The sequence below is a fragment of the Carcharodon carcharias genome, chromosome 16 (genome assembly GCF_017639515.1).
Source record: "Carcharodon carcharias isolate sCarCar2 chromosome 16, sCarCar2.pri, whole genome shotgun sequence".
NCBI lineage: Eukaryota > Metazoa > Chordata > Chondrichthyes > Lamniformes > Lamnidae > Carcharodon > Carcharodon carcharias.
The window spans coordinates 13064968-13209146 of NC_054482.1; the positions used below are offsets into that span (position 1 = coordinate 13064968).

The 144179-nt window shown below is 43.6% G+C and overlaps 2 protein-coding genes across 4 annotated transcripts; one reads left to right on the plus strand and one right to left on the minus strand.

The window, feature by feature from the left end:
• Window positions 1–7440: 7440 nt before the first annotated feature.
• tmco1 (transmembrane and coiled-coil domains 1) lies at window positions 7441–33290 on the minus strand. Its single transcript, XM_041208375.1, has 7 exons — window positions 33043–33290; window positions 27353–27430; window positions 25709–25768; window positions 21564–21610; window positions 21095–21162; window positions 10669–10813; window positions 7441–8592 (listed from the first exon to the last, which is right to left on the minus strand). The coding sequence occupies exons 1-7, from the start codon at window positions 33110–33112 to the stop codon at window positions 8494–8496; spliced, it is 567 nt and encodes a 188-aa protein (XP_041064309.1). The 5' UTR covers window positions 33113–33290; the 3' UTR covers window positions 7441–8493.
• A 145-nt stretch (window positions 33291–33435) lies between these two features.
• On the plus strand, window positions 33436–106637 carry uck2a (uridine-cytidine kinase 2a). Of its 3 annotated transcripts, none has more exons than XM_041208180.1 (8): window positions 33436–33498; window positions 64839–64997; window positions 74604–74763; window positions 74858–74954; window positions 78474–78616; window positions 95430–95527; window positions 99862–99910; window positions 103703–106637. In XM_041208180.1, the coding sequence occupies exons 2-8, from the start codon at window positions 64908–64910 to the stop codon at window positions 103837–103839; spliced, it is 774 nt and encodes a 257-aa protein (XP_041064114.1). In that variant the 5' UTR covers window positions 33436–33498; window positions 64839–64907; the 3' UTR covers window positions 103840–106637. The 3 variants fall into 3 exon arrangements, with proteins under 3 accessions (XP_041064114.1, XP_041064116.1, XP_041064113.1); XM_041208182.1 differs by lacking the exon at window positions 33436–33498 and adding an exon at window positions 103547–103608 and having other exon boundaries at window positions 64637–64997; window positions 103703–103845; XM_041208179.1 differs by lacking the exon at window positions 33436–33498 and having other exon boundaries at window positions 64637–64997.
• The last annotated feature ends 37542 nt before the right edge of the window (window positions 106638–144179 follow it).

The window sequence follows — 144179 nt, forward strand, 5'->3', positions numbered from 1 at the left end:
TATGTGGGTGGTTGAATATTTGGCTGATCATTCTGGTAACATTTGAGGACAGGTCAGGTTTCTTGGTATGCAGAATTGAGGAGATCGAGAGTGGCTTGCAAATCTGGTGCAGAGTGGGCAATGACACTGCAGTCATCCACAAACTGTGGATCATGTGGCCTGAGGGCCACTGAGGTTAGAGTTTTCCGTCTAGACAGTATTTAATATACTGACACCAGAGGGAAGTTGGTCTTTGACGAGATGAATAGCCATTGTCAGGTAGATTGTAAATAGTATGGGGGTTATCACACAGCCTTGTTTGACCCTTGTCCAGATTTTGAAGGTGTCTGTTTCAGATCTCCCATTCAAGATAGTTGCAATCATATCATCATGAAGCAATTCCAGGATGGTGATGACATTCTTTGGACATCCAAATCTTTGGAGCACAGTCCACAGAGCCTCAAGAGTTACTGAGTCAGAATCTTTGGTCATATTGATGAATACAATGAAGAGTTCCTGGTGATGTCCTTGTCATTTTTCTTGGACTTTTCTGGCAACAAAGACCACGTCAGAGGTTCCTCTGGAAGGTCTAAAGCCACCTGTGTCTCTGGGAGGGTTTCCTCAGCCACAGGAAGAAGATGATTCAGGAGAATGTGTATCAGGAATTTCTCTGTTATGGACAACAGGAAATACCTCGATAGTTTCCACAGTGAAATCCATCTCCCTTCTTGAAGATAGTTACAATTACTGAAATTGGAGGAAGTTCCCTTTTAAGTCACATACCATCCTGACTTGGGAATATATCATCTCCCTAACGGCACTCTGGATGCACCTACACCAAATGGCCTGCAGCGGTTCAAGAAGGCAGCTCACTACCACCTTCTCAAGGGCAATTAGGGATGGGCAATAAATGCTGGCCTAGCCAGAAACGCCAACACTACATGAAATTTTTTTTTTAAATTAACTACAAGATCCACTGCAGGAACTCACCAGGGCTCTTTCAATAGCACCTTCCAAACCTACGGCCGCTACCACCTAGAAGGACAAGGGCAGCAGATCCATGGGACCACCACCACCAAGTTTCCCTCCAAGCTACACATCATCCTGACTTGGAACTTTATTGTTCCTTCATTGTTGCTGGGTCAAAATCCTGCAAACCCCAACAGCCCTGTTGATGTGCCTACGTCACATGGACTGCAGTGGTTCAAGAAGGCGGCTCACCACTACCTTCTCAAGGGCAATTAGGGATGGACAGTAAATACTAGCCTAGCCAGCAATGCACACATCTCATGAACGGAGTATCCTGAAATGGACTGCTCAGTCACAAATGCTGCTGCCCAAAGACTTATGTTCCAACACAGGCATCCAATGACCTTCACACATCAGTCATGTGTGTGCAGATTCTTGACTAGGGACTCTCAGGTTCACAACCCTGTCTTCACAGGACTTGGCATGGACTCTGGCAGAAGTTTGTGCATGACTTTAACGTAGGGATGCTTGGGCACCGTCATTGTCCACACAAACTTGATCGGTTGGTGTTCAGATTTCAGTGGCGGGTTGAACCACAATGACTGGGATCACCTTGCCGCTGCAGCTTTCTTCGGCCTTCGCAGCTGGTGAGACACACTGTCTTCCTTCCCTGTTCTCCCTTTTGGACCACATTTTGTTTGGCACCTCACTCTGACCTTGCTGCATGGGCGGCCCTAACAGGCAATTAATGCAACGATAGATGTTTGTTAACTCCATACTCAGACAGAGAGAAACCAACCAACAACTACAAATGTTGCAAAGAAAAACACTGACACCTTAGTGTGTGGTTCTAGTTTAACTCATTTAATCCAGGTGTGACAATTTTTTTAAATAAAGCTAAATATTTATCCAGTAAAGATTATGAAAATGTTTTCAGATGCATATATATCTGGACTAAATATATTTAGTGAAAAATCAAAGGTGTTGATTAAGTCTCCCATCACAAATGACTTGGAATCAAATCCTATTTATAGCAGTTAGTGTAACCCTGTGTAACCTCAGGCTTAGATGCAGCTCTCAGAAGGTTTAGACTTTTTTTTGTTAATGACACTGTTTAATTGCAAGAAAAACCCATTTCATTAAGCGTCAATTCACGTCACGCCAGGGGAAGTAGTGTTCAGTTGGCCAGGTTATCTTTCAGCTTTTAAAATCAGTTAGGAAACGTGTCATGGACAATTCAGAAGGGTGTAGCATGGATTGCAAATCTACAAAGCCATTTTCAAAAGGTGAACCTGTCAAAATATATCACTGTGGAAACTTCAACTTTTATTCAAATTAACAGTGCAAGTTGCCATCACTAGTTTTGGTTGGTGCTGAGGGTTGAACATCAAGTCGTATGTAAGAAAGCTGCACATGTAGAAGGTTGACAGCAACAACACGATTTCAAATCCATCATACTTACAAATGAGTTCCATGACTCAACAGTAACTGATTCAGCTAGCACACACTAAAGAAGGCATCATTATTTAGTACAGGGGTGGAGGAGGAGGGAGCCTGCCAAATAAAGGTTCTATGAAAGTAACAAGATAAAACGATATGCAACACTTTAGAATGTTTGCCTATTTTGAATGGTTAAAGCTTGTGAGGAGAGTCTCCAAGTTGAACAGATAACCATAAGAACAGAAGCATGAGCCACAATAAAAGAACAAACTTGCATTTAAGTAATGCTTTCATGACCTCAGGATATCCCAGAGTTTTCCAACCAAGGAAGTACTGAAATATGCTATAGTTTATACAATTTCAGGAGAAAACAAAGTCAGGAAGTTATCCAAGCTTAAGAAATTTATCTTCTCAGCATTCTAAGGTTAGTGTATTATGATTGGATTGCTATGAAAAAATTTATTTTAAAAACAAATGATTTGCTGAAAGAGAAAAGCACAATACAAAGTTGGGAGAGATTTTTATTTCAATAGTGCTTTCCAAGTAGTTTGAGCATTTAAATTTACATTGAGATCTTATTTATGTTAGATATTGTAAAAGAAACATTACTGGACTTCTCCACATTTCTTCTCTTCTTGCTGCATGTGTGCCATGAAGCTATTAAATGTAATATTATTGGAAAATATTTTTCCTTTAAAATAGAGGTTTAGTCTGTGGGTGTGCCTTAATTGGATTAAATTAATTGCTTTGATGTGTACTAATTTTGAGATGTAAGAGGTAGCGTGCATTTGCATTTTTTGAATAGAGCATTCTAGAAGTAGGGTGAAAACTGACACCTATCTAGCAGATACCAAGCAATGTTTATATTACTGATAAAATTGGTACTATGAAAATGGTTTTATTGTTAGAGAGATTTAGTTCAGAGGTTGGTGATACAATGAGAATTTACATTAAATGAGCGGTGCTGGGTATAACTTCAGCAGTGTTGTGTGCAGAGCAGAGGCAATGTGAGATCAACAGCAGCTACAAGCCTCCAACTGTCTCCACAGGAACCAAAGTGAAAAGATCCTCATTTTGGCTTCATAAGGTGAAAATGCTTTGCCTGGTGTCCGGTTAAGTCTATGGGTTGTTGTTGTCTTAGTGGAGATTAGTTTATGAATTTATTAAAAGTTATGATAGTAGTACTTTGTAGCCATGTGTATATATATTTTAACCTGTGTAAATTAATAAAATGTTTCATTTAGTTTCATGTAAAACCCAGAGAACTGGTGGTCTGATTCCTGAATTTAGAGTCGCATCTCAAACATAACTGTCATAATCTATAATTTTAAGTGCTGTTTAAAGTTTCCTTCTGGGATTTTTAAATAACTCAGCTGTACCAACTGCATTGGTCATAACAATTAGTTAATTATTCTGGGACCTACACCTGTACCGAGACTTGGAAAGTGTTACCACATTTCTCCTGGCAAGCTAGTTGTAAAATACCAATACATAAAAATCAAAAATAAAAAAACACTGAATATACTCAGGTCAGCAGGATCTGTGCAGAGAGAGAAAAAGTTCTGTTTTCCTCTCCACAGATGCTACCAGACCTGCGGAGTACTTCCAGCATTTTCTGTTTATTTCAGATTTCCAGCATCCATAGTATTTCGCTTTTGTTTTAGTACATGAAAATTCAACTAGTTTTATACTGAAAAACAAAACCCTTCCAGATTTTAGAACTTTAATGGCTGGAGCATGCTAGCATTGTTACACATCATAACATCATTTCCATCAGCACCATCTGCATTTTTTTTTTTGAAAAGGAATGATTATCATTTATTCATTACCTTTCAAGACTGTCAAAGAATTAATATCTTTCTCTTCTGTTCATTGCGCTTACTCAATTTGAATTATTTTGTCTGACCATCAAATGCTAATCGCACCAACAGATTAGGAAGCATTATTGAGCACGATACCGTAAGGAAGACCAACATATGCACAGTAGTTGCTGAATCAAGCCAGTTTCAACAGATTTCTGAAATGATGTGGCTCTCTAACAACCAGTCTTAGTAACTCCTTCAAATTCAAAGGGATCATTGAGATAAATTAATGTAACAAGAGGTGGAGGTACCAAAAAGGCTGTTTCTTATATATAAAAACAGGATCCTGGTAGCATAAATCCCTACTGCTTCCCTAGTAGTTGCATAACAAAATGTACCTTAACGTTCGCAGATTAACAAGTACTAGGCACTCATGCGATCAGAGCTGCAAATTTCTTGTTAGATAAAGACCACACAGTTATCCATAAAGTGAAACACGCTTCTGCTTTTGCATGTGGCTACAGCAGACAATGCCTGAAATATTCTCATGTATTTCAGAATAGGGGAACCAGTGGATGTAGCGTTTTGAATTTTCAAAAGGCATTCGATGAGGTGCCATGTAAAACGATACTGCAGAAGATAAAAGCTCATGGTGTTGGGGGTGATACGTTTGCACGGATGGAGGATTCGCTAACAGGAGGCGGGATTAAAGGGTTATTTTCAGGTTGGCAAACTATAATTAACGGAGTGCTGCAGGGATCGGTGCTGGGCCTCAGCTATTTACAATCTACTCTAATGACTTAGATGAAGAGACTGACTGCGTTGTAACCAAATATGTTGACGATACAGATAGGTAGGAAAGCAAGCTGTGAGGAGGACAGAGTCTGCAAAGGGATCTAGATAGGTTAAGCAAGTGGGCAAAAATTTGACAGGAATATAACGACCCGTAACTTCCAAACTCCAGGGCGGAGTAACTGAAAGATACCCAAAAGATACGTTGGGAAACTACACACCCCACCCCTCCCCCCCCCACCCCGGGTAAGGATTGAATGACAATTGCCTGAAAAGTTCAAACTTCTGTTGGGCAATTGCCCTATAAATCAGAACCATCCAAAAGTACGATATAAATTGCAAACTGGATGATTCTGTCTAACCAAAATAGTTACCCAGGAAAAGTTAGAATTAAAACCACTTGTAATTCTTGGGCAACTACAGTATTGACCCAAATGCCACCACCCCTCCACCCACCACCCCCCCAACTTAAAACTTACCTTCTCCCTGGTTTCTCAAAGTGGCTGAACCTTCAAACATACCTGCTTTACGGCAGCTAGTGCTGTTAAAAAAAGGGCGTGGCTTCCTTACCTTCAATTCTGCAGCCCTCAAGATGAGGCCGCAGGAACCCACTGCATTAGACAGGTCTCACCCAGCCTGAGTCAGAAGGTTGGACAAAAAAAAGGAGCGGCTATATTTTAAGGTAAGAAACTAGGAGCGGAGAGGCAATCAGATTCTGATTGGCCTTGAAATTCCATGGGAAAATGTGAGGTTGTCCGCTTTGGCGGGAAGAACAGAAAAGCAGAATATCATTTAAAACGGAGACACACTGCAGAATGCTGCAGTACAGAGCGATCTGGGAGTCCTCGTACATGACTCAAAAAAGTTAGCTTGCAGGTACAGCAAGTAATTAGGAAGGCTATTGGAACGTTAGCCTTATTGTAAGGGGATTGGAGTATAAAAGTAGGGAAGTCTTGCTGCAACCGGACAAGGCATTGGTGAGATGGACTTGCAGTTGTGTGCGCAGTTTTTGGTCTTCCTTTTGATATATTTGATTTGGAAGTTGTTTAGAGAATGTTCACTAGACTGAATCTGAGGATGAAAGGGTTGTTGTATTAGGAAAGGATGCCTATATTTATTGGAGTTTAAAAGAATGAGAGGTGATCTTATTGAAAAATGAGATTCTGAGGGGCTTTTAAAAGGTAGATGCTGAGAGGATCTTTCCTCTTATGGGGGAAATGTAGAATTAGTTTAAAAATAAGGGGTCTCCTACTTAAGATGGGTCATTAGTCTTTGGAATTCTCTTCCACATAGAGCAGAGGAGGTTAGGTCACTAAATATATCCAAGGCTGAGTTAGATAGATTTTTCATTGAAAAAGTTAGGCGGACAGGTAGGAACGTGGAGTTAAGGCCACATTCAGATCAGCCATGATCTTACTGAATGGCAGAGCAGGCTTGATGGGCCGAATGGCCTACCCCTCCTATTTATGATCTTATGAGGGGGAAACAGGGGAATTATCTAACATCTGTTGTCAGGAAGTTATTAGTGACTGAACACCTTGCAACTTTTCAGCCAATCAGGGAGAGCCAGAATGAACATACAAATTCAGAGCAGGAGTAGGCCACAGGAGACAAAGAGTAGGAAGAATGGGCAGATGCTCTAATTGGCAGGATGTGACTAGTATTGTCCTGCAAGGATCTGTGTTGGGGCAACTATTCACCCTACTTGTTAATTACATAGATGATGGAATAGAAAGACAAATATCCTGGTTTGCTGATAACACAAAAATAGACAGTAATGTAGTGGAATTGTCAGATTATAAAGAGAAGTTGATCAATTAAGTGAAAGGGCAAAATAGTTTTCAAAGTAGTCAAATGTGAGGTCATTTACTTTGGACCTAAAACAGATAGAATGGAGTACTTTCTAAATAGTGAAAAACTAGGAACAGTGGATGTCCAAAGAGACCTGGGTGACCAAATGCATAGATCACGAACAGGTGCAAAAAAGAATCAAAAAGATTAATGGATATTATTTTTCTTATATATTATATCTCGAGAACTAGAATACAAAGGGATAAGAAGTCATGATTCAGTTTTACAAATCCCTAGAGTACTGTGAACAGTTCTGGGCATGACGCATTAGGAATGATATACTGGATTTGGAGGGAGTGCAGCACAGATTTACCAAAATGATACCTGGACTCCAAGGGTTAAATTATGAGATTCCACAAACATTGGCTGTATTTCCTGGAATTTAGAAGATGATCGGGGTGATTTGATCAAAGTTTTCAAGATACTAAGATGAGATGAGATAGATTGAGAGGAACTATTCTGGCAAGTTGGGAATCTAGGACTGGGAGTGAGGGGAGAGGGGGGGGGGCGCGTGGATGGGGAGGCATCATCTGAAAATTAGAGCTAGAAGTGACATACTTGAAATATTAACTTTTCTCTCTCCACAGGCACTGACAGACTTGTTGAGTATTTCCAGCATTTTGTTTTTATTTATTATCGAAAATTTAAACTCCCTCTTTTCCATCAAATGGTGCCTCAAGATGGTTTACTCCCACAGCACACGAACATGATCTCAGCTTAACATCACATCCAAATGATGGCACTTCTAACAGTACAGTACTCCATCTCTATCAAACTGAAGAGTACATGCTCTGCTTGATCTCTTCTGGACATCTGACTCCTGTCATATTGTTGAGGAAGAGCAAAAGGAGCTTCACCTGTGACCTATGGTACACCTAACCTCAAAAATTCATGCAGAAGCATTGGTTGTAGAAAGAGGGAAAGTATTCTTTTCATTAGAACAAATGTCCATCACCTTTGTAAGCACCAATATTCCTGGCAAAATACTTGTATCTAGCTATTACCCAGTGTAGTTTCCTTCTCCCATTTTCAGGTCCTCAAAGCATCTATCTACAGGAGAGACTAAACAGACACATTTTAAAAAAGACTGAAGTAACGCAGGACAACAATTTGCTTCAACTGTGAATTGTAAAGTGGAATCAAATTCATATTTATTTTTTGCTGCATTCAAAATTTACCAGATTTGGATCTTGAAAGATTAAAGCTTTTATTCTTTTCAGATATCAGCTGCATTACACAAATTAATCTTCCTTTTTGTGGGCCAACACTTCAAAACAAAAAACTGCTTCAGAGCATACATGGTCATGTTGAAATTGAACATTTAATCAAACCCAATATAACCATAAATAAGTAACTTCTGCTATTCAGGACTTGTTTTAATATTTCACCATCTTAAGCCTAATGACGTTATTTATTCAATAATAAATTATGACACAAACCACAACCATGCAGCAAATTATTTACCTGGCATCTGATTTTGTATCCCGAAAATGGCAGTTTAATATCATGTAAATATTTCAACAATTTTACACACCAGCCTTTCTGCATTTCAATCATTGCTAGATACAAAGAAATTGTCTTTTTAGCTGTGAAAAGTACAAATTATACTGCCACATAGAATAGGCAGATATTTGATGCGTAATACTACACAACTGTCACATCATGAGAATTTGCTTGCTTGAGGTGGAGGTCCCAGGAATCCTCCAGCTTGTTTGGTAGCTGCACGTGAAGGAGCCAGACCCAGTAGTTTCTGAATATTCTATATGAACAAGAAAGAGAATTTTTAAAAAATTGATTAAAATCAAGTTCAGTAATAAGATCACACAAATTTGAATAATGAAATCAATACTGTCAGGCAGCATTAACTTTAATCTAAATGCAACAAAAATATGTGAGTGTACTTCCAGTGCTATTGGCTTCACAATATTCTGTTACATGTAGAATTTTTTTTTTTCAAAACATTGTGCTGTGCTTATGGGGCATAACAGAAGTTCCTGCAAATATCTGTAAATTAACTAGTATTCGGTTAAAAAAATGTTTTTCAGTTAAATAATTGCTAAATTCAATATGGACTGCAAACAAGGGTCATCTTTTTCTTAATGTAAGCATCAAGAAAGTCTGATTTGACTCACAATATCAAAATGTGGAAAGCTTCATTTCACATTATTCAAAATGGATGACAAAGATTTCTACACCAAGAAACAGGTCACAAGCATGCTTGCTTGCTTATAAATGTGAGGTGATGCACTTGGGCAGGACAGACAAGGCACAGGAATACATGATGAATGGTAGGACCCTGGGAAGCACCGAGGATCAGAGGGACTTTGGTGTGCATGTCCTTAAGGTAGCGGGACAGACAGATAAAGGTGGCTAAGAAGGCATATGGGGTAATTGCCTTTATTAGCCGAGGCATGGAATATTAGAGCAGGGAGGTTATGCTGGAACTGTATAAAATGCTGGTTAGACCACAGCTAGAGTATTGCGTGCAGTTCTGGAATCCGCATTATAGGAAGGATGTGATTGCACTAGAGACAGTGCAGGAGAGATTTACCAGGATGTTGCCTAGGCTGGAGAATTTTAGTTATGAGGAGAGATTGGATAGACTGGGGTTATTTTCCCTGGAGCAGAGGAGGTTGAGGTGTGTAAAGTTATGAGGGGCATAGATAGGAAGGAACTTTTCCCCTTGGTGGAGGGATCAATAACTAGGTAAATAGATTTAAAGTAAGGGGCAGGAGGTTTAGAGGGGATATGAGGAAGAATTTTTTCACCCAGAGGGTGGTGGGAATCTGGAACTCACTGCCTGAAAAGGGTGCTAGAGGCAGAAACCCTCATAACATTTAAAAAGTATTTGGATGTGCACTTGCGAATGCCATGGCATACAAAGCTATGGGCCTAGTGCTGTAAAATGGGATTAGAATAGTTAGGTACTTGTTTGACCGGTGCAGACTCGATAGGCCAAAGGGCCTTTTTCTATGCTGTAGACCTAAAACAAAAATGTGCACTTGCAGATACACCCACACACCCCTAAACACAGGAAATGTGAAGTAATTTTTAAAGGCAGGATTTACACTTCTTCCTTCCCTTCCATGATGGTGAGTAACTCCTGTGACCTCAAGATTTTAAAAGTAAAATAAAATTCAGTAAATCTAATCAGACTCACAATCAAGCACACACAAACAATTTCTACTCAAAGTCTTGGAGCCGAAAATGAATAGAAGGCAAGCTTAAAAAAATCTGTTGTACTCTGGGGTGTTAATTATTTTCAGCTTGAATTTGAAAATACAGAAAATTTACCACAGTATGAAATCCAGCACCAACTACACTCCAGTGAAACTGTTCAGGTTGAGAATGCATAGGTAAATCAGGAAGATACATTATGAAGGGAAATAACTTTTAAGACATTTGCAGTTAGTTTAAAACAGGCATTATCAGATACCACGCATGAAATAGTTTACACAGGAATGTACTGAGCAATAGCAAGACAAAATTCAATATGTTGATTTGAACTGGATGACATTGGCCTTGATCCATATCACAATGTACTATTGCTTGCCATTACTTTTTTTCACATAGATTATCAGCTGAGGTTAATTATTGTTAGTAGAGGCTCTCAAACTTGAAGTCAGCTAAAGAAAGATTAGTTTTTGCCCTTTAAACTTATAAAATTTAGAGATTAATAGCGAGTTTGATTTTATTTGCATGCTAAGTCTCTGCTGGCAGTCTGATGTTCTGTCTGAATATTGTGTTTAATATCTACATTTCTTTCCATTCCTCCTCCTCTCTACTCTTCATGCCTGTACACAACAATTTCTTAAGTAGAGAGATATATACTTACCTGTCGAATGGACATGGTACATAAAATGTACAAGAAAATGAAAGAACAGTCAGTATAATCTTCGCCAAGAAGGTTGCGGTGGGACAATCCTTGGATGTACGACAAAGGCACAAATGGGAGCTTAGCTACCACTCTTCCATCAAATCTAGAAGGAGAAAGCAACTGTAAATTACACAAAACAGTTCATGGCAGGAATGTGCAAGATAATGCACCTGGAGTGATCAGGAAATCACAAGTTTCTATTGTATAATGCAATTGTCAGGACCCATTTTTGAAAAGCAAAACTATGGAGAGGAAGTGAATTTTAAGGGAGCTCAGATGACCTCTTGAACCATGGAAGCAAAGCAAAGGGTTTGCGGACTTTTAAGCTCAGATTAATATAGTTTCGTCATCATTCCTTCTTGAACATGATCTATTACGGACTTAATAAAATGAAAACAAGTTGCATTAAAAACAAAATGGCCAGAGAATAAAAAGAACACGTGTTTACAAATATACAAGGGAATTATTTTGCTGCTCCAGTCCATGATACTGAGTAAAAGATTTTGTCAAAACATAATGATATAAAAACAGAGAAATATTGTATACCAGGGCTGTTGAACAAAAAATTGTGAATTGAGGTCCATTAGCAAAGCAAAACAAATTGCCAAATGTTCTCAGAAGTTTTTTTTTAAGTAAAAAGTATTTAAAAATATTTGAAAGTTGTACTATTTGAATAATGGTGATATCTCAAACACTGGTGTGTTTGTGGGGAAGGCGAGTAGGGGGCAGAAAGTGTGCTCTAGTTTTTAAAGCAGCACCACTGTATACACAGTTGCTGAATATATTCTAAAAATCTCAAACAGGCAATAAAATAAAATCTTAAGATTGGCAGTCGTAATTAACAGTTCTCGAGTCACATGTCCTGAAGTTACCATTCTGAGTGTAAACAAGGCAAGAATGCAGTTTTCACAAGCAAGTGGCCATTGTTTCCCAATGTGTTGGCATTTAGAGGCTATAATTCATAGGAGTGTTCAGTTGTGCAATTAAAAAAAAATCAGAGGGCTATACCTGAACAAAGATATGTAATATAAAAAGGGAATAGGGGGAGAGTGGGGCTGATGAGAGACCATGAAGGCAGAGGGCATGGCTGAGGTACCAAAAGAGTAGTTTGCATCTGTCTTTATCAAGGAAGAAGATGCTGCCCAAATCATTTTGAAACATGAAGTAGGTGAGACACTGGATGGTATAAAAATTGATTAGAAAGGCTGGCTGTATTTAAAGTCGATAAATCACCAGGAATGGAAGGGATGCACCTGAGGATGCGGAGGGAAATAGAATTTACGAAAATGGTTCCAGGGAAGAGGAACTTCAGTTACATGGATAAATTGGAGAAGCTGGGGTTGTTTTCCTTAAAGGTTAATAAGCGATTTGATTGAGGTTTTCAAAATCATGAGGTGTCCAGACAGAGTAGATGGAAAAACTTTTCCCACCATGGAAAGGTCAAAATCCAGAGGACACTGATTTAAGGTGATTGGCAAAAGAACCAAAGGAATTGGGTTAATACCTGAAGAAAAAAATTTGCAGGGTTAAGGGGAAAAGGTGCAGGAGTGGGACTAGCCAAGTTACTCTTGCAGAAAAATCTACAGACAGTGATAGATAACGAACCTTACATAGTAAAGAAACATTGCAAGGCTGACATTATATGGCTCGAAATAAAGCTTTGAACTGCTTTCTGACTGCTGTTCATAAAGGTATTTCCTGTTGTGTAACTAAGTGGTATAGATAAGCATTTTCTTGATACCAGTTTATAACGAGTTAACTGATGTCAGTTTGCACTGAGTGGCCTTGGGCTCAGAAACGTGACGGGTGGGGAGAAAATTGATTCAGTGTTTCCAGACTATCCAGCGATTGTTGCGAGAAATTGCGTGTGTGTGTGTGGTTGAGCAAGATCAGCTGGTTTAGATGTGGGAACCTCCATGATAAAAATAAATATTAGTGATACTGTACTACAGCTAGAATCAGGCCCAAGATAAGAGATTATGTTAAACAAGTTTTTTTGAAAATTAAGTGGTTTCCTGACGTCACAAAAAAAAAAGGCTTTATAAATTTTAGATTCTTTCTTTATACACACTATTGCCTTCTGCTCTAATGCCCTAGCCATTATAAAATCAGAATAAGGTGTGGGAGAAGGAAGGAGTAGAAATGATGGGAAGGGGAAGAAAAACAGTGAATGTCAGTTATGTGCAGCACATGAAATGCACAAAAATCAGCAATTTTGAAAGCAAGAAAAGGATTTTATAACAGGGATAACATAATGCCTATGAAGGTGAATTCTGAATACCTCGAGAACATTTGATAGAGATGTTTAGAATCATGAAGAATTTAGAGTAAATAGAAAGGAGCCGTTTCCAATGGCGGAAGGTTCAATAGCATGATGGACAGATTTAAACTGATTTGCAAAAGAATGCTTTTATTAATGCAACAAGCTGCTGGGGTTTGAAACGCACTGCCCAATAAGATATCTAGATACATATTCAATAGCAACCTTCTAGGAATTGGAAAAGGAATTGGAAAAAATACTTGAAGGAGAAAAATTACAGGGATATGGGGAAATAACAGGAGTGAAACAAACTGGATTGCTCTTGAAAGAACCAACACAGACTTGATGGGCCAAATGATCTCGTCCTGCGCTGTACGGTTCTACGGTTCTAAAATTCTGTGAAGATTACATATCTAAAATAGACACCCAAGTAATTTTAAGCGAATCCCATCTCAAACTTTCAACACTTAGGGGGAGATGGTGGCATAGTAGTAATATCACTGTAATCCAAAGGCCCAGGTGAACGTTCTGGGGAAAAGGGTTCCAATCCCACCATAGCAGTTGGTGGAATCTAAATTCAATTACTAAATCTGGAATATAATGCTAGTCTCAGTAATAGTAACCATGACAACCATCATAGATTGTTGTAAAAACCCAACTGGTTCACTAATGTCCTTTAGGGAAGGAAATCTGCCATCCTTAGCTGGTCTGGCCTACATGTGACTTCAGACCCACAGCAATGTGGTTGACTCTTAACTGCCCTCAAGCCACTCAGTTCAAGGGCAATTAGAAATGGGCAACAAATGCTGGACCTACCAGCGACAACAACATCCCATGAAAGAATAAAATCTAAATTTCTAACTTCACAGGAACCAAATCTCATGTGGACATTAAATAGCATTTAATACTTCACAGGCTTTTTCTGCCACATACAGTGTTATTGCCCTTAACAGGCCAATGCCATTGTGTGGATACCTCCCACAATGCTTTCTTACACAATTAGTTTCTAGCAAATATAAGATTTTAATCTTTCTGTTGTATGAAATCAAACTTTACAAATTGGACATCACAACAGCAGCACCGCTACTATAAGCATGCTTAAAAGAGAGATTTTCAAATCACATCCAGAAGGATATTTGTGGCTCATTTATAAGGACAGGCATATAACAATAGCTGGCTAGCCTATTATTATCAGTAAACCCTATGGGGCTGACTAAGATTTCATTTAAAATTTCTACCATTTTCCACTTCTGGTTTAACTGTCATTTTAGTAGGCCCGAAGTACACAAGCCTCAAATTTTGTGAGCCAATTTGGAACCTCACATTCACACAATTTGTGTACATCTCTGCTGTCTGATACCAATACACCTTGGTATCATCATTTAGGATTTATATACCAGTGAGGCAACAGTGGTCAGGCAGGCCTTTTCAAATCTCCAGGTCAACGAAACTCATCTACCACAAACTGACCAGAAATGAAGGTAAGCACCAATTGAACTCATTTGCCCCAGCTTCATGGACTGGTTTCCAAGTCTCAAGGAGCACATTTGGCCATCAAATCAAAGTGTGGGCAGCACTGATGAGCAAGGACAAGGTTCAATGGACCAAATGTCCTTTTCCTTTAATGGGATTCAGTGTTACTAAGATTAATGGAGTTGGTACTACTGCACTTTCGGGTCTTAATGCATTTTGTCACTGTGATACTATAGTGCATCTGCAATTTGATCACACACAGAATCAGACAACACAAGAGGCCTTTCAAGCCCATTATTCCAGCTCTTCCCCAAGGCCCTGCCTTTCCCTCCTTTTCAAGTATTTAACTGATTCCCTTTTGATACTACTGAATTTGCTTCCACTACCCTATCAAGCAGTGCATTCAGATTACAATGCACTGTGTAAAAAAAATTCTCCTCACTTTGCCTCTGGTTCTTCTGCCAATTGCCTTAAATTTGTATCCTCTAACTCTCTGGCATAATAGATGTGGCAATGAGAAAGAAAGAATATCTAAGAGTCATGTGGGCCACTCAGATATTCTACATGTGTAAATTTGAAACTTAAGTTGTACTTATATTGTTCAGAAATCACCAGATCCTACAATGTAGGTCTCATGAAGTGAGCAGCAACCAAAAATAATCAGATTTGGCAAGGCCAGCAGGTGCTAGGACTTTTTGTTTAAAAAAGAAAAAATGACCTTTGCAGCTACCCTGGTCTTTGGTGTTCTGGAAATGTGCTGATCCAAATTGGATGTTCATAACATTATAACACATTGGCTGTACAGCCATCAGCAGATGAATCCATCTGTTGCTCATGTCATCTACATTGAATGCACAAACAGACTCATCAGGTTTGTGTGTGCACAGAGTGTTAGATTTGCAGTCAGCATGCATTGCATAGGTTTTAAAGGGGACATAGATTTAAGATAATTGGATAAAGACCAGAGAGAAGATGAGATTTTTTTGTGAACGCAATGAGTTGCTATGATCTGGAATGCAGTGGTCGAAAGAGTGGTGGCGGAAGTAATGCAACAGACACTTTCAAAAGGGAACTGGATAAATACCTGAAAAAAAGCATCTATCAACCATTACCCTTTGTTCCTGTGACTGAGCCAATTTTGAATTCAACTCACCACATTCCCCTGTATCCCATGAGGTCTCACTAACCTGATCAGTCTGCCATGTGGGACCTTGTCAAATGCCTTACTAAAGCCCATGTAGCCAACATCCACTGCACTACCTTCATCAATCCTCCTCGTTACTTCCTCAAAAAGTTTGATTAAATTAGTAAGACATAACCTTCCCCTAACAAAACCACACTGACTATCCCTGATTAATCTGTTCCCTTCCAAGTGACAGTTTATCTGGTGACTCAGAATTCATCCTAATGATTTTCCCACCACAGAAGTCAGGCTGACAGGCCTATAATTATTTGGTCTATCTCTCGCACCCCTTTTAAAATAATGTAGACCTCTGGTACCTTGCCTGTACCTAGTGAGGTTTAGAAAATGATCCTCAGAGCATCTGTTATTTCCTCCCTGGCTTCCTTTAACAGCCTGGGATACAATCCATCTGTCTCTAATGACATATCCATCTTCAAGGATCTCAGTCCCTCCAGTACATATTCTCTCTCTATTTTTTTTGTATCTAATATTTCACAGTCCTCCTCTTTAACTAGAATATCTGCTTAATCTCTCTCCTTAGCGAAGGCAAAGTACTCATTGAGAACACTGACCACATCTTCAGCATCAGAGCACAAGTTGCCATATACATCTCTGATCGGCCCTACCCTTTCCTTATTTATTCGCTTGCTCTTAATGTACTGGTAAAACATCTTTGGATTTTCTTTGATTTTACCTGCCAATATTTTATCATATCCTCATTTTGCTTTCCTACTTACCTTTACTTCACCCCTGTACTTTCTAAACTCCTCTAAGCTTTCTATAGTATTAAGTTTTTTGTGACTGTCATAAGCCTCCTTTTTCTACTTTATCTTATCTTGTATACTTCTAGATAACCAAGGGGCTCTAGATTTGGCAGTACTGCCCTTTTTCTTTGTGGGGACATGTCTACACTGTACCTCTGGAAACTCACTTTTAGATGCCTCCCACCGGATTGTCACTGATTTCCTTTCGAGTAGCTATAACCAGTCCGCTTTTGCCAGATCACTTCTTAGCTTTGTAAGGTTCTATACATCTGAAAAGGACCAGAACGAACGTCCTTGCAGAGAGATTTGCTAGAGTCGTTGAGGAAATTTTAAACTAGATTGGCAGGGGATGGGAACCTGGAAATTTGCTGATGACACAAAGATTTCCTGTGTAGTCGATAATGAAGAAATAGCTGTTATCTTCAGACTGATATCAACGGTTTGGTTGAGTGGGCAGAAAAGTGGCAGATGGAATTCAATCCAGAGAAGTGTGAAGTAATGCAAACAAAGCTAGGGAATACACAATAAATGGGAGGATATTGGGAGGGGTACAGGAAGTGAGATACCTTGATGTGCATGTCCTCAGGTCCCTGAAGGTGGCAGGACAGATGGATAGGGTGGTAAAGAAAGCATAAGGAATGCTTTCCTTTATTGGGTGAGGTATAGAATACAAAAGCAGAGACAATGATAGAACTGTATAAAACACAAGTTAGGCCACAGCTGGAATTTTGTGTACAGTTCTGGTCATGAAAGGACATAATTGCTCTGGAGAGACTACAGAGGAGATTTACAAGAAATGTTGACAGGGCTTGAAAATTGCAGCTATGACTAGGGAAGAGTGGATAGGCTGGGGTTGTTTTCCTTGGAATGGAGGAGGCTAAAGGGTGACCTGATTGAGGTGTACAAGATTATGAGGGGCCTCAATAGAGTAGACAGGGATGCCCTGTTTCCCTTAGCAAAGATGTCAATTAACAGGGAGCATAGAGTTAAGGTGATTGGTGGAAGGATTAGAGGGGACATGAGGGAAAACTTCTTCACCCAGAGGGTGGTGGGTGTTTTGAATTCACTGTCTGGTTTGGTGGTGGAGGAAGAAACCCTGAATTCATATAAAAAGGTACCAGGATTTGCACCTAAAGTGCTGCAACCAGCAAGGCTATACACCAGGTGCTGGAAGGTGGGATTGAAATGGGCAGCTTTTTAAAAATATTTTTTTTTGGGCCAGCACAGACATGAAGGGCTGAATGGCCTCTTTCTGTGCTGTAACTTTTGTATTGCAGGGCTATAGGGAAAGGCGGGGGAGCAGGGAGAGGAAATAGTGGGACTAATTGGATACCTTTATCAACGGATGAGCACAAGCTCAAAATAAGCCAAATGACCTCTGTGTTGTCTGACTAAAAGTGGGAAAGAAGAGCATGTAGCTCATTGTACCAGGTTCCTGCAGTCTTTGAGCATAAAAAATAAAAAACAGCTTTAAAAGCTTTATAGCAATTGGCATTATCAATGTGTGCATTAACATCACTGCCTGCTTTTGATTTAGGTCACTGTACTTTAATGAACACAAAAAGGCATATTACAATTACCAAGTAATCCTGTTCAACAGCTGCTTGTTCATGGTGCCAGAAGGTTTGACTGGAAGTGGATGCTGATACAACTTTCTCACCAACTAATTTCCAGGATTATAGATGGTATTTCTTGTTTTCAGATACTTGCCAATTGTAAAATACTTCCTCTGTAACAGGGAGTACCGCAGTTGCTCCAAGCTGCATGGCAAAATTCTTAAAAACATATTTTCCAAAACACAAGGGTTCTGCAGCACTTGTGTGTTCAAGTGCAATCTCCATTTCATCAGAAACAAAACTTTATTCTCCAAATGTCCTACTTTATTAATGTCAGAATTGAAACATAAGACATTATATAGAATAAGATATTGATCTTTTGATAAATACAAATATATAAATAGTGGTTTCTTCAGAAGCCCCATGCCCCAAATCATAGAATAATCAACTCCAGGTTTATCAGTTACCAGTTCGTCCTGAAATCTCAAGACATACAATTTGCTTTCCTAACCCATAAACCCCCACAAAGAGCAGAGAATTAAAGCAACATCTTCATATGCAATAATAATTAGCCAAGCAGGTTGACCATAGAGAAACTCACCTCCTTATGCTTTGTCATAGCTGACACCACTTATTTTTTATGTCCTTGCATCATGTTTTAGGAGATTTGACTGTTTGACATGGTGTGGCTTTGGAATTAAGCCACAATATGCTTATGTCAAGTCAAATTCAAGATTCTATGAATCAATTCTCAAAGATCTAGCATATTATTTCTTGTTTCTCGAAACTGCTGTCACTGGGATACAGGAGCGGTAGGTATCAGAACATTAAAAAAGGGCAGAAAAAGGCCAAATGGTCAATCTAGCTCATCCCATGCTGATGAGCACCATCAACTACAAACTACCCTCCCTCCAATTTCCTGTGTAATGCAATGCAAATGACTAGCTGAAAACACACCATTCAGGCTGACTCAATAGCAGAGACTGAACAGTTTCTATGCATTAATTATACTGCATTTACCACTTCAGTAGCTGTTTGAATTACATATTTGCAAATTTGTCGTGAAAGTGTTTGGAAGTTACTTATTTGCAACTTAAATTCTGGGTGCCAGGCATAACCATGTGGTTGGGAAAGTTCCACATGGACCTAAAGCTGGAAAAAACTGCATCACCGGGCTGTACACTCAGGATGCCTGCTGCCAGGGATATTAAAGGAAGTAGTTACAGAGATAATGGATGCACTGATAGTAATCTTCCAAGAATCCTTAAGATTCTGGAGAAGTTCCAGAAGATTGGAAAACTGCCAATGTAACATCCTTATTCAAAAAGGGAGGGGGAGAGAGAAACACAAAAAAAACAGGTAACTATAGGCCAGTTAGTTTAACATCTGTTATTGGGGAAATGTTATGAAGGAAGGATGTAGTAGCAAAGCATTTAGAAATGCACAATATAATCAAGCAGAGTCAGCATGGCTCAATGAAGGGGAAATCATGCCTGACTTATTTAGAGTTATTTGAGGTGGTAACAAGCAGGATAGATAAAGGGGAACCAGTAAATGTATTATACTTGGATTTCCAACAGGAATTCGATAAGGTACCACACATAAGGCTACTTAATAAGGGCCTATGGTGCTGCTAGTATATTAGCATGGATAGAGTTTTGGCTAACTAATAGGAGAGAGTGAGTTGGGATAAGAGGGGCATTTTCAGGATGGCAACCTGTAACTAGGGAGTACCACAGGGATCAGTACTGGGGCCACAATTATTGACTTGGATAAGGGGATGAGGGAAGTGAATGCACTATCGCCAAGTTTGCGGATGACACAAAAATAGGTGGGAAGGCAAGTGGTGGGGATGATACAGTCTACAGAGGGAAATAGACAGGTTGCGTGAGTGGGCAAAAACTTTGCAGATGGAACACAATGTGGGAAAATGTGAGGTTATGCACTTTGGCGGGAATAATAGAGGAGCTGAATATTATTTAAATGGAGAAAGACTGAAGAAAGCTACAGCATAGAGGGATTTGGGGGTTCTCGTGCATGAATCCCAAAAAGCTAGTATACAAGTTCAGCAGGTGATAGGAAAGGCAAATGGAATGTTGGCTTTTATTTCAAAGGGAATGGAGTATAAAATAGGGAAGTCTTGCTAAAACTATACAAGGGACTAGTTAGACCACACCTAGAATACTGTGAACAATTTTGGTCCCCTTATCTAAGGAAAGATATACTGGCATTGGAGGCAGTCCAGAGAAGGTTCACTAGGTTGATCCCAAGTATGGAGGGATTTTCTTATGGAGAGAGGTTGAGTAGGTTGGGCCTGTACTCATTGGAGTTTATTAGAAGAATGAGGCTACCATTTTGAAACATGAAGGATTCTTAGAGTAGATGCTGAGAGGTTACTTCCCCTTGTGGGAGAGTCTAGGACCAGAAGGCATAATCTCAGAGTAAGGGGTCGCCTTTTTAAGACAGAGATGAGGAGGAATTTTTCCTCTGAGGGTAGTGAATCTGTGGAATTCTTTACCGCATAAGGCTGTAGAGGCTGAGTTGTTAAGTTTATTCAAGGCTGAGAAAGACAGATTTTTAATCAGTAAGGAGTTGAGGATCGTCAGATCAGCCATGATCTCATTGAATGAAGCAGACTCGGTAGGCTGAATGGCCTACTTCTGCTTTTACGTCTTATGGTCAGGGGGAGAGAAAAATGGCAGCAAACGATAGCTACTCTGGACGTGTCATGGTGCCAGAAAAAGCAGCACAGTTTCATTTAACTCAGTGCTGATGTCAACAGCAACATTACTAAAAGAGGCAAAAGCATCATTAATCTGTTGAATTCAAGTTTCTTTTGATGGAAGAACAAGTTAATTGGATTAAGTGGCCTCCTTTATCTACATACATTTTTGCAAATACCATATATCTTTATATGGTCATCAAAATTATAGAATGAATGCTAAAAACATTATTGATATCATGCTGCATAGGGTATTGTTAGGCAAAATCCAGGAAAACAGTTGTGAAAAATAGCTAGTCACACATTGGGGATAACTTATGACAATCAGAGTTCCAATATTCATGTACAGATTTAAAGAAAAATTCTGTACATAATTACAAATTATAAAAGCCCATAAAAGCAGGATATTGCTTCAGGTGTACTCACATGGAATTAAACATGCCCATCAAAGCTGTGAAGCAAAATCCAATAGCAAACATAGACTTCATTCGCACCTAAAAAGGAAAACGATGAAAATTAACAAATTAATTCCTAATGGACAACTTCATATTGCTCAGTTTGGAAATAGATTGCACGTTGTCAAATAATGGAGTATGAATGTAAAAGGGAGGTTTCTTCCATACAGGAACATTATACCTCAATCATATGATGATTTTATACAGGGGATGCTACACATTAAAATATAGCTACTACCTCAAGAGAAGATGCCACAAAATGCAATTCCAATGACATTTGCTTCCCTCAATGACTTATGCCATATTTGCAAATATCAATAAAGTGGAAGTAACCAAGTAAAAAAAAAAGTACTGAATTAATTTTATCCAAAGGAAATCACTGCATTTTTTGTTGAACAGCATTAATAAAATCCTGGATCTTGGAAACAAGTTTTACTTACCATTGAGAGGTCCCGATTATTATTTTTCAATTTTTCCTCTTGTCTTTCTGAAAATAATATTAATAAAGTTAAATTTACCTCTTCATAATGGAGCAAATACATTTTTTATATTCCATCACTTTGTATCCTGTTTTAGAACATGCACCTTCACAAATCCACATCTGCCAGGAAGGCAGTTTTCAGGGGAAAAAAATGCTACTCAAGAGCTACTCACGTATAAAAACAGGGCAAAACATGGTGAAGTTATCAATGTTTAAAGAGTTGATTTTAGAAGAGACCTTGCAACATATCAATGTTATCATAACCGCTACTCGCTGCAATGTGATAAGGAACCATGCGATTGACTGCATAGAGTACAAGTTGCTGAAAGATGGCACCCACCTCAATGCAATAGTAACTTCAAAGCATAAATTTATTATAGCTTATCCGCCGTATGGCGGCTGGTTAATTCAGTTGGCTAGATGGCTAACATGTGGTTCAAAATATCACCAACAGCACAGGTTTGATTCCTGCTCCTGCTAAGGTAGACTTCAGACCTGCCTCCCTGCCCCCAAGTATAGAAAGCAATGACAAAAACCACAAAGAAGATAGTGCACGATGAAGCATTTTCAGACAATGAGCCAAGAACCTGCCTTTAGGCACAGCACACATGGAATGGAATAGACTCAGCAGTACATTCAAACTGCATCCCAATTGGTAGCATAACAAATAAACAACCCTTAGTAATTAATTCAATTGTGTACCCTATGGGTCAGTGATTTTTTAAACCATTAAAGGTTGGACATAAAATTACTGGAAAATACCCTAAATTTATAATAACACTGTGAGAACAGGGAGATAACAACATTTTAAATGACACAATCATGAAATAACAACAGTTCAAATCTATCTTGCTTCCAATTTCAAAATAGAGCAGTGGAGGTAAATTGACATGGGAACAAGTCGGTTTGTTTCATCTAAAATTAGTCACCATACAAAAGGTTTTATCTTTAGTTTACTTTCTCCCAGCACCAATAGCTCCTGGGCAAACACTGTGTATGCAAACACATACTTGATCATCTGCATCACTGACATCTGCACCATCCACATACGACTTAGACCTTGCAGGACCACCAAAGACTTTCATCCAAGAGTCCTGTCACTAACCAGGAATTTTAAAGAAATATGCACTAAAAAAAATTGTTTAACATTTTGCAGACAGATTCCATTTTCATTGTAAATATTACAGCTCTGTGTATTAATATATTAGTTTTATCCTACAAATACTGGTCTGATGGTCAGATAAAAATTAGGTTTATTACTTTTGGAAACACAAGAGTATGTGAAAAGCAACCACAATATCTCTAGTTGTTGACATTACAAGAGAGTAGCTGTTAATCCCAAGCACACTATGTCCTAGCATGATACATATAGGCAGGTGTACAGATAGAGATTCATCCTGTGTATGGAACCTGCCTTTATACTGGGAACACATGGCAGAAGTATAGGGATAAATCCCAAACAGCTCATCTGGATGTCTACATGAACTAAAAAAGTCAATCCCCCACTTAGCTTGAAATGAGCTCTTTAAAAAAAAATGGGACTCTGGAACCAACACAGTCAATGAATACTGCAGTTCAACTTTGAACTGGTTATTCCATTGACGCAACAGAGATCATTATCCAAACAGCCTGAAAAATCAAAAAATAAATTTGTCAATTGCTGACTTCTATTAATATGGATTACATTATTTGCCCATCTTTAAAGAAACTTTAATTGTTCCAGTGTATAAGAATCATTTCTGAGCACTGCACAAAGAAAAACAGAATATTCTCTAGGTTGTTGTGGTGCAAGGTATGGTTAAAAAAGGATGGTATTAACATAGGAATTGACACAAGAGCCCAAAATAGCATATTATGAATTTAATAGTGGAAATGCACAACATTTGGTATACTGGAAAAAACTTCCAAATAAGACAACAAACTAAATCTCTCTTCGGCCTCTGCTTATACACTTAGTCATAGGAAATCATAACTAGCAGGAGACATCTGTCTAGACAAGAGATTGGGAACAGGAGGCAAGAGAAAAGTGCTAGAGTTGAAGATTTTTAAAACCACAGTTTTTCTTTAACAGTTATATCCAATTCCCCACAAGCAAGCTTTGCCTTTTGTGATAAGTAGTCCAAGTCATAACAAAGGCAAGTCCTAGGTAATCATTGTCCTATCTGGCAGCAAGACTACATTCTGGAACTTGTGTAGATTCCAAACAGGTCTCCCAAAAGCTGAAAATACCACATTCAACAGCTTGATATCAACTGTCAATGGTAGGATGGGGGCGAGTGGTGGTGGTGGTGAGGGAAGAATGTACAAGAAGCCAGAGTTGGCAGAAGAACAAAGACAGCTGAACATATGGTCTTAATCTTAGTGACAAAGAATTCCATTGGCTCCTCATATTTCTTATTGAAGGTGGTGAGAGGTTTAAGGACACTGTTGCTAGTCCATAAAAAGCAGCCTGAGGTTAGCTTTGCTCTCCAGGATGATTCAGGATTACTGGACAGTTTGGCAGACGAGAGCGAGGCTCAGTAGTGCTTGTTGCAGTCCTGCCAGATCTCATAATAGATGGCTATACCAGCTATGTACCAGACATAATCAAACCTGCACCGCTTGAACTTCAGAGAGCAAAGATGGGAGCCATAGGGGGAAAATCAACCAAAATGGGAAAGAACGAAAGGTTTTCTGGACACAAGAGCAAAGGTGATAGTCAGGATCAGGTTGGTACAGGCTAAAAGCACCAAGCTTACTTACAGTTAAGCATTTTACTGAAACATAATTATCTGTACAGCTAATAACTGCATAAACAATCTAGAAATGATCCATATTTTGCTAATTTGCCCTTTATTACACATCACAATCTAAAGCACAGAAACAGACCATGCACAAGGCTCCTCCCATTTATCTCTTTCAGCCCTGCCCCCATATTACTCTATTTCCTTCTCCCTCATGTATGCTTTAAGCCTCCCCTTAAATGCACCAATGCTATCTGCTACAACATATATCTAGCAATGAGTTCAAAATTTTTACCGCACAAAGAAATTACTTTGGATATTTTAATATTCATGTCACCTTGTTCCATAGTCAGCCCAAATGGAAACAGTTGTGCCACAGCCACCTCAATCTCTTTTATAGTTTTAAAGACCTCTTTCAGGTCTTCTCTTTTCCAGATCTTTCCTGATAGCCACATCCTCTCAATTCAGGTAACATTGTTAACTTAGTGCAGAATGATTAATATTCTCCAGTGCTTCAATATCCTACTCCCACTCCCCCAACCCTAGCCGATTCCAACACAATGCTTTGATAAAGAATTTCTACTGAATAGTTAAGACTCCCAGGGGCTCTCCCTACAGTGGAACCTCCATTTTCATTTCAACTTTTCCTTTTTATCTTCTTTGCGGTACTTTTCTTATTAACCAGCTTTGAGGAGACTATAGACCACTACAATTGACAAAGACAGTGAAACAGAAGCTGAAACATGGCCACAAATCCAGAAAATCAAACAATTATTTGAGCAAGAAACTCACTTCAAAAGCAATTCCATCTGGAAAACTGCTATGATGCTATTTTAGCATAATACAAAATTCAGCATTCTAAATCTCACTGTCCCCAATCATCCTGGATCAAAGAAAATCTTCATCTTGTCTAATTCTTGGGAAAGTACAACCTTCCATTCTCTCACTAAAGCCATGGTGGCTATCTTGTGGTGATAGAGTATTAATTCTGACAGGGTCATTTCCAAAACACAAAACTGTGACAGTGTCAAATTCTGGATTTGTTACCAAGGGAGAAAGGAGGATGGGCTAGGATTGGGGGTGGGTGGGAAGCTGTGAAAGCAGATATCCAGTGAAAACAAAGACTACAGAAGTGAAAGGATATGAAAGCTAGACCAAAGCAGCAAGGCTCAACGTGTGCCAATCCTCCGCCCCCACCATTTCAAACTGCAAGGTTCATTTGGCACTACAACTTGAATATCTAACTAATAAAACGCTCAATATTAAAACCCAGCTGATAAGTGGTCTTGGGTTCATGTGAAAGACACTATTTGTACACAAGCTATAACAAAAACATGCTCTTGAAGTCAATAATTTCATCACAATATACTCTGATCATTACCTATTTTCTTCTTTTGTTGCCTCCCGGCAGATTCTGTTATAGCCTCTTTCTTTTTTTCTACTGTTGGGGAAAAAAGAGAAATCAAAATTAGCCAAAGCTGAATTAAGTGGGCACTAAAGTAACTAGCCACCTATCCCCATTAGGATCAGCCCTTCTCTTGGGCGTGGGTCAGGAGTGAAGTAATTCACTGACTATTCCACTGTTCAGTTTCATTCGCAACTCTTCTGATAATGAAGCAGCTCGTGACACCCCACAGCAGGATATACACGATATCCAGATAGGGTTGAGAAGTGACAGGTAATATTCACATTGTATAAGTGCCAGATTATTGCGACCTCCAAGGGAAAACTAGTTATTTCCATGATCATCTCCCTCATTAACTTTTGGGGTCACCACTGACCAAAAACTGAACAAGGATCACCATATCAATACCATGCCTACAAAAGCAGTGCAGAGGCTGAAAATTCTGACAAGTGACTAACCTCCTCAACCCTCAAAACCTCTCCACCATCTACATGATTCTAGTTAGATGCTAGACTCACTACTCATGTGGAGGGGCACAGCCACACCGCTAGCCAAGAAATTCAACACCATCCAGTATTTACAGCAGTTTGCTTTGATGAGTTTCCCTGTCAGTAAATACAATACCTAGGCCCTTCATCACCAGCACACTGACTGTAGTTATGTATGCTCTACAATATGCACCGCAGCAATTCACCAAGGTTACTTGAACAGCATCTCCCTCCTATGAGCATTATCATACGAGAAGGGCTGGAACAACAATGGTGTGGGAATACCAGCAACTCCAAGTGCCTCTAAAGTCACAAACCTTCCATACATCACAACTCCTTCATTGACATTCTAGCATTCCCTACCCAACATGTGGACAGCAGTGGTTCAAAGCAGCCCATTGTCACCTTCTCAGAGAAACTAGAAGTAAACCATGAATGTGGCCTTTCCAGTGCTGTTCACATGACACAATTATATATTTTTAAAATTGCTGTCTGTCTGAGCTAAAAGCAATGGTGATTCATTGAGGATGAGGTGACTCATCCTCTTGCCAACTTTACAGATTCAATTAACTAATGGAGTGTTAGATGCTCAAGAATAAGTCATTATGAATTGCAGAACATACAAGCTAGGAGCAATAGTAGGTCATTTGGCCCTTCAAGCCTGCTCCATCATTCAATGAGATCATGGCTGATCTGTAACCTCCCGCCTACCCTGATAACCTTTCAGAAAGAAAGGTCACTTTTGCCGCTTGAGTATCACACAGCAAGTCTGCAAAATGTCATAAATAAGACAAACCTGTGGCAATAGTGCAGAAAAGGGACAAGGAAGGAATAGTCATATTTTATCTTATATGTTGCTAAGTGCAAGAGCGGGATTTACTTAATACAGATGGAATTTTACAGATGTAAGTGCAAAATCCTCAACCATACAGGTTGTACAGAGCAGAGATTTTTCATAAAGAGTCTCAGCAGAAAATGTCCAACATCATGTTGGATATCACAGGAAGCTTGGGAACAAATATACTTTAAAAAACTTACAAGAAAAATGGATCTTGCAGGCAATTTAAAAAAAATCATTCCTATCCAGATGATTTCTAGAGCACATTAATTCACTTCCCAGTTTAATACTCACATTTCTTACTCTGTTTCTCTACTTCTGCCTTCAGTCGTTTGTACTTGTCAGTTCTGTACACCAGTACCCATGTGATACCTGAAAATACAAAAAAAATGTTTCCCCTCCATAATCCTTCCAAAACAATTTAACACAATAAACAACCAAATATTATATTGGTGTTATGCATTCTTGCCTCTCCAAATTTAATGATCTCTTCGTCTAAGATAATATACAGAATCATTGAACTTGGCAGCACTGAAGGCAGCTATTTGGTCCATTCTGGTTTTCTGAAATGAAGACTCAAGTGAATAGCATTTGAGAAATCCAGCACAGGCACAATGGCTTCAATTCCCAATTTTTGGATATCCTTTTAAATATTTTTCAATTACTTATTTTGTTACCATTTTAAAAAATAATTATAGATTCAACTTCCACCTGTGCAACGGCATTGCTTGTGGCTGTCCTTCTGTCAATTCCACACTCAGGAGATCTATGTACTGTTTCAAAAGTCCTCAGGAACTTGTTCTGCCTCCAATGGAAAATTACTGGGATATACAATCCAGGGCCCATTCAGCTATTTTGCGACAAAATATCCCCAATTGCTCCATAAGCTCAGAAACCTCTGAACTAGATCTTAAGCACTACAGTCAAAATACATTTCCTGCACATCTGTGGATCTAGGTCATGAAGCATCAAGGACCTCCAATATGGCACAGGTACCCTACACCATTGGCTTTGGTGATTTGGCCCCTCCGTCATACAATGGTACGGTTCTCAGAAGTTTAACTTCAAGTATAATTGCTCACAATTTAACAGCTCATTTAAGTTTAAGCCAATTTGTTTCATGATTGAATTTCTAAGGCTAAACTCCATACTCTACAGTAGAGTATGGAGTTTAGCCTTAGGAATTCAATAGACATTGGCTTTTTTTCCTATGGCAGTTGGGCAGCAATCCACTCCACTTGCATAATCAAACTCGAATCAGTCACATACTTAAAACAGAGATCCACATTGTAACACCTGAAAACAAATGGCTATTTTTGCTGGTTTCGTTGACAACTGAGGGGCATAAAGCTTAACTCAGTGATACTAATTTTGAATTTTACATCCTGGATATTTAGCTCTTATTCTGTTTGTACAAAAAAAATGATAATGTCCTCACTCCATTTAAAGTATTTCACTTTTACAGAAATATCAGGGCTAATCCTTCACCACAATCTACAAAATACTCCAGTTTAACATCATATGACTGTTTGCACACCATGTTTGCATAGGTATTGATATCAAAAATCACATGCTAACATTACTTTGAAAACTGAACCAACAAGCAATGGGTCAATCACTAATGCAAAAACAAAACAGTGCGGATGTTGGAAATCTGAAATAAAAATATATAGTGCTGGGAATACTCAGCAGGTCACGCAGCAGCTGTGGAAAGAGAAAAAGAGTTAACATTTGGTAAAACAACATGAAATGTTAACTCTCTTTCTCTCTCCAAAGATTCTGCTGACTTGCTGAGTATTTCCAGCATTTTGATTTGAATTCAGATTTCCAGCATCCATAATATTTTCACTTTTGGATTTGTGCTTAATTCACTGCCACTTCCATTCCAACAATGCCCAACTTGAAGTTCTGCTCCTCTCTCCGAAAGAGTTTCTGTCTGCCCCTTTTACTTTGTTCCTTTTCCCACATGCCTTTCACTTGCTTAAAATCTATCAGATTTCTTACTTTTCCCAGTTCTGCTAAAAGGTCATCAACCTGAAGCATTAACTCCCCACAGGTGCTGCCAGGTCGATTTTTACTTCAAGCACAAGCCTGACACCAAGTGTTAGGCTGTTCAACCATTGGACAATGCAGGCCATCTTCATGATCTCACTTCTGGTATTCCAATCAGTGCAAAGGCTATGGGCCCTGACAAAATTTTGGCAATAGTACTGAAGACTTGTGCTCCAGAACTTGCCACACCCCTGGCCAAGCTGTTCCAGTATAGCTACAACACTGGCATTTACCCGGCTATGTGGAAAATTGCCTGGGTATGTCCTGTACACAAAAAGCAGGACAAGTCCAACCTCGCCAATTACTGCCCCATCAGTCTACTCTCCATCATCAGTAAAATAATGGAAAGGGTCATCAACAGTGCTATCAAGCGGCACTTGCTTAGCAATAACCTGTTCACTGATGTCCAGTTTGGGTTCTGTCAGGGCCATTCAGCTCCTGGCCTCATTACAGCCTTGGTTCAAGCATGGACAAAAAAAAAGAGTTGAAGTCCCAAGGTGATGTGAGAGTACAAAAAAAGACTACATTTGATTGAGTGTGGCATCAAGGAGCCCCAGCAAAACTGGAGTCAACGGGAATCAGGGGTAAAACTCTCCACTGGTTGGCGTCATACCTAGCATAAAGGAAGATAGTTGTGGTTGTTGGAAGTCAGTCATCTCAGCTCCAGGACATCATTGCAGGGGTTCCTCAGAGTAGTGTCCTCGGCCCATTCATCTTCAGCTGCTTCATCAATGATCTTCCTTCCATCACAAGGTCAGAAGTGGGGGTGTTCGCTAATGATTGCACAATGTTTAGCACTCCACAGTTACTGAAGCAGTCCATGTCCAAATGCAGTAAGACCTGGACAATATGCATGCTTGGGCTGACAAGTGGCATGTAACATTCGTGCCTCACAAGTGCCAGGCAATGACCATCTTCAACAAGAAAGAATATAACCATTGCTCCTTGATTTTCAATGGCATTACCATCACTGAATCCCCCACCATCAACATCCTGGGGGTTACCATTCAGAAACTGAACTGAACTAGCCATATAAATACTGTGGCCACATGAACAAGTCAGAGGCTAGGAATCGTGCGATAAGTAACTCACTTCCTGACTTGCCATAGCCTGTCCACCATCTACAAGGCACAAGTCAGAAGTGTGATGGGATACTCCCCAGTTGCCAGCATGAGTACAGCTCCCACAACACCAAACTTGAGACCATCTAGGACAAAGCAGCCCGCTTGATTGGCACCCCATCCACAAACATTCCACTCCCTCCAACACCAATGCACAATGGCAGCAGTGTGTACCATCTACAAGATGCACTGCAGGAACTCACCAAGGCTCTTTAGACAGCACCTTCCAGATCCACAACTGCTACCATCTAGAAGGGCAGCAGATACATGGGAACACCAACACCTGGAAGTACCCCTCCAACTCACCATCCTGACTTGGAAATATATCACTGTTCCTTCACTGTTGCTGGGTTAAAATCTTGGAACTCCCTCCCTAACAGCACAGTGAGTGCACCTATACCACATAGACCACAGCAGTTCAAGAATGCAGCTCACCACCGCCTTCTCAAGGGCAACTAGGGATGGGCAATAAATGCTGGCCCAACCAGAGAAGCCCACATGCCGTGAATTGATTTTTTAAAAAAAAAAATCAGTACTAACCACCACTTAGTCAAGCATACAGCTTAATTTTCTCCACTCCATTTACCACCAGTTGCCTGCCCAGCTAAGTATCTGCATCTTATACTGGCATCTGGTTTCCACTCAAATTATCAAAGTTTCCAACTGCTCCATGTTTTCAGTGATATCCTGGACCACAGACTTGTCCAATTTTGCTCATAATTGAAAAAAATTCTGGTCCATCGCACACAGCCTCTATGAAACCAAACCTTATGAAAACTAAGTGTTCCATATGCAGACTCATATGAAGTCACATGGATTTTCTTAGATGACAACAAGAATACAAATTCTGGCCATGTGTGCATTTTGAAAGTTCATTCCAGAGAATGGAGGCAAACAATATAAACAACCCATAAGTATATTTACTCAAAAGGCAAGTGCCTACTCCTATGGTGACAGTAGGAGGAACTAAATCCAAGAAATAAACTTGTGATGAATGTCAACAAATTCTTAACACCAGATAGCAAAGCACTTTTCCCAGACCATACACTGGGACCCTGCAATAGTGTGAAACTCAGTATAATGCAGGGCTGTCTCGGACTCCATATTTATCATTTCAGAATGTATTTGAGCGCATTGTTAAGTATAAATTCACAAATGATTTAGGACCTACTGATGAAATGACAGCCTCATGAATAATTAAACGCACCATTTTCTCTGTATAAATACAGGTTAAACTTGCACGGATACCCATATATTGATCAATGCAAAATTATGTGCACTGATCATGAAAAAGAACCTAAAATTATTGTCCAAAAAACAAGGTACTCATGTGTCACCAAATCAATGAAAATACCAACACCCCAGTAGAGGCTGGATAAAACAAAAAAATGGTTAGCAAAATTTAAGACTGGCATAGCATTTTGCAAGGTATAAGAGGAGAACATCAGCCCACAGATGAGCTAACTGCAACACCATTCCCACTGAATTAAAGATTTCACAGGAAGGAGGGTGCACCAAAAAGTCTATAACTGTGACAAGACAGCCCTGTACTACTACAGAAGACACCAGTGACAAGTAACAACACTTAGTATTTTTGAAAGGACTGCATTATAATAGTCTCAGAGAACCCCATGGAATGCATTATAGCAGGGTTCCATTCTATTTACAGTAACAATTACACCAAGGTCATAGAGGCATGACAGTACAGGGGGCAGCCATTCATCCCATCGAGTCCATGTTGGCTCTCTGTAGAGCAATCCAGTCAGGTCCATTTGCCCATTCTATTCTCCTTGTCCAGCAAGTTTATTTCCCTGTAGTGCCCATCCAATTTCCTTTTGAAATCCATCACCCTCCTAGACAATGAGTTCCAGGCCATTAACACTCACTGTGCCAAGAGTTCTTCCTCACATCCCCCTCATCACTTGCCCAAAACCTTAAATCTGTGTCTCCTAGTCCATGTACCATCAGCTAATGGAGGAACCTTTTCTTTATCTGCCATAATTTGTACACCTCTAACAGATCTCTTCCCGACCTCCTTTGCACCAAAGAGAACAACCCCAGCCTCTCCAACCTAACCTTGCAGTTATATTCCCTCATTCCTGGAATGATTCTGCTAAATCTCCTCTGCATCCTCTCAAGGACCTTCAGCTCCTTCCAAAAACGTGAAGACCAGAACTGTACACAATATTCCAGTTGTGCCTAACCAGGGCATTATAAAAAGGCTTATCTCAGTGGGTAGACCGCTCACCTGAATCAGAAGGTTATGGGTTCAAGTCTCACTCCAGTGTCTTTAGGCTGACACTCCGTCCGCCCTCCGAGATGGACGTGGTACTATTCCAGGACCTGGGATCTGACCAATATAGAACCCGCTGGCCAAATTCACTAAAGCATGGTTCTCTGTCACTAAATCTGTTTATCACATTGCTGTTTGCAGGAGCCTACTATCCGTAAATTGGCCGCCACGTTCCTACAACAGTTCTTGTACTCTCTGACTCCACTGACAAGGCTGTAAAGGGCTTTGGGACGCCCCAAAGTTGTGAAAAGATGCTGGACAAGGGCAAGTCTTTCTTTACAACAAAAAAAAATCCGTTAAATCCCGAGCAGCTCGACGAACAAGGCAAGTGAAGTACCGAGTAAGGTGCCTTATTTTGCCAATAATGCTCATCCCGAACTCTGGGTGGGTTATAAACCCGATCCCTCGAGTCTGGAGTGCGTTCGGTGGGGGTGGTGGGGGGGGGGGGGGAGAGGGGAAGGTGGGGAGCGTGAGTAACTGAGCTCCGGGGCTCCAGGCCCAGCAGGAAATGTACTCACCTTCGGCTAACAGGGCAGTGCAGACCGAGATAAAGACGATCAGGATAGTGTCAGCGCACATGGTACTCATGGTGACACCGGCGGGAGTGATGGAGGAGACAGCTTCGGCCTTAAGATTGTCCCCGGGTCCAGTCCAAGCCCCGCTCCCTAGCAACCGGCAGAGGCTGCTGGGAGAAAAGGGGGAAGGGATAAAACATAAACCGTTTTAAATGCCTTTTCCCTGTTCGATGCTGAACTGTGTATTCCTACAGAGATTCTGCGTGCCTTTTCTTTCAAAAAAAAAATGTTTTTTTATTCTTTCAAGGCTGTCGTTTAGGGCGGAAAAGCGGCACTGCGCATGGGCAGTGCCGGCACCACATGAACCCCGCCTCTTCCTGCCGGATGGTCGCTTGGGTGACGCTCAGGGAGAGAGGCTGTTGTTTGTAATGGGCATCTGTGTGCAGAGGGAAAACGAAGGTAACGAGCTATCGTCAGAACTGATCATTTCAGAAATAATCTCTGAATCCCTCCCACCATCAACATCCGGGGGGTGACCATTGACCAGAAACTGAGCTGGAACAGCCAAATAAATACTGTGGCTGCAAGAGCAGGTCAGAGGCTGGGAATGCTGTGGAGAGTAACTCACCTCCTGATTCTCCAAAGCCCATCCACCATCTACAAGGCACAAGTCAGGAAAGTATTGATAGAATACTCTTTTGCCTGAATTTGTGCAACTCCAACAACACTGAAGAAATTCCACATCATCCAAGGCAAAGCAGCCTACTTGATTGGCACCCTATCCACTACCTTCAACATTGACCACATCCCCCCCTCCCCGTGCACCATGCTTGCAGTGTGTACCATCTACAATAGATAGCAACTGGCCTAGCCAAGGCTCCTTCTACAACACTTTTCAAGCTTGTGACCTCTGTCACCTAGAAAGCAGAAGGGCTGCAAGCATCTGCAAGTTCCACACTATCCTGACTTGGAAATATATTGCCGTTTCCACATTGTCACTGGGTCAAAATCCTGGAACTCCCTCCCTAACAGCACGGTGGGTGTACCTTCATGACATAGGTTATGATTGCTGCAGTTTAAAAAGGCAACTTATTGTAAGATGTTGGGCATAGTTCGGTGGGTCTTATTAAGGTATTCACATTCTTAGGTAGTTCAACAGTAAGTATTTGTTAACTACTAGAAATTATATACATAGGCGCAGTAAAGGTCCAAGCTAGGAGCTGTCCAACACTACATTGATCCCCTAAGTGTAGGTCATGTGTTCTCTTACATCACTGTGTGGGCGGTACGGTACTCAGTCCTACAATAACCCTTTATGCCCCAGAACCTTAACTACACCTCCCCCAAGTCTTTATCCAACGCATTTACAAAGTATCCTGGTTTACCCCATGTATTACACCATTGCTACTACCCCATCTCCCCCACTCAAGATTCTGAGTTCATAGGTTCAGGTGGTTTGGAGGCCTTTAAACCCTTCCATACCTTGTTCACACTACTGTTGGAGGAGTGGTAGGCTGTGTCACTGAAGGTAAACTTTGTTAGATTGGAAGTTGTTCTGGCATTTGGGTGTCTTTTCATCCTCTTCTACCATTCTTTGGATTTGAATCGCTCTTTGACGATTCCCCCAATTATAGTGATAGATGGTGATTGGTTTATCCTGTCTTTAGAGGGTGGACAAACTCTGGGCTTGTCTCTATCATGTTTCTAGCTTCTTCCTTTGTGCAGCTCGCCGTGACGCACGCCAGGATGGAAGATGGCTCTTCCTGTTGTGAGGGTGTGACTTGGTAGTAAACTCACCTTTGTGTGTGGCTGTTGTCAATTAATGACTGCTACTCAGTTCGAGCAACGTTTGTGGCACTGTCATGCTGGCTGGGGATTGCAGTGCCTGCCCTGTGCTCTGAGGGCTTATCTCTCTAATTGGCAGCAGAGCCGGAGTTTGAGACTCTTCTCATTGACGGTTCCTCTCTTGCCTGTCATCTACTCGAGGTGTCATGGTACCCATCTGAGTGGAGTGGCTTCTGGCACCTTTAATGAAAGTGGACAAACCTGCTTTGCAAAGAGAGAAGACAATTCAGAGCTGAAGTCCCAGTCAAAAAAATCTCCCTTGTTGGAGCTCTCAGGAACCTGCAGTTCTCTATAATTTATGACAGTAGTTGTCTTGACATCTTCTGCCTTTTTGAGGAGATTCAGTGCTACACAGGCATCCCTGCACAAGAGAGAAAAAGACTGGTTATGGATGACAAACATTAGCTTGAAGATTTGTTTTCCTCAATACCTTAATGGTTCCAGAATCATGCCTGTGACTGGAAGTCGGATTCCTCTGGGCCCATAAAGTGGTGTGCCTGTTGTTTGTAACCAAAGGTCTCTCAGCCACAGTTCTTTGTCCAACAACACTGTAACACTGGCTCCCATGTCCAATTTAAAGTTTTTGAGATAGCCATTAACCGAGATGTCTGCATTCCTGAACGAAAATCCAGGATCGTTGACCTCACCCAAGAAGCATGATTGTGTGTCCTCTTGGTGTGCTGTTTCAACCTCGTGAATCCTCCTGGGGTCTTCCATACATTTTGATGTTTTGGCTTTGCACAGCTTCCCAAAATGTTCTTTTCAGTCATATTGATAGCATTGGGCTGAAATTGCTGGACATTGATCACGCTTGTGGGGGCGCTTTGCTGCACAGCGCTGGGATGGTCGCCCTACTGGTTAGTTAGGGAATTGCTTTCCTTGGTCTGGAGTGTCCCTGTTTCTGTGCTATTTCACTAACTGGACAGTGGGGTTTACTTTGTACCATGGTTTGCTTCTGCTCCTGGATTAGATAGGATTAGATCGACCTTCGTTTGAAGCATGCCTGAGAGTGCATTGCCCACTACTCCTACAACTACTTTTACCCCTGATTAGCTCAGATTTCAGGCCACTGTAATCACAGCCTTCAGTCATTCTGTACAGGTCATTAATGAAGGAGTTGACAGGTACTCCTTAAGATTTAAGTTTATTAAATTAACCCTGTTCAAGGTTTCTGAGATTACTTCTGAGGATTAAAATAAAGTTCAAATGATTTGAAAACTTCATCAAATTTTGCAGATGATTCATTGATTCCTTGCTTAGCTATTATATCACCAGCTATCAGGCCTACCAAATAAAGCAGTTGTTCAGCTTCTGTCTTTTTATCCAGACTTGAAGCAATCATGTTTCTAAGGAATTTCTTTCTCCAGCGTTCCCAATTTTGTGATTGATTTGGGCCTTGGGTAAGTCCAAATTGATCTGGAAGAGTGGATTTCCGATCCATGGTTAAAATTTTTAAATTGTAGATTCAGCTTTAAGAGGTTTCCAGAAATCCAAAATGGCACCATTGTATGCTGCTTCACACACGGCTTTCCTGTGCTCCCGCAGTAATGACACTCATGATCTCAACATTTAATTTTTTTTCAACAATGCCTGCCTGGATTGACTGGTTAGAATCTTCCCCGCTTTAGCGCAACGTTCTTGGGTCTTGGAAGCGTCGAATCCCAGCTTTTGCTGGGCTTTTAAAGCTGCCTACTCAGTCACAATTAATTTTAAATTAATTATTATATTTTTCAGTGTTTGTAGTGAGCTCGGCCACATGTTCAGGTGCCGACTCGGGAATCCGATTTCTTGGAGTGCGATTTAAATAGCAATTTCTAACCACTTCAGCATTTAACTTTTTTCAGGACATATGCTGTCCAGGAATTTTAAATGTTTAGCTCACCCCTGTGAGGTCTGCTGACTCTGCACACTCTGGGTATTGAAGGTGGCCTTCCACGGGGGTCAATTGAGTCTGCTGCTGCAGTGAGGAATTTAATTTCTGCCTTCAGCTTCCAAGCCTTACTTTGGAACTTTTTTCTGACGATTTCCTTCTGCACCTTCACATCTTGAGGTTTGCTGAACATCTGAATGCTTTTTAAATCTTTTTCTTCAGTTTTTCAGGATTTTATTTTCTTCTGCCACCTCTGTGAGGTTTTGAGTTGTTACATTTGCTGCCACCATCTTGTAAGGTGTTGAGTGTAGTTCAGTAGAACCATAGAAAGGTTACAGCACAGAAAGAGGCCATTCAGCCCATCTTATCTGTGCTGGCCAGGAAAAGAGAAAAAGAAGCTAACCGCTCATTTTTAATCCCATTTTCCAGCTGATCTGTAGCCTTGCAGGTTACAGCACTTCAGATGCAGATCCAGGTACCTTTTAAATGAGTTTCAGCCTCAACCACCAATTAAGGCAGTGAATTCCAGTTGCCTGCCACCCTCTGGGTGAAAAAGTTTTCCCTCATGTTCACTCTAATCCTTCTACCAATCACCTTAAACCTATGCCCCTGGTAATTGACCTTTCTGCTGTGGAAAACAGGTCTTTCCTGTCTACTCTACCTAGGCCCCTCATACTTTCGTACACCTCAATTAGGTCACCCCGCAGCCTCCTCTATTCTAAGGAAATCAACCCTAGCCTATCCAATCTTTCTTCATAGCTGCAATTTTCAAGCCAGGCAACATTCTTGTAAATCTCCTCTGTACTCTCTCCAGAGCAATGATGTCCTTCTGAAATGTGGTGACGGAAATGTACACAAAATTCAAGCTGTGGCCTAACCAACATTTTATACAGTTCCAACATTACATCTCTGCTTTTGTATTCAATACCTCATCCCATATTCTTTTTTTTTACCACCTTATCCACCTGTCCTGCCACCTTCAGGGACCTGTGGACATGCATTCCAAGGTCTCTCACTTCCTCAAGCCCTCTCTATCCTCCCATTTATTGAGTATTCCCATGTCGCCTTGATGTCACAGGCAGTCACTCTCGCTTCACCTCAGTAACTCAGCTCTTTTGCCCAAGTTCAGACTAAGGCTGTCATGAGGACTAGTCTTCAGTGAGCAGGCAGAAAGCAAGTTTAGCATCAGTGATCAGGATATTGGTGACCAAGTGTCATATCTGGAGGTGTTGTGGGCATGATTAAGACTTCAGGCGGAATTTTCTGCGCTCACTGGTGTTGGGTGTGTTTGATGGCGTAAGTGAACAATATGGCGAGAAGGCCAAAAATAGGTTTCAGGATGTCGTGAAACCAGTTTGCAATCGTCCGCTCTGCCCGTCAATGGTTAGATGTGTTTCCCGCCATCAGACATTGGGAACCTCCTTGTAATACATCTGCACATCTTTATAAGTTCAGTTCGCCAGAATCATGCCCCCACACTGGATCATCTGAGCACATCGGCGGTGTTTCACAACTGAACATAAGCGACATGCACCTGGCGAGCTGTACTTCGCTTGGGACTTTGAGGCTTGTTTGCCTACCTTGCTTCAGGCTGAGTTCACAGTCACCAGAACCAGGCTTCGCAGGCAGCACCACATCACTATTACTGGGGCTCATGGGCAGGTCTCTACTTACGACTTTCAATGACTGCAGGGCTATGGCTTGCATGGGGGAGTAGAAGTGGCTTCAGGCAAGGAAAGAGGCGGTAGGGCTAGGGCATTACTGGGGAAGGGGGGTATCGCAGGGTGTGTGTGTGGACACATGTTGATCTGTGCAAGTGGCCTCAAGAGAGTGAGGGCTGAGGAGGCAGTCTCCAGAGGAGATGAGACCAGATGGAGACTTGAGGGTGTGTGTAACAGAGTGAGTTGTGATGCTCCTTGAGCTGGCAGTGAGTGAGATGCCAGTGGATGTGTGCTGGGCTTGTGAGTTTGAGTTTAGAATGATGAGATGGTTGCCTTACCCTGGTGGTATGGATGAGATCATTCATCCTTTTTCTGCACTGGATAGCAAACCTCTTCTATGCAGAATTAGCACTGACCACCTCTGCCACCAGCTCGCTAGCCAGAGCGGTGAGACTGATGGACCTCCTGTGGCCAGAGCTGGGGTAGAGGACACCGTGACGGACTCCAACAGTGTCCAAAAGGAATCCCAGGGATGCGTCACTGATTCAGGGAGGCTGCATTCTTCTTGGCTTTTGGGGCCATGTCTTCACTGTCCTCCTGGTCTGGAAGCACTGAGAGTTGCATATGTGGCTGCACTTTAAATAAGGTGCCCAGCGTGAGGAAACGGCGAGGTGACGGCGTGGTGGGCGAATCGGAGGCCGCCTGCCAGCAAAATGGCAAGTTTCTCAGGCATAATTGATGAGGCAGGATTGGGACGATACGGTGTGAAAACCCACCATTGCGGCTGGCGGGTAAAATGTCCTTTATCCTGCCCGCTACCGGACTTAGTCCAAATCTGTGATGATTCTGCCCTTCAGCAGCAGGTGGGATGAGGAAAGGATGGATACAGGGGATATTATGGAGATGGTCTTTTACAATATATGGGATGACTTTCAGGTAAGTTTTGGATCATATCACCATGCTTATTCAAATCTACATATAGGCTTAGATTTAGCAATGTGTATATACTGTATTGTAATAGAGGTGATAAACAGAGGCTAAATTTGTTATAGATTATCATGTTTTTGTGACCAAACTTGACACCACATAAAGAGATAATAGGACAGGTAACCAAAAACTTACTACACTTCACTTTGTTGTTTAATTAGAAGCATAAAAACCATACGTTAGCCTAATACTTCTTCATGGAATTTGGCCCACTTTATCCTCAATGGAATCCTTAAGTCAAAAATTATTTAGACTTGAGTGTAGGAAGGTTGATCGGTAAGTTCGCGAATGACACGAAAATTGGTGGGGTGCAAAATAGTGAGGAGGATAGCCTTAGATGACAGGAGGATATAGACGGGCAGGTCAGATGGGCTGATCAGTGACAAATGAAATTTAATCCGGATAAGTTTGAAGTGATGCATTTGGACAGGACAAACAAGACGTGGGAATACACGATGAATGGTAGGACCCTGGGAAGTACCGAGGATCAGAGGGACCTTGGTGTACATGTCCACCGGTCCCTTAAGGTAGCAGGACAGGTAGATAAGATGGATAAAAAGACATATGGGATACTTGCCTTTATTAGCTGAGGCATAGAATATAAGAGCAGAGAGGTTATGCTGGAACTGTATAAAACACTGGTTAGGCCACAGCTAAAGTATTGCATGCAGTTCTGGAATCCGCATTATAGGAAGGATGTGATTGCACTAGAGAGAGTGCAGAGGAGATTTACCAGGATGTTGCCTGGGCTGGAGAGTTTTAGTTATGAGGAGAGATTGGATAGACTGGGGTTATTTTCTCTGGAGCAGAGGAGATTGAGGGGGGACATGATTGAGGCGTATAAAATTGAGGGGCATAGATAGGGCAGACAGGAAGGAATTTTTCCCCTTGGTGGAGGGATCAATCACCAGGGGACATAAATTTAAGATAAGGGGCAGGAGGTTTAGAGGGGATGTGAGGAAGAATTTTTTCACCCAGAGGATGGTGGGAATCTGGAACTCTCTGCCTGAAAGGGCGGTAGAGGTAGAAACCCTCCTAACATTTAAAAAGTATTTGGATGTGCACTTGCAATGCTATGGCATACAGGCTATGGACTTAGTAATGTAAAATGGGATTAGAATAGTTAGGTACTTGTTTGACCGGCACAGACTTGATGGGTTGAAGGGTTTTTTTTGTGCTGTAGATCTCAATGACGCTCTGAAGCTTTCAGTGAAATCAGCCCTGCTGCATAATTTAGTTTAGAAGACAAAATTGCATTGCTGCAATACTTTGCCATCTCTAATTCACACAAGCCTTAAAGTAAAGAGATTAGCCTGGGCTTTCCCACTGAGTGGAGCATGTGTGGCCTGGCAAGACCTTCCTCTGCAAAGGGTAATCCCAGTTTTCCTAACCTTAATTTTCTGACCGTGGAGTGGCTTCCCAGCCTCTCCTAAGGAAGCCACATGTGCCGGGGACAGAAACTAACTGCAGGAGGTCTCAGAAGGGAGGACAAGACAGGCTCCAAGCTGCTGAAAGTGTATTTTATTTTTGCAGAATTTCACCTGCTCCCGTCTCAAGACACCTTCAGCTGACGTTTGAAAGCTGCATCCTTGGGCTTAACAGGCAATGTGTTCAGAGCTGAAACAGGCAAATGACTGAGGCTGTGACACCATCATTTTCATTTCTGTTTGTACACCCCCTGGCCTTCCTAAACCACCTAATGGAGGAGGGGAGAAGCAGAATTGTTCCCCGAGCACAAATTTGGACCCATTCACTGGAAGATTTGCGGGTTGGGACCAAAATGTTTAGTCCATGGGGTCTTTGTTTATAAAAGCTTAACTTGTGATGACCTCAAAATGAATGGATTGAAATAAGTTCATATTGTTAATCTTGCTTGTTTTTAGTTAGATGTGGAAAGGTAAAATCGAGATTTTTAAAAAATTCTTTCATGGGATGTGAGCATCATTGGTTAGGCCAGTCAATGACCATCCCAATTGCCCTTGAGCTGCCTTCTTGAACCACTGCAGTCCATCTCGTGTAGGTACACCCACAGTGCTGTTAGGAAGGAAAGGGACATTTTTAAAAACTCACGTGTTCCTTTGTTATATGCTGATGTTATACAGCTTTATTTGGGGAAAATACAAATAAGCTATAAAAAGAAATCAATTTTACATTATTGAAGTTATACACCACAGTTTAGCTCACATTATGTAACAAATTAAATAATTTTGTCTAAATATAATCCCATCAATACTGGGCAAGGACAGTGCACAAAGCTGCCTAAAATGCAGAATTTAATCGGGCTTTTGATCAACTTCCTTTCAAATTCACCTAGCTATGAGCCTTCATCACTCATATTGTTTGTGACATTTTTGTATTCATTGAGGAGCATTAGTGACGTTGACTGGGGCATGTTTTCCATTTTGTCAGTATTGCTAATGTAAAATTTGCCGTTGTCAGGTATGACAGCATGATGAGGAAAAAGAACTATCCTTTAAGATCCATCTTTACTCTGCCAGTTTTGAATTTTTCCATTTCCTGCACTAATAATTCTCATGGATTCTTTGAGAGAAACTGGCTTTAACTGCAATGTTCTGGGCAGCTTCATATGGTAAGAACTGGATTGTTACTGTCCAACACATTTCATTTAGAGTCAGCAGATTGAGGAACCTTTACCCCATCAGCGTTGATAGATTCAAACCCAGACTGCTGCGTACTGTTCCATGATGGTACATAATATTACCCTGGTATAAACATAAAACATGCTAGGTGTCTGTTATATATAATATGTATCTAGTGAGCATACTTCCTTTAATATTCCACTTGTGTCATTGACAGTTACCCATGCATTATAGATAAATATTGTATCTATTAAGCACTAGCACTAGCTAATCATGTAATATTACAAGCGTAACAAGTGTAAGGGAAATATAGTGAAGTCTATAGCTTTGATTTAGGCAAACTAATGGAACAATACTTTTGAAATTATATTTTGGAAACTTACCTTGTCAACATAACTAAATAAGCACAGTTTCTAGGAATCAGTAGGTGGTACAAGATTTTTTTTCAGTGTTTCTGAGTCATGCACATTGTGCAACCAATCTGATCTTAGGTCTTTGCTGATGCTCCTTTGATCTGATAAACAGGAGGTATACACAAACAGTTTAGAGTTGTTTTGCTTCCAATTTTCTCTCCTCCCTTTGTGTGGTTAGTTTACACTCAGTGCTTCTCCATAGCAGTATTTCTGAGATTAAAAACTCAGTGGCACGTTGTATGAAACTTGTCCTTTTTTTGCTGTGGTGCCGTACATGATGCTATTGCTCTACTGATTATAGACTTTCATATTCCATCAGCCTTGATCCATTTGAATGGTCGAAGAGGCTCAAGGTGCTAAAAGTCCTACTTCTGTTCTTTGTGTTCTGATGTAACAACTTCTTTAGCCACACTGAATCATTAAACTCTTATAATATGGCGTGGAATACAGTATTTTTACTAAAGAGATGTCGCTTGTAAAGAACTATTGTGTCTGCCTGATATCAGGCGCCTCTTTGTGAATGTAGACTTTTAACATATTAACCAGAACTTTAGCTGAGTAGTCTTCTCTACGTTTGTCCAAAGAAATGATGGAGGACCAGACAAAGGTGCTGATCATCCTGATTTTTTGCCATTAGAAAGAATGACCAAATGTAGCCCTTAATGCAGATAACAAATTTGATAAAGTGAATGTGTTTTTTGTTTGGTTGGAACTTCCAGAGATGGATGCAAGCACTTTATCAGTGGAACTCAAGGTTGTTTTCTGAGACATGGTGTGCTGGCCAATCAACTTGCTTTGAACAGAGACAAAAAATAAATTTGCGCTCTTTCCCTTCTACCTTTTTGATTGCAAATTGCATAACCTCAAGGTGTTCAAATTAAACAAGATTAATATAAATTGGCATCAGGCTGCTCCAAATATTGGAGAAAATAATATATTTCCCACATGCCGTATTTAGTCATGCAATTCTCTTTAGACTATAAGATTAAATTGAAGAAAACTGCGGTTTTCTTTCTTTTCTGTTTCTGTTCATGTTTAAAAGGCCATTGCGTGAAATCAAACATTTTATGAAACTTAATAGTTTCTCCTTGAGTTGGGGAGTGTTGTGGTTAATTCTGAAACTAGGGTCTTAAATTTAAGCAAAGCCAATTACGTAGGTATGAGGGATGAGTTAGCTTAGGTAGATTGGGAAATTAGTTTGTACGTTATGATGCTGGCTAAGTAATGTTGAACATTATTCATTCATTATTCTCATTAATCTAAGGAATAAAAACTTCATGGAAAAAGTAATCCAACCTGGCTAACTAGGGAAGCAAAAATAGGACAGTCACAAAGACTTTAGTAAATGGAGGAGTGCTCAGGTGGAGACAGTAGAACGGATAATAGTTTGAAAATAAACAAGGAAAGAGAATAGTGTAGGGCCAGGATTTTACATGGAAGCGGCGATCCTGTCCACCAGCCAGAAAGTCAAAGGCAAGCCTGCCTCAGCCGGCCCCGGAAGCCATGTCTGGATTTTAGAATCCTTGGGCAATTAATTACCCGCAGTCGTGGCTTACGCCCTTCTGAGGCAGGATGTCCCTGCTCCAAAAGCGGCCGGCCAATCGGATGTCTTGGCAGCTTTTCAGTTTCAGCTGCACCACCGAGAGCAGTGGCCACTGCTGGGACTGCTGCAGCCATCAAGGAGGTTCGGAGTGCAGGCATTTGGGGTCAGGGCTCACCGGGGACAATCAGGCAGGTCCAAGCAAGGGGAGGAGGGGGGATTTGATCAAGAGGGCAGGAGACTCTTCCGCTGGGGGCAGACCTTCCCACTCCAGGGTCATAAGGTGGCCAATCAGGAGGGCCTCCTCTCCTCCATCCAAGTCCACAGGGAGGCTGCCAGATTTTACTGGGCAAATGTAACGCCTCTAATCAAAATTTAACACCTCTATTCAAGAAAGGAGTAAGACAGAAAGCAGGAAACTATAGGCCAGTTAGCCTAACATCTGTCATTGGAAAATTGCTGGAATCCATTATTAAGGCAGCAGTAGCATACATTTAGAAAATCACAATACAATCAGGCAGAGTCAACATGGTTTTATGCAAGACAAATCATGTTTGACATACTTATAGGAGTCCTTTGATAATGTGACAAGCAGGGTAGATAAAGGGGAACCAGTAGATGTAGTATATTTGGTTTTCCAAAAGGCATTCAATAAGGTAAGACATAAATGGTGCCACACAAGATGAGTGCTCATGGCTTTGGGGGTAATATATTAGCATGGATAGAGGACTGGCTAGCTAACAGGAAACAGAGTTGGGATAAATGGGTTGTTTTCAACTGTTCAACTATATTAATGACTTGTACGAAGGGATCGAGTATATTGTAGCCAAATTTGCCATTTCCCACACAATTACAATTAAAATTTAAAGTGGCGTGTGTGGGAAACACCGGCGATTATGCGGTAGGGGAAGCTTTTCATTGATGAAACCTGCCATCAGCTGACATTGCTGCAGCCACAGGCAGACTATAAAAGAGCCTCTGCATCACGGCCACAACTTTGCTGCCAAATGCCAGTGCCCGTCTTCTACGATGCCTTCCCTGGATGCTGCATCCTGACCAGCCTCCCCTCTGATGTTGTCTGCTGCTGGCTTTGTTGATCGGCTTTGTTGTTGACCGGAAAGAGCTCTCCTTTGTTGCATCCTCTCCTGCTCCCCAGATTACAGGAATATTGGGTGTATGAGACTTAAACATATTCCAGCAATTGAGCTGTGTGAAGAAGGCAGACAGTGAGATAAGAACATGTGTCTCCATGGATTTAGCCCCTAGAACTGATGAGCAAGAAGATTTTCCACTCCTTCCATTGTCCACAACCAAAGCTCCACACACCGGGCTCCTACTACTGCGATCTCCAGTCTTACTGCCATACGTGCTTTTGGAGACATAACAAAAATGGTCATTATAAGATTTGTGCTTGAAGCCGTTACTCTCCACCCTCCCCCTGTCACGTCCACACTTGTCCCTATCGCCCTTGATCCTCCAACATCACTTAGAACCTTCCCTCTACAGCTCTTCAACTTCCCTCCATTATCCTGGACTCGGTCACCACCCAATTGGAAATGCCATCCCACCCCCCTGAGCCCACACCCACCTCTGTCGATATTCTCCCTTTGATATTAGACCCTCCCTGCATCATATGGACTACTGAGCATGCCCTTTAGGGCTCTCATTTTCTTACCTTGACTGATTGTATCACTCAACCCCCTCCACACGCAGGATGCCAGATCATTCCCACTTCACTCCTCCATGTCCCTAACCCCATCCTCTGCCCACCCTTGGATCCCTCTTCCACTCCTCCATGTCCCCGACCTCACTCAAGCACACCCCCTACCACCCCACCATTATCTCAGCCATGCCAGCCCAAAGCCTCCACATGAACTGCCATTCTCCTGCTCCCGGTCCTTGTGCCGCAGAGTTCAACAAGAAAAGACACTGACCTCAGGCAAAACTGGTACACGCCACCTTTAAAGTAACGGGAACCAGGTGCAATGAGATTCTCATGTGCCGCTGACTTCATCTTGAAGATAGGACTTTATTAAAAATAGTTTCAGGCTAATGAGTGTTCATGGCATGCAAGTACAAACTTGCCACAGGCTGGTATGAGGCCTGACATACCTAAATACACCGCTGACTTTTTCTCTACATCTTAACCTGCCATCAGGAAATCAAAATTTCGCACCCGGCCTAATTAAGTCACCCTCCACGCCACATGTCATGCTCTTGCGAGCTCTGAGAAATCCACCTCAAAAGGTCTGCAAGGGACACAGACTGCAGAATGCTCTTGTACAGAGAGATCTGGGTGTCCTTGTACACGAATCACTAAAAAGATGGGCGGAATTGTCCCAGATTTGCACTAAGTGCGGTAGCGGGTGGGAAAAAGAATGCAGTGGCAGGTTTTCGCACCGTATCGTCCCGGTCCCACCTCATTAATCATGCATTCCCGGGAAACACGCCCTTTCGATGGCAGGCGGGCTGTCATTCGGCCTTCACGCCATCACCTCGCCACTTCATTAAGCCGGGGCCATATTTAAAGTGTAGCCACGTGCACACCTGTCAGTGCTTCCGGCCCAGGATTGCTGAGCAGAAGACATGACTCCAAAAGGCAAGAAGACTACAGCCCCACGATGCAATGACGCATCTCTCAAGCACCTTTTGGACGCCCGCCGTGATGTCCTGTACCCCTGCTCTGGCTGCAGGAGGACCAGCAACATCACCAATCTGGCTTGGAAGGCGGTGGTCAGTGCCAGCGCCCTGCAAAAGAGGACAGCCACCCAGTGCCGCAAAGCGGATGAATGATCTCCTCTGTTCTGCCAGGGTAAGTCACTCTTCTCCTCAATCCCAACTCACACACTCACAGACCCATCACACATCCACAGGGATCTCACTCACTGCCAGTTCAAGGGACATCACTATTCAATCTCTCACACACACCTTCATTGTCCTCATCCCGTCCATGGCACCACTCACCACCCGCACATACCAGGAAATTTTATCATCTGGCCTGGCAGGCATTCTGCTTATACTCTCCCCATCCGTATTGATGCAGGACAAGCTGGCACACAACAAGAGGGAGAGGTCGCAGACTGGTGGAGGAATGCCTGAAATCAAGGTCCTCACGGACTTTGAAAATATCCAATCCAGCTGGTTGGCAAAGATCTGGACCAGTCCTGTGGCCTACCAAGTGAGGTCAGCGGTGGTCTACCATGTGAATCTCCAGCAGTGCAACATCCATCAGGCAACCATGCTTTGAGTCACTTCCCCTGTTCTGCAGTACCCTGCCATGGACTAATTATCTCACTTTGCTTTCGCATGCATACCTGGGAGACAGCCGGCAGACTCCATGACCCAAGGCCTCCAATCAAGCCCCGAAGAAACCTCTGAAGAGGAATTTGATGGCACCTTCACTGATGACCTGTCACAGTGTTCACCCTTACCCTCCACCAATGCAGAGACACACCTCGGTGGGACCCAGCTTTAGAGTAGCCTTGGGATCACAATCTGGTAAGCACATCGCACTTTCTGATCCACAGCAGGGACTTCCTGGGTCTCCAGCACTTGGAGGACTACTGGAGACCAGAAATCTGCTGAGTATGAGTCAGATGATGAGCCTCTGGACTCAGTCATCCCAGGAACATCAAGAAGGGGTGTTCGCTGCACTCCTCAGATTGCAAGGTACGATGGAGGAGTCCGTCCACCCTCAATCTTAGGAGATAGCACTGGCATGCCAACGCATCAAGCTCAACACTGGTAGAATGGTGGTCGCCATAGAGACCTTGGTCCAGGACATCGGTCCTGCACTGCTGCGCAAGCTGAACTCCACCGCTGACGACATAATTGGCCTCCAGTAGTGTGTATACGCAAGACGGGTACGGGGCAGCTTGATCTCATTCCAGCCTACCCTTCTCTTCAAGGAGTCAGCCAGGGACCCTTGGGCACCCATAGGGAGGAGAATCAGCAATTCGACACCCCAGGGCCATCCATCTAGGTGACTTCGGGAGTGTCCGGCCCATCCGAATCCCCTCTTCCTGTAACCCCAGCAGCTCCAGCTCCATAGGCAGGGTAGGGTGCCACTGCCACACAGCAGGACCCCGAGAGCAGGCCGGGACCCTCCAGGCCTCGGCCCTCTAGAGGACCCCCACCAAGGTCATCACAAGGTCAGGCTGCCTCCACCTCTGCTGTGGATGGCCAGGGAGCACCAAGACATAGGTTAGCAGCAGGGTTAGGAAAGTTAAGAAGATGTAGTTGCACAGCCTGGACATGGGTGTTAACCATTTGTACATAATGTTTACTATTGTAAATAAACTCCCAAGAATATCTTGTCTATGCCTCCTTGTTCTGATGAGCAGTGTTCATGTCACTCGGATGTGAAACCTTGGTTCTTGCACAAGATAAAGGCAGGTGTCTCAGTCCAGGGCCTCTTCCCTGGGCTTGTGCAGCCGTCTGACCAAAGTGATGGTCCGGCCTCATGCTTAGTGGACACATTACTGATGTCTGCACCTCGATGGTGCTTGTCATTGGTGCCAGAATGTCATGGGCAGGCGTCAGAGTTCTGTCGTTTTGTCTGTGTGCTCTCAGCACCTTTAAAGTGTGGCTGGCCCCTATCTGTGACCAATGACACTGTGCTGAAGGCTGACAAAGGATCAGATGCATTTAAAGTTTCATGGCTGCGTCTCCATGATATGACCCTGATCACAAAGTGCAAGCGAGCTGTCCTTGGCCAGATAGGAGTCAGATATTCACAGAGGGTATGTGAAGATCTATAGAGCGTCTTCACTGGAATTGAACGCCCATTAAGGACTCTGCTGTCTCAATGACAGGAGCAGCCTCACAGTGGGTATGTGCGCTGCCGTCAGCCAGACTAGAATCAAACATTCACAGATGCAATGTGAGGATCTATGGTGTCTCCTCACTGCATGTCGCCATCATCCTTCACAAATCTAGCAGCTATGAGGGTCGGCCGAGCATGCCTGCCTTGTCTAGCCAGTGCGATGGCCTCATCATTGCCTTTGAGGACCTCCTCACCCTTATCCCCGTTGACGTGCTCCTCATCGGAGGAGATGTACAGCTCCTCCTCAGCCAACTCCTCTCCCCGTTGCAGCGCCAGGTTGTAAAGGGCGTAACAGGTTATGATGATGTGTGACACCTTCTGTGGCAGGGCTCCACTCACCAGTCCAGGCACCAGAACCTCATTTTCAGTATCCTGATGGTTTGCTCCAGCAAGGTGTGAGTTGCAGCATGAGCCTCATTATACCTTCGCTCAACTGTAGTCTGAGGCCACTGCACGGGTGTCATCAGCCATGTCCTCTGCAGGTAACCCTTGTCCCTGAGGAGCCAACCCTGCACCCAGAGGGTGGGATGAACTAGATTGTTCTTCAGAAGAGCTGGCGCAGAGTCAATGATCTGAATGGCCTCCTCTTGTGCTGTTTTATTCTCTTATTCCATGAAAGTAAATGAGAATAAACTAGCAAAAAATATTTTAAAATGGATTATAAGAGCTTCTACAAGTGTGTAAAAAGGGAGAGATTAGCAAAAGTAAACATGGATCCCTTAGAGGTAGGGGCAGGAGAAATTATAATATCGAATAAGGGAATGGGGCATTAAACAAATATATTGTATAGCATAGCAAGATACATATGGAGGGCCTAATGAGAGTGAGAAACTTAAAGTAATGAATGTTACTAAAGAAAAGATACTGGGGAAATGAATGGAATTAAACCCAACAAATCCCCTGGATCTGATCAGCTGTACCTTGGTTTGTAAAAGAGACGGGTGCATTGGTTTTAATCTTTCAGAATTCCTTAGATTCTAGAATGGCCGCTGTGGATTGGAAGATATCAGATGTAACCCTACTATTCAATCAAGGAGAGAGAGAGAAAACAGGAAATTATAGGCCAGTAAGCCTGATATCAGAAGTAGGAAAAATGTGAGAATCTATTATTAGGGACATGGTACAAGGGCACTTAAAAAATCATAATGTGATTAGAGTTAATACAGTTTTATGAAAGGGAAATCTATTTTTTGAGGATATAACTAGCAAAGTAGACAAGGAGGAACCAATGTAAAACAAAAACAGAATTACCTGGAAAAACTCAGCAGGTCTGGCAGCATCGGCGGAGAAGAAAAGAGTTGACGTTTCGAGTCCTCATGACCCTTCGACAGAACCAATGTAGTTTGCTTGCATTATCAAACAACATTCAATAAGATGTCACGCAAAAGATTTGGGCTCATGGGATTGGTAGTAATATGTTAGCTTTGATTGAAGATTTGTTAACAGATGGAAAACAGGGGCAGAAATGAATGGTTTATTTTGAAGCTGTTACCCCATGCCATTGTTTCCTCTAGACTTGACCATTCCAATGCAATCCTGGCCCGTCTTCCACTTTCTGTCCTTCAAAACTCTGCTGCCTGTGTCCAAACTTGCAACACCCATCACCCCTGTGCTTGCTGATCTACACTGGCTCCTAGTTAAGCATTGCTTTAATTTTAAAATTCTCATCCTTGTTTTCAAATTCCTCCACTGCCTCTTCCCTCTCTATCCCTGTAATCTCCTCCAGCCCCAAAACCCTCATAGATATCTGAACTGCTCCAAATCTGATCTCTCGAGCATCCCCAATTTTAATTACTCCAGTTTGGTGGCTGTGCCTACACCTGGGGAGTTCCTTCCCTAAATTTTCTACTTATCTATTTCTGTTTCCTCCTTTAAAACCTACTTCTTTCGCCTGAATATCTCCTTATGTGATTCAGTGGGCAGAACTTTGCCGTCAGCAATGTCATCCCGCTCGCCGACACATAAAATGACGTGGGATAACAGCGGGCGGAACTCCCGACATCATCCCGCCCCATTTAAATTTTCAGGAAGGAAGGGGCGCAGCAAAATCAGCTGTGTGCCCGCCGACCTGCCAATTGAGGCCATTGACAGGACCATTTAAACAGCTAAAGGACCTGCCCGTCCAACATTAAGGTTGGCGGGCAAGCCAAGAGCCTCGGCGGCAAACAGATAAAACATAAAACCTCATCCAGCGGCGGGATGAGGTTTCATGCAGGGTTTTAAAGATTTTAATGAAGTTATTATGTTAATTATGAACATGTCCCATCTCATGTGACATTGTCACATGAGGGGGACATGTTAGGGAATTATTTTTTTTTCTATTTTTAATATTTTAAAAGTGTCAGTGAGCTCCCTGAGGCTTCGCTTAGCCTCAGGGAGATGTGCGCTCTTTCGTGCCCGCCCACATAAAATGGCAGGGGGGCCCGCTTCTCCGATGGGGATTGGGTCTAGAGGAAACAATCCCGGTGGGGATTGGCTCCCCGCCCGCTGGAGATTGGGTCAGGCCTGCCCGCCCAACAGGCAAAAAATTCTGCCCAGTGTGTTTTTTTAAGGTAACAGTCTTGTGAAGAGCCTTGGGACAGTTTACTATGTAGTTGGTAGGTTGTAATCAGTGGAACACTACAAGGATCAATGTTTTGGCCACAGCTATTTACAATCCATGTCAATGACTTAAATAGGGGATTGAGTATAATGGGCAGAATTTTACAGGTGGTGTTTTCCACCCTGCCACTCAAAAAGTCGGCAGGGAATGCCTTCTGGCCACAATGTCTAGAGAAGAGATTTCTGCCCCTCACTAAGGAGGAAGTCTCGCGTAAGAGGGCTGCCAGCCAATCTGATTGGCCTATAGTCCCAGCACGCCACTGGAAGCAGTGGCCACTACTGGGGATACAAGCATTCCCCAGATTCTAAGTCCCAGAGTCAGAATGAAGGTAAGTGTGGAGGTCTCATGGGAGGAACAGGAGGGGACACCCTAAGGAAAATGGGGGAGAGGATCAAGAAATGGTCCTGATCGCAAGGCCAAGTGGAGAAGGAGCACCCAAGGCAGACATTGGGTGGGGTGGTGGGGTTCTCGATGTGGAAAGGGGGCTAGTGAGGGAGGCCCCAGGCTCGAGCAGAGTGATCTGCTAGGCTCCCACGCACCACACCCCCACATCCCCCATGCGCGGCCCCCCATCTCTGACCTCCTCCAGCTGGTCTCAAAATTGAGGGAAGGGCCCTTAAATGACTCAAAAAATTGAGGACAGGTCAGGGGCAGGTGGGAGAGCAGCGACAAGGTCACATGGGGAATGTTACAGGCACACTCCTGTACCAATCTGCTGACCTGCTGTAAAATTCTGCCCTATGTATCCAAATTTGATGATACAAAGCTAGGGGGAGGAATTAAGCTATGAGCAGGATGCAAAGCAGCTGCAATGGGATATAGACAGATTAAGTAAGTGAGAAGGTTTCAGTTGGAGTATAATGTGTGGAAATGTAAAATTATCCACTTTAGTGCAAAGCATAGAAAAGCAGAATTTTTTTAAAAGTGAGAAACAAGTAAATGTTGGTGTGCAGGGGTATTTGTGTGTCTGTTCTTGAACCACATAAAGTTAACATGCAGGCACAGCTAGCAATTAGGAAGAGAAATGGTATGTTAGCCTTTATTGCAAGGAGGTTAGAGTATAAGAATTAAGAGATTTGCAGCAATTACATACGGCTTTGGTAAGACCACATCTGGAATACTGTGATAAAAACAAAAAAACTGCGGATGCTGGAAATCCAAAACAAAAACAGAATTACCTGGAAAAACTCAGCAGGTCTGGCAGCATCGGCGGAGAAGAAAAGAGTTGACGTTTCGAGTCCTCATGACCCTTCCACAGAACTTGAGTTCGAGTCCAGGAAAGAGCTGAAATATAAGCTGGTTTAAGGTGTGTGTGTGGGGGGCGGAGAGATAGAGAGACAGAGAGGTGGAGGGGGTTGGTGTGGTTGTAGGGACAAACAAGCAGTGATAGAAGCAGATCATCAAAAGATGTCAACGACAATAGTACAATAGAACACATAGGTGTTAAAGTTAAAGTTGGTGATATTATCTAAACGAATGTGCTAATTAAGAATGGATGGTAGGGCACTCAAGGTATAGCTCTAGTGGGTTTTTTTTTTATATAATGGAAATAGGTGGGAAAAGGAAAATCTTTATAATTTATTGGAAAAAAAAAAGGGGGAAACAGAAAGGGGGTGGGGATGGGGGAGGGAGCTCACGACCTAAAGTTGTTGAATTCAATATTCAGTCCGGAAGGCTGTAAAGTCCCTAGTCGGAAGATGAGGTGTTGTTCCTCCAGTTTGCGTTGGGCTTCACTGGAACAATGCAGCAAGCCAAGGACAGACATGTGGGCAAGAGAGCAGGGTGGAGTGTTAAAATGGCAAGCGACAGGGAGGTTGGGGTCATTCTTGCGGACAGACCGCAGGTGTTCTGCAAAGCGGTCGCCCAGTTTACGTTTGGTCTCTCCAATGTAGAGGAGACCACATTGGGAGCAACGAATGCAGTAGACCCTCCCCCATCCCCACCCCCTTTCTGTTTCCCCTTTTTTTTTTCCAATAAATTATAAAGATTTTCCTTTTCCCACCTATTTCCATTATATAAAAAAAAACCCACTAGAGCTATACCTTGAGTGCCCTACCATCCATTCTTAATTAGCGCATTCGTTTAGATAATATCACCAACTTTAACTTTAACACCTATGTGTTCTATTGTACTATTGTCGTTGACATCTTTTGATGATCTGATTCTATCACTGCTTGTTTGTCCCTACAACCACACCAACCCCCTCCATCTCTCTGTCTCTCTATCTCTCCGCCCCCCACACACACACCTTAAACCAGCTTATATTTCAGCTCTTTCCTGGACTCGAACTCAAGTTCTGTCGAAGGGTCATGAGGACTCGAAACGTCAACTCTTTTCTTCTCCGCCGATGCTGCCAGACCTGCTGAGTTTTTCCAGGTAATTCTGGAATACTGCGTACAGATTTGATCTCCTCACCTAAAGAAAAATATACTTTCCTTGGAGAGGGTGCAATGAAGGTTCACTAGATTGACTCCTGGGATGAGAGGGTTGACCTAATGTGAGAGGATGAATAGAATGGGCCAATATTCTTGGATTTTGGAAGAAAGTGAGTTAAACTCATTGAAATCTATAAAATTCTTAGAGGGCTTTACAGGATAGATGCTGAGAGGCTGATTGCCCTGCCTGGAGAGTCTGAAATCCTAAGGGTCATGACTCAGGGATCCGACATTTCAGACAGAGATGAAGGATGGAATTTACCTCTCCAGAGACTAAGTATAGTGGCAGGCAGGATAAGCAGCGTGTTTCCTGCTGAGGGGCGCAGCGGGTTCTCGCACTTGATTGTACACTTGGAAACTCATTCATTATGCATCGGTGAGCCGCCTTCCGAATCATTTGGCGAGGTGGGCACTGATTCATCCACCCTGCCATCACCTGATGGGGTCAAAGGTGCTGATGGAATATGTAAATGCCACCCAAACACACACATTAACTTTCTGCAGCCCAGCCGAGTGTGGTCTGGATTTTCTGAGATGGCCCACAGGAGAAAGAAGCCATGTGCCCAAGATTCAGCCATGACTCCCTGGTGGCTCTCCTCAAAGCCATCCACAAGCACCGTGATATCCTCTTCCTAAGGGATGGCACCAAGAGGTCCACAAACCTGCCTTGCCAGCCTGGGAGAGTGCTGTTGAGACCCAAAAGAAATGCACTGCAGTGCAGGAAGAGGATGAATGACCTAATCAGCTCCGCCAGGGTAGGTCAACTCTCTGCTCACTCCAACCTCACTCTCATAATGGCATCAGGCCACTGCAAGGGTTACACTCGTCAGGGGTCTCACACATTAATAGCTGAGGAGACATCAGCACGGAATGTCTCACACACTTCAACATCACCATCATCTCATCTATCATCCTGCACAAACAGCATCTCCAGCCCTTGCTGGGGAGGGCTCAACACACACAGCAGACATGCATGCTTCCCAACCTCTCCTCCATCCCTTCTCATCGCATTCCATCCATTTTTCTTCATGCAGGCCTAGCTGGTCCACAACAGAATGGAGAGACCCCAGACAGGAAGAGGGACGGCGGACATCCAGGAGCCCATTACCTTCGAGGATGAGGCAGCCAAGTTCGCAGGGGATGACAGGGATCACTCCTGTGGCAGAGGTGAGATCGACCTCTGCCAGCAACCCAATATGGATGAGCCTTCATGAGTTGATCAAATCCTGCAATGTTGCATTCTGCCTGCTCATTAACTTAATCTATCTTCTCTCTCCTACAGGCACCAACAGGCCCAGACACAGGTCCATCCAGCCCATCAGACCCAGCTCTCTCCAGTCTACCTCAGATGAGGCTCCATTCACTGAAGACGCATCACTGCATTCACCTGCATCCTCCCCCAGTGCAGAAACACATACCTCGGTGGGTCCTAAATCTAGATTAAGCTCTGAGTCACTTTCTGGAGATCACACTTTGACACCTCTCCACAGCAGTTGGGAGGCAGTGACAGCCCAGGTCTCTGGCACTCGGACAACTGCTGAAGAACGGGCACCTGCTCAGTTCAAGTCAGATGATGAGCCTCTGGAAACAGCTGTAGAACACATGCTGGAGATGCAAAGACAGGTGACAGAACAACAGGCAGAGTTGCGAGAGTCACTCAGCAGACTGGAGTGAGGGATGGAGGAGCCCATCCGCATTCTGTCTTATGTCATGGCTCCGACAAGTGAGCGCCTCAAGGTCACCATGGGAAGGGTAGCGGCCACTTTGGTCCAGCAGGTTCTGCTGGATTTGAGCTCAGACCTGCATTCCATCACTATAGGCATAGGTGGGATCCATCAGTGGCTAGGCAAGAGGGGAACGGGGCACCTTGATCTTCCTTCAGGTGTCCCTTCTCTTCGAGGAGTCAGGGAGGGGCCCTCAGATACCTGCAGGGAGGAGGACCATCAGCTGGACACCACGGGCCCATCTACCTAGGAGACACTGTGAATGTCCAGGCGCTGCAAATTCCCTCTGGCAGTGACTCCATCAGCTTCAGCTCCACAGGCCGAGGAGGGTGCACCTGCCCCCAGCAGGAGACCCAAAGCAGGCCAGGGCCCTCCAGGTCTCAGCCCCCCAGAGGACACCCACCAAGGTCATCACAATCAGCAGAACATAGCAGCCAGCAGGCTGCCTCCATCTCTGCTGCAGATGTTGGGGACGTAGCATCTGGACGTAGCGATTGGGTAAGAAAGGTTAAGAAATACTGAGAGCACGAGGGTGGTACAGGTGTTCACTCATGCACCTTTGTAAGTTCATTTTGAGTTCATGATAATGGTCTCATCATGTGAATGCCTCTTTCGTATGAATCTATGTGCCCTTTTATTGCGAGGGTGACCCACTCCTTGATTGCCTCCCTTTGTATGCTTCAGATTCACTGATGTTTATTAGACTCATGTTAGTCACTCACCCCTTGAGTCATGTAAGGGAGATGTGTCAAGCCATATCCTGAAAGTGACTGCACAATGAGATTTGATCCTTTAAGCCTTGCAACACACCATAGAATTATGTGTGCTCATGTGTCTTAGAGGGTTAAATATAATGGTTTCTACAACCACGTGCAAATCTCTGTGGCTGCTGAAAGTGTCACCTTCAGGTGGCAACAACTGCACAATGAGTGCTCACCTTTCCAAGAATGAGGGCTTTTGGACCCTTGAGTGTTACAGATCCAAGGCTGAATGCTGACCTTGCTTGTGATGTCACTGCTTGTAAAGGCCTTTCTGATCACTGGCATGGCACTAAAGGACAGGAGGAATGTGCTCAGGTCCACTTGCCTGGACCTTACTCCTGCTAGAATCTTGTGGCCATCAGTGTGTCACGGACACGTCTTCCACATTGTGCTGCTGCAATGGCATTCTCATGGCGAAGTTGACCATCATCGCTGTCCTCAGGTTCCTGCCCTTCCAAGTCCTCCTTGTCTGAGGAAATCCTCCATGTCACCCTTTGCCAAGTGAAATCCTCTTTAAAGTGCCAGGTTGTGCATGACGCAACTGACCAGGATGACGGGGGACACCCTCTGTGGAGAGTACTGCAGAGCCCCACCTGAACTGTCCAAGCAATAGAAGCACATCTTCAGGATGCCAATAGTTTGCTCAATGATGGACCTTGTCACAGAGTGCACCATGTTGTATCTCTCTTCCGAGGTATTTTGAGGACGATGCATGAGTATGATGAGTCATCTCTTCAGCACCTTTATCACCCAGCAGCCAAATCTGTAAGTGCCGCAGCCCTTCAAATATCTGTAGCACCTGGGAGTGACCCAGGATGTAGGAGTCATGAGAACTACCAGGATATCTGGCACAAAAATGCATGATCTGCTTCTGATGATCACAGACCAGCTGAACATTGATGGAGTAGAGCCCTTTCTTGCTAATGAAGATCAGCGACTGCTGCCAGGGAGCTCTTAAAGTGACATGTGTGCAATTGATCACATCCTGCACTCTTGGGAAGCAGAAGATCACCACAAATCCCAGAAATCTAGCAGCCTGGCTAGCTTCATCCATTGTGAACTTTATATAATTATAAGCCTTACTGTAGAGGGCATCCATCACCTCCTTTATACATTTATGTGTAGAGGCCTGAGAGATACCTCATTGGCCCCCTGTGGATCTCTAGAATAAGCTGCTTGCAAAGAAATTGAGTGCAGCGGTAACCTTAAGGGGCAATAGCAGGGGATGGCCTCCCAGTTCATGCGGCATCTGAACTCCCATAGAATGTGGCAAATATGAGCCACCCCATCTCTTGACAAATGTAGACGTGCCTGGCATTGTCTCTCACTCATCTCCAAATAGGAGAGACGTCTTCGGTATACCCTTGGTCATGCCAGTTGCGTCTGTGGAATGGGTCTCACCTCCTCAGCTTCTGGTTCTTCCTGGGGTACCACTGGACCATGGACCTCCGGCTGGGGCTCGTCTCTAAGCTGTGCAAGACAGCGCCGGGCCCTTCTTCTCCTCTTCAATCTGAGCAATGCCATCAAGAAGGCAGCATTGACTGCAGTTCCATTCTGCAATCCTTCTTCTTCCTGTAGACAGATACATTCATCTCTTGGATCTATTTTACCCAACAATTACAGACCTCCCACTCCAAGCCAGAAAGCCACTGTCATGCCCTTGGGTTGCACTTGTACTACCTGCCTTTCCCTGTTCCACCCTTGTAGCTGAGGCGCTCCCTCACAGATCATAGGTGCCTAAGACGCTACCCCAACAACTTGACATCTCAATCCCATATAGGATGGAAGAGGGTTGAGCACAGCCATGTAATTTTGAGGCTCAAAAAGGCACTCATAGGCTGTCTAATTTGGATTTGAGATTACCCCTGCCTTACACTTTTGGAATGTTTGGATGCCTTGTGCCCTATGACCCATGTCAAATGGACAATGCAGTTTGCAGGGTTTAATGGAGCTTCTTGTAGATATCCAGCAGCTGTGCTCTTTCAATGGCTGGCTGCCTCTTCCCTGCTCACATTCCTTTGATGGTTACATGATCAATGAGACCACCTCTAATGTGACCCGAATGCCTCATGTTGTCTTGTGTAAAAGTTCACCATGAGTTACTGGTTCCAACTTTAACTTTTCAATAAAGTCTTCATCAGTTCTCTCTGCTGAGCCTTCATCACCATATTGTAATTCTATTAAGTATGAGGTTTCCCCCTGAAAGGGCCCCAGAGTCTAGCCGTGGACTCCTCCCACACTGCCTCAGGTCCCTCCTGTGGTGATTTTTTTCCAGTTTCATTTTTAAACTGTGTCATTGATCCGGGGACTCAGGATGGTGGTGCTGCACTACTGTTTCCAGACCAGTTTCAACCCTCCCCCTGTCACCGTTCCTCCGATCATCCTGGAACCCTACGATGTGCAGGTAGACCTCCATCCGGTCACTCTCCAGCCTCACCTAGTAACCCTGGAGCCCATAGTGATTGTTGTGGACATCCCTGCCCTCCCCTTGAACCCATCACTGTGGATGCCCCCATGTCCCACCTGGACCTCACCCATCCCCAAGTTGAGGCCGTGTGCATGGTCACATCAAGAGGCGTCCCTGCCACAAGAGCTTTGAATACACCCCCTTATGATGTTTTCCCCATTTACAGGTTGTAGGTGCCTCCCCTGAACATGCCTGTGCCCCACAGCATGCAGTGTGAGCTGTCCTGCCTGTGCCCTGCAGCACCCAGTGCAAGCAGTCCTGCCTGTGCCCCACAGCACCCAGCGTGAGCAGCCCTGCCTATGCCCCACAACACCCAGTGCGAGCATTCCTGTCTGTGCCCAGCAGTGCCGTGCCAGCAGCCCTCCATGTGCCCCACAGCGCCCAGTATGGGCAACCCTGCAGGTCATTGGGGAGACCTCACCTTGATTACATTTTTGGTCTCCTTATTTAACAAAGGATGTAAATGCATTGGAGGCGGATCAGACGGTGTTTACTAGATTGATACCTGAAATAAGGGGGTTGCCTTAGGAGGAAATGTTAGACAGACTGGGCTTGGGCTTGTTTCCACTGGAGTTTAGAAGAGTGAGGGGTGATTTAATTGAAGGATACAAGATCCTGAACGCCCTCAACAAGGTGGACGTTGAAACGATGTTTCCTCTTGTGGGTGAGTCCAGAACTAGGTGGCACTGTTTTAAAATTGGGGGTCGCCTTTTTAGGACAGAGATGGGAGAATTTTTTTCTTTCAGAGGATTCTGGGACTTTCAAACTTTCTGCCTAAGAAGGCGGAATAGGCAGGGTCATTGAATATTTTTAAGGCAGAGGTAGATCAATTCTTGTTAGGCAAGGGAATTAAAGTTTATTGGGGGTAGATAGGAATGTGGAATCACAACACAAGAAGATCAGCCATGATGTTATTGAATGGCAGAGCAGGCTTGAGGGGCTGAATGGCCTACTCCTGTTCCTTTTTTTTCTGTTCAATGTTCTTATGTGCCTGACAGCACCTTGTGTGAGCAGTCCTGCCTGTGCCCTGCAGCACCCAGTGCAAGCAGTCCTGTCTGTGCCCCACAGCATCCAGTGCAAGCAGTCCTGCCTGTGCCCCACAGCACCCAGCGTGAGCAGCCCTGTCTGTGCCCCACAGCACCCAGCGCGAGCATTCCTGTCTGTACCCAGCAGTGACTTGTGCCAGCAGCCCTGCATGAGCCCCACAGCGCCCAGTATAGGCAACCCTGCAGGACATTGGTGAGACCGCATCTTGATTACATTTTTGGTCTCCTTATTTAAGAAAGGATGTAAACGCGTTGGAGGCGGATCAGAGGGTGTTTACTAGATTGATACCTGGAATAAGGAGGTTGCCTTAGGAGGAAAAGTTAGACAGACTGGGCTTGGGCTTGTTTCCACTGGTGTTTAGAAGAGTGAGGGGGTGATTCGATTGAAGGATACAAGATCCTGAATGGCCTCAACAAGGTGGACGTTACCTCTTGTGGGTGAGTCCAGAACTAGGGGGCACTGTTTTAAAATTGGGGGTTGCCTTTTTAGGACAGAGATGGGGAGAAATTTTTTTCTTTCAGAGGATTCTGGGACTTTCAAACTCTCTGCCTTAGAAGGCGGAATAGGCAGGGTCATTGAATATTTTTAAGGCAGAGGTAGATCGATTCTTGTTAGGCAAGGGAATTAAAGTTTATTGGGGGTAGATGAGAATGTGGAAATCATAATACAAGATCAGCCATGAGGTTATTGAATGACAGAGCAGGTTCGAGGGGCCGAATAGCCTACTCCTGTTCCTTTTTTTTCTGTTCATTGTTCCTATGTGCGCCCTGGCACCCAGCGCAAGCTGCCCTGCTTGCACCGCAGCACCCAGTGCGAGCTGCCCTGCCTGCACCGCAGCACCCAGTGCGAGCTGCCCTGCCTGCACCGCAGCACCCAGTGCGAGCTGCCCTGCCTGCACCGCAGCACCCAGTGCGAGCTGCCCTGCCTGCACCGCAGCACCCAGTGCGAGCTGCCCTGCTTGCACCGCAGCACCCAGTGCGAGCTGCCCTGCTTGCACCGCAGCACCCAGTGCGAGCTGCCCTGCCTGCACCGCAGCACCCAGTGCGAGCTGCCCTGCTTGCACCGCAGCACCCAGTGCGAGCTGCCCTGCCTGCACCGCAGCACCCAGTGCGAGCTGCCCTGCCTGCACCGCAGCACCCAGTGCGAGCTGCCCTGCCTGCACCGCAGCACCCAGTGCGAGCTGCCCTGCCTGCACCGCAGCACCCAGTGCGATCTGCCCTGGCTGTGTCTCGCAGCACCCAGTGCGAGCTGCCCTGGCTGTGTCTCGCAGCACCCAGTGCGAGCTGCCCTGGCTGTGTCTCGCAGCACCCAGTGCGAACAGCCCTGGCTGTGTCTCGCAGCACCCAGTGCGAACAGCCCTGGCTGTGTCTCGCAGCACCCAGTGCGAACAGCCCTGCTTGTGCCCCGCAGCACTCAGTGTAAGCAGCCCTTCCTTATGTGGTTTGTTGTCATATTTTGTTTTAAAATACTCCTGTGCAGCACCTTGGGGCTTTTTATTACACTGAAGGCGCTAAATAAATATAAGTAGTTCAATTAATATCATTAAAAAATGATCTGGTCTTTATCATATTGCTATTCATGGACTTAGCTGTGTGCAAATTGGCTGCCTCATTTCTTACAATCCAACAATGACAATATTTCCAAAGTATTTCATTGGCTGTAAAGTACTTTAGGATGTCCTGTGAAAGGCGCTATCGAAATGCAAGTCTTCCTTTCTTTTATATATAGCAAAGATATTTCATGATCTTGATAATGTGAGATCAAAGCATCATGAATACCTTTTGCCCTGGCAGTTTTTTCCCTCACCTGCTCTCCTGACTCCTTCCTGGAATATGATATTCTTCTTTGCTGTGTCTCTCTGAGCAGTATTTCTAAGTGAGCCTTGGCAAGGGGACAATTGAAATCTATACTAGACTGATTGAAAGAAAATGTGTACTCTGATAAAAATAAGATCCCTACATAGAAAGGCAGTACATGCACTCTACCCAGTCACCACATGTTACCACATTGTATGTTAATTCATGCTATATTTTGCAAAATTATTTGAGAAACCAAATGACTGACTTAAGTATGAAATGGAAAATTGTTTATTGGGTGCTTTCTGAGGTTGAGAATACAGCACATTGTTGGAGAAGAGCAGACACCTGGGGCCAGATTTTATTGTGGCTCAGGGAAACCTGACCTGCACACTTTAGTGCCTTCTGAAAGCTGACCCACATGTGACTTTGTCCAGGATTTTTGGCTTTTCATACAGGGGTCGCGCTTGCAATGCATTTTGCTTGCTGTGATGGAGTTCATGAGGAGTGTGAGTTAATTGGAAGGCCAATATAGCAGTAGAGCTCCAAATATTGTTTAAAGGTTCCCAAAGTTGCACCCCTCACACCACCCCCCTCACTCCCCTATCTTCCCGCATGCCACCCCCATGTCCCTTCAGGCCATCCCATGACCCTTCAGCCCCCTACCCATCCCAGTGCCCCTTACTCCCACACCTACCCTTGTCCCCTCATATGCCCCATCCCACTTCCATCCCCCATGCATGCATCCTTTACAGCCACTCACCCAGTATGCACTTTGTACAGTCCCCAGGAGCAATGAGAATTATTTTAAAATCATTGGGAAAAAATAAACCTCTAACAATCTAATAAAGAACTGAATTCAAACACACAATCATTGTTACTGTAAAAAAACTGCTCCAGTATCCAAAACTTGTAATCCTTTAAGTGCCTATTAGGTTTGTATACAAATTTAAAAAGCCTCAGCAAAAACATATTCTGTTATTAAAGCCTCTTAAAAGTTTCCATTGTTCTTAAATCAATAGACCATTTGCTGAGTTGAACCAATTACATGTTTTGAAACCCAGCCAAGCACTCATAATGGCTACAGCTCTCATAACAATAATTTCTAGCTACATTGTCTGAAACTGACAAAACAGAATCGTGTCCCATTTCCATTTCAAAGTAGAGTCCATGTCAATGAATGGAGAAGAGTAGATAGACTTTTTTTCCACTTTCAAAAGCAGGTTTTTTTTAAAACAGCCAGCGTTGTCAGCTGGTTTAAATTGCAGCACTAAACATGACAGCGGGGACTGACATGACTTTCTTTTTACATTTTTCAATCCATTATAGCATTTCTTCAATAGAAAAGATCCTGTAATGTATGAAAACACTTACACAATGGTGGTCAGTGTAAGAATCAACTTACCTTTGGAGGACAGGCCCCTATGATGAATCACTGCATTAAAAACACATCTGCATTACAACACAGTATCTGAAAGTGATATTCAAATCTATCAAAACATTTTACACTTTTTGAATGCTCCCAACTCAGGCTTGGTCATGAACTCTGCAAGGAGGTGCGTCATTTTTTAGAGCTTCCAAAGTCCACACCAGCACATGAAAATCATTTGCAGGAGGATATATAATTTTCCTGTGGTCCTCACAATGGGGACCCCGAACATGGGAGAGGTGCGAGTGTGTTTTTCACCCAATGCCTTCCCAAATCACAAGAATGTCGCATTAAAATGGTTTGGGGTCGGGAAGGCAGAAGGAAATTGTTTTTCCAGCAAAACAAAGCAAAATTCAGTGGTTCATGACCAGATTCGCACCTCCGTTGGGAGATGAAAATCCAGTCCCTGACCTATGGTATACTTGTGCTATTCCTGATCTGGCAGATGCTTGTGCTATAATAAATGTCGGAGGGTTATCGTCGACCTGAAACTTCTAACTCTGTTCCTCTCTCCACGGATGTCCCCTGACCTGCTGAGTATTTCCAGCACTTTGTGTGTTATTTCAGATTCCCAGCATCTGCAGTATTTTGCTTTTGCTGTGCTCTCCCTGATCTGCGATTAGCTTCTGCTCTCAGTGCTCAGTGAGTGCCTGCACTGATCAAATCTTTTTGTGAAAAATGTTAGTTCACATTGCTTGATGTCCTTTTCACTGTATGAAGAATAGATAATAAGCATTTGAGCTTTCTTGTACGCCGGATCCTGTTTTCTCACCTCTCAAACGGCCAACATTCCAGGGAAGGACAACACTTCAAAGACACTGTGAAGCTCTCCCTAAAAGACAGTGGCATTGAAATTAAAGGCTGAGAGGAGCTTGCTACCAATTGTTCAGAATGGTGACAACCTCTCCATCACGCTGCATCACACTTTGAGTCACAATGCCTTAATGGTGAGGCAGAGCGGCAGAGGAAAGGGTACAAATCCTGCACTCTGGATCCCACTACTCATGTCCAAAGATCTGCGAGTTGAGAATCTGCCTGTTAAGTCACATGAAGAACCATGGCTGAAACTCACAACCCTAAGTAGATGTCATCCTCTCCTGGAATTGAGAGACAGCCGCGGCCAGTGAGGACAATGTAAATAGTCTTACATCAGACTCCCTAGTGTAATTAATTTACCCCCATATTTTCATGCATTTGTTTCGGCTGAATTACAAACGGCTGAGAGGATTTAAGGCAGGCTAGTTCCACAATCCATGTATATCACCTTGCATATTTAGAAGATAGCATCATAGCACTAAATTAAATAGCATCATATTAGATCCTCATTGACGGAATGGGAGAGAGGAAATTAAAATAAGGCACCAGTCACAACTGGAGTTAACGTGGATAAAAGTTCATACCTTCATGTTTTCTTTGGATTTCTCAAAGGTGTTTACTAATTATTTGAAAAATTTGAATTTCAATAAAATGTTTTTAAAATATTTTTTATGACATACTATTTTGGATGCCATTGATTGGCTATTCCCAGTAAAATGAGCTATGGGTGGTTTCTTCCCTTATTGCTCAGAAACAGCTCCGCCCATGCCCCTGAGTATAAAGTTGGCATGCCTGGGTAGCGCTGCTGGGGGATGGTGGTTCTGACTCAGTAGTTTGCTGCATCTAGTCTGATGCGACGGGTGGGGATCGGAAAGCGTCTGCGCTGTGTCATCATCCAGTGTTATAAATTCGGGTGTTCTTCGGAAATGCAACTGCAAGAAATCCAGTCGAGTTAGCCCTTTTCTTTTCTCTTCTCCCTAGGAGCCACCAAGACCGGATTCGCAGGTGGGGGAGGGAGGAAAAAAAAATAACCAAAGAGCTGAGTGCACCATGGCAGGAGACAGCGATCAGACGGTGCAGAACCACAAACCCCGCAAACCCTTTGTAATCGGGGTCGGAGGGGGCACCGCCAGCGGCAAAGTATGGCTTTATGTATCCGATCGATGCGTTTTCTCGGTGATTGTCAGCGAGTTGAAGCGGCGGCTTGGTTCCTCCGGGTTTTACACGCCGCTTTGTCCCGGGCTGTCTGCATCTGGGCATTAGTAAAAGGGGGAAAGAGGGAAGCCTTTTAGACACCCTGTCGGCTGGGTGCTACAGAGTTGCAACGTTTTATATAAGGGGGAGGATAGATACTCAAAGGTTGTGGTTCCATGTATCGGAATATTGTTGCTAAATGTAGCAATGTAATCTGCGACCCGCGGCGGGTGTGTAAAGCAAACCAGTCCAAACCCCTCTCTCCAGTCACCGCAACTGCTGCATCCTTTGTCATTAACAAGCCACTTGGTAACACACACACACACATATGTAATATATATTTGTGTGATTTGCAGAGAGGGAGTGTCATGAGGGTCAGGTTTTAACGTGGAGTTAATGATCTTTTAGTTGATAAGCGTATGTTATTGTTTGACACCGTTTTAGATTTGCGGAGGGGGTTTGGAAGCGTTGAGAACTTTTCTCTTTGAGGTTCTGAGCCCTGTGCCAGACTCATGCCAAAACAGGTCAAGTTTGTTCGTAACTCTCTATTTTTCTCTTGCACTTTGTATCCGGTCAGCCGGCTATATGTTTCCCGCCATGTGTTGAGATGCCATTAGGATTTTTTTTGTGTGTGAGAATCTCTTTCCCCAAGGTTACTCACATAAGTGATCTTCCTGAATTCCATAGCAATAAAGCAACAAGCCCTCGCGGTATGTAAATCGGATGTGTTTTGTCAAACGCCTCCCAAGTTAAGTAGTTGTTTTTTTTATATATGGGAAGAGGATTTTTCGGCCATTTTCTTTCTATTGGGGGAGGGGGAGAGAGATGTTTAACTTGTCAGGATGGTTTCACAGATGAAATTAACCAAATTTATGCGTTTTAATCATAATTTGAATTCTTTGCGTGCCCATTTTAAAGGGGAGAAATATTTGCGTAGAAGGACGGCGTCTCTAAAGTTGGTGTAATACTTTTTTTTGCTAATGTTAAAGGTATCTGCTCACTTTTATAATTTAGAGCTGGAATTAACATAATCATTAGATACTCACATGTATGTGGGGGCTCCCTGTAATGCAAAAGGAATGGGGGGGAAGGATTGACGTTTTTGAATGTACATTTCCATGCATTGATGAACAAACGGATTAATTAGAAGACCTGAGTTTTTCCAGCTATTTTTATTTTAATTGGAAGTATTATGCCCGATTGGAAAAGGGGATTTCATATGTGCAAAACCAATTTTGAAAGTAACAATCCATTTGGATTCTGGTTTTACCAGGAGAGGTGCAAAAACTAGATCATTAAGCTGTCTTCAAAAACTTTCATTCTGTGAAAATGATGTAACGGTACAATGATCCAGTTGCTGATCGCCCTGTATTTGTGTGCGATTTGCTCCAGGACATTACTGATGCCGCTTTCATAACATTAGCCAATTCTGGCGAAATTATTGTATCATGTGTAAAGGATCACAAGAACTTGGGGCAGTTGGATTTGTAAGCGCCCTGTTTTTTAATCCCCTACATTGCGACAGTGACTACATCCTTGGCTATAAAGTGCTTTGGGATGGTGTGAAAGGTGCTATATAAATGCCATTCTGTCTTTTTCTGGTTGCTATTATTTGTGGCATGGAAAAAGTCTGAAGCAGCATGTAATGCTTCTGATTTTCAAACACCAACCAAAAAGACCTATTTGATTTCTAAATAGAATAATGGGGTGGAAACTACAGGCAATGAAAATACTGGACATACATAGCAGGCCAGTCACCAGCCAGAAAGAGAAACAAAAAATAACATAGGCTGTATATCTCCAGCATGTTCCAGTTTGCATTTTGAATTGGCTTTTTAAAATTCATGCAATTTTCTGATACTATATGGGAGCCTGATCAGAGTTTGCTGAGCCCTCTATTTATTAAAATTGAATTATGTGCTTTAATCCTGCCATGTTGCAAAATAATGACAGCATTGTAATGGTGAAATTGCTATATGTTTTTGTATCTCTCTTAGTTATTATTTTGCATGTGTTGCGAATGTGATATTAATTTCTTCTGGTCAAGTCCAATCACGTGTTTAAGCCTGGAACAAGCTTAAAATATTTTCTGTATAATGTAGTAGTCTAACACTAACCTTGCAGCACAATCCTGCCACTCATGACGTTGGTACCTAGCTTAATGCTTCACTGCATTTTGCTGATAGTGCAGTCTAATTGTGACATAGTCTAGTTGAATAGCCAATATGTTTGCTGCATCAGGTAATTCGGTCTGTTCAGCATCTTGTATTACATTGATCTGCTAAATGTTCTGTCCAAAAAGTGGAAGTCTTGGCCCATTGGAGGTTTAAATTGCAACAAAAAAATCACAGCTGGACATTTTCTTGTCAAGGAAGATTGTGTTGACACCCTTTCTTCCTCATTGGCTGGTGTCTTGCATTGCACCATGCACTGCATTCCGTTAAATGAACCTTCAGTCATTTTGTGTGACTATTTCTGTTGATCATTGCATTCATCTTGATGGTGACGTGATACAAAGTCAATATAAGAAGTAGTTCTGCTTTAATCCTTCAAGGTACAATTGCAGCGAAAGCTGCTGAGTTGATATTAGAGTAAATTGCACAGTAACTAAATCAGAAAAACGTTTTTAAAAATTTATTCATGGGATGTGGGCGTCGCTACCTAGGCCAGCATTTATTGCCCATCCCTAATTGCCCTTGTTCAAAGGGCGGTTAAGAGTCAATCATTTGCACATGAGCAGTTTAGAATGGGATCACCTTTCTTTCTGATATGAATATAAATTTCCTGGTAGCTGTTCAGAACTACTTAACAGGAGTGGGCCATCCAGCCTCTAGAGCCTGTTTCTCCATGCAATTAGACCATGGCTGATCTATATCCTAACTCCATCAGTTCTATAAACCTTTAATACCTTTGCCTAACATTCTATCAATTTTAATTTTTACATTTTCAATTGATCAAGTCCAAACAGCTTCTTGGAAGAAAGTGTTTTTGGATTTCCACTCCTACTTCTTCCACTACCCAAAGATGAGCCACTCCACCCACTCAGGAAGGCAAGAACACAGCAGTTTCTGCCTGTTGTGGTAAGATCCTTTGTGGGGTAGAGCTCTGTTTAGAATTGAGTGTGCAACATCACTTTTTTTGGTAGGACTCTTCACCACCTGGAAGCTGAATCACTGCCTTATTTACCAATTGTAATGTTATGATCTTTGTAGAGACCAGTAATGTTTTAGGTTTCTTTTCAAATTCCAAAAAATAGGTATTTACTAAAAAAATGAATACACAAGGTTCATGTTTTAAACAAAATAATTTTACTACATACAAAGAACAGGAACTATCTTTAACTGACTATTTAAGATAAAAATGCAATTTCTTATGCTCTATATCAAATGTCTTAACTCCATTTTCCTTCCACCTCCATTAGACTTACACCCCAAAACCCTCAAGCCATATACCTATTTAAAAACTTGAAAATTAACTGCTTGATCTGGGTACTGTGTCAACAGTTCGTAAATAGGATGAGATTTCTTGCGCCTTCCGTTTACTTCCTGCAAAGTTCTCCCTTCAAATCTCCTCCAACCATCCTAAGGTTCCAAATTGCCCGTTCAACATGGTCATCTCTGGTGTTTTAAACATAGCCACCTTGGGTCAAAACCCTCCTGGTTCTAATATTCTTTTAACTATATTGAGTTTTCTACCTAAATCACTTTATTTCTCTCTCACCAGCTGGGTTATACCAGAAATGCAACCCACTGTTATTAGAGTCCTTCAGTTAACGAGAGTTTTTAATTCTTTTGGACAACACCCAAAATTTCATCTGTATTCTGCCGAAAAAGATGCTTCCTTTTACTCCAGATTTTTCTAAACCTAACTCTAAACTGCTTGAACTGAGAACCACCTTTAGGAACCCACTCATCCTTATAATTAACTCGTTGACCCTTTTTTTTTTCTAACCTTCATCTCCCAGACAACCTGGTCCCATGATTGTTTACTAGAACTCAGCTGCTTTTTTTAACCAGAAATCAGATCTTGGTTCTTAAAGTGACCACCATCCCACATAAGATATATTTTTCCCTAAAATCATGTGGGCCATCACAGTAGTTAATCCATCCATTAGAGACCAGCTGTCTTGATTGTTATCCTTTCCAAACCATGTGATTAAAAGAGGATATTCCCAAGATTGAGATTTATATATATTTTAAAAATCAGAACACTTTCAAAGTTTATGAATTCAGATGTTAAAATTTACTCTTTTTGTTGAAAGTTGAAAAAAGGGGTTGGACTGATTTTTAAAACAAGTGAGATTAAAAAGCTCTTTCACAAATAACATGCAAAGGTTAGTAAAGTGATCACTTGGAATGTATTACATCTTTTGATGTAGAATGGCTGGGGTTATGAAACTTGAATCTAAATAAATAGCACTACAAATCCATATCCACAATTCATTGATTTAAGAAAAGTGGAAAATGCTGGAAACACTCATTGGGGAAAGCAGTATCTGCAGAGAACAAGCATTATAGCAGTTCAAATAGGTACCCTTCATCAGCTGAAGGATCCACGTCAGAAAGTGTTTATTGTCTTTCCTCCTCAGATGCTACCTGATTTACAATTTCCAGTGTTTTCTGCTTGTCCAAGATTTTGGATCTTTAGTATTTTGTTTCTTGGTCATTCATTGTTCCTTTTTAAACCTGAGAAACCATTTTGCTGTTAGCAGATTTCCAATGCTAAATTAACCTTTTAATGAGTGAGATGGGAGAAGGCAGTGCAAAGGAGCATTAATGAGCATTTTTAAATTCATTGGCCAGCTAAGTACTAGCTATCCAGGGTCTCGCCAGCTGCTGACCTTTAGGATCTGTTTGTCGGTAACTAGCATAGCCAGCAATTTGCCAAAACCATTGACACAACTATACCATGCAAACATGCAGCCTGAGGGCAGGTTATCTGCGTAGCCTATCCCAACCTGACAAGCTATGCTTTCTGATACAAGGCCAATGACCTGAAACATTAACTCTGGATTTTCTCTCCATGGATGCTGCTGGATCTGCTGAGTATTTCAGCATTTTTTATGTGATATGCCATGATATTGTTCTAATTTTATTTCCTCTGTCTTTGTCTATTAAACACACCAGAGCTCTTCAGAAGATATTAGACCTGAAATTTCAAGTAATAGGATCAAAGTATTGAGTATTGCTTTGATCAGACACTTCCTAGGTGCACCTACACTTTTTTTGTCCTATTCTTTCAAATGATTTGGAACAAGACATTAATTGTGCTATAAAAACAGAAAATGCTGGAAATACTCAGCGGATCAAGCAGTATCAAAGGAGAGAGAAACAGAGCTAATGTTTCAGATCGATGATCTTTCACCTGAACCTCTGTGCTGTTGGAAGTACTGCACCAAGGATACTTACTATTTAAAATCCCTGTCTAAAGATAAAAGAATCTCATTAAATATTCATTAAATTGGCTAGCCAGTGGCCCAGGACTACAGGAGAGGCAACTGCACATTGACATCAATTTCTGATACAAATTCTCCATGCTCGAGAGAACTGTAAAGACTGGGATCACTGACGTGAAATTTGAATCTGCTGATATCATTGAATGTTCTAGGGCAGAAATGGATCATTTGTTCCCCAAGTCTACAGTGCTGTTTTCTTGGCATGAGCCACTTGATCAAATCCACACCCCTGTTTGCTCCCCAGACATAACTTTTCCCTTGTGGGGATGGGAAACCCAACATAATTCCTTTCAAAAGAAATTGTAGACCCTGCCAGTGGTAGTCCTCATTCTAATCATCCTATATGTGTAAAGCTTTCTGACCTCCACTAATGTGATTATTTTAAATTTTATGTCCACTTGCATTGTCTTGCTGACCACTGTGGAAATAATCTATCTTTATCATTAATCTTATAACCTGAAGACCTTATTCTGGACTTCCTTCACCCTTCTCTCTGGAAAAAAGCCAATAAAGATTTTATTTGCCTTTTTACATGCCCTCATTTACTTACGCTGTCAGCTTTTAATGGTGCATTTAGACTTGGGCTGATGGTCTCTCTTGGTGTGATGCTTGGCACATCCGATAAAGCTCTCTGCACAATCAAATTCTAATTTTGACTTGTAATTCCATTCATTTTTCCAAAGCTGTAGGAATTAAAATCATAAACCCAAAACTGGTGGAGAACCAATCTTAGAAAAATAAATTTGACTTATTCAGTTCCCCTCTCTATAAGGAACGTGGATGGAATGGTGCAATGAAATTCCCAGAACATTTTTTTTTAAAGCAGCGACAAAACTTGTAACTTTTCAAACTATGGCTATGGCCCCTGGAGGTTTGTAAGAGGATTCTGAGATCAGTTGATTTCTGTCCATCTAGAGCCACTCATCATAAATGTGTCCAGAATTCTGTACTCTTCTGCCTTTGGTGATTTATTTAGGGTTTGTTCCCAGCATTTATAGTGTTGTTTTCTGAGGCATAGCCGACACTGTATTGGAAATTAAGGCAGGGCGATCTATATCACCGTCAATATTTATAGGGTTCCTCCATATATGAGGGGAAAAAATTGAAAAGCAACTAAACAATGGCCTCGCTGAATAACCTACTGTGCAGCCGTGTATGTAATCTGAGAAACTTGTCTTCAAGACATCTTCCTACGCTTGCCATTCTGTTTTCAAAAGTAGTGCTTACTTTTAAGCATTATAACATTATTTGGATTTTAATGGAGCACATCTGAGCATCCAATGCACTGGCTCCTTGCATTTAGGCTACTAAATCTAGCTCTCCTGTCTAGACGGCAGAATTTTGCAGTGAAAATAGGACGTAATGGCAGCATTATCAGAAGGAGCTATCACATAGTTGCTTGCTTCCTGCAATAAAAACTAACCTTGGTTTCCCTCCCCTTGCCCACCTCCTTGAATGTTGAAAAAAAATTGTCAAAACGCTTGAACTAAACCTAGAATCATATAATAGTTACAGGACAGAAGGAGGCCATTTGGCCTGTCGTGTCTGTGTCTACTCTCATGAGCAATTCACCTTGTTCCACTCCCCTGCTTTTTCCTCGTAGCTGCAAATGTTTCCTCTGGAAATAATGATCTAATTCTCTTGAACACCATGATTGAATCTGCCTCCACCACACAGGGAGTGCATTCTAGATCCTAACCATTTGCTGTTTTTAAATTTCCTTATGTTGCTTCCTTTGCCAATCACCTTAAATTGGTGTCCTCTGGTTCTTGATCCTTCCGCCTTTGGGAACATTTTCTGCTATCTACTCTGCCCAGACTGTTTAAGATTTTGAACATCTACATCAAATCTCTCACCCTTCTCTTCAAGGAGAACAGGCCCAGCTTCTCCAATCTATCTACGAAACTGAAGTTCCTCATCCTTGGAACCGTTCTGCACCATCTCAAATACCTTCACGTTCTTTCTAAAGTGTGGTGCCCACAACTGGAGGCAGTGCTCCAGTTGAGGCTGAACCAATGTTTTATACAAGGTTAATCATTACTTCCTTGCTTTTGTGCTCTAAGCCCCTATTTATAAAGCCCAGGATGCTATAGGCTTTACTCCTCTCTCACCCTGCCCTGCCACCTTCAATGAATTGTGCACAAACATTCCCAGGTGTCTGCATTCCTGCACTCCCCTTAGAATTGCATCTCTCCCTGTTCTTACTACCAAAACCTGGAAAACTGGAATCCTGAAATCTGGACTCTTGTCAAAGCCAGAGGAAATTGTAGCCAAAATTAACTTATTCTTCAAAAACATACTTAATTCCAGAATAATTTTGACGTATTAACAAAGCGAACACTAAATTCCAACAGTGTAGAAACTACTGCAATTTCAGAAAGTTCTGCAGTCATCAGTTCTATTTTATTGCTGCAGTTGTTATAAAGATTGCTGCTGAGTGCCTGAAGATTTGTTGGTAGCCTTCTGTCATGCGAGATGATGGATTGTGCTGTAGTGGTTAACTCTGTTAGATATCACTGAGTGCGGCTCATGAGCCCCACTCATCACTATCACATAGCACCCCAGATGATGCTGCACTTTAGGCCAGTGAGTAGATTTTCCAATTTGTGCTGTGCTGTTCTTTGGCAGGGCAGAAGTAGGAATGTAAACCTTGGATACAGTAGCACCAGACTTCCCAGGGGAGTATCATGGTTCCTGCTCCTCATTACTATCCAGTGATCTGTGCTGGGGGTGTTCATGGGCTCAACTATGTTGTTTTTCTTATTTTCCTTCCTATGCTCAAAAGCGTAAACTCCTGCACATTTGGGCCAGAATATAATGCTCGTTGGGCGAACGCACAACCTGACCAAGCATAAAATGACATGCGATAACATTGGGCGAGTGTCCCGACAGCATCGCGCACTCACGTGATATTTCAGTCGGCAGGTGTGCACAGGAGTTGACAGTGCACCTGCCGACAATTTAAAAAGCCTATAAGGCCATTAAAGTTATAATTGAAAAATTTTGTGCTGCCCATCCAATCTTACCAGGCAAAAAGGTCAAGCGGCCCTTGCATTTTTTAGGAAACTTCATCCACCGGCGAGATGAGGTTTCCAACAGCAAATAAGTTAAAAATTTTAACATTTCGTTAATAACATGTTCCTGCTCATGCGACAGAGTCACATGAGAGGACATGTTTTATAACATTTTAATAATCTTTATTTCTAATGTTCTAAATTGTTCTTCTCCCTGAAGCAGCTCTCTGCCCCGGGGAGCTTTCCAGCGCACGCCCAGGCGCACACTCGAACTTGGCGCCCTTGCCCCCGCCCCCCCCTGCCCAACATAGGCAGCGCTAAGTGCTGCTGCATGCATTTCACGCTGGGCGGGCTTTAATTGGCCCATCAGCGTGAAATTGCGGTCCGGTCCCAATCGTGGGCAGCGGTCGGCTTTCCAAGCCTGCTTGACAAGGGGAAAATCCTCCCCTTGGAGATGGTGCTTGAAGATGTATAACATGGCAAGTTTTCAATGCCTTCACAGAGTTCACCACTGACCTTTTAAGTGTTCCATCTGCCTATTAATCATGTTTAATTTCCAGTTTAACCTGCCATTCTTTGAAGAAATTTTTAGATGCTCTTTATTATGCACTACTCAAATTCTGTTGTTTTTGCATCTGATAAAATTCCGTGCTTAATTTTGAGAAACAATTTCACATAATGCCATAGACATAACTTTTGTAGCAGTAGTGACCAACTTTGTGGTGTTGTTATGCCTACTGGTGATAATGGCTCCACACTGCCTCAGATATTGTCTGGCTACAGAACAGGAGATAGTAATCCCAGCTTAATTTTATAGTCAAGCCATTGACATTTGATATCAGTATCTTTGTAAGTTTTTAAGCTGAAGTGTGGCAAATGTTAAGGAATGCAATTTAAAAAATTTAATTCTACCACAGCTCTCAATACAATCTGCTTATTGTTTTACTTTGCGTAGTTTTGAAGGCAAATATTTGGAAGGAATTAGGGCAGGACCCAATTTTACTGAAGTACCTAATATGGGAGCTGCAGCCTTCCTATTCACGTGTTTTTATTTTCTCTCTCTTTCTCTCTTTTCCGAGGTAGTCCTCAGTTTGTGCGAAAATAGTCCAGCTACTCGGCCAAAATGAAATCGACCATCATAAGCGGCAGGTGGTTATTGTGAGTCAAGACAGCTTTTACCGAGTGTTAACAGCTGAACAGAAAGGAAAAGCAATGAAAGGTCAATTTAACTTCGATCATCCAGGTACATGAATGTTGACAAAGGAACCCTCAACAGAGAATTTGGTTATATACTGTTATCTTAATTGATCTGTTTTTTTTCATTTTGTTATTTACAGATGCTTTTGATAATGAATTAATACTGAACACCCTGAGGGATATCATTGAAGGCAAAACAGTTGAGATTCCTGTCTATGACTTTGTTTCTCATTCCAGGTAAATTACATTAATAAAGGTCATATTTGTTTTAAATGGAGCTTGCAGGCAAAGTAATACTTGGCAGATTTCATTGGCGCCAAATGATGTATACAGCAGATGTGTTCAGTTTATCTGGGGTGCTGAGCCAATGAATTTGTAGAGCTGATGTTTTGTTTGTACTTTCATTCCTCAAACCTGGTTTCAGAATTATCAACCTTGTCTCGGCTGGAGAAGCCAATGAACAATAGAGCCTCACAGAACAGAAAGGTGCAAAAAATTGACCCCTGTCAATTGACATAAGTGTGGAGTGCTACATTTGTTTAAGAGAAGAAAAACTTGTGTCGCCTCCCTTTCTTGTGATTGCTAAACTGCAGGCATTGGGTAAAGACAAGGATTATGCCTGGCTCTCTTGTGCATGATATAGCTTGAGGGTTTATTTTATTGTATGTATTTTTTTAATTATAAATTTGTACAGCCTTGCTCTGGTAGCAGGATTTCATTCTATCAAATTGGGAGATAGCAACAAGGTAACTAGATATGCTATAGTGTCTCATAAACTCTGTTCCCTGGCCACTGTCTGATGTTCAACTGGACCTTTCAAAATATTGGTGTCCTTTTTGACCTCATGCTGAGCTTCCAACCGAAAATCATCATCACCACCACAAAGACCACCTATTTCTATCTCTGTTGTTCTGCTCCTACCTCAGCTCATCTGCTGCTAAAACCCTTGTCCATGCCTTTTTTTAATATCCAGACTCAGTCGTTGCAATGCTCCGCAGGATGACCTTCCACTTTGCACACTCCATAAACTTGAGCACATCCAAAACTTTGATACCTCACATCAAGTAACATTCAGCCATCACCCCTGTTGATCTACATTGGCTCCCAGTCTGGCAACATCTTAATTTTTAAAAAACCCTTATCTATGTTTTTAAATCCCTCCTGTAGCCTTGCCCCCACCCCCACTCTTATCCTGTAGCACCACCAACCCTCCAATCCTCCAAAATCTGTCTGAACTCCTCCAATTTATGGCTTCCTGTACATTCATGACTTTTTATTCCGCCACCATTTGTGGCCATGCCTTCAGCTCCCTAGGTGTAAGCTCTGGATTCCTTTCCTACCTTAAGGACATCCTTAAGATGCCCTTTTAAAACCAACGTCTTTGACCAAATGTTGGTCACCTGACCCAATATCTCCTAATGTAGCAAAGCACTAAGTTTTTTGTTTTATCAGACAAAACTTAGCAGAAGCTTTGTCTGATAAAACTCCTATGAAGCTCTTTGGCATGTTTTTACTATGTTACAGGTAGCAAGGTGTTGTTCAGGTGAACCACTTGAAGCAAGGATATATTTTATGGAAATCTATCTAAATTAATAGAACTAGAGATTTTAAGAGGAGGGGAAACTAGAAATCAAGAACATTCTGTAGGCATACACACAATGCATTTCCTGAAATTAGTGTCAAAATCATGCACAGATTGTGCCCTAATTTATTTATTTCTTATTCACAGGATATGGGCATTGCTGGTAAAGCCAAAATTGCACATTCCTATTGCCCTCAGGTGGTACTGAGTCACCCTCTTGAATATAACTGAGTGACTTGCTAGATAATTTTAGAGAGCAGTTTCGAATCAATCACATTGATGTCTGTCTAGTCACATATAGGTCAGTGTGGGCAAGGATGGCAGATTTCCTTCTCTAGTGGACATCAGTAAAACAGAAAATCAATCTTTTAGTTTCTTGGTCACTGGGGAGACAGTGTTGTAGTGGTATTGTCGCTGGACTAATAATCCAGAGACCCAGGCTAATGCTGTGGGGATCTGGGTTCAAATCCAGCCATGGCAGCTGTTGGAATTTGAATTCAGTTAATAAATCTGCGATATAAGACTAGTCTCAGTAATGTCGACCATGACAACCATCATCAATTGTTATTAAAACCCACCTGGTTCACTAATGTCCTTTAGGGAAGGAAATCTGCCATTCTTAACTGGTTTGGCCTACCTGTAAATCCAGACCCACAGCAATGTGGTTGACTCTTAACTGCCTGCTGAAATGACCTAGCAAGGGCAGTTAGCAATGGGCAACAAATGCTTACCTTGCCAGTGACGCCCACATCTCATTAAAGAAAAAAATACTGGTACAAGCTTTTTAATTCCATATTTATTTAGTTAACTGAATTTATGTTTGTCAGCTGCTTTGGTGGAGAATTAAACTTGTCTCCAAACCATAATTCCGGCCAATGGATTACTAGTGCAATAACATAACCACAGTACTGGGGTATATATTGGATTTTTGCATGTTCTTGAATGCTGTTCGTGTATGGGCAATGACTTTATTGCTTCCATGTTCTGAGTGAAGCTATAGCACCGAGGTGTGTCCAACTGGCCTAATATACCCAGTGCAAATGTTGTCCTGGGGGAGAAGGGAGGTGTGGGGTGTCAGATTAAAAAGCAAAATGGAGAATAATACCATGTTGGCAACTTTAATAGCAGAGTTAAATACATGGGAGCAATTTAAATACTACCTCAAAGATGAACTGAATCCAGGTTACGTGCAATTACTTGAGGTGCTAGGCAGCTTGGACAGGGCTAGAATATTTCACTCCTTACCAAAAATTCCATTATATCAGCTAGTTCCTGTTCAGCTCTGAGCTAGAGAATGAAACCATTCATCAAGTTGCAAGTATCAACGGAGATCTTAACCTTTTAATCTCCAGTTCTTTCATAGGGGTTTTTGCTTTTTTTTTAAAAAAAGTCTTACCCTCCCATGCCCAGCAACTGCTTTTTCCAGCTTATAGCCTTATAACCTGTTACAGCTTATTTTCTACCTTTATCACTAAGCTGTTGCTCTGTGCTTTATTTTGATGTTACAAAGTGTGACTGAAAATCATCTAAGTTGTTAAAACAAAATCTTCCTAGAACTAGGAGTTCAGATCATCCTGACCTGAAGTTGATTATTTTTTAATATAGCATCTAACAAAGGCTTTTGACTTCAAAATATGTCTGTACATTTTGTTCTGTAAGCTGCAAAAGTACCTTCTCTGCTTCAGGAGTTTGAGCTGAATCTGATTTCTTTTTTTCTCCATCCCACTCCCCCCAGCCCTTGTATAATATAAGCACAGAGGACGAGTACAATGAGCCCACTTGATGAGTTTGGTACGTGCCATTTCGGATTGGTGTTGAGTGGCTGTAACTTGAACAGTTTCAACTTATATTTTTTTTTCTCCCAAAAAAAAACAAGCACCCGTATGAGTAAATGTTTTTGTGCAGATTGAACTACTCTTGGGAGTGCTACGTGGATGAGTTTTACAGCATAGAATGGAACCTTGCACAAGCATCCCTGGGGCATTCATGATGTGCAGAGAGAATTAGCTTTGAAAAAGCATTTAATTACTCAGTGGAATCTAATGCGCACAAAAAAAAATGGCTGAGAGCATTGGAATGGATAAAATAGTTCAAGTTAACACCAGTGTATCATTGGCAGTGGAAATCATGGTGTTCCTGTTTCTGTATATGATCTGGGTATGTTACTTTTGCAGAAAAGATGAGACGGTCACTGTTTACCCGGCAGACGTGGTGCTATTCGAAGGTATCCTGGCCTTTTATGTGCAGGAGATCCGGGACATGTTTCAGATGAAGCTGTTTGTGGACACCGATGCAGACACCCGGCTATCACGCAGAGGTACAGGGCAGATAGAAACTATCATTGCGATGTGCCATCTGTGTAAACATGGCATGTCTTTTCTAAAATGTCTAATAAGGACTAACCAAAACTGCCCCCTGCCCCTTATTCAATTGGAACAACTGATCTGTTTTCTTATGAAAAAGTTATTTTATGAACTTAAATATTACCAGTGTCCACTATACCCTCCATACCTTGCAGTGCCCAGGATCAGATAGCCTCAAGTGTACCAGTGGACATAGTCTGGTCCTTTTCCAGAGCAAACTGGATGTGGTCAGGACTGTGAAGAGGGCAGGCACCCAGAGTACGTGCCCTCCATGCTTCCCCACAAAAGTGGTGCCCAGCCTGGATCAGTAGATGGCTACCTTTGCTAAGCCCAGGAGCAGACCCACGAGCTGACCCTCCAGCTTAACCCCTACCCACACCGCCGGGTGGACATCGATCAGGAGCACAGGACCGAAGGCAAGGTGCAACCCCTTTTTAAGTTGCAGCCTGTCTTCCACTATTCCTCACTGTGAACTTGGCCTTGTCAGTTGACCTAAGTCTGTAAATGTCATCTTAAAACCTATGAAATGGGACTGCTCTGTGCAATACTCCCCACCCCACATCCCCAGTGGTGCAGAGAGGACACTTCCATAGCATCCCCCTCTTGCCCACCTCTGCTGGATGGGAAGTGAACAATAAATATAGCATGTGATTGCGGCTTCTGCAACTTGAAAGTTTTCTGATTAGCGTTGTTTTCTTGCTGTCTGTAACACGTTTTGAAATGTTAATTGGAAAATCTGATCATCATTATCTAAACTACCAAATATACTTTATATTTTTACCATTAATTGGTGTAGCTGATCATTAGAAAAATGAAGATTCTTTAGTTGCATGGCATGAACAAGCTATGATATGTAAGCTGTCGCTATTTTGCAACCATTGGACAAAAAATTACATTTAGAGCAATATTTCCTTTCTAAAGGGAAAAGGATGGCTTGCATGGGGAGAAATGTTTTCAGAATTTTTCCTTCTTCCTGAAGATGAGTATTGCCTTTTTGGGAGTTCTTGCCCTTCTTTGGTATTTCAGATTGCTTTTCAAAAGAATTGGATCTTTTCATCATTTTGTTTTTCTTGGAGGTGACTCCTGTAGGAAATCATTTCCGGTCGAGCACTTGACCATGAGCAGAATGTTACGTTCTTCCGTTAGTGGGTTTGTAGGCAGGGTTGGTGGCTGTAAAGTTGTTTTTTCCCATGGCCTTCCACTCACCCTAACCTCCCTGTTATTTTGCATTGGGGCAGGTGAAGCCTAGGCCAACCCATCCTCCCACTCTTGCCCTAATTGAGGCCCTTAAGTGGCCAATTATTGACCACTTAAGGACTTTTCCCCACTCAGCCTCAAGTTTCATGCTAGCGGGAGGAATTCACGGGCGGAGGGGAGCCTGTAAAGTAACCCTTTTTAGGCCTTGGGAGAATACTTTGGTGGGGGGGGGGGCTCCATCGACAGCCTTCCTTTAACATTGTGTGCCCCCCAGCCCAAAAGGTCTGGCCCCTGCAGCTGCTGCCTCCCTCCCTTCCCTCTTTTTCTCCCCCCCAGCCTCTCCACTAACACCCCCACCTCTGGGCCTCACCTTCCCACACATACCTGGTCCTGCACTCCTGGGCCTTAGGCAAGAAATTCATGCTCCCCTGCTGGCAGCTTTTTAGGCGGGGGGAGCATAAAATTTCTAAGAATGGAATTCCCTCCGGGTTCCCACCTGCCCCAACCTTGCAGCAATTTTACGCTTAGGCGGGCAAGGCCTTAGATGGGAAGCACGCCTTTGCCACAATTGAGGCCCTTAAGTGGCCACTTATTGGCCATCTAAGGGCCTCTTCCTGCCCAGCCTTAATTTTAAGGCTGGTGAGAGGATTTACCTGGTATGTGGGAAACCCGAAAAAAGGCTGGGCTCAGATCTTGGTGGGAAGGGGGTGGGGATGCCTCCATCAGAAGGCACCCCCGCACCCCCTCCACTTTTTAAAGGTTTGACGGCCACTGGCTCTTCCCTTTTTCCCCCCTCCCCCCAACCAGTCATTCCCTACCTTCCCACCAGGCATTCCCTACCTTCCCTGCCCTGGGACCCTTTGGGATTTAGGTTCAGACGCGCTGGTGCACTTCCTCTTCAGTCCACTGCAGCTCTTTTCACTACAGGCCAATCAGATTTGCTGGCAGCTCTCTAAGGTGGGACTTCCGCCCCTCACTCGGAGGAGGAGGGATGTCCCACCCACATGCTCATTCGAGCACGAAATGGCTGCTGGGCACTCCGGAGTTGATGGGGAACACTCTTCAGATGGCAGGAAGGGAAACTGGCCATCTGTAAAAAATCAGATTTTAGACTCTGGGGACTGCTTGTAGTCCCAGTCCTGTCTTACGCAGCTTCTGGTGCTGCAGGTACTAGAGAACTGGGGGCTGCTTTAGAGTTTAAGTAGCTGCGAGGCAGGCAGTATCGGCCAGGATGTGTTCTCCACTGACTCCTTGGGTGGCAGGAAGGAAATCACCGCAATCCTAAAAATCCTGGCCCATGTTTTCTTACACTTACTGCTATCATAATTAAGAGTGACTAACTTAGTAACGACTGGGAATGATCTTGTCTGTGCAGTTACCATAGACGGTCGATAGGGGAGTCCAATTTCAGTATCTTCAGTGTAACGAAACATGATGATGGTACATAATCTTCATTGTTGCTAAATTAAATAACTGCTGTTAAACTAAACTTATTACCCACTTTAAGCAAAATCCCGAACATTATCGTTCTATTGTTTCATTCATCAAGAGTCATACTTGATCTTGAAGATCAATGAAAACTGATGCCACCAGTCATAAAGTGTGGCTGAGTACACACGCTTTCCTCAAACTTAGGAGTCCGAAATCTTGATCCAGGTTTCCCCAGGAAGCAATTTTTGCTGGTTTCTATTGGTTGTCTGGAGATTGAGAGGAAATGGAGCTGGCAAAGTTCTTTGCATTGATTACAATATCTATTGATAAGTGTGCTGGCATCTGGCAGTGACCATGAGGTTGAACTCAAGATACCTTATTCAGCAAGAAGTATAACAGCTGGCTTCCATTGAGTCCTTCAAGTTTTTAATCAGTGTTTGACCTTGACACTACTTGTACATGCATATTCTTAAAATTGATAGGGTTTGAAATATTCAGAAGCTTTGTTCAGCCTGGTCATAAGCTGCCCACTACCACAGAACTCCGTCAGTTCTTTACATACTAAGCAGTTGCCATGCCTATTCAAACTGTACTGTAAGGAAGTCATTAAATGAACTTTGTGAAAAGCCTAGCACTGGTTGATGAATGATCATTCAACGGGTTGATATTTATAGTGATGAGATCTTAAATGGGTTAAGGGCATTCAAAGTTGCACACTGTAAAGAAAATAGCTATGATATGGAGGAGAGTGCGAGAGGAGGACCCTGGGACAGGCAGTCGGCAGCACCTAGAGGATCTAGTCTATCTAGAGTATCTAGCATCTAGTATATATTTGAGTAGGAGTAAGAGTAAAATAAAAGCAAGGGTCCATATTCTATTTAGTTAAGACATGTCTGGGGAGCTCAGTCCCGTGATTTGCACATCCTGTGCTATGTGGGAAATCCTAGGCGTTCCTGGCAGTCTGGATGACCATGTGTGCAGGAGGTGCCTCTGACTGGAGCAACTCAAGCTCTGGGTTTTGGAGCTGGAGCGGCAGCTGGGGGCACTACAGTGCATTCATGAGGCTGAGAGGTTTGGGCATTGCACTTTTCAGGACGTGGTCACCCCACAGCTTAAGAAAGTGCAAGCAGAGAGGGAACGGGTGACCGCCAGACAGAATAAGGTGACCAGGCGGGTGGTGAGGGAATCCCCCTGGTGCATCTCACACGCAAACCAATTTTCGGCCTTGGAAAATGGTGAAAGTGATGGTTCCTCTGTGGAGGCCAACCAGAGCCAAGGCCATGGCACCGTGGGTGGTCCAGCTGCTGGGGGAGGGGGGACACGAAGTCTGGAAGGGCAATATTGATGGAAATTCATAAGCAAGGGAAATAGACAGGCGCTTCTGCGGCTGTAGATGTGACTCCAGGATGGTATGTTGAACAGCTGAAGGGGGAGGGTGAACAACCAGAGGTCGTGGACCATGTTGGGACCAGTGACATTGGAAGCAAGAGAAATGAGGTCCTGAAAGCAGACTTTTTATGGAATTAGGTAGGAAAATGAAAAGCAGGACTTCAAAGGTAGTAATCTCCGGATTACAACTAGTGCCACGCAGTAGTGAGTATAGGAACAGAAGGATAGAGCAGATAAATGCGTGGCTGGAGAGATGGTGCAGGAGGGAGGGCTTTAGATTCCTGGGGCATTGGGACTGTTTCTGGGGAAGGTGGGACCTGTACAAGTTGGACAGGTTACATCTGAACAAGAACGGGACCAACATCCTCGCAGGGAGGTTGTCTAATGCTGTTGGGGTGGATTTAAACTAAATTGGCAGGGCGATGGGATCCTGAAAAGTAGTTCAGAGGGGAGAAAAGCTGAGATGGAATTAGAAGTTATAACACTAGTAAGTGAGTTTGGAATGCAGAGGAAACATAGGCTAGACAAGAAGTGAATTTAGCAAGGCTACATGGAATATATTTGAAAGGAGCCTGAGGAAGAAAATAGACGAGCTGAGGGCACAGATAGGCACGTGGGGGTATGATATAGCTATGACCGAGACTTGGCTAAAAAAGAAGGCAGGATTGGCAGATCAACATCCCTGGTTATAGGGTATTCATACAAGCTAGGGGGTTAGAGGAAGAGAGGGGGTTGCAATATTGATCAAGGAATCAATTCTAGCAGTGAGGAGGGGTGATATCTTGGAAGGATCATCAAATGAGGCCATATGGTTAGAAGTAAAAAAACACAAAAGGGCAAACATGCTGTTGGGTGTGTACTATAGGCCCCCAAACAGTCAGGGAGAAATAGAGGATCAAATATGTAATCAAATTTCAGAAGTGTAAGAATAATAGGGCAGTAATAGTAGGGGATTTTAACTACCCAAATATTAACTGGGATAGTCGTAGTGTGCAAGATAGGGAAGAAGAAAGATTCTTAAGTTGCATCCAGGAGAACTTTTTTAGCTAATACATAGAAAGCCCAACAAGGGAGGGGCGCAGTTCTGGACCAAATATTTTGAAATGATCCCGGGCAGATGGAAGGCGTTTCAGTAGGGGAGCATTTTGGAGATGGTGACCTTGGCTAGACTTTTCCTGTTGGTGTGCAGGGGCAGGACCTGTACCCCGCCGGGTAAAATGATGCATGGTGACATAGGGTGAGCGTCCCGACGTCACCATGTGCCATCATGATATTTTGTTGGGTGGGCACACAATGCATGCCCACCATTAACGGGCCACTTAAGGCTGAAGGGGCCTCAGAAGACGCCACTATCCTGCTGCCAGGGTATATAAGCAGCAAAGCAGCTACCTCAGTATGTCTGAGGTGCAGTGCCAAAGGAGGCTCTGTCTCTCAAGGGAGACGGTCAACTATATCTGTCAGATAATTGGGCCTGAGATCTTCGAACTGTGTGAGTGGGCACCCCATGCCAGCGGCTCTGAAGGTCACAGCTGCCCTCAACTTCTATGCCCTTGGCTCCTTCCAGGGGATGGTGGGTAATCTTTGCAGTGTCTCTCAATCAGCCGTCCACACTTGTGTCAAGCAGGTCACAGACACTCTGTTCTGGCGTGCATAGTCCTTCAACCACTATCGTTGGGACCAGACAAGTCAGACACAGCGAGCCAGAGGCTTCGCGGCCATTGCTGCTTTCCCCCGTGTCCAAGGTGCTATAGACTGTACACATGTGGCCATCAAGGCGCCAGGAGATGAACCCGGTGCCTTCGTCAACAGGAAGGGCTTCCACTCCATGAATGTGCAGATAGTGTGTGATCACAGGATGCTGATTCTACAATTCTGTGTAAGGCACCCAGGCAGCTCCCATGATACCTACATCCTCAGACACTCCCAGGTGCCAGGGCTCTTCAGTGCTCCAGCCCAGCTGGATGGATAGCTGCTAGTTGACAAGGGCTATCCCCTCAGAAGGTGGCTCATGACGCCTCTCTGCCATCCACGAACAGAAGCTGAGCAGCGGTACAATAAGAGCCACGCCTCCACAAGGGCTGTGGTGGAGAGAACCATTGGTCTTCACAAGATACACTTCCGATGCCTGGACCGCGCAGGGGGTGCCCTCCAGTACCCCCCAGTTCGTGTCTTGGTGATAGTGGTTGCATGCTGCACTCTCCACAATCTTGCGCTGGAAAGGGGGAACACTGTGGATGACGAAGATGTAGACGCAGTGGCTGCGGCTGCACATGATGAGTCCAGCAGTGAGTCCGAGGATGAGCACGCACAGGGAAATGCTGACGGGGTAGACACTGACCTGGGCATACTCCAGGGAGGCAGGGACACCCGGGATGCTTTAATCCAACGAACCTTTGACTAGCCCACCACATATAGACCTCCAGGACAATCCTGGGCTGCAGGTTCCATGCTCAAAACCTAAGTGCAAAATCTGCCTGGATAGGAACATTAACTAAGAACCTTGTTAATAAAGCTGAATGTCCCACAAATAACTCATAACATTATTGGAAACCATCCACCTGCAGAAGAAAAAAGGCTCCCTCAGCCATGGTGACATGTCTGAATTTAATATTACAACCCAAGGAACTTAAGAAAATAAAATGACAAAGGTGTTAAAAATCACACCAACTCATAAAGATCTCATTGTGGGCCAACACAAAAGCACCAGTGATAAGCCCATGGTGAGCTGAAGGTGCCTTATGGAGCTTTCAGGTGCTACGTCTTGGTGCTGCCCTCTCGCTGGGACTGGCATCTGAGACAGCCTGCTCACTCTGCTGTCCTGTTGGCCTCAATTACCTTGGCGGTTGTCCTCTGGCCCGTGGAGCCTGTGCTGGCCCCACCTGGGAAGGAGCTGACAGCTCCACAGCTGGCATCTCCCCAGCCGTCGAAGCCTCATCGGATGCAGCAGTCACTGGCAGAGGGACAGAGGAGCTGCCGCCCTCATCCTGAGCTCCCTGATATGAGCCCGCAGAGATGACGGGCAGCTGCTGCGCCGATGTGAGGTTGCTTCGGACCTCCCTGCTCACCGTGAATGTATGGGCACCAAGCTGGGAAACTTGGTGCCCAGACCATCTCCCATGCTGGCACTGCCCACCTGAGGTCAATGCCAATGTGAGGGCTTGCTGGTCTGAGTGCATTCCCAGGAAGCCCTGATGGGTGTCCTGGAGGAGCCTCTCCACGAGAGTCACCACTCTCTCCACGGAGGACACATGGCGTTCGGCCATGAGGCTCATGGCATCGGCGATCATCCGCATAGACGACTCCACCACAGACACCAAGCCAAGCATAGCCTCATGTATCTCCCCCAGATGTTCCTGCACACCGGACGCATTTGCTGCATCACAGATGACTCCAGAGGCACATCATCAGGCACCAACTGAGCATGTGCCTGGTCCCCTGCAGTTCTCCAACTGCTGGCGCCACAGGCACTCTCTGTCTCCGCCAGCTTCTCCAGTGACTGTGAAGTGCCCTCATCGCTGTGCCCCGGGACACTAGCCAATGTTCTAATTCCCACCAAGGTGCTAGTATCTGTGCTGGTGCCTGCCTGGCAGAGATGGTGTGACGCTGGTGAGTCTGTGACTTCAGGGCCCTCGGCTGTGAGAGGGGGCCCCTGCTGCTGCTCCTCCTGGCCCTGCTCCACTGATGCTAAAAGGAAGAACAAGGACATAGGGTCAGTTAACGTGGAGACAATGTCAGTCTGCATCCCTGTGCCCCCCAGATCATTATGTGCTCATCCTCCCATAAGCAATGGTCAAGCCATGTTGTAAACTTCAATCACTGAACATCCAGCACTGCCATGGCTGTTGGGAGAACAATGGTGACCTCACTGCTGGGCAAACATACCTGCTCATGGCACCCCAGCCTCACCAACACCAGTAGACGTGGGCACATGGCGCCTCTCCAAATCTAGGGCCTCCTGCTCAAAGCGGCTGAGAATCACCGAGTGGGCCGGCCCTCCGCCATTCCTCACCCACTCGGCGGCATTATGCATTCTTCTCCTGAAAAGGAGAGAAGAGCATTGATTAGTGCTAACTGTACCTAGATTCTCCTTCGCAGACAGCCCACCCCAACCAGAGTGGGACATTGCAGGGCTGCAGTGCCTCCTCACCCTGCTGCTGCCGAACATTCACACAAAGATGCCAGGCCTATCTGCCCCCCCCCGCCCCCCCCCCTTGGCCAAATGCTGCCAACATCACATTAGGTACCACACAGTCTAAATTCCATAGCAAGGAAGCGCAAGCACGAGCGCAGAGGGCAGCAGATCGATCGGTGCCAACACCACCTTGAAGCTCCCCTCCCAGCATTTCATCACCCTGACTTTGACATGTCCTGCAGTTCCAGCACTGCGCCTGGGTGCAGCTCCTCCAAGTTACCCCCAAAACAGTAATGTGGGTCTCAGTGTACCACATGCTGTGGGGGCAGAACCCATCTCCTCATCACCATCTCAGGGTGACCTCAGCCTAGGCAATTTCTGCTGGCCCACCCAGCAAAGGTCACAAGCCGTCAATGATTCAACGCAGTCACTACACTCAGACTTGGCGGCGGCAGGGGAGAGCCTAACCTCTGGGTTAAGTGACCAATGCCAACATGGTACTCACCCTTTCCAAGCGCAACAGGTCGTTGAAGCACTTGTGACACTGGATCCAGTCGCACCGCACCACGTCATGGGAGCTCACCACCTCCTCCACCTCCCAGGCGGGTTTGGTCATGTGGGGGGGCCTCCCCCTCCTGTCCTGGGGTACGAGCACCTCCTGTCATGCTATCACGTCAGAGGGCAGCAAGGCAATCATCAAAAACGAGGGGCACAGTGCCTCCCCCAGGCCCTACCCTCCTGCCTGGGCCTGCTTAGCAGCTGCGCTCTGGGGAGCCCTTCCACTGGCCATGATTCATAGCGTTTGAAAGGCTGCAGCAGCTTTTTAAAACAGGCCATCGGGTCGCCATTGGACCCGCCACTAGCCGCCCACTCCCACTGTCCTCGGGAGCCGCAATTCACACTGGGCCTTAGTTGGGCCCCCCTGCATAAAATGGCAGTGCGGACCCAATTGCGGGCAGCGAACGGACCCATTCCCGTGCCACCCGCCCACCCAATAGGCAGAAAATTCTGCCCTTTAACTCAGTTAGATTTAGGATAGTTATGGAAAAGGATAAGGTTGGGCTGGGAATAAAAGTTCTAAACTGGGGAAAGGCTAATTTTGCTAAGATGAAATGCAATTTATCCCAGGTGGACTGGGAGCTGCTACTTGCAGATAAACCTGTGTCAGAGTAGTGGGAGGCATTCAAGGAAGAAATAGAGAGAGTACAGGGCAAAGATGTCCCCGTAAAGACAAAGTGGAGGGGGGGAAACCAAATATGGAGGATCCTGGATGTCAAAGGACATAAAGGTTAGGATTAAGAAAAAAAGTAGTTTATGGCAGTACTAAGGGCTCAATATGGCAAAGTCCTTGGAGTAAAAAAAGTGCAGAGGGGAACTTAAAAAGGAAATTAGGAAAGCTAAGAGGGTGCAAGGAAAAGCATTGCTGGGTAGAATAAGGGAAAACCCAAAGGGCTTTTTTAAATATATAAAGAGCAAGAGAATGAGTAGGGCCAATTAGGGACCATCGCGGTAATGTGTGTGTGGACCCGGAAGACATGGGTACAGTCCTCAATGAATACTTGGCGTTGGCCTTCACAATGGAAAAGGATGATGCAGATGTAGACATCAGGGTGGAGGACTATGAAATATTAGAGGAAATGGAGAGAGCGGAGGTACTAGTGGGTTTAGTGGCCTTAAAAGTGAATAAATCCGCAGGCCCGGTTGAGATGTATCCAGGCTTTTGGGGGCAAGGGAAGAGATATCAGGGGCCCTGGCATTAATTTTCAAATTCTCTTTGACCACAGGTCAGGTACCAGAGGACTGGAGGACTGCTAACGTTGTCCCATTATTAAAAAGGGGGGGAAGGGATAGACCAGGAAATTACAGGCCAGTCAGTCTAACATTGGTGGTGGGGAAGTTACTAGAAAGAATTCTGAGTAACAGAATATACCTGCACATGGAGAGACACGGATTAATCAGGGATAGTCAGCATGGATTTAAGGGAAGGTCGTGTTTGACAAATTTGATCGAATTTTTTGAGGAGGTAACCAGGAGTGTTGATGAGGGTATTGCATTTGATGTGGTCTACATGGAATTTAGCAAGGCTTTTGATAAGGTCCCTCATGGCAAACTGGTCAAGAAAGTAAGAGCCTGTGGGATCCAAGGCAAGTGGCACACTGGATCCAAAATTGGCTGAGAGACAGGAAGCAGAGGGTGAAGTCTGTTTCCAGTGGTGTTCCACAGGGCTCTGTGTTGGGGCCCTTGCTGTTTGTAGTGTACATAAATGATTTGGACTTAAATGAAGGGGGTATGATCAAGAAGTTCGCGGATGACATGAAAATTGGTAGGTTGGTAAATGAGGAAGATAGCCGTAAACTGCAGGAGGATATGAATGGACTGGTCAGGTGGGCAGAGCAGTGGCAAATGGAATTCAACTTGGAAAAGTGTGAGCTAATGCACTTGGGGAGGGCTAACAAAGCAAGGGATTACACTACGAATGGTAGGACCCTAGAAAGTACTGAAGATCCGAGGGACCTTGGTGTGCATATCTATAGATCCCTGAGAGTAGCAGGGCAGGTAGCTAAGGTGGTTCAGAAGGCATATGGGCTATTTGCCTTTATTAGCCGAGGCATAGAAAACAAGAGCAGGGAGGTTATGCTGGAACTGTATAAAACGGTGGTTAGGCCACAACTAGAGTACTGCTAGAGTAGAGTGCAGTTCTGGTCACCACGGTATAGGGAGGATGTGATTGCACAGGAGAGGGTGAAGAGGAGATTTACCAGGATGCTGTCTGGACTGGGGGATCTGAACTATGATGAAAGATTGGATAGGCTGCGGTTGTTTTCCTTGGAGCAAGGAAGGTTGAGAAGGGACCTGATGGAGGTGTATAAAATTATGAGGGGCATATAATGGGTGGATAGGAAAGCGCTTTTTCCATTAGTAGATGGGTCAATAACCAGGGGGCATAGATTTAAGGTAAGAGGTAGAAGGCTAAGAGGGAAGTTGAGGAGAAATGTTTTCACTCAGAGGGTGATGAGGGTCTGGAACTTTGCCTGAAAGGATGGTTGAGTCAGAAACTCTTGTAACATTTGAGAAGTATTTAGATATTTACTTGCGTTGCCAGGGCTATGGTGCAAGCGCTGGAAAATGTAATTAATGTAGTCAGATCTTTGTTGACTGACGTGGACACATTGGGCTGAATGGCCTCCTGTGCTGTAGACATCGGAGTCTATATGCTATGTTTGTGAAAGACAGGAAATCTGGAAAGGGTGAGTACAGTTTTTTGTTTTGCCTAAAATGAATACAGAAGATTCTGCAAATACTCAGCAGGTCTGACAGCATCTGTGGAGAGAAAAACAGAGTTAATGTTTGATTCGAATATGATTCATCTTCAGAACTGAAGGAGGGTATAAATATGATGGGTTTTATGCCATTGAAAAGAGGGAGGAAGAACAAAAGGGAAAGTATGGGATAGGGAAATGGTTGAGAAAAATTAAATGACCAAGATGTCATGGAGCAAAATGCAAAGGGAGTGGTGATGTTTGTTAGGAGACAAAGCATTTGTCCAGAGTGAATGTAAATGCCAGAATAATGAGTAGTTCTGTCCGATGCAGAAACATGAAAAATAAGATTAAGACCACCCCGTGGTATAAAAACACAATCAAAATGGGGGACAGAGTTCATGGTCTGAACTCTTGTCAAGCTCAGAAGCCCATGTGCCTAATCAGAAGATTAGGTGCTGTTCCTTGAGCTTGCGTTGAACTTCACTGGAGCATTGCAGCAGGCCAAGGACAGAAATGTGAGCATGGGAGCAAGGTGGTAAATTAAATGGCAAGTAACTGGAAGCTTGGAATCATGTTTGCACACTGGGTGGAGGTGTCCTGCAAAGCGATCATCCAATCTGCACATGACCTCCACAGGAGACTATGTTGTGAACAGCAAATACAATATACTAAATTGAAAGAAGTACCAAGTAGATTGTTGCTTAACCTGGAACGAGTGTTTGAGGCCTTGGACGGTGAGAAAAGAGGAGGTAAAATGGCAGATGCCACACCTCCTGCAATTGCATAGGAAGGGAGTGAGATGTTACGGATGTTTGAAAAGTGGACCAGGGTGTTGCAGAGGGAACTGTCCCTTCAGAATTCTGAAAGGGGAGAGGAGGGGAAGATGGCATCATGCTGAAGGTGGCGGAAATGGCAGAGGATGATCTTTGAGTGTGGAAGCTGATGGGGTGGAAAGTGAAGCCTATTGTGGTTCTGGAAGGGAAGAGAAGGGATGAGAGCCAAAATGGGGTAAATGGGTTGGGTGGTGTTGTTTTGCTTACTCTATTTTGGAGGAGAAAAAAAACTTAAAATCTCTTTACCTATTGCCTCCATCTTGCCTAATGGTAGGCAGTAGTGCCCTGTAATTAGTTCCAAAGATGCAGAGTAGAATGTAGCAAATGAACGATCACCACCATCCCTTTGGTGTGAAGCAGCATGATAGGCTTTCAGAATGTGACATACCTGATTGTTGGAGAGAAGCAATCATCTGGCTTCCATTGCACTACCCGGAGGAGGCATTGTGCAGGATCCAGCTGCTGACGCATCTTCTTGGCAGCACCATCACCTGTCTGGATCCTGTACATCTACAGATGGTTGCTGTGGGGCTCACTTGGACCTCATGTTTGGCTTATTAGTGAAGAGGAGAGAGTTTGATTTTGTTTATTGAACACAGTAAAACTTCAGACAAAACAACTATTTGGAGCACAGTAAAGCATGAAGGACACGAGATACGACTACCAAGTGGATGCTAAGTAACAGTGGTTTCTCAGTTTTGCAGTATAATTGTCAGGGGCATTTAAGACATGGTCAGATTCATAAGCAGCCCTAGTTGAGACGGCGGTATAAGTTACACCTCTATAGCCTGAGCTCTGATTTTTTTTCATTCATTTATGGGATGTGAGCTTTGCTGGCTGGGCCAGCATTTATTGGCCATCCCTAATTGCCCTTGAAGATGGTGGTGAGCTGCCTTCTTGAACTGCTGAGTCCATGTGGTGTAGGTATACCCACAGTGCTGTTAGGAAGGAAGTTCCAGGATTCTGACTCAGCGACAGTGAAGGAATGTCAATATATTTCCAATTCAGGATGGTGAGCGACTTGGAAGGGAGCTTACAGATGGTGGTGTTCCCATCTATCTGCTGCCCTTGTCCTTCTAGATGGTCGTGGTCACGAGTTTGGAAGGTGCAGTTGAAGAAGCCTTAGTGAATTCCTGCAGTGCATCTTGTAGGTGGTACACACTGCTGCTACTGTGCGTCAGCGGTGGAGGGAGTGAGTGTTTGTATGTGGTGCCAATCAAGTGGGCTGCTTTGTCCTGGATGGTGTCAAGCTTCTTGAGAGTTGTGGGAGCTGCACTCATCCTGGCAAATGGAGAGTATTCCATCACACTCTTGACTTGTGCCTTGTAGATGGTGGGCAGGCTTTGGGGAGTCAGGACGTGGGTTACTCATCACATGATTCCTAGCTTCTGACCTGGTCTTGTAGCCACAGTATTTATATGGCTAGCTCACTTCCGTTTCTGGTCAATGGTAGTGCCCAGGATATTGATAGTGGGGGATTCAGAGATGGTAATGCTGTTGAACATCAAGGGGCAATGGGTGGATTCTCTCTTGTTGGAGATAATTATTGCCTGACACTTGCAGATGTTACTTGCCATTTGCCAGCCCAAGCCTGGATATTGTCCAGGTCTTGCTGTATTTGAACATGGACTGCTTCAGTATCTGAGGAGTCACGAATGGTGCTGAACATCAGCGATTATCCTCACTTCTGACCTTATGGTGGAAGGAAGGTCAGTGATGAAGCAGCTGAAGATGGTTGGGCTGAGGACAATACCCTGAGGAACTCCTGCAGTGATGTCCTGGAGCTGAGATGACTGACCTCCAACAACCACAACCGTCTTCCTTTGTGCTAAGTATGACTCTCAACCAACGGAGAGTTTTTCCCTCTGATTGCTATAACTCCAGTTTTGCTAGGCCCCCTTGATGCCACACTCGGTCAAATGTGGCTTTGATGTCAAGGGCAGTGACTGTCACCTCACCTTGGGAATTCAGCTCTTTTGTCCATGTTTGAGCCAAGGCTGTAATGAGGTCAGGAGTTGAGTGGCCCTAGCGGAAGCCAAACTGGGCGTCAGTGAGCAGTTTATTGCTAAGCAAGTACCACTTGATGGCACTGTTATGACCCCTTCCATTACTTTACTGATGGAGAGTAGACTGATGGGGCGGTAATTGGCCGAGTTGGATTTGTCCTGCTTTTTGTGTACAGGACATACTTGGGCAATTTTCCACATAGCCGGGTAGATGCCAGTGTTGTAGATGTACTGCAACAGCTTGGCTAGGGGTGCGGCAAGTTCTGAAGCACAAGTCTTCAATACTATTGCTGGAATATTGTCAGGGCATATAGCCTTTACAGTATCCAGTGCCTTCTGATATCACGTGGAGTGAATCAAATTGGCTGAAGACTGGCATCTGTGATGCTGGGGACCTCTGGAGGAGGCCGAGATGGATCATCCTCTCGGCACTTCTGGCTGAAGATTGTAGCAAATGCTTTAGCCTTATCTTTTGCATGGATGTGATGCGCTCCTCCATCATTGAGGATGGGGATGTTTGTGGAGCCTCCTCCTCCAGTGAGTTGTTTAATTGTCCACCACCATTCACAACTTGGTGTGGTAAGACTGCAGAGCTTAGATCTGATCCATTGGTTGTGGGATCGCTTAGCTCTGTCTATCATTTGCTTATGGCATGCAAGTAGTCCTGTGTTATAGCTTCACCAGGTTGGCCCCTCATTTTTAGGTATGCCTGGTGCTGCTCCTGGCATGCCCTCCTGCACTCTTCATTGAACCAGGGCTGATCCCCTGGCTTGATGGGAATTGGAGAGTGGGGGATATGCTGGGCCATGAGGTTACAGATTGTGTTTGAATACAATTCTGCTGCTGCTGATGGCCCACAGCACCTCATGGATGCCCAGTCTTGAGTTGCTAGATCTGTTCAAAATCTATCCCGCTTAGCACAGTGATAGTACCACACAACACGGTGGAGGGTATCCTCAATGTGGAGGCGGGACTTCATCTCCTCAGCGACTGTGCGGTGGTCACTCCTACCGATACGGTCATGGACAGATGTATCTGCGACAGACAGGTTGGTGAGGATGAGGTCAAGTATGTTTTTCCCTTTTGTTGGTTCCCCCACCACTTGCCACAGACCCAGCCTATCAGGTATGGTCCTTTTAGGACTCAGCCAGCTCAATCAGTAGTGGTGCTACCGAGCCACTCTTGGTAATGGACATTGAAGTCTCCCACCCAGAGTACATTCTGCGCCCTTGCCACCGTCAGCGCTCCCTCCAAGTGGTGTTCAACATAGAGAAACACTAATTCATCAGTTGAGGCAGGGCGGTACATATTAATCAGCAGGAGGTTTCTTTGTCCATGTTTGACCTGATGCTATGAGACTTCATGGGGTCTGGAGTTGATGTTGAGGACTCCCAGGGCAACTCCCTCCTGACTGTATACCACTGTGCCGCTACCTCTGCTGGGCCTGTACTGCCAGTGGGACAGGACATAGCCAGGGATGGTGATGCTGGTGCCTGGGACATTGTCTGTAAGGTATGATTCCGTGAGGATGACTATGTCAGGCTGTTGCTTGACTAGTCTGAGACAGCTCTCCTAATTTTGGCACCAGCCACCAGATGTTAGGAGGACTTTGCAGGGTTGACAGGGCTGAGATTGCTGTTGTCGTTTCCATTTCCTAGGTCAATGCCGGGTGGTCCGGTTTCATGTTTTCTGAGATCACCTGAGAACCTGATACCCAGCCTACATGTTTTTCAATTTTCTCTTGTGTTTTACTGTTTTTGCTTTGAAGTTTTGACAATCTATTTACTTGAACAATATTCATCTGGATTCAGCTTGTTCCTGTAGGCGTGGAAATATTGTTTTCTGTTCTAAAGAGAAGTCCTTGTTTATGTGACATTCCATCACTGGAGTTTAAAAGTTGAAGTTCACTAAAACATTGCCTAATGTCACTTTGGCAAGTCAATATTTTTGTCATGTGATTTGCATAGAGCAACTGACCCAATTGTGTAAATACTATTAATTATAAGATTTAGATTTTCACTCGCGCCTTGATTACAATGCTGGGCAAACTGAAAGTGGAGTGATAACACTGCAAAACTGTTGAATGTCTTTTAAAGCATTTTGTATTTTAAGTTTAGGCTTCCGTAATTAATACTTTATAAATATTAATTTGCATGTGGTATGGTGGGTAACTGTTCCTTACCCCCTTTGTTTTCATTTCCTTGAGATTGGGTGCTCCCTTTGAGTTTCAAGCCTGTGGCTCATTGGACTTGTGCTAAAATATATTGTGCAACCTGTATGCAACTTCTTAAATGTATGCACATTTGACCTTTCCCATAAACGAAAAACAATTAGTTATACTGCTGGCTGGTTGAAAGAATTGCAGACTTTCACATCTTGAGAATAATAAAGTAGAACATGGTTAACTAAAAATTTAATTAGAGAAATATTACTTTTTGTTTTGAGTGCTGATTTTTGAAGTGAATATTTCTCAGTTTGCAACTCTACACTAAGCATTGTCTCTTGTTTTGTTTCAGTATTAAGAGACATCAGCGAAAGGCAGCGGGACCTAGAACAAGTTTTAACACAGTACATAACATTTGTCAAGCCAGCTTTTGAAGAATTCTGCCTCCCAGTAAGTATAATGGAGCCATCAATGTAATATTCAGTTCAGGTTCTATAATATGGAGTGTTAAGCAACCACTCTGCGTAAACATAACTCCCCGTTGCCTCTTCATAGTATGGAAGTTTAGTCATCTTGTTGCTTTTACCATTTGTAGCTTATTGTTTAATTTCTGTTACTGAAGCTGCCATGACTGAGTAGTAAGTGATTTAGAGAGTTTGCTAAGAGAGAAGATTTGTCACTAAAATGTGCTTTTTAAAATATGGTTTTAGTAAAAATCTGTAGGATACAATGAAACTGATACACCAAATATATGGAGCTTGAAGTAGTAGAAAGCATTTAGCAGTAAGGCAAAAGAATTTGCTGTTTTTAATGAGAGCCAACAATTACCATAGTTCCCGGGTGGGAAATTTGAATATATTGATAACTATCTTATGACAAATATCTACAATTCTAAATCATATATATCAGAAGATACAAGCTTGGCTATGATGGTCCTCATAGTTGAATAACAGCATGAATTTGACACAGTGTAGAAACAAGAACTTCCAAACAGCATTGAATTGCTGTTGTATTTGGCCTGCATTGATAACCAATATCCGTGTCATGATTAAATGGGTAATGTACAAAATGGGTGAGATTTTAACATGTCTGGAGCCCCAGGGCTATTTACCCTTTCCTTACAGATAGTACAGTTGCTTTGAATTCCAATCTATTCATTTTTATCATCCAACTCAAGATTAAATAAAGCTTCCAAGAAAATAAAAATCTTGAACATTATTTTAAACCCCACTAACGCCTTAAGGTGTGTTTAAAAAGCTTCCAGAGTGTCAGTTCAACATTACCCAACCCCAAAATGCATTCATGACTCCTCCATGGTCTGAGAATCCAGGATATATCGTGTACTTTTTAATATATTTTCACATGTCCCATAAGAAAATGTTTTCTAATCCCTTTTCAATTATGCTTGTTTTCAGTTTTGCATTCTATCACTGTGGGCACAATTATTTAAATATTTATTTGAAAACTTGGCTCATATACTTTCTTAACCAACCCCATTTAAAACTGCATTCCCAGGGTTATGATTCCTTCTCTCTGGAGTGTGCCCAAATTTACATTTGCAATGTTTTAGAAACTGCTTCAGGCATTATCAGTTTTATATAGTTAGAATAATCTGTGTTTTGTAATCTGATACCCTTGAGAAATGTCCAGTACTTAAATAGCCTGGTTGATAACAGGCTTGAATTGACTGCTTAATCAGTCCAATCTTTATCCTTCTTTTCCACAACTGATTGGAAGCCCATTTATTGTGTACATTTCCTGCCAAATCAATAAGAGTTGACCCTTAAAAACATTTTCTTCACATTGCTTGACCATCGAGCAATTTTATAGTACTGGAGAATTGTATAAACAAGGGATCTTGATGAACTGTACTGTTTGCTGTTTATCCTTGCAGCCTACTGTATATTGAGCAATATTTTCAAATCCATTAACTAATGGTCATCGTTCCAAAGAACTTCCTTCTCTTTATAAACGCTCTTGTGCAGAAATGCTTTCTGAAATATTAAGTAAACTGTTATCTGCTTGTCTTCGTCTTCTGTGGTTACCATTTGAAAGAAGATTAACAGGATATGACCTATTGCTGCTTCAAAAAAACATTGACTGCTTTTTATGGCCTTGGCTTTTTAGTTGAACATAGTTCAGTAGCTTTTTAAAATGCTCTATTTATTTTCCATTACGGGCCTTATTATTATTTTCCATCATGTGCCTTAAAACTTCTAAAAGGCCTAGTTATATAACCAAAGGTACAGCATACAGCAAAAGCCCTTTGTTATCAGCAGGAATGTCATGTTTGGAATGTGGGTCTATTGAAATACAGACGACGTGAAAAGAAATCTGGATTTCCTGTTGTGATACTGCAAACTCCTTAAACACCTTGAGGCCAGTGAATCCCAGTACAAAAGCTACTCTGATAATGTAACCAGATAGTGCAGTTCTGGGATTTTACTTTAAAATCAAACCATTCTAAAATACTAGCCTCTTCCCTTGCCAGCAGTAAGGGTTCTAAATGAAATGTGATTTGACTGTCTCAAGGCAGCCCCAGAATCCAAACTACTTACATAGAATTTACAGTGCAGAAACAAGCCATTCATTGTCAATGTTTATGTTCCATGCTGGCTCCTCCAACTCGCTTTACTTCATCCCACCATATCAACATTTCTCCCTATTCCTTTCTGCCTCTTGTACTTGGCTAAATGCATTTATATTATTCACTGAGGTAGCAAGTTCCACATTTTAACTACTCTGAGTAAAGAATTCCTCATTTAGATTTAATAGTGACTATTTTATATTTATTCTCCCTCCCCAACAAATGGAAACATCTCTGGGACAGCCCCATCAAACCACATTTACAGGTCACCTCTCATCTTCTTTCTAAAGGAAAAGAGCCATGGCTTGAATGATGATAATTGCAACTTTTTGTTCTGGCAACATCCTTTAACAATCTCTTTTTTGCACTTTCTGCTTCTATGTCCTTTCTGTAATATGGAGATGAGAACTATGCCATCTGTCATTCAGCAATAGTTAAGTTTTTTTTCCCATAACCATGATGCATTTCTTAATGACCTTCCCTGTTTTGAGTCACTTTTTACTGTGATATTTCTGCCAGTGGCTGCATAAAGAACCCAACCTTTTGAATCTAGGAAATATTGGAGACCCATGTTTTTAGTGGATCCCATGTGCTATTATTAGATTAAATACCTCTGCACTTGATAAACAGAGCTAGTTGCACCTTGTGGCTATTCCTTTTTTTAAATCACCCAGGCACTGTTGTAAGTAAAATTGAGGAATATGTCTAAATTTTCATTTCAAAAATGAATTGCAGCATTTTTTAATCTGTCATGACATTATATCAAAGTGTCCTTTTTACTTGTGCCTGCTGCGAGAAACAAAATGCATGTTAAGTGCTGGCCCAAGGTAGGTGATGGAAATGCCATCTAACAGACCTTGATTTAAGAACAAAAGTAGCAAACTAAGTGAGCTGTGGTACACTGAGTTCACATATCTGAATGCTGCTGAGGCCACTAATTAAATGCAAAACTACAAACAGTTTTTGTTTCGTGAAGTTTTGTTCTTTGTAAAGCTGCTCAAACCCTATATTTGCATTTTTAATTACATTAAAAATAAATTGCAGGACTAGATAGATAGATAGAAAGTGTCAAATTGGCAAAGAATAAAACAAAGTTTTTACCAACATGGTTACTTCAGCTACAGAGAAACCTTTTTTTTTTAGAAATGAGGCTTTATTTTATGCTTTTAAAAATTGCTAACCACATTAGTTGCCCACATTTTGTGCAATTATAGAGGCATTTAAAGGGAGGCTAGAGAGAAAAAAAGATTTGCATTTGTATATTGCTTTTTCACAATCACCGGCAGTCTTGAAGCGCTTTACAGCCATTGAGTAGAAGCGTAGTCACCTTTTTGTAATGTAGGAAATGTGGCAGTGAATATGCACACAGCACACTCCCACAAACAGCAATCTGATAATGACCAGACAAGCTGATGATGTGATGTTGAGGAATAAATAATTTCCAGGACACTGCTCTCCCCCATTTTTCTTCAAAATAGTGCACTGGGAGTTTTTATGCCCACCCAACCAGGCAGATGGAGCCTTGGTTTGTCTCATCCGACAGTGCAGCAGTCCCTCAGTATTGCACTGGAGTATGAGTCTTTGAGTTTTTGTGCTCAGACCCTGGAGTGTGTCTTGAGCCTAGAACCTTGTGATTTGGAAACGAGACAGCTACCAACTGAACCACAGCTGTCATAAAAAGGAGCTGGGAGAGAAAGGAATGGAACGATATACTGATAGGGTGGGAGGGGATTCATGTGGCACATTAATACTGGCATAGACCAGTTGGGCCAAGTGGCCTGTGGATTCTATATAATTGTAAAAAGAAAGCTTTTGCTTACAGTGACTTATGGAGTTTTACTTTCAAAGATATTTGTAACATGCCAAGATACTACTGTAAAAATGCATGTATTATAACTTGAGCAAGTTATTGTTATAAAATATTTTTTAAAATAATCTTTAAAGGTGTATTTTGTGTCATGACTATCTAAGTAAGCTATATAATCAAGAACAAGATTCTTTTGATGTCTAAAACTCCATTTTATGTCATCATTTCCCAATATGCGGAATAACAAAAGCCTTAACTAATCCCCTTTTTAACTATGCTTCATTCATTCTACTGCATGCGTGCCACATGTATAAACTTGGGGCTCTTCCCTATTTAATCTATTATGATTTTGTGATACACCATCAAATAAACATTATTTTTTCAAAACAGACTAAAAAGTACGCAGACGTCATCATTCCAAGAGGAGCAGAAAATTTGGGTATGAAGCTTCTCATTGCTTTTAATAATGTTTATAGAATCCCTCCCCCTTGAAGCAGGGTAGCTGTTTCATAGTTTATTACTAGCTGTTGGGTGAAATCAGTTATGGTACTTTGAACCTTTTTTGCTTCCATGTATCTGCTAACAAATCAACATTGGTTCACCACCTGGACTTGAACTTCTAACACTGAATTTAGTCATAGTATTTTAGGAGAACCATCTTGACGGGGTATTGAAAGTGTTCAAGTCATGGACTATGGTGGTAGTATGTGTTGAAACTAGGATAATTAAAGTTTCATTCCCAAATTCATGTTGTGTTCAGCTGGCACTCCAGATTGGTATCCAGTGCAATCCAATACATTTTTTTTAAGATTACACCAGAGAACTACTTCATGCCCTCAGTCTATCCATGGAGTGATCCATTATCAGAAATCTGAAATGGCAGGTTTTGGAACATCAAGTGAACACACTATTTTGCAACAATGCTGCCTGGCCCTAAACTCCCCAACCAGTGGAAATATTTTGTCCCTATGTGCCATATCTGTTCCCCATAATACCACGCAAACTTCAATCAAATCTTCCTTGACCTTCTAGTTTTCACCAAATACAATCCTGGTTTGTATAATTTCTCTCCCTAGGAGTCTAGGTTTATTCTAGTGAATCTGGCCGCACTCCCTCTAAGGCCAGCATATCCTTCCTACGGTGTGTGCCCAGAACTGCTTACAGTATTCCAGGTGTGGTGCAACCAAGGGCTTTGAATACCTGCAGCATGACTTCCAACCTCTTGTTTTCAATTCCTCTGGATGTAAAAAAAACATTTCATTAGCCTTTTTTTTTATTATTTTCTGTATCTGTCCGTGGCATTTCAATCGTCCATGTACCTGCACCTTTATGATTTCTAGCCATTATAACCATGGAATGGTTACAGCACAGAGGGAGGGAGGCCATTCAATCCATCATCTCCCTGCAGGCTCATTGTAAGAGCAACTCGCCCTCGTCCTACTCTCCCTTCTGGAATTCCATTTAAATAACAACCACAGGCATTCTCCTGTCCAGTACTTTAGTCACCTCTTCTTTGAAAATTTCAATACGGATCACCGGACATGACCTACATTTTTAAAAATGTATGCTGGCTATCTCTGATTACCTGAAAATTTTCAAGGTGTTCAGTCAATCATCCCTCATTTCCTGAAAACAAATGTTAGGCTATAATTCTGTAATTTCATCATCCCCTCCACCCTCTCCTTTCTTATAGCAGATTACTTCTGCAATTCTCTATACTAAAGGACAGTTCCCGAATAGAGCACTTTGGAAAATTATAATTAGGGCATCTTCAATGTTCTCGCCTATTTTAAAACACTGGGATGCAAACCATCTGGAAAGATCAGCAATGCAAAATCCACCTAATTGAGCTGCACTGGATGGTTGAGTCCATAACCCAACTGCAGCCACAAAAATGGTAGCTGGCAAACTGCTGAATTTGCTGCTTCCATCACCATGGAAACGCTGCTGCTTGAGATTTTGTGCAGAATATTTGCCCTGATGTGTGGGTGAGAGTGGAGGCAGGCAGACGCATAATTCCATACCTCTGGCCAGCCTACCGGTTTGCCAGCACAATCCTGCCTCCCCAAGCCATTTTGCTGAAGGCTGGTTCAAGGGAGGAACAGCTAGCCCACTTGCAAGTGGCAGGTAGCTTGTTTAGATTGTGAAGCCAATTATCAGGTTGATTGGAATTACCTGAATAAAGGTAGTTTTGATATTTGAGCTTTAAACTTTTTCGAATTTAGACCATTTTAAAGAACTGACTTTTCCTTCTGCCAACAGCATTGCCCACCCCCTAATACAATTGTTCCTGTATAATATGAGCAGGGTGTTGAGAAATCCACCTAGACCACCCCAGAAGGATATGTTTCGGACAGAAGGGCTGTCGTCACCTGTCCATAAACAGAAAAGTGTTTTTTGATTTGCCCCTCCTTTATGAGCAGTGGCATATTTCACGACCCTTCGGTTTTGATGTGTTTCAATTTTCAATTAATAATCCCACAGCAAACTTGGGAGGATGAACTCCAAGGGTTAGTTTATTTGCACACACTCAAAATGCAGGAGGGCTGTAACGTTGCCTCCTTTGCATTCATACCATAAAAAGATGGATGGAGAAAAGAGAGATTTACAGTGCAGAGACCACAGAGAAAAGAAATATTGTTTCACATGGGTTCCAGAGTCCAGAATCAAATTTTAATGAGGTATTCCTTCACAGAGGTCAGCAAGCTGAAAACTGATGCTATAACATTCACTTTTTTCTCGTGGCGTTGACTTCACACGATGAGAGAGGCATGCAGAGATGACTCAGTCTTCTCGGCAATGATACAGAATTTCCAGCAAAAGCAGTGTAGATGGAGCCAGGTGTCCAACCTGGGTCAGAGCTCCTTGTCTGTGAGGCTGCTAGTCCAATGGTTTAAAAAAAGCAGATTGAGGCTTTGCAGTTCAGCAAGGCAATATCACTGGTTCCACAAGCCAGAGGCCCATCTCCCATGACTCCCATCTCCCCACACTCTCTTTGACAAAGGATATGTATCCCTCATCTGGGTCCCCGAGATTGTTAAATGTCTCAACCGTTAAGAATTGAAAGGAAGATTGACGGGCCCTTTGTCTTAGCCGATGAGCAGATTCTTGTTGGCCAGCCTGGGTTATGAAATGCAGATGGTCTTTGTATAGCTCTCTTTTGAATTTGGTCTGTGCAGCGCTCGGTGTGTGTATTTGGAGATGGGGTGGGGGGATGCTCCTTAGTGGCTCTTCAGGGATAATAAGGTACGAGTTTCTCTGATACTGCAAGGTAGTTTCTTTTGTTCAGGGTCACAGACAGACATGGATTCAACCGTTTTTAGTCTTTAGGCTTTCTCAAAAAATTCAAACTGGACAATGAGCATATCTCTCTGATTGTTTTAAACAAATATACAGTTGTGGTCTTAATTCCTCACAGGTAACATTCTCACTTTATATGCAATGAAGACAAGTGTCTTACGTTCCCAGTTGCTGAACAACTCAATAACATTGCGCATTGGGGGAATAATGCTGTGTTGAGAGAATTCTTTATAATGTGGGAATATTAATTTTAAATAAACCTGAAAAGTTATCAGTGCATTAATGAAAGCAGCTCATGACCACCTCAGATTTGAACATGTTGAAATGGATGGAATAACTCGCCAGACTGAGCTGTAGCTTTTCAGTCTGAGCAGATAGCAATTCTGAAATTTATGGAGTACTAATACTGTTTCTTGAGGAAAAATGCTTGCTAATACATAGCATTCAGCATGCTGGTTCATGAAGTAATCCGTCTTGTCTTGGCTGAGTGTTCTACCTCTTATTTGGTTAGGCTATGCTGATGCTACTTTTCCATAGACCTTGCAGTACTTGTTTTAGCTAGGGCAAGAGTTGTGCTTCTACCACCCTATCAGTTGTGCTATAATGTGAATGGAATAATTTTAACCAGTGATCATCATCCACGTGTTTATGTCTGTTGCATTTCCTCAAGGATTCATTTATCTCTATCCATTGCAACCTGGAACAGTAAATTAGAATAAAAGTACTTTTTATTTAAACTCCAGTCAATGAAAATTATAAAATTATTTGTTTAAAGGTTTCACGGCGGCAAGAGGGAGGCAGAGGTGGTGATGGAGGGACTTTCTGGCAGAGGAACTAGTTAAGTGTATATCATTAGGGGCTTAGTATACACAGTGATATATTAGTATTAATTACAGTTTATTTAAAGAATTTTTCCAATTCTTCCCTCCAGTCGCCATAAACCTGATAGTGCAGCATATCCAAGACCTTCTCAATGGTGGGCTGAGCAAGCGTCAGAATGGTTATTTGAATGGCTACACTGTTTCATGCAAGAGAGACACTTCGGATTCCAACAGCAGACCACACTGACCGAAGGCCAAGCAGTAGAAACCCTCTACTGAAGTTTAGCATTGACTTTACTATTTACTGTTTCTGGGCAGGGGAAGCCAGCCAACGTCTTACAATATTTGTTCAAAATAAAATTACGGCTTTACTTTTTCTGGCGACAATACAGAATTCTTTCTGAAGCATTTAATTTTGCCAAGTGAGTTTTTGTCTATTGCATTAACTTTAAAATAAGTGACATCCTGCTTTTTGACAGTAAATTCTATTAAATGTTTGTGCTCAAGCATCTCTGACTAAGAAATACAATCCAATAATGGAATACATTTTAGTTTGGAAATGTAAAAATGAAGGCAAATCTTGTCCTGTTGTGATCGCCCTTTTGTCGAATGTTTGCTTTGGGAAACAAATTAAGAGCAAAGTGTTCACTGTTGCGACTATAATACAGAAATCTGGGTATTAATGCCTGTGTAGCAATATTTAAGAGACATACCGTTATTGAACTTCACTGCACTGAATGGTTTTACCTTCTAAACCATGATGTGCCAGTGGATTGATTTTTAATGTAAATTGCAGATACTCCTAGGTAGTTTTGAGGGAGAGGGTGGCAGTGTTTGCAATTCAGCAGTGTACCTTAAGGAGGTGGGGGTTATTACCCCAATAATATTTATATCTGGAGATCTTGGCCTGAATGCAAAATGCATTTGTGATACCTGTGGGGGTGGCGAAAGGGAGATTAAATTCTTCAGTGGGTTAGGAATATACTGGGCCCAACACTTAAGTGTTACAGTAAAATATCACTTTTGAAAAAGATGATATTATTGAATTGGACTTGTTTGACTAAAAGCAATTGTTCTTTAATACCTGCAATTTCTAAGTCACTGATACTTCTTTTGTTAAGCCATCATTCAATTTGAAAAAGGTTAAACTAATAATGAGAAGATGGATTTACTATGTATTTGCAGAATTTTTTTCAAAAGAAAGATCACAGGATAATTACGAAGGAGGAAGACCAAACAAGCCATATTAATTCAGTTATCCAGAAAGATCTTCACTCCCCACTCCACTTTTACATTGACAACATCCAGTTTTTTTAAAACGAAATAATTCTGGGATTTTGTGCCTCCACTAACTTCCCAAAAGTCCAATCTCTTACACTCAGTCACTCACTCTTTCCTGATAGAGGTCTTAAAATTTGCCTTTTTAATAGTTAGAACCTTCATTCCCTCTTGTCCATTTAAAAAAAAAGTCAATTTAATAATAAGGTTTACCTTCTCCTTATTCCTTTAACTATTTTGTTGCCTTGACTTGATCACCTCCAGTTTTCAGTAGATTAACTCTATGGTCTGAATCTTTTCACTGGAACTGGAAAATGAGTGGAATCTCTTAATGCAATCAAACAAAGGAGGTAACAAATTCTGTCTTTGTTTTCCCCCAATTGACACCTCCCACCCACCCCTACCCATTGAATTTCCATTACACTCACAACTACTTTCAATTCCTATCTGTGGTGAAAGGTTGCACCCAACCACAATCATTTTTTTGCCTTTTACAAATTCTAAGCAACTTTTCTGCATATTTCCAGCATTTTGGGTCCAGATTTGAAATTTTATTACTTGTACAGTTCTTTTTTTACACACAATGTCCTGTGCTCAAAATCAACTGACTGATTGATTCTGCTCCAGAATCAACCCACATGTTAAAATGCATTGATGACAGTTTTTTTTAAAGAAGTTCAGGATAAACCAACACTAACTTTTTTGTTTGAGTTTCCGTTTCAATGCTAAGACATATATTGGGCCTCTTTAGTGTCAACTTTCCATGTTTTCTTTGGAACATCGAGTGCAGGAATTTAGGAGTTAACATTAAATACCAGTAGTGCCAAGCCATAAAGAGTATTTTCCGAGTTATTGATTTGAAAAGCAAATGGCAGCTCTGAGTGTAGTAGATGCAACTAAAGTTGCCTAAAGTAAGGCCTACATGTGGAAGGATTATAAATGTCAGAATACTTTCTCTTTACAGGGAATATATAGTGATATGGGTTAATATCATTCATGTATTGGATCATTTGTGTTTCTCTAACCCTCTGCTCCTAGGAATCGATATAAACATCACTGTTCTTACTAAAATTGTGATCAGTTAATCCTTAACCAGTTTCCTTATTAATAGTTGTGTATGTCAACGTTTTTGTTTGAAAAGGTGGAAAGATTAAATGCTTGCTAACTCTACTATTTGAAGCTTTGCGTAGATTGCCTGGTCCCACTCTAAAATACTCAAAATAAAAACAAAAAATGCTGAAATACCCATAAGGGTCATTGATGTGAAATGGTAACTCTGTTTCTCCCCACAGATGTTGCCTGAGTATTTCCAGCATTTTCTGTTTCTGTGTCTGATTTCCAGCATCTACAGTATTTTGCCTTTGCCTAAAATACTTGAATTTGGCTTTGCTAGCGGAAAGACCAAACGCCTACAAGCTTATGTTTCGGCCAACTTCTGAACTGTTACATATTTTCAGGGTTTTACTGGCTACTACAGAATGGGGAGTTAAACTTGAAGTAGAAGTATAAATCATTGTTCTACTGTTCCGTTTGACCAAAGTGGTCCTTTCTTGTTTTGTCATGGTGCAGGTAACCTTTTTTTGTTGTTGGTGAAAGACTTGATTTGAATTTATTTTCTTAAATTTTGTTTTCACTACTTCCCTTTTTATTCCCACCACCTCCAGTGCTTTGTAATATATTGTATGTTAGTCCACTACCGTAGAAAGTTGGGGAATAAAGGGACTCTTGACGTGGTGTACCTGAATAAAATAAGAATTTTCTATGGAATATCATGATGTTTTGTCATTTGTTTAACCTCGATCAAAGTTACCTACTTATTCCCTTAAGAGGCTGTCTGTATTTTGTCAGTAAGAAGCTTACTTTGAAGAAGTTCCACTGTTTTCTAAGGAAGAAAAATTGGAAAAAGGAGCCATTACTAGAAGTACAGGTATCCCCATGTAAAGTGTGTTCTAATAGCGTATTTTCTTTTTGACGCTGTTAGGGAATAGCGCTGCTTCCGTTTTGTGCTGTTTGTGCACATACACACTTTTTTTCCCGTTTGCCACCTCTGGATTCCCTTCTGCTCACTGACCCTCCTGTTCGCCCATCTCCTGTTCTCTCCACCCTCCCTCTCGCTGCCCTTGCTCACAGCAAGGATTGGGAAGAGAGAAGCGCCAAATGAGAGTTAATAAAAAAATTTTGGGCCAATTAGATTCAAGGCAGCCATTGGGTTGTAATGTAAAGTTACAGGTCAAGAACATAACCTACCCTTATTACAGGTTTTCTTATGGGTAAGTGTTTTCCATTCAGCACGTTGTTATTTTTGAAACGAATTAGAAGTTCTAAACAAGATGTAGTATATTCAAGCTCTGCAATTTTCTTTCATTCCTATGTTTGGAAAATAAACTTTAATAACTTCACACTATGGCAATGTTGGTATCTTTCCAATTACACACACTCTCTCTCTCTCTCTCTCTCTGTTTCCACACCCCCATCCCAATTTTATGATCTCCATATCGCCGATAAACATCGTTGTGAATGCACACAGGACATAACTATATAAAGTTGCCGATGCCAGACTGGCAGAGTCCAATTTTAATGCATTCTTTGTCCTTAAGCTTTGTTTATTATCAAAGCAAATGCAGATCTCACAGGAAATTGATGACTTTTCAAGTTTAAAATGAGATGGAGTTAGAGGTACATGAGATGAAAATATGCCTCTGGTTGGTTACCTGTAACAATCTCAGCATCAGTTATGTATGGATAAAATCCAAGACCAGTTAATCATATACCATTGCTGAAGTCCTTCTGCAGGATTTTAACTACAAAGCAGTATTATCAGTGAACTGAACTTCTGGCATGGAGAGATTCCAGGTGATAATGTGTTAAAGAAATACTGGAAATAACAGTTTGAGTCTGATAACACACAAGTCAGCACTAAGATGATCTATTATGTTCAGGAAGTAGTTCCAGGACATTTTTGTTAGTTATATCAACTTCGTCATTCCTGAGTGAGAACACTGTTTCCCACTCCTCTTCCTATTTCAATTACTATGAAAATCTGAACAAGCACTTTCAAACAGGTTATCAGAAATCTTTTACTCCAAGAGCACTCCATCAGACAGGTGGAAAGATTTATGTGAGCAGAAAAAGTCACTTATCCTTTTGCTAATCTACAATATAAAATCTACAAGTCTGAACTGCATCAAACTCATGTTGTTGAACATGAAGCTTTATGATGTGTATGCTTTTACAGATAGGACTGTTTCAGAGCTGAAGGAATTACTTGTGCCCATGTTCCTTAGAGCAACCAGCAATCTGCTGTAAATCACTTCCGCAAATATCATGAGGAACAATATCAAGTGCCATAGAAAATGTGGTTCATGTTATTGTGAAAAGTTTGATCAACTACTTCAAATCTATTATCCACGAGTTCCTCATCCAGGTTTTGCAAGCTTCATCTGCTTGGCCACATCCAAATGTGAGTAAAGCTTTAATGTTCAAAGGAATCTGGAATGAGCTTTGGATTAACCTGTTGAGCACCAATCCTTGAAGAAACTATGGCAGAGTCAAATGCATCTTTCCATTTATACAGGAGCAAGCACACATGGCACAGGAACGTTTTCCTACATCTTAGGAACCAGCCACTCAACAATTCTATCATTGCTAATCACATAGGTTAAGTACAAATTAGAAACAGAAGGGGGCCATTAGCCCCTCAAGCCTATAATGGTCTTCTGTTTTATTTTATCTTAAATACAACCATCCACCTTGGTTCCATAACCCTTAATTTCAAAATTGGGATGGATATTTTCAATCTGCCATAGAGCAGGATTTTTCGGATGGTGGGGTTTCTCGCCTCACTGCCTACAAAGTCGGGGTGATCATGGTAACCCCACAGCCATTTCATGCTCAGAGGGCTCCCATACCTGAGAGTTGTCGGCCTATCTGATTGGCTGTAGTCTCAGTGGCAGCACTGGTCAGGACTGGGACTACAAACAGCCCTTAGATTCTGAAGCCCAGGACCAGGTAAGTGCGGGGGTCACACAATGGGGAGATGAGGCCGTGGTGGTGTCGGGGTATTGATGGAGAGGCCCAGCGGGAAGGAGCACAAGGGACAGACCTGTGGCATGTGTGCCTGATGTGGAAGCGGGGGGGGGGGTGCTAGAATTAATTGTTAGTTCATATTATTGATGCTTTGTTACAATTCCTTAGAAATACAGGAACTTTATTGCAAGTAATATTACAAGTTGGTCATGTTACTCCACTCAACTGCATTTTTACTATACTGCAAAACTGGTGTGTCGTTCAAATTTTGATGCTATACTAGCTTTAATACTCTAAGCATCATCTTCAAGCTTAACTCTTTTTTCAAATTTACTTTTTTATACGTAAGCTTGATCTTTTTATGTAAGCTTTTCCAACATTTTGTACAAATCTAGTTAAGTTGTTAAGAAGGCAGAGCTAGAACTTCCAGTCACATAGAACCTTATTGCGGCTTTCAGAAAGATTCCAAAAGTGCTTTATATACAATTAATATTCACAGTACTGTTACGGTTATGTGGGTGAATCTGGAAGTTGACACTCTCTCACAAACAGTATTGAGATAATTGAATAGTATTTACATGGCGTTGGTTGAGAGAAAATCGTTGGTCAGGACAATTTGGAGAACTCACTGCCCTTCTCAACAGTGCCACAGAGATTTTTAACATCCACCTGATCTCCACTCCATGGCCTGAATTTTTCCCTTGTTGGGCACGTGCAATCAACAGTCCCGGGAGCAGTCGGGAAACGAGTCCCCGCCCACAATTTCACGCTGGCGACTGGAGCAATGGCTTCACCAGCGGCAGGAAACGTCAGGCGGGTCAGATGGGCACCCAGCCTCCCGTTCCTCAGACGAGTGCCTCGCGGCCCTCATGGAGCAGGTGGGTGTCAGGTGGGACACCCTCGTTCCCAGGGATGAAAGCAGGAGGCCTTAGCACCAGACTAAAAAAAAGAGCTTGGGAGGAGGTGACAGCTGAGGTCAGCAGTCACAAATTTGAGAGACAAACATGGGTGCAGTGCCGCAAAAAGCTTAACGACCTGCACTCAGCAAGGGTGAGTACTGCGGTGGCATGGATCAACCACTTGTGGAGAAGTGTTAAGGGCTGGCCGCTGTCCCCCTCCCCCCCACCGGTGGAGCTCGGGGTTGTTAAGAGTGTCTGAGTGCCAACTGTCAATGATGCCGGAGCTGGCCAAGGGGGTGAGCCCTGGCTGCTTGGCTGGAGTGCCTTGCGGCTCGAGGGCCACGACTCGGATGTGCCCTTCAAGGTGTCCCTCAGGTGGGATTGGCCAGGTTGCAATGGCGCTGCAGGCACAGCGTGAATTAATCAATGTTCCTCTGACCTTTCAGGAGAAGGGGAACCATAACAACACTGAGAGGTCAAGGACAGGTGGAGGCCCCCTCAAACTTCCTAATCATGATGTTGAGGTACGAAATGGATGCATTGGAGCTGGAGAGCCACCACCCACCTTGTTAGCCGGTCGTGGAGAGGCAGGGGTCTCTGAAGGTAAGAGTGCAGGGCACAGAGGTGACAGTGTCAGATTGTGCAAACATTCTTGTGTAGTCTCATCATTAATGGAACCCTCAAACTTGGATCTCCCATTGATCATTGAAAGATGATGGCACCATGATGCAGATCTCCATTTTCTCACCAGGGTGCCTGGCATGCACAGTGACAGTGTGATGACTTTAATTAATGACATGTCCTTGTTCTCCCTTTTAGATTTGCCAGCACGCACTTGCTCTCTGGACCCCGAAGAACCACCCTTGACACCAGAGGACCACCGGGCTTCAGATGCACCCGCATCATACCTGCTTTCTGAACCAGGAACCAGCACAGATACCAGCACCTCAGCAGGCATTAGATCATTGGCTAGAATGTCAGCGCAAAGTGGCGAGGGCGCTTCACGCTTGCTTGAGGAGCAGGCGAAGGCAGAGAATGCCCAGAGCGCCGGCAATCGGAGGACTGCTGGAAACCAGGACAATGCTGAGTCGCAGGCAGATGATGAGCCTCTGGAGTCGTCCATTAGGTGGCAGATGCTGGACGTTCAGCGGAATGTGTGGGAGGATCTGACGGAGATCCATGAGGGTCTGAGTGCCCTGCTCTCGGTTGTGGAGGAGTCCATGCAGAGCATGAACACTGTGTTAACCCTCATGGCCGAGCACACTGCTTCTGCCATTGAGAGAGTGGCGAATCTCATGGAGAGGCGGAATCAGGGGTTCCTGGGGTTGTGCTCGCACTCACAAGCCTTTATGCAGGCAATGACCTCAGGTGGTAGTACCAGCATGGGAGATGGATGAGGTATCTAATATGCTATAATTTTCAGTGTTATGTTTGAGATGTGACTCTAAAATCAGGAATCAAACCACCTGTTCTCGAGGTTTTACGTTAAACTAAATGAAACATGTTATTAATTTACACAGGTTAAAATATATATACACATGGCTTCAAAGTTACTACTATCATAACTTTTAACAAATTCATAAACTAATCTCCATTAAGGCAACAGCAACCCGTAGACTTAACCAGACACCATGCAAAGCATTTTCACCTTATGGATTCAAAATGAGGTTCTTTTCACTTTGAGCCTACCATTGTCTCCACAGGAACCACAGCTGCTTTGATGTTAAAAACAAAAAACTGCGGTTGCTGGAAATCCAAAACAAAAACAGAATTACCTGGAAAAACTCAGCAGGTCTGGCAGCATCGGCGGAGAAGAAAAGAATTGACGTATGGAGTCCTCATGACCTGTTCTGTTGAAGGGTCATGAGGACTCGAAACGTCAACTCTTTTCTTCTCCGCAGAAGCTGCCAGACCTGAGTTTTTCCGAGTAATTCTGCTTTGATGTTACATTGCCTCTGCCTTGCACATACAACACTGCTGAAGTTATACCTAGCACAACCCATTGAATGTAAATTTTCATTGTATCACCAACCTCTGAACTAAACCTCTCTTAGTAATATAAACATATTGCTTGGTATCTGCTAGATAGGTGTGAATTTTCACCCCACTTCTTGAATGCTCTATTCAAAAAAATGCAAATACATGCTATCTTTCTGACATATCAAAACTAGTACATATCAAAGCACCCAGACAGCTGGCTTTAATCCAATTAAGACACACCCACAGACTAAACCTCTATTTTAAAAGCAAAATATTTTCCAATATATATACATTAATAGTTTAATGACAGACATTCAGGATGGAGGCAGCAGCCCTGACATGAGGTGGATGCAGATCTTTGGCAGCTTAGGTGAAGGAGCGTCGGATCAAGGCATCCCTGATGTCTCTGCCTCCTTGAAGGATACAGAGGTCTGCCTCTATGCCCTCAGCATTCTCCTCACTGTACTCCTCTTCTAACTCACCACTGGATTCATCCTCTGTGGCCTGTGGAGCTGCCTCAAGATCCTCTTGACCCTTGCCAGTGCCAGATTGTGGAGATTGCAGCATGCAACCACTATCAGTGAGACCTGCTCTGGGGGCGTATTGTAGTGCTCCCCCTGAACGGTCCAGGCTAGGCATCAGAAACGCATCTTCAGGAGACATATGGTTCTCTCTATCACTGCCCTTGTGGAGGCATGACACCTATCATAACGCTGCTCTGCCTCTGTTCTTGGATGGCGGACAGGCTTCATAAGCCACCTTTTCAACGGATAGCCCTTGTCACCCAGCAGCTGTCCACCCATTCGGGCCGGAGCACTGAAGAGCCCCGGCACCTGGGAGTGTCTGAGGATGTAGGTGTTGTGGGAGCTGCCTGGGTACCTTGCACAGACTTGTAGAATCAGCATCCTGTGGTCACACACTATCTGCACGTTCATGGAGTGGAAGCCCTTCCTGTTGACAAAGGCACCGGGCTCACCAGCTGGTGCCTTGATAGCCACATGTGTACAGTTTATTGCACCCTGGACGCGGGGGAAGCCAACAATTGCCAGGAAGCCACTGGCTCGCTCTGTCTGGCTGGCCTCGTCCATACGGAAATGGATAAATACCATCATCCACCTGAACAGAGTTTCTGTCATCAGCTTGACGGAACATTGGTCAGCTGATTGGGACACGCCACAAAGATTCTCACTGACACCTGGAAAGAGCCGGAGGCATAGAAGTTGAGGCCACTGTGACCTTCTGAGCCACTGGCATGGGGTGTCCACCCACACAGTTGGAGGTGATCTCGGGTCCAATCATCTGACAAATGGAGGTCACCGTCTCCTTAGAGAGGCAGAACCTCCTTCGGCTTTGCATCTCTGACATCTTGAGGAGCTGCATCACTGTCTGTGAACCCTGGCAGCAGGATTGTGGCGTCTTCTGTGGCCCCCTATGCCTTGGACTTCCTACTGGCCCTGCTCCCCTTGTGCCTGCGCCTCCCCTCCCACAGGTCGCTCCCCGGGCAGCTGCATTGGGACACCTGGCCTCCTCTCCCTTCTGCCCCTCTCTTCCTCCTCCAAAGAGGCGCTACCAGCAGAGACCACAATCCCCATTGCCAGCGTAACAGAAGGCTGTCTGATACCTGGAAGGGTCAAAATACTCATGGGGCTTTGGAGACACCAATGAGTCCTGAAGTGAAGCCTGGAAATGTTAAGAATGAAGCTCATAACAGAGGTGAAGCTGTCAAGTTCAAATGAGCAACCAGCAGCAAATTCTCTCCTAAACTCCTCACAATGACAATGTCGCTGACCCTTGGATGAGGTTTTGTAAAAAGGTTTTGTCCGTGTGACGAGTGCGAAATCACACGAGCAATGTAAACTTGAGAACGATTGCCTTTATAATGGCCTTAAGTGGCCTTTTAATTGATGGCGGGTACAGCTCCGAGACCTGTGCCAACCTGAAGATCACTGGAGTGTGGGTGAGCGTCCAGACGTTGTCTTGCATGATTTTACGCCCGATCGGGTCAGGCATGTGCCCGCCTGCAGAACGTAAAATTCTGCCCATAATTTAATTCTATTGCAGTTAGTAAGGATTAACTGACAGAGTATTGCACATAGAGTGTTTTAGCAATGACCTAAGCATGTTTCAATCAACCACAGCTGGATTCCCCCATCAGAGGAAAAATGGAGTAGACAATTTTTAAATCAAAGAAACTGTTAACAAAAGATATATTTTTAATAAAAATCCCCATGTTGGGGGGAAGAAACTGAGAGGAGTTTAACCTTCTCTAATTTAGAAACGCTTTCAGTTTCTACTATTCTGTTGTGCAATTTTTTTGTCAGACCTATGGCTTGTTATACCCCAACATGAGCTATTTTTAGACCCATTACACTCCATTAATGTCTGTAAACACACACAGCTTTAACGCATGACTAAAGACAATTAACATCACTAGTTCGTTTGTGTTCTAAAATCACAATTACTGCGTAGGTTTGTTCTGTAGAACAATGAGTATTTCATATTTTTGGTAAGGTGTGTCTTGATGGGACAAAGACACGTCAATAGTATGCTAAAATCTACAAACCAGATACATCACAGGTTCAGTTTCAATTCCTGGTCTATGTCAAGCTTGCTGACATCAGCCAGGGTTGTGCTGAAGACGCTACAATTAACTTCGGTGTGCTTTCCTCAGGGAATGTGAGGGCAAAGTAAAATCAACCCTTTCCATCTCCTGTTTGTTATGCAGCAACCCTCCCATCTCCATCCTGTGAGTGTGGATGTAGACACCTCTGATAAAGACTGCAGTTTATAGCAAGGATGGCCCTTCACTCTTCAATAGCCTGCCAATGCTTGCTGTCCACACTTAGATGTGTAGAATTAGCTCGAGGTCAGCGCTGCTGGGCCTCATAAGACCTTATCCTAGAGTAAATCTCTTGTCTTTCGTACAGGAATAAAATTTGGGACAGAGAAGAGAATTCCTCTGTCAAATGCTGTAGAGGGTTAAAGGGATCCCTCCTAGTGTAAAGATCAGTGGTCACACTTTCCTGTTGCCAAGGTACAGCACACAGAAGATAATTGGGCAGGGATTATCAGTAATGGGAAAATTGTTCAGCCTCCCTTTTGGAAGAGTGATTTTATCTTCCCTGTCCCATTTTTATCTGTTAGTTTCAATTCTGCAATTCAGTCTGCCCAGATAGAGTAACGGTTACATCTGTCCGCAGTTTTTTTGTGTGTGTGCGCGCACCTAACTCCATAGAGATATTGTGATTCTCTCCTGTGGAACGAGGGAAGAGGAATTTAGTCACTTTTCTCCTAGGCTAGAAAGCAACCTTAATGCCGGACTAAAGTTTAGAGTGCCTGTAAATCATACCCTCAGATTATGTAGGGCAGTTTGTACCATTAGTGACACTATCTCAGGACCCCCTTCATTATAAAAAAAGGTGCTGATTTCATAATGCGTAAAAAATAAAAAACGTGGACTAAGTAACTGTTTCAAGGCGTATGTAGACATCACAGCAACTTGCATGTATGTAGTGCCTCTAATGTAGTAAAATGTGCCATGTCATTTTGCAGGAGCATTCATAGAATCACACAGTGATTCAACCCATCGAGTCTGCACCGACATGTGAGAAACACCTGACCTACCTACCTAATCCCATTTACCAGCACTTGGCCCATAGCCTTGAATATTATGACCTGCCAAGTGCTCATCCAGGTACTTTTTAAAGGATGTGAGACAACCTGCCTCCACCACCCTCCCAGGCAGCACATTCCAGACCCTCAGCACCCTCTGGATGAAAAAGCTTTTCCTCACATCCCCCCTAAACCTCCTGCCCGTCACCTTGAACTTGTGTCCCCTCGTGACTGACCCTTCAACTAAGGGGAACAGCTGCTCCCTATCCACCCTGTCCATGCATCTCATCATCTTGTACACCTACAGCATTATTAAAAATACATTTGACACCGAGCCACATAAAGAGGTAGTTGGATGGGTGACGAAAAGTTTGGTTAAAGAGGGGAATTTTGAGGATTGACTTAAGGGTGGAGAGAAAAGTAAAGAAGCAGAAAGGTTTTCCGGAAAAATTCCAAAGCTTGAAGCTGAGGTAGCTGAAGGTACGATTGCTAATGGTGGAGTAATGAAACTTCAGGACGCCAAAGTGGCCAGAATTGGAGCAGCACAGATATCTCAAATGGTTGTAGGGCTGGAGGAGAATATATAGAGGAGGGGGGAAACAAAGCTTTGGAGTGATTTGAACAACAACACTGCCTTCTATGTGTAAAAAGGTATATGCATCAGAAGAAAATGCCTGAAAACCTAAGTCTGTGGCAATGCCACTCAATAATGAAGTATGAAGCCACATGTGATCAACTATAGACCTACAATAGGCTTGGCCTAAATAGCCAAGTGGTTATGGTACTGGGTTTGTAACCCCAAGATCAAGAGTTCAAATCTCACAATGGCAAACTATGGACTGCTGCTGCACACCTTCCATTTAATAGGGGCTGTGCCTGATTTATCCCAATTTTGTTGATTTGGTTTTCATTTAAAAGATTATCAAGAGTTCAAATCTCACAATGGCAAACTATGAAACAACGTAACTTCATCTGAAATAGATGGAAACGGGTTTGTACTCGAAAGAGTTATAGTCCTACAATTCCAGGTGTCTGAGTTAATTCATAACCTGCCAATTACTCAGTCAGCAGGGGGAAAGAAACAGTACTGAATAGGATGGTGGCTGTGTGGTAGTGCTGTTCATGATATTGGCCTTTCACAAAAATATAACCAGTATCCCAATTCTTGCACTAACTAAAATTGTGCAGTAATATTTAAATACTTGTCACCCGTCCAACGCCCATCACCTGAAAAGACTTCAAATATGACGGTGGGCAATTTTTTATTTTGCATTTTTTTTTTAAGATCATAAGGTGGAATTTTCCATTCTGGAGCCTCGAGTGTGCTAACAGGTGGGTTTTGTGGCATGTTCCCTGGCAGGGTGGGAAATCATGTTCAATAATTATACATCAGTGAGTAGCTCTCCGAATCACATGATGGGATGGGCACTGATTTGTCCACCCTACCATTACATAATGGGGGTGGTTGGTGGGGGTAGAAGGACTGGGCGCCATATTTAAATGCCACCCACACACATACCCTCATCAGGCCAGTTGTGTGCAGGAAGCTTAGTGATATGGCTGCACCGAAGGAAAAACTCCCTTGAGGCCCTCACCTGTGGGGTCCACCAGCACCAGGATGTCCTCTACTCAAGGGATGGCTCCAGGTTTCCCACCAGCCTCACCTCACCGGCCTGGGAGGAGGTTGCAAGGGAAGTCAGCTTGTCGGGCACCCGCCCAAGGAATGCCATCCAGTGCAGGAAGAGAATGATCTCATCCGCTCCGCCAGGGTGTCAACCTTCAGCTCACCCCAATCTCACTCATTGTGGCATCATGCACTCAAAGGGTTACACTGCTCAGGGATCCTGCACGATACTAGCCGTGGAGGCATCAGAACTGATCGTCTCACAGACACCTTAACATCAGCATCTCATCTATCATGCTGCACAATCTCCATCCTCAGCCCTTACTGGGGAGTGCTCAGCACACACTGTAGTCATTCATGCTTCCCAACCTCTCCTCCATCCCTTATCATCATATTCCATCCCTTTGGTCTTCGTGCAGGCCAAGCTGGCCCACAACCGGAGGGCAATATCCCAAACAGAAGGAGGGACGGCAAACGTCCAGGAGCTGTCCCAGTTTGAGGAGGATGTCACCGAGCTGGCAGGTGAAGACAAAGATCACTCCTGTGGGGAAGGAAAGATCGACCTCTCCCATCAAGCCAGTAGGGATGAGCCCTCCATGAGTTGATTGCATCCTGATAATCACAGTGAGTGATGCGCAATGTCGTATTCTGCCTGCTTATGAACTAAATCTACCTTCTCTTTCTTACAGGCACCAGCAGACCCAGGCAGAACTCCAGACCAACCATAAGCCCCAGCCCACCTCTAAGGAGGATGAATCAGATGAAGAACTGTCACTGCATTCACCTGCACCCTCCACCACCACAGAGACTAACCTCACCTCACCTTTACGGGTCATAAATCTAGAGAAGGCTTGGGGTCACATTCTGGGAACACGTCTCCACAGCAGTCGGAGGCAGTGACCGCCCAGGTCTCAGGCAGTCAGAGGATGGCTGGAGATCAGGCACCCATTAAGTCTGAGTCGGATGATGAGCCTCTGTAAGTAGCTGTCTCTGACATGCTGGAGGTGTAATGATAGGCAGCGGAAAATCAGGTAGAGTTACAAGAGACGGTCAACAGAATAGAGTGAAGGATGAAAGAGTCCATCTGTGTTCTGTCCGCTATCATAGCTCCAATATTTGAGCGCCTCGAGGCCTACATAGGAAGGGTGGTCCTTTCGGATCTGTGCTTGGACCTGCACTCCTTCACTAAAGGCATTGGTGAGATCCATCAGCGGCTAGACGAGGGGGTTATGGGACACCTTGACCTCCCTCCAAGAGCTCCTTCTCCTCAGGGAGTTAGGCAATGGCCCTTGGGCATTCATAGGCAGGAGGACCAGCAGCTGGAGATCCCGGGGCCATCCACCCAGGTGACTCTGAGCATCCAGCTGATTCCAATCCCCTCTGCCTGTAAGCCCATTACCTCCTGCTGTACAGGCCGCAAAAGGGTGCACCTGCTCCAAAGCAGGCCAGGGCCCTCCAGGTCACAGCCTTCTAGAGGACGCCTGCCAAAGTAATCAAAAGCAACAAACAGGGCAAAGCAGCTCAGCTGTGGATGTCAGGGACACACCAAGATGTAGCAGTAGAGTTAGAAAAATTACAAAACTTCTGCCATCACTTCTGGGTCACGGGTGTTCAATCACTGAATACATCATGCACCTTTGTAAATATATTTGTTGTTCATGAGAATGGTCTTGTCATTTGAAAGCATCATGCACATGCATCCAAGTGTCCTTATTGCCAAGCTCCCACTCTGATCGCCTCCCTTTGTGAGCCTTGCATTCATGTGATGTTTAGCTGAGTTATGATAGTTACTCAACCCTTATGTTATGTAAGGGAGATGATCAAACTCTTTAATGGAAGTGTCTGCAAAACACATTAGTAATCTATAATCCTTACAAGAGAATATGGAGTCAGACAAGCTCAGTAGCCTGGGAGGGTTAGCTGTAACTATTTCTCAAAATGAGAAGTCTGCGTTCATTGTTTGTGCTGAAGCACAAGACCTGCAGTCATGATGGTCTCTCCAACCATGCACACATCTGTGTCCGATAGAAGTTTCTCATTAAGGCGACAACAAAATGCATCAAGTCCTTTGACGCAGGGTTTGCACTGTTGTGTCAAGTTTCACTTCCCAGAGCGCACGCAAACAGGCTTCACTATTGACCTTTCCAGAGATCATGGGCTGGTGAATCATGAGGGTTGAAAGTGCAAGTCTTGAGTGCTGAACTTGCTTTCACCTTCACTGGCTGTAAAGGCCTTTCAGTGCACTGGCATGGCACTAAGGGACAGAAGAAACGTGGACATCGCCTGTTGCCTGCACCTTGCTCCCCACCGTCCCCCCCCCCCCCCCCGCAAGAATCTTGTAGCTATCAGTGTAGCACAGGTGCACATTCCAATATTTGCTTAGAAATGAAGACCAAAACCAAGACAATTTAATCGCTCGTCATAAAATTCTCCACAGACAGAATTAGTCTCAGCTGTTATCTCTTTTTTTCCCCGTTTGTAATTTTTAATGTTTCGTACAAAAAACGTGTTATTAACACCAATACAGCTTTTCACAAAAATAAAATGAATTCTCCGCACCTGAGTGGCAGGATTATTAAGTTTGCTTACATAAAAGGTCCATTTTTATTTCGAAAAAACCAACGAAAAGCGACTCTGCACAGTGATTATTGGAATAGACGCTTAATGACCACCGAGCTAATATACATTCCTACACCATTTCCTTCAAATTGATACGAAGAAAATAAGTCTTTAAAAAAAATACACAATCTAAGTGATTTGGTTTTATTAGCCACAATAGATTAAACTCTGGGCCGAACAATAGCGGTGGGGTTTCTGGCGGGCGGCGAAGCCGCCGCCGCCGGCGGATATAACGGGGTCTGGGACAAGCGGAGATGGATCTGCAGCCACCAGCCCCTCTCACTCCGGTACATTTGGGGGGGGGGGGGGGGGTAGGGAAGGAAGAACTGGCCAACAATTATATTCTAGCTGGGAAATGAACGGATCTCCATCTCTTCCCTAAACCAAATTAAAAGGAAAGCAACCGAACGGGAGGAGGTTGGACCTCGGAACAAGACTCCGGTCACCGGTTGTAGGAGCTGCGTCCCCCTCGGCCCCGGGATTAGCCGTCTCCCCGAGAGCCCTAGCCTCCCGTATTTTTCTGGGCGTGGTCCACTCGGATCTGCCTCCCGTCGCTGGCTTTCCCGTTCAGCGCCTGCAGCGCACGTCCCTGGCGTCCTGCGGCTTCTGGAAAGTGATGAAACCGAAACCACGAGAGGTCATGGTGCCCCTGTCCTTAAAATCTCTCTCACCTCAGAGATCTTGCCCGTCCTTGGAGAGAACCTCTTCCAGGGACTGCTCGTCTGTCCCGACGTTGAGGCCGCCGACGAACAACTTTCCTTCTTTCAGACACGGTGTTTGGCTATAGTTTCTCCGCTCCTGTTGACCGCTGAGCTCTTTCTTAAAGGTCTCTCTCTCTTCCACACGCTGTCTTAGACAACCAAATGGGTAATTAGTTAAAGAACCTAATTAGCAATTGAACTTCTTTAACTGTTTCCTTCCCTAACAGATTCCCCTCTTGTTAATCACACAAAATAACAGCAATAACATCAATATATATTTTTTCACTCAATAAATTGACCTTACTCCCCTCCTTTTTAAAAAAAAACACATGTATAAATGTGTCCACACAAAAGTAGTATTTTTTTTAAAGAAAAAGATTTCCCTCTTTGAGGATCTCCAGTAACTGCTTGGAGCTGGCTCCTTTGTTGGTGAAGCAGTCAGATAATTGGTAGCTGCTATCAATCCATTTGATCTTGGCAATCTCCTTATTCTCCAGCATATGTTTTAAGCTTGCCATGTCAAATCACAACCTCTGCTCGTTAACCCACTTGGTAGAGTGAACATTTTCCCAAAGTGACTTATTATCCATAAGACATTCGACAGGTGCTATTCCTGAATATTCTTCCATTTAAAACTTCAATCAGTATCTTTGATATAGAGAACACCATATCTACCGCCTCAACAAGGGCGAGAGACTCTGCTGCTAACATACTTTTTACAACTCTGCATATCTTTTTAGATTCTCATAGCAAAGGGCAGCATTTGCCTTTCTCCGCCCACCCATGAGAAATATTATAAATCCTCCCACACTCAAATCCATTGCATAGATTTGCATAAGATGCATCACTGAACAGTTTTATTTTTCTAACATCGCCCAAAGATGGGAATTTGAAAATGCACTGCTCCATTTTTAATATTGTCAACGTTTTGTTTGCCCAAATGATTTCTTGAATCTTGGGATCGTCCATTTTAGTGCTCAATTCCACAACGACGTCTGGCCTTGTTTGTTTACCAAGCCAATTGAGTTGCCCAATTAGACTTCAGAGTTCCTCTTTTTTTGTTTCAGAAGCCACAGTATCTTTCTGGGAGGCCCAGCCACGACTAATTACAATGAGATTGATTGTTGTCTAAATAGGATTTGTTGATGTAAATCTTTCGAGTTAAAACCAATAAAACCAAATTAACAAAATTGGGATAAATCAGGCACAGCCCCTAATTCAGGTCAGCTGTGAAACCAAGAACAAAGTTTAAAGGAAACTTACAAACTTTAAACCAAAATGTGATTAAAGGGGTCAATAAAACACCCCAGTCCCCACGGTGCCCACCGAGCATGGAATGCCTCGAGAGTGCCAGCAGACACCGCGTGCTCCCTTTCCAAAGACATCCAGCCGCGAACGTAGCCGCAGAAGGATTGTTGATGTAAACGGACGTGTGATCTGCTCTGCCTGATTTCCAATCCAATGTGCTTAAATGCACCAGAAGGCTGACTTCCAACTTTAAAATCCTTTCTGAGCCCATTAATGACAACTGTTTCCAATTCGCTACTATCACCCACAAAAAATCATCTACATGCAACATAAAGATGCTTGCAAGTTTCCCTCCATGGTACCAATAAAAATTGCCAGGTCTGCTTCCAACTAAAGACAGCCCAACCTTAACAAAGCTGACCTCAGTGAGAAATACCAAACTCTGGAGGCATCATTTAATCCGTATATGCATTTATTTAGTTTTCCGAGAATCCCTCCTGTGTTTGGCGCCTCTTTTGGTGGATGGAGAAAAACTTCCCCTTGAAGTTGATGTCCCTGCAAAAAGCAGCTTTACTATCAATGGACTTACATTTCCAAGCATTTGCAGCTAATAAGAGTTAAAAAGATCTTCAGCATAACTTTTCCTGCCATAGGTGAATCTTCTCTTATATTCCAGTCACCCAATTTTTCTTCAAATCCTGGTGCCACTAGCCTGGCTTTATCTTTATAAGTCCCATCGAGAAGCACTCTTTCCGTGCATATCCATCTATGAGACAGAGCTGGTTGTCCCCTATCTGGCACCTCTGTGTATGCCCCAAATTCTTTCCAACTATGTAGTTCTTGCTGTTTGGCAGCCTTTTTAATTTATCATCTAATTTGTTTGAAGCTACAAACAAATCTCGATCACATGTGCTTCTGATCCTTGCAACATTACCAGTCTGTGCCATATTCCTTGACCTTGTTAAGCTATGCCCTCTATCACACTCCAGACTGTAACTATTTGATCTCCCTTTTCCATTTATAGATGTTCTTTCAACTTCACGATCTCTTCCTAGAGGCATGTTCACTCCCAGACCCACTGTCTGAACTGATGTTCCCAATCCATAGGCCTAACCTCCTGCCCTTCATCTCGTACATTTAACCAGTTTTTATATTTTCCAATGGCCTTTCCTGCTCTACCTACAAATCATCACATCCCCCCATTGACTGGCCCCTTCTGGCAAGTACATAACTTTAGTGCCAGCTTTTGGCAGTTGTTCTCTGGGTCAAATTGCTTCATCTCTGTCATCCAAATGACTGTCTCCTTCTTCAGATACCATCTCAACTTCAGCTACCTGGTCCTCACAATCATGCAACAAATGGGTATGAGAAGTATATGGTTGCTCATCCCTTCCTACAACACTTTCCAAACCCGCAAATTTGTAGTCCGTGCCAACTAAGCTTGATGAGTGTACCCGAATAGCCTAGTTCCCATGTTGTAAAATTACTTTTACCATCTTTACCCATAATTTTTTTCTGGACCTTTCCACTTATTAAGTCCTCTTTTACAGTATACCATGTCTCCCTGATGGAAAATAGTTGTGTCTTAGAGCTTGCCAAATTCTTTCTAAAACTTTGGCTTTAAGGGACAATCCTACCTGTGTAGTGCATTTAAATGCTCAAAAAAGGTAGAGCTAATCGTAGTTCCCTCCCAAGCTGGAGGATGATCATTCAGGACTGAAGGAATTTTTGGGTTTCTACCAAAAACCAACTGACACGGACTGTAGCCCGCAACCATGTACAGTGAATTCTTAGCATGGACAGCCCCTGCTGGAGCTGACAATTTACAGCTTGGTCTATCTGCCAATATTTTATGTAGCATCTCATCTATAACTGCATGAATCCTTTCACACACGCTGTTACTAAAGGGACTTTCAGCTGCAGTATTCATAACTATTATATTCATGTTTTCATACATATCCTGGAACGTGTTGTTAGCAAATTTCCCCCATTATCAGTGAGGAATTTCACTGGTGGTCCGGTCCCTATCCACTTCTCGATTACCTGATCCACAATTATTTTGTTTTCCGAACTGTGTATGATTGTTGCCAAATCTACGAAATGTAAAATAAAAATGTTCTTTTCCTTATCCCAAACCTTTTAAATTCATAGCCACAACTTCATTGAAATCCCTCACTAAAGGTAGACTCACTACCGACTGTGACAGTGTTGTTTGTATTTCTTACATATCACATCTATCGCTTATCTCCTTTATAAGTTTAGTGGACTCTCCGTCCCTTATTCCTGCAACCCTTAGCAAAATTTTTAATCTTTGCAAAGAAGGATGGGCAAACTGCTGGTGCAATTTTAACACAATTTGCTTCCAAATTCCTATCCCCTGACAATAACAACACTTATTTAATCTCCTTAGTAGAAAACTTAAGTTTCATTAAAGGAATACAGTAGTGTCCAGATTGCATAAATTGTAAATCCACAGGTTTTCCAAATACAATGGCCTTGTCATTTTCCATATCCAGCTTTATTTGTGCTTTCTTCATCAATGGTCTGCTCAACAGTCATGGTATTTCACTAGACATTACACCGTGCTGATGAAGTGATTACAGGGAATCACTACCCTTTTTAAAGATTTTAGGATATTATCATATCCAAAACTAAAACTGTGGAACTCTCAAATTCTTTAACCTTATTCTGGTCCTTGTCATTTAAGGAGTCCAGGTAGCATTTTAATCAGTGTTATGACTGAGCAGTTGGTAAAACTGAGTTATTTTAAAAAAAAATCCCAGAGGGAAACTTTAAACAACCATCATAACCTATAGGTTATGTCAACTCTAAATTCAGGAATCATACGACCAGTTCAAGACGTTTTATATTAAGCTAAATGAAACATTTTATTAATTTACACAAGTTAAATATATACGCATGGCTACAAATTACTACAATCATAACTTATAACAAACTCCCAAACTAATCTCCGTTAAGGCAACAGAAACCCATAGACTTAACCAAACACCAGGCAAAACATTTTCACCTTACAAATTCAAAATGAGGTTCTTTTCACTTTGGTTCCCATGGAGACAGTTGGAGGCTTACAGCTGCTTTTGATCTCACATTTCTTCTGCTCTACGCACACAAAACTGCTGAAGTTATACCTAGCACAGCTCATTGAATGTAAATTCTTATTGTATCACCAGCCTCTTCTAACAATAAAACCCCTTTCATAGTACCAATTTTATTAGCAATGTAAGCATATTGCTTGGTGCCAGAATTCACCCCACTTCTTGAATGTTCTATTCAAAAAAAAATGCAAATGCACTCTACCTGTCTTTTTACATCTCAAAACTAGTACACTTCAAAGCACCCAGACTAGCTGGCTTTAATCCAATTAAGACACACCCACAAACTAAACCTCTATTTTAAAAGAAAAATATTTTCCAATAATATTAAATACATTAGTAGTTTCATGACACCAGTCTATTCTGCAGACTGCAGACCTGCATCTGTTATCTAGCATCGCACAGTTAAAGGACCCTGCAAGACATTCATCACAGGGCTGAAACTGCTTGTAACTAATACAATGCCCTCTCTTTGGTCAATATCTCCATATTCTTCTTCTAAGTCCTGTCTCCTGTTTAACTGCGAACACATTATATCGTTTAAGACAGTTCATTGCATAATGGTATTTTGAATCGCACCTAAAACACCGATTTACCGCACCCTGGGCATTTCTGGGGTTCGTTCTTTTGTCGTAAATCCCCAATTCTTTTCTCCTGCCATAATTGTTCAAGGTATTTCTGTCCCCATTGTTTCTAGTTACACATCTCCTTTTGTACTGACGCCTGCATCCTGTTTCTAAACTATCTCCTCATCCCATTAACATTGTATCCTCCATTTTCTGTTTTACATCGGTTCTAGCAGTGTGTATCCTTCTGCAAACTTAACTCCCGTTAGAACTAGAAGCCTGTCCATATTCGATGATTTGGCACAGTCCAGTAACTTGAATGCCAGCACCGATTGGGGAATTTCTAAACGGAACTTTTGCAACCTTGCATATAGTCTACTGAATTCCAATATGTAATCTTCTATGGAATTTTCTTCCAACTTTCTAAATTTGTCAAAATCGGACCATGCTTCGTAAGCACTTAATAAATCATCTTTTTGATAGATCTTACCAATAAAATCTAATAATGTTTCCAAACCTTCACCAAATGATCCAAATGATCAGGCTCCACATCTGAAAATACTTTGCATCTTATTTTGCTTTTGTGTGGTAATGAAACTGCCATTCCCTATTTTTCATTGGCAAGGACGTAACCCATGTCCACGTAGCTACTTGATTCGCCCATTGCTCATAGGGTTTAACAGTGGGTAATCACACCCTGAAACTCTGCATTTTGATTCAGCCATTCTCCTGTTTTCCCCCCAAAACTCTCTGCTCTTAAAAGACTGTATTGGAGTTAACTTTGTCAGAAGAAACCTTAGTTTCCAATCTTTTACTTACAAGCAGCAACCATTCTCTGCTACCACTGTTAAGTTCCAATAGTTGTTTAGAAATGAAGACTGAAACCAAGACAGATTCCTTCAGAGTGTTATTGATTGTCATAAAACTCTCCACAAACAGAACTAGTCTCAGCTGTTATCCCTTTTATACAACCAAATGGATACTTAGTTAAACAACCTAATAATTAACAATTGAACTTCTTAAACTGTTTCCTCCTAACTACGGACATGTCTTCCACATCATGCTTCTTCGATGACGTCATCATGTGGAAGCTGACCCTCATCTCTCTCTTCAGCTTCTTGTCCTTCCTGCCCTTCATCATCTAAGGAGCTCCTCCATGTCTCCCTCTAGCAAGCCCCCCCCCTCCCCCACCCCACTTTCCCCACTTTGAAGTGCCAGGTTGTGAAGGGTGCAACAGACCACGATTATGCAGGACACGCCCTGTGGCGAGTACTGCAGAGACCCCCCTGGGGTCCAAACATCGGAAGCGTGCCTTCAGGATGTCAATTGTCTGCTCGATGATGGATCGTGTCAAGTTATGTGTTGCATTGTCTCTCTCCTCCGATGCACTCTGAGGCTGACGCACCGGTCTCATGAGCCATCATTTAAGCAGGTACCCCTTATCCCTAAGCAGCCAGCCCTGTAATCGCTGAGGCCCTTCGAATACGCAAGGCACCTGGGAGTGACTCGGGATGTATGAATCATGGCAACTCCCGGGGTATCTGTCACAAAAATGCACGATGTGCTTCTGATGATCACACACCAGTTAAACTTTCCTGTTAATGAACATAGGGGCTGCTGCCATTGGGCTCTCAAAGCCGCATGTGTACAATCGATTGCACCATGAACTCTAGGGAAATCCAAGGATAGCTGAAAAGACTAGAAATCTTGCAGCCTGGCTAGCTTCATTGAGTGTGAACCTCACATAATGGTGAGCCTTATTGTACGGGGCATCTGTCACCTCCTTGATACATTTAAGTGTGGAGGACTGAGACATATCACATAAGTCCCCTGTGGATCCCTGGAACGATCCGTTGGCAAAAAAATTGAGTGCGGCAGTGACCTTCAGGGGCATTGGCAGGTGATGTTCTGTCAATCCATGGGACATTAGATTCTCCTGCAGAATGTGGCAGATGTGATCTACCACATCTCTTGATGAGCACAGACATGTGCGGAATTGTCTTTCATTCATCTCCAGATAGGAAAGGTCTCTTAGGTAGACATGTGATCATGTGAGACGCCTCCGCAGGATGGGTCTGACCTCCTCATCCTCCAGGTCTTGCTGGGACTCCCCTGGACCCTAAACCTCAGGCAGGGCGTCCTCTTGCTAGGCGGCGCAGGGCCCTTCTTCACCTCAATTGGTTCACTGCCATCAAGAAGGCACCATTGAGCACAGGCTCCATTATTCAAACCCCTTCTCCCTGTGGACAGATAGATCCAACAGATTAATGAGTACTGGGGAAATATAGTGGACTTCTCACTCACAAACAGAAAGCCACTGTCATGCCTTAGAGCTGCGTCTGCACTACTAGCTTTTTGCTGATTTGGCCTTGTAGCTGAGGTGTACACCCACAGATGCCAACCCTGATACTTGACATCTCAATCCCACAGAGGTTTGGATGCATTCATAAAATGTGCCACCTACCAAAGTCACTCCTGCAACCTCTGAACTGGTTTACTGATTAAGCTCAACTTGCACTTCGGCAATGACTGATGCTGTTTGGCCTGCTATCCATGCCAATTGGAGGAAGCACATTAGAGGCTTTCATTGATGATCTGGCAGATATGCAGCAACTGTGCTTCCTTAACAGTTGCCTTCATTTTCCATTCTCACATACCTCTCTGTTAAGGCTCAAATGGAGTATTGTGAAGCCAATATCTCCTTCAGTCTCTCTTTAAAGTGCATCAAAAGGCATGAGTTCCAATTGCACCTTCTCAAGGAAGTCTTCCTCTTTTCTCTTAGCGATGATTCTATTTCAATGTTGTATCTCTGAGCAGTTTGAGGAGCCCATTAGTCCAGCCGTGGGCTCTTCCCACATTGCCTCAGACCCCTCCTGTACAGATTATTTCACAGTTTCAATTTTAAACTGCACAATAACTTCTGGGTTTCAAGATGGTGATGCTGCATTTTTATTTTGAGACCAGCTTCGCCCCTCCCCCTCTCAGTGTCCGGGTCCCTCAAATCTTCCCAGAAGCTCACAATGTGCAGTTAAAGCTCCCTCCAGTTATTCTCCAGCCTCCCCCAGTAACACTGGATCTCACTGTCATTGTGGTGGACATTCCAGCCCTCCCCACTGAACCCATCACTGTTGACGTGCCCGTGCCCCATGTGGACCTCACCCCTCCCCATCTAGAGGCTGTGTGCACGGTGACATAGAGGAGAACCCCTCTTGAAGAACTTGGAGTACCCTCTTCCCTTTTATTATGTTTTCCCCATTTATAGGCTGCAGATGCCTCCTCTTACCATGACCACCCCATCTGCAGTACAGTACCCATCACCACCGACTATAAGTGGATGAACATGCCCTGCCTTATCCCGATTGGCCACACAGGCCTTGCCTCTCCCTGGAGCGGGACTATGATGTGCATGCATGCATAGCCCTACAGCATGGCCTGCAAAGCCCCAGGACTGCCTTTAATTTCTCGCTCCGACCTCTTGGCCCCAGACCAGGGACTATGACTGTCTTTCAATGAGCTCTCCGATTCCCTTGTAACTGATCACAACACAGTGTCCATTTCCCCCCCACCCCTTCATGAGTCTCTGTGCAATCCATCCCCCTGGTGTCACACCAACACAACACCCTCCCTCCTATTCCGAGTCTGCGTGCATCCCCTCCCATTCATACAGTTCGATTCCCATCCACCCGCTTCTGTGTTCTAGTCTTTCATGTTGGGCTCCAGCTTGCCCTCGATTTCCCCTCTGCCTGTCATCCTCCACGCATTCCACCCAACCCCACCATATCTCCATCATCCTCCGCCCCCACCCGATTGCAGTGCTGGTCTGTTTCAGAGTGCAGCCCTGCCTGAGAACCACTGCACACACTGAGTGCCGTCCTCCCGAAGTACAGAGCGGCCACTGTAAGCAGAGCGACCCTACACCCCTACCAGTGTGGCATTACACTGCTATTGGTGAGAACCCTGAGCTGTGCTGCTGCAGGTAAGGCTTTGAAAGATGCGCTCAGCTCAAAGTGAGGGCGGACGGCTGCACGTCACTCATTTCCAAACGTGATTCAGACCGGTCTAACTTCCCGCTGGCGTGGCACAAGATTGGGAAGTGGAATGTGATTCCCGCGAGTAGCCTTTTTAACGAGCATTCATGACATGGTAATGCAAGTGGCATTCCCGCCATGGATCAGCGGGAATTCCGACACGCCACGTGATGAGGGGAAAATTCTGAACTGGTTTCCCACCTGGCGGGAATCTGACTGCTGGACTCTCTCTGAATTTTCCATTCCTGGCTGCCACGAAAGCTGCCGCTGGCAGGGACTGGAAAATTCTGCCCTTAGTCTAGACACTACTATTGCAGCTATTGTGAGAGCCTGTGCTATTTGCGGGTTTGGCATGAGTCACTTTGGAAGAGTAGATCTGTGCATACATCATCACTCGTTAGTGCACGCTGCTAAGATACTGTTGTGAGGAAGTGACTGATCAGTGCTGCAGTGCACGGTAGCTGGGTGCTCGTCTGGGTATGGAGGCTCTGACAGGACCAAAAGCTGCCCTTTTTAATCCCTTAACTGTTTTCACAATCACTTGTTCTTTTAGCGTCTGCAGCTTAGTTTATTGAGACTATCCACCCCTCTCTTGCAGGTCCAGCAATCTATTAGCAGCCAAATCTTGCAAGAGCAGGACACCCTGCAATGTGCCCTGTTGGTTAGACCTTTCTTCACCCTTCAGTTTCTTTTCGTCTTGTAAATTGCTGGAATTGTGAGCTGATGAACGGCACAGCGATGGTGGCAGGATACCTGGGATCTCAGTGAATAATGAGATCAATAATTTGTCTCCTCAGCAGCCAATTAGATTTAAAGACACGAAAACAACAGAGAAGAAAATAGGGTGAATTAAAGTCAAATCTGGCACAGAAAGAGAACTAGAGAGGGAAAGTAAGATGGAAAAGTAAAGAAAATAGTTAATGTAAAATAATAATATTTTTAAAAATCTCTTTCAAGAATTTACTTGATGCCAGAATAAAACTCAATCGTTCCCTTCTGGGATGGAAAGGTTGATTAGCATTGCATTAACAATTACCATGCTGTTAAAAGGAAATCTACTTTCTTAATTTCCAGCTCCACATTTCTGCAGCAAATTTAATTTAAGCTTAATGTGCAATTCCAAAAAGTCCTTAACAGGTGGCTATACCATTAGTATGAAGCTAACGGTGGAGCAACACAAATTGACCAGCAGGTTGTAGCGCAGGGCTTCCCAAACTGTGGGTGCAGCCCCAATGGTGTCACGAGACTAGATTTTGGGGTCATGAGTTCTGAGGCAGCAATGGTTACTGTGGAGTTCGGACTGAACGCTGACATCTGCAAGATCCATTTAAATCTTCACCTTTTTTTTAATGGTGGCATGGCCTAATGGCCAGATCTTTGAGGCCTGACTGCTACTGCAAAAAAGCCTCACCACCTTCAACACCTCTTTGTCCTTTGGTCTGTGACATCTGTTGGTTATTTCCACCTATCACTGGCCATTTATCCAGCTCTTCTTGTCCCACAGCCCCCCACCCCAAACCAGCTTATATTTCACCTCTCTTCTATTTTTACTTAGTTCTGTTGAAGGGTCATTCGGACTCAAAACGTTAACTGTGTCCCTCTCCGCAGATGCTGCCAGACCTGCTGAGTTTTTCCAGGTATTTTTGTTTTTGTTTTGGACTTCCAGCATCCGCAGTTTTTTGCTTTTATCTTAATGTGAAAAGGTAGGTGTTTTAAACACTTCCGACCACGTTCAACCTCACTCCCGCACCCCCTTCCCCCGCCCCCACCACGTTCAGCAATTAAAGGTCACCCACCCAGCCCCTCCCACCCCTCTTCCCTTGGCTGAACAACACTCATGGCTCCACCCCCTCCACCAAAACCTCCAGGGTTACACAAAGTCTTGGGCATTAAAATGGGGTCACACCAGGAAAGTATTTGGGAAACATTGTTCTAGCGACTCGCAGCTCCTGGCCTGGGGTTGTTAATTGATTTGACCATTAAGAATGTTGTCCGCCATGAACTGGCCATTATTCCTTTTGGCCAGATTTGGTCGTTAACTTACTCTTTGTGATTGCAATACCCCTATGGCTCCTACGCACCCCTTTTGTCATTCTCTTTGGCACTCTTTAGGGATTTTCTTACCTTTCAGTTTAGAATTCCAGCAGAAGAGCTATACCCAAAACATTAACCTGTCATTCCTCATTACGTATTTCTAATTTAAGCAGCTCTTTATTCACATCTGTTGAACAGTGGATTGAATTTCATGCGGATAAGCTAACATTGTTGTGCTCCTTCCACCCACTCGGATGAACACCAGCATGAGAATATTATAGGGCTAAGTTCTCACAAGCCCTGAGGAAACAAGCAATTACAAAATACGGCTAAATCTAAGTAGGTTTTCTCCGGGCGGGATTTCGTGGCGGGCAAGAGCGGAAGCTCCAGCCGCAGGCAAAAAGTCACAAATCCGCCGGTGTAAAAACAGGTTGCATTTCTCCCGATGGTGAGTTTGTGGCAGGTTGGTTATCGCTCCGACCAGTGGGACGAATGCCATTTGCATTTATTAACATCTCATGAATGCCCATTAAAATAGCTGCTCACCGGAATCTTGCCACACCTTCCGATCATGTGTCACACCAATGGGAAATTACATCGACCTCAAACCCATTTGAAAAAGGGCAGCGTGCATAAGTCAGACCTCAGTTCGAGGTGAGTGGAACATACGTAGCTGCGCTGGTTTTGTTGCGATGAACGCCGCATTGCCGGGGCTGTCAGGTTAGTCTGCTCCTGCTCTTTGCCTACATTGTCCCGAGGAACACCGCTGTGCTGTGGTACTCACACAGGCCTCCGCTTTCAGAAACATTCAACCAGGGGTGGGCTGAGGTAAGGTGGAGTTGATGAACATGAGAGGGGCAACGGGGAGGGAAGACAGTAGAATGGCAGTGAGGGGGAAGGGCGAACACGAGGGTGGACCTTTCTGGGGTCACCCTCTAACCTCTTGTTTCCGGAGGAGTGAGGTGGAGTCTGCTTAGAAGGAAAGGAGGAAGACCTCCTTGTGATGAAAGCCACTGAAAGCTAATGGCTTCATTAGCTCTGTTAAAAGGCTACTCCGAACTCAGTGGCTTCACATCACTATCACTGCATCTCAAGCTTAACACATAGGAATGTAGAATTTGGGAATTCAGCAATAGTGAAGGAGGCACAGCTGGTTCACATATGGCATTCCATCATATGGCCTGTCATGTGTTTACCAGAATTGATACTCAGGCCAAAGGGCATCCAGTCATTGACTGTGAACAACTGATTGGTCATTAATACGCCACATAAGAGATTGGAGCACAGAGCTAGGTTGGGTCACTCAACTCACTTAACCTTTAGCATCCCTCACAGGGCTCAATGTTACATATCTGCGATGCCATCTTGGTTAGCTTGATGTGTGTGCTAGTGTCTCAGGGATAAGGCGACATCAGCCACCATACAAGTAAGGCAGGAAGAACTATGGACCCTTATCATCTCCAAAGGTGTCATTCTCTTAACTTCATCTTCTTGTCTTGAATCATTAATGTCTTCAATGTTTCCTTTCAGAGAGAAGGCAAAAGCAGATATGGATCCAGGGCCCAGTGCTGCCTTTGTCAGGGTCCTAATGCAGTGGAGGAGGCGAAGGAGAGAGAGAGGTGACTCTGCACGCTATTTTCAGTAGGAGGGACATGGTCAAACGGAGCCAGGGCATGAACAGGAGGGTTAGGAGGAGAGACCCGGACAACTGGGGTGACTCGCCAAACCTAAGGTTTATCATCCAATAGTCGCCTAGTTACAAATGTGCGAGAAGCAATGCCGTGCACGTCTGCGCCTGTTCCGAGATCTGGTACATCACATATGCCACATTCTTTGTGAAGACCTAACGCCACATGGAGTTGGAGGGTATCCCCTGCCAGTGGCTTTGAAGGTGACCGCTGCACTCAATTTCTTGGTCTCTGGTTCTTTCCAAGGATCAACAGGCGACCTGTGCGGCATCTCTCAGTCTGCAACTTATTGATGCATAAAGGAGGTCACAGATGTCCTTTACTGGAGGACCCATCATTATGTCAGGTTTGCTCTGGACGAAGATAGCCAGGCTACAAGATTCACAGGCTTTGCTGCCATCTCAGGCTTCCCTGGCGTTCAGGGTGCAATAGACTGCACCCATGTGGCTACAGGGGCTCCACAACAGCAGGCCCTAGTGTTTATAAATCTCAGAGCTATCATTCCATAAACATGCAACTGGTGTGTCATCACCGGAAGCACATACTGCAGGTTTCTGCACGGTAGCCTGGGAGTTGCCATGACTCCTACATCCTGAGTCACTCCCAGCTGCCTGAGGTTTTCAAGGAGCCATTATATCTGCAGAGATTGCTGTTTGGGGACAAGAGGTGCCCACTGAAGCGCCAGCTGATGACACTGGTACATTGCCCTCAGAGGAGCTGTTCCGAGAAGAGGTACAACGCTGCTCACAGCTCAACATGCTCCATTATAGAGCAGACCATAGGGCTTCTGAAGATGCATTTCAGATGCTTGGACTGCTCAGGTGGCTCACTCCAATACACTCTGGACAGGGTTTCCCACATCATCGCAGTGTGTTACGCCCTTCACAATCTGGCAATGCAAAGAGGTGAACCACTGCCAGAGGAACAGCTGGAGGAGGATAAGAGCTCATCAGGGGATGAAGATCCAGAGGCCCAGGAACCTCAGGAGGCTGCTGACAGTCCATGGAGGAAGAAGACGTGGGAGACTGGCTGTGATACATTAATTGCTGACATGTTCCAGGAAGAGTAAAGTTAAGTGAGGGAATATGGTCACATCTCTCCTAGCCCTCAATGCCATCTTCTTTCAACTCAGGGGATGTCCTCCCACTTGCAGCCAGAACAAATCCCACATTCACACTTGCATTTCTGACCTCATGAGTCACCAGGCGAAGTTGCTTTGCTCGGTGGTGCCCCGTGAGTGAGCTCACTCTGGGAACTGAGAGTCCACTTAGGAACAAGAGCGATGCGACAGAAGACTTGAAGCCTTCGCGCCATCTAATGGTGCCAATACTGCTGCGACTGAGATGTGGACTTGCCTAGGGATCTCCTCCCCCTGTGTATGCTGCTAGATTATAATGCTGATGAGTTGCCCTTACTCAATCGTGGTCCTTGAGGAAGAAAGGTTAGAAACGCTTACATCACACACTCCAAATAAAGATTTAAACACATCTCCCTGACATCACACAAGCGTGCGGAGACTAGTTCAACTGAGGTTGATGTCACAGGAATATGAATCTCACAGTGAGACACCATCACTGAGTGGGAGGGAGGCTAAACCTCGAAATAGGTGGATTCCAAAGTATAAAATCTCAACGCCTTCAGTTGACAGGAACATTCACATAGCCATTAAATGTATTAATAAAAGTGCAATTTAGTTACAGGCCTAGCAAACCCGTGACCCAAAAGTGACATCAATTTTTCTTAACTTTCCTAACTCCAGTGCGCGTAGCACTGAGTGTAGCCCCAACATCTGCAGCAGAGGTGGAGGCAGCCTGCTGACTGCTACATCCTGATGTCTGTGATGACCTTGGCTGACACCCTCTGGTGGCCCGAGGACTGGAGGGCCCTGGCCTGATTAGAATCATCTGCTCAGTTGCGCCTTCAGCGACCTGAGAAGCTGGAATGGATGGGGTCACGGGCAGAGGGGGCTGTGAGCGGCTGCACATCCTTGGAGTGTCCTGAGAGGAGGCCCCCAGGGTGTCTGGCTGACACTCATCCTCCCTGTGGGTGCCCGAGGGCCCCATCCTGACTCCTGCAGGAGAAGGTGCACCTGGAGGGAGATCAAGGTGCCTTGTCCCTGCATCGCCTACATCTCAATGGTGCTCACCGGGGTGTGTGGCCATGGAGTGTAGGGCTGAGCGCAAACCCAGCAAGACCTGCTGGGCTTAGTTCTCCAGCCTTTCGATGGTGCTTTCGAGACATGCTCATGTCAGAGCCACGGCTTCAGAGAGAACACGGACGGAATCCTTCCTCGTTCACTCTGGTCTGCTGAGTCACTGTTGAATCTTTGCCTGATCTTCTGCCACCTGTCGTTGCATCTCCAGCATAGATTTTGTGACCGCTTCCAGAGGCTCATCATCTGACTCGGCTAGTCTCCAGCGGCCCTCCGAGTGCTGGAGACTGGGCTGTCCCTGCCTCTGACTGCTGCAGGGACGTGTCAGTGAGGTGTTCCTCAGAAAGTGAGACCAAACCTAATCTACATCTGTGCCCCACCGACGTGTGTGTCTCTGAGCTGGTGGAAAGTGCGTGTGAGCGTCATGATGGTTCTTCCGAAGCTCCCTCTTTGAATGAAGTCTAGGGGCTCGCACTGGTACTGGACTGGCTTGGAGGCCTCAGTCTGCTGGGGCCTAGAAAATAGAAAATGGAGTTTCAGCTAATGAACTTGAGCTAGGTAAGACCGCATGTGACTCACTGTGAATGTCAGGATTTGGTGAAGTGATGGAGCTGTGATGCGTACCGGGCTGGTGGGAGAGGCCGATCTCCCCTTCTCCACAGGAGCGATCTCTGCCCTTCCCAGCCAGCTTGGCTGCAGCCTCCTCAAACTCAGCGAGGGCGATGATACTGGTCGTCTCTCCCCTGGTCTGCACTCTCCCGTCCCTGTTGTGTGCCAGCTTGGCCTGTGTGAAGAAGAAAGAAAGGCAGGTGTTGAGAGGGATGGAGCAGGGGTTGGGTGAGTTGCATGTTCCCTGTGTGTGATGAGCCCTCCTCAGGAGGGCCAGAGGATGGAGTGTGAGCAACATGATAGATGGGATGGTGGTGATGTGAAAGTCTTGGTGGAGAACGAGTGCTGATATGTGTCCCCCGCTAACAGTTGTGTGAGATCCCTGAAGAGAGTAGCTGTTTGAGTGCATGATGCCATGGCGATAGTTTGATACTGGAGGGTGTTGAAGGATGACTTACCCTGGCGGAATGAATGAGATCAGTCATCCTCTTTCTGCACTGGGTGGCATTTCAGGCACTGTTGCCACCCACGCTGACCTGCTCCGCGACAGCCTCCCAGGCCGGAGAGGTGAATCCGCTTTGCTTCCTGCAGCCATCCCTGGGGTAGAGCATGTGCCTTTGCGCCAGCCTCCTCTGATCAACGCCTGGAGGGCCCTAGTGCATGAAGCAAGGTGCTGCCTCCTTCTTCAGGCTCTCGGCCTTCCTCTTCTGGCTGCCAGGCATCTCTGGTAGGCTGGAGAGAATGAGGTTGTGTGTTGGACTGACCCCTAAACATGGCACCCGGAACTTCGAACCCGTCAGCTGCTGGCGGCCGGACGAATCAACTCCGAGGTGATTCGGGCTGATACACGCCTTTGCATCATTAATGACCCTCCAAGTGCAAAATCGGGTGTGAGGTCCCGCCATTCCGGACAGCGGGCTGGGCGCTGCTGGAACTGCCAGCCACCGCACTTAGTCTCATTTAAGGAAAATTCCGCCCTCTGTCTCTAACAGACTAGATCACCTTGACCGTGCAATATTGTAGCAGTTGTGATATTGGACTTGTAACCTATCGTTCAAGGCCCACCATGACAACTTGTAAGTAGGATTCAATGAGTGTAATTTTAACTTTCCAGGGAAGGTAGGTTTCAGTAGAGTGGGAAGTAAAACATTTTTAAGTTTCAAACCCCATCTCAACTTCCTACTTCCTTAACCAAAAGCAGGTCAGGAAGTAGGGGGGACCAATGCGCTCTTAGGAGGTGGATTGTTTAGTAAACTCTTTTAAGGAGGTTTGATGTCTCTCTTTCCCTTTTTTTTTTCTTTATTTCCCCAAATTTCCCAGGGTTGAACCTATAAAGTAAATGTAGTTACAGCACTGCTGTGGGCCAGGGGCAATGGGGGAGTCTCCCCAGACTCAATTACCTAATCTCGGCATCCCCCACAACTCTCTCCGAAACCACATGATCTCCAACCCTCCAGCCCAATATCCACACCTGCCCCAACCCGACCATCGCCAACTTCCCCAGTTACCTGGCATCCTCTCTCTGTTTGCTTTCCCACCCACCAGGCAGCTAGCCTGTCAAACAGGTTCTCTTGTCAGTTGGGGACCCTATTAAAAATATATGAAAGAAACCCTTCAGTTCAATCCTTGAGAACACCTGGGAAATCCTCACTTCCGGGTTACCCATCCAAAAACACCCTCTTTCTCCCTTCCCCCCTCCCGCTAACCAACCCCCCTCTCATCGTGACCCCATGCAAAAATCAGGGCCAATAAACCTGGTAAATCATGGCTTGGCACCAGTAAATATAACAATGAAAGCTGCCAAGTTGCTGTAAAAGCTGAACTGGTTTTTCAGGATTGAGAGCTTACCAGTTTCACCCAGTGCAGCAATGTGATCAGCATGGATTTAAAACCAAATCCCTCCCTAACAGCACCGTGGCTGTACCTACACCACATGGACTGCAGCTGTTCAAGAAGGTGGCTCACCACCACTTTCTCAAGGGCAATTAGGGATGGTCAATAAATGCTGGCCCAGCCAGAGATGCCCACAGCTCATGGATGAATGAAAACAAAAAGCAAATTGACACCATAGTACACGTGGAAAGCTGTATTGCTGCTTTCTGAAACAGCATAATGTGACTAGCTCTGCACTCGTGATATGGACAGACTTCAACATCCAGACATATTTGGCTTTCAATCCATGCTGACTGTGTTGTACCAGGGTTTTTTTTTAATATTCAATCCTAGGATGTGAATGTCACTGGCGAGGCCAGCATTTCTTGCCTATCTCTAACTGCCTTTGAGAAGATGGCAACGAATGGGAGTATGGGAAGCGTTACTGAATTATCAGTGGAAGGGGAGGAGGGAGGAGGAGAAAGAACATGAGGTGGGTGAGTTTCTTCTGTTTTTCATGTAAAACATATTTTATACCCCAGAACTGGTTATGATGGTGATGGGGTGGGATGATTAAAGCATCAAGGCAAAATACTGCGGATGCTGGAAATCTGAAACAAAAACCAAAAAATGCCGGAAAAATTCAGCAGGTCTGACAGCACCTGTGGAGGGAAAGATAGAGTTAATGTTTTGAGTCCGTATGACTCTTCTTCAGAGATAAAGGGCAGTAGAAATGTGGTGAAATATATACTGTTTAAGGGGGGGGCAGAAGAGGTGAAGCTGGATAGAGGGCCAGTGATAGGAGGGGGCAAAGGAGAGATTGCAAAAGATATCATAGACAAAAGGTCAAAGGGTTGTCAATAATAGTGGTTCAAGCTAAAGGATGTGCTAATGGTGAATGGAAAGCAGAATATGATAACGGCAGGACCAGAGTAAGCACTCATCATCTGCAGCTGAAGATGTCACTGATGGGTCAATTTTATTATGTTTTCAATTAATTTAGTTTACTCTATTGATCCCCCCCACCCCCCATGTCCGCCCCTCCCCCAGCCCCAACATTGTATGATATGTTATGAGCTGTCTCACGGACAATCAGTGAGTTCATGTCATACAAAACAGCCTCGGATCAGAACATTAAAAAAAAAATCAAGTACATTTGCCTTGGCTCCTATTGCTGCAAAATTCACCATGTTTATGCAGATTCCAGCAATAACACTGGTGCGAATGGCATTGCCTAATCATCCAGCCTACACTAATGGCTGGGGAAAGCAATAATACGTCAGAATTCCACACTGTTCACTAGTACAGGCAGGTTTCGCACTGCTGGGAAATATACTGGCTGCCAGTGATCCATGATGTTGTTGCCTGGTTCTGCTGTGGCTTAGGGAGAAAGCCTCACATCTTGATGTGGATTTTCACATTGTTGAAGTTTGGCTACTGCTGGTGACAGTTACTGTAAAGCAGGGCACAGCATGAGATGCACAATTACTTGGCTTCTGACTTTAATTCTTCCAGAAGTTATGAGTTCTCTTCAGCTTTTCTTTGTTTTTCCAAGGACACACGGTGAGATACAATTCCAAAACTGTTATCAAGCTTCAATTATTTTGTCTAAATGGTCATTCTTGGTATGTGAGCTTAAGACAATGTTATTTGGTAATCAATTGTCATAAGCATCAAAGGCATGCCATAGGCTTTCCCAATGAATGAACCTTGCTCTTGGAGTTACTGGATATTGAGCAGGGAGCAGGAATAATTCATTTTTTGACCAGCAGTATTTAATGCAGAATGGTTCATTTTTGCTGCTACTGTCATGTACTAGGGCAATGATTAGATGCTCCAGCAGATGGCAGTGACAGGCCTGTTTGTTAACATTAGGCTAGAATTACACCGAACCTACAGCACAGAAAGAGGCCTTTTAGCCCAACCAGTCTATCAATGCTGTACACCTGCCTCCTTCCACCCTACTTGAACCCTACCTACATATCCATCTATTTCTTTCTGCTTAACGTACTTATCACATCAGTCCTTAAAGGCATTCACCTCAACCACTTCATTCTAACCACTCTTGAGAAACACATGAACATAACTTATTACAATTACAAAATCTGTGGACTGAAGGATAATAAGTATTCCTAACTATTCAATCTCTTTACCACCCATTTGCCCATAACATGTCCTAGAACACTGGACCAGGCAGATGGACCCCAACAGTCTTCCCACTTCTGTACATTCCTAAGGTACATTGGGGTTTTGTTTTAGATGCAAATTGTAGCAAAGTTTGTGCAACAACTCTGAAAAGAACATACTGTTGGTAGACTTCTGATGCTTATTATTAGGGCAAATGTGCCAAATATAAGTAATTAGTAAGTCAACATTTGGAAAGAAATGGTTGCCACCTTGATTGTAGCTGGCTATTACCTTCATGCTATTCTTGATGGCTGTGCCTTACAACGTGACATTTCTGCATTAAATACCCAATAAATGCCACGTGCACCTTCTCCCAACCCATTAATCCATTGAGTGAGGGGGAAGAACATGGAAAATGGAGGTTTAGTTCAGTAATACTGCCTTCCAATGGCTTAGCCTGGGAATCCACAAGTTTATTAGAAGCACTTTTCAGATAAGATGGAGGGATATTTTTCTCACAAATCCATTGAGAAGACCACTTAATATCAGAACAATCTTCCAAGGTGGTAAATCAATGAACTTTTCAGTACTTAGTAGAATCTCTTTAATGAGTATGTCTACCTCAATGTCCATTTACTCTGCCTATCACTCCTGCTTTCCTCTGTTGTAATCATTGGACAATCAGAATTTGTCCCATGAGTTGTAGGTGAGCCCCCAACCCCCCACTACCTGCCCATCTCTCTCTCTACAACGCCTGCCCCCCCCACCCCCCGATTTGCCTCAAGTACAATGGACGCTGTTGATACTAAAGTTGAAAAGGAATTTCCAACCTAGTTGACTGTGAATTGTAGAGACAGTGATCATCTGGTCTCATCGGCAGTCAATGGACTTTTGGCTGGGCTGCTGCACTGCCTGCGATGGGCCTGGCCACCGTGGGGCTGGAAAATAGCAGAATGTGTACTACAATCAGTGTAATAGTACTACAATGTACTACAATGTGTACTACAGTCAGTGTAATAGTACTACAATGTACTACAATGTGTACTACAGTCAGTGTAATAGTACTACAATGTACTACAATGTGTACTACAGTCAGTGTAATAGTACTACAATGTACTACAATGTGTACTACAATCAGTGTAATAGTATTACAATTTACTACAATGTGTACTACAATCAGTGTAATAGTACTACAATGTACTACAATGCGTACTACAATCAGTGTAATAGTACTACAATGTACTACAATGTGTACTACAATCAGTGTAATAGTACTACAATGTACTACAATGTGTACTACAATCAGTGTAATAATACTACAATGTACTACAATGTGTACTACAATCAGTGTAATAGTACTACAATGTACTACAATGTGTACTACAGTCAGTGCCCCAGTGGCAGGAGAGTGTCAGTCGTATTTGTTAAGCCAGTGGAGTGGAGTTCAATCTCCATTATAGATGAACTGGTTATGTCAAGTAGCACCACAGCACATTACTGGTGGTGCAGAATTACATAACATTGCAATCAACCTAAGATTCTTCAGGTGAAGGAAGTATTTTACTGTATTAGGTAAAAGCAGCTCGATATTTAATCTCTCTGCATTGAACTGTGTCACATTTACAAAAATGCACAATTTAAACTACTAACCTGAACATTGGTGACCAAAACTGTGGCAAAATGCCTGAATGGGTGACTCATTGCTTAAAAGTATTCATTTAGTTGTTTTGTCATTATGACTTAGAAGGTTTTAGCTCTAGTTTAATTTTTTTCAATGGTCATCGTTGATCATGATCTAAAACTAAGGGCCATAAATATAAAGTAGTCACTAATAAACCCAATAGGTAATTCTACAAGATGTGCTGCAGGAATTCAACAAACCTCCTTAAACAGAATTTTCCAAACCCATGACCACTCCCATCAAAAAGATAACACCACCTGGAGGTTCCCCTCCAAGCCATCCTGCCTTGGAACTATGTCACTGTTCCTTCACTGTCACTGGGTCAAAATCCTGGAAATCCCACCCTAACAGCACTGTGGGTATACTTACACCGCATGGACTGCAGCAGTTCAAGAAGGCAGCTCACCACCACCTTACTCAAGGGAAATTAGGGGATGGGCAATAGATGCTGGCCCAGCCAGCGACACCCATATCCAATGAACAAATAAGAAAGAGAAACTTCTATTCTCCAAAGAGTGGTGAGAATGCCAAACACAATCAAACAAAGAATAGGTAAGGTGAATAGCTTGGATGCCTTTAAGAAGAAGCTGGGTTAGTCAGTGAATGAGAAAATTGTGTTGAGAGTTGGAGAAGGCTTGTGGTGGTGGTGTGTTACAGTTCACTCAGGGAGTCTTGAGCTGCTGGGGAAAAATGCACTATTTACATGCTTGTTGTAGTCTGGAGCTATAGTGAAGGATAGTGATGGTAGAGGCTGCAACGTTCTTTCATCACATATCTTGACTAGGCATCTCTCCCATGCTAATCACCTGCCTTCAGCTTGTGTTGGAAGGATTTGCAAGGTGATAATCTGTGTGGCCATATTATGAAGGCACCTTCCTTGGCCATCAAGTCCTAGTGTTGGACTCAAACCCAGAGCTGTTGGCTCAGGCGGGTATGTTACCCACTGTGCTAGAAGGCCTCCAGAAGATTTGTAGGGAGCATAAACACTGGCAGAGATCATTTGTGCTAAATAGCCTGTTTCATTGCTGTACATTCTAGCTAAAAAATGGTACATTTGACCCCTACACAAGTTAGCTTGGAGATGCACATGATGTCTAGGGCCGGAACTTTACAGTCCTGTAGGGGCAGTGAAGGGCTGTAAAATGTGACGAGTCATTCTAAACTCCATTGACTTCTGCGGAACCATAAAATCCCACTGTTGTAAAATTCCAGACCCGAACGAGCGTAAAATGGCGGGTGATAATGTCAGGTGAGTGTCCCGATGTCACTGCACACGTGTGCGATATTTCAGTTGGTGGGCACGCGCGAGAGAGTCGGCAGCGCACCTGCCAACAATTAACAGGCCTATTAAGGCTATTAAAGTTCTAATTAAATGAAATTTTTCGTTGCCTGTCCAACCTTACAGTTGGCAGGAAGGCGATAAAGCCAAGCGGCCTTTGGATTTTTTGTGAAAAACCTCATCCACGGGTGGGACGAGGTTTCGATCAGTGATTAGAAAAATTATTTTTAAAAATTTCAAACTAATATGTAACATGTCTCCCCTCATGTGACAGAGAGTCACGTGAGGGGACCACGTTGTTAGCATTTTTAAATTCCTTATTTTCAGAAAGCCTCAGCTCTCTGAGGCAGCTCTGTGCCTCAGGGGGGCTTTTAGTGCGCACACCCGCGCACATGCGCAAACCTTGGCGTTCGCCCTCCTCCACCACCACCCCCCCCCCCCCCACCCGCCACATGGGCAGCTCTGAGCGCTGCAGCATGATTCACACTGTGGCTGCCCGTTAATTGGCCAGCCAGCGTGAAATAGTGGCCACGGCCCGATCACAGACAGCGGTCCGACTCGCAGCCACTCCCACTTGCCCCCGCAGAGCCCACCCGACAACTGGGAGATCCTTGCCTTTGTGTTTCATAGCCAGTTGGACTTAACTCATAAATTACCATTAGCTTAGGGTTTATAGTGAAGGAACAAATCCTTCTGTCTGCCAGCAGCCGGGGTTTAGTATACATACCGTTTCTATCCATTCTCCTTTTAGCAAAACTGCTGCACCTCCTGATCACCTTTCCTCCAGCAACTCAAGAGTCCATTCGCTGATCTGGGGAGGGTGTATGGGGAAAGCATGGAAATTCAGCAGCCCCTCTGCAGGGCGAAATTTGAACTACACCTTTAAAAGGGTCAAGTTGGCAGGGAGGCTATTCTGAGGGCGTGGAGTCAGAGGCATTCATACTCCCCCAGGTTCCACAAAAATCCGTTTTATTCCCCTGCTTTCGGAGGGTTTGGCAGAAATAAGCTACACTCGGCCCAACAGCACACCATAGCATTGGGACTGTGCAAATGACGGGGGAACCTGATTTAGGTAGGAGCTCGAGCCACTCAAATCAAGTTGACAGCAAGTGTGTGGCAGGAATCTTTTTAAAAATTGGATCAAACAATCTCCCTGATCATGTTGAAAAGCATTGTGACAAGCAGAGAAAAACATAACTTCATGGTGCCTACAAATTTCACCAAATAACCTCTGATCTTTTATTTAATCTGCCATTTCTTTTCCACAGGTAACATCTTTAAACAAAATTAGTTCTTTTTTTAAAAAATTACGTATTTCACAGTAACATGATTAAATTTATCAATTGATTTTAATGTCATCATTACCCCTTCTGGCAACCAGCCTCTTTGTTAAAAAAAAAAGGAGCAAATTTATTATATCTTTCATTCAGAAAAGAATCATCCATTAATGA

Bases quoted from the DNA above. Each gene is read 5' to 3' on its own strand.
- tmco1 (XM_041208375.1), bottom strand. From the start codon at position 33,112: ATGAGTACCATGTGCGCTGACACTATCCTGATCGTCTTTATCTCGGTC. The intron at 25,769-27,352 runs GTGAGTATTAAA...TTTCCCCAACAG, and splicing joins AGAGAAACAGAGTAAGAAAT to TAGAAAAAAAGAAAGAGGCT. The intron at 21,611-25,708 runs GTAATGATCAGA...TATTATTTTCAG, and splicing joins GCAACAAAAGAAGAAAATAG to AAAGACAAGAGGAAAAATTG.
- uck2a (XM_041208180.1), top strand. From the start codon at position 64,908: ATGGCAGGAGACAGCGATCAGACGGTGCAGAACCACAAACCCCGCAAA. The intron at 74,764-74,857 runs GTACATGAATGT...TGTTATTTACAG, and splicing joins ATTTAACTTCGATCATCCAG to ATGCTTTTGATAATGAATTA. The intron at 95,528-99,861 runs GTAAGTATAATG...TTTTCAAAACAG, and splicing joins TTGAAGAATTCTGCCTCCCA to ACTAAAAAGTACGCAGACGT.